A 108,777-nucleotide genomic window follows, 5' to 3' on the forward strand; every position below is an offset into this window, starting at 1 on the left:
AATGAGATGAATAAGTGTTATAAAGTTGTAAGCTCCTTCACTACCGTGTAACTATGAATTGACTTTATTGGGTAATCCAAAAAGAGATAGTGACCTAAAATAGCCAAATGTCATACGATTTCACTTGTACACCATCTTGGATGCAAGGCGAAAACATTTCAGCGCGTTTGAAGCCACTGAGAATGCCCCCTGCAGAGTTGGACGAACATTCTGCGTGCGGTAGAGCGGCGGAGTTGACCAGAGGCTATCAGCAGTATATCCTGTCCAGGTTATTTAGGTCCGTGCGTGCGTGCGTGTATGTGTTTGGGGGGGGGGGGGGGGGGTGTGTGTGTGTGGGGGGGGGGGGGGGGGGTGTGTGGGGGGGGGGTGTGTGGGGGGGGGGGAGCGTGGGGATAGATGATGGATTTAACAACAAGTAATGTCATCTTGAGCGGGACGGCAAATGGATTAGCATATGAACTATGATTCTTTTTAGGTAGAAAATGAGGGTCCACGATGTTCGACCTGGTAGAAGTGTGTAATCAAACCTCACAGCATTGGTCTTTGACTGACTGTGGTGTCAAAACAAACTCATTCATTTACTTGAACTGAATATTCATCTTAATTGTTATGGATAGTCACAGAGCCGTGATCCAGAGAGCAGGGTGTCATTAGATAGAAATAAATAAAGTAAAAATAGGATTACCAGAAAAACGAGGTATAACACCCAAGCCAATGAGCTTCGCTCAGGAACACCAGAGTAAGTCAGTACAAGATTGAAAACTGCCCCATAATTATGTATGACAGGCTAGTCGGGTATAACATGTATATCTGAAAACAAAGTTATTAAAATGAAGAGCAAAACTGATGAAAGTTACCAAATAAACGTGTATAAGTGTTATATCGTCACTGCAAAAATAATGAGTGTTTGTCTTTAGTATTAACATTCAAATACTTTATATCTGTATTAGCGATATTGTCTACGCTCCACCGGTGCGTAATCGTTATCTTTACTATCTCGTAGTATAAATATTGCAAGAAATTGTATTTCTGAAGACATCACGACACAGTTTTTACGATGCATCACGTCTGCACTAGCGCTTGCTAACAGCCTTGTGTTTGGGTGTTTCAGTAGTTGAAATTGCTGCTCTTGATATTGTTGATTAAACTTTGATACTATGAACAATATAAGGTTATATGAGAGTATGACTCTGGAACGGTAACATGCGTTAATGTATATTTGATATATATATACTGAACAGCATTGAAAACGCACCAGCAATAAATCTTGAAATATTACAAAAACAACTTGAGCAATGACCGATTTTAATTAGAACAGACGTAGACGGATTATGAAGAAAGACGACAAAGGAAACAGTAATACCACACAGTAATTACATTTACGTCATCAGTGTAAGGAAGACACATAGGGTTAAAATGAAAAGTCAATATCGGGTATGTCCGCCATTGGCAGCAACACAGGCCATGCAACGTCTTCTCATTGATCGAATAAATCTGGGAATAGTGTTCTGGGGCATTCACTGCAAAAAAATCCTTATATACAAGCTTGTATATGCTTTGGAAAGATAATATATCCAAAGCATATACAAGTTTGGAATGATGAGATATACAAAAATATACAAGTTTGTATATATGACATATACAAAAATATACAATTTTGTATATATGATGTATCCAAAATTGTTTTTCTTTTGTATATATCAGTAAAGGGAGATAATTGTTATGTATTCGTGTATAATTATTGTATATGTGCATAATGAAGAGTTTTAAGTTGAGCACTGTGTTGCTTTGTAAATGTTGGTAAGGGGGGATATTGCCATGTATTATTCTATAATTGTTTTGTATGTGCAAAAAGCCGATCAAAATTATTAGCAAGTTACAAATAAAACTGATATAGTGGCGTGTAACATTACTGGAATGTTTAATTAGTACTCCTCACTGTTAGCGGGAGTCCTTTCTCTCCTTGCAATATGATATTGACGGGTAAGCGATTGAGGCGTCTGGTACTTTTCCTGGCGCGGTGCTTATAAATAATTATGACATGGTTTATATTTGTATTGTTTAGGGTGTTACAAAATGAAACATATCTATATCTTTTGAGTGATTGAGTAATTGTTGTTTAACGCCTTGAAACATTCCATAAAATCACGTTCTTATCAAATATCATAAAGACATGTTGATCAGTTTGCATACATATTAACAATGTTGGGGGAAGTGAATAGGATTTAGGTGTGTGCTATTTCACCAATGAAGAGAACGATCTGCAAAATAACGGTACGGTAAAATGTGAGCCATAATTCTTGGGAACAATCCACGCAAATAGCTAGACGATTGTTGATGCGGCGTTAAACAATAATCACTCAATGACTCAAAAGAAATAGATATGTTCCCTGAAAAAAACAGGCGAGCGAGCCTGCACGTTTGCTGTTTCATTCCTTCTCGGCCTTCGGTTTCAAAGGTTTGTTTGGACAATGAATATGCATGAAAGTCGCTAAATGTCCTGTTCATGATACACGTAAGCAGAAAGGGAATTCCCTCGACGGTAATATACGGATTCCCCGACATTCCGCAGTAATAAAAGTAGTCCGCCTCTGTGGGCATGGCTTAAGTTTTTACATTCATTGGGAAAGGAATGCAGTAACATGTGAACAATTTAGCTAATCGGAATGCATGAATTTCAATGAACACAGCAAAAATTTAATAACTATCCTATAGACGGGACGAGAGTAATAATACACTGAATACTGCAACAAACTATCGATACCCAATGTGAATTATAACATGTGAGTGAACGCTCAATGGCTCAGTCATTTATCCGAAGCCCTGGTCTCCCACACTCCCACTCAATTGTCAAAAGAACTGGCAACCTGGTGAAGGGAAGTGATTAAATTGATAGCCTAATGGGAACGTATCAGCTTGCATAATAGTGTTTTATTTAACCACTATGATTAAAATATATTAAAATGGTGGAAACGTATCATCATTTTATTCTAGTACGGCAACAGATTGGTGATTTTAACGACTATGTCACCAGCACATGGGTGGATGACGACGCTAGATTCCCCTGCCATATTTGGAACCAGCACCACAACACCGGTACCCGATCCAAAGACCATCTGGAAGGGTTCCACTGTGGACTGAAAAAGAGAATGCCCCGATCTCACCCTAACATCTATCAGTACTTGAAGGAGATCAAGAAGATTGAAAAGGCAGACAGACGCTCCAGGAAACAAATAGATCTTGGAGGATCATGCAGACCCCGAGCTCGTGTTGGCAGACAAAGGGACGAAAGAATTGAAAGACTACAGACACAGCTTCTTAGTGGAAGAAAAACTGTAATGCAATTTCTTGATGCCGTTGGATATGTACTAAAGCTACAGTAAGCATGTGTCATTATTATTATTACTGCATAATGTAAATATCAGCTATTAAACAATGTATGAAGCTTTAAGATTGTCTTGTCTGTTAAACCTTCTTTTGGGTCAGTTCATAATTTAGAGGTAACACAGCACTTGACTTTTGTGCAGTCAGCTGTAAATTTGTTTTGATAAGGGTGTAGGCGAAATGAGGACAGGCCATACAGTATACTGCAGGTTAACTATACTAATTAACTAATAGTAATTGAGGGTTAAATGGCATTGTTTACTTAGTGCTTACGTGGATGGTTGCTTAAATTGTGACACATAAATAAACTATTCTTCTTCTTTTTGTTCATTTTCAAGATGCTGTGTATAACTTCCTAAACTGCTAACATATGTAATTTCTGAATTCTGTTGGAACGATAATTTAATGTCTAATTTAGAAAACATTATATAAATTATCTTCCCTCACGCAGAAAAACAGGCATGGAATTCTCCGTTCGTTTTCGATAATTGGGTTTGCATAAAAGAGGCGATTAATAAAATACGAAACGAGCCTATGTGTAATACCATGTTTTACGAACCTTGCGAAACCAAACAGTTGATATCAAACTGTTCACTCGTTTCCTAGAAATGGTACGGCACGGGGGATCATTTAGCGATACTGTTGTTCTCTCATCTATTTTAATCATACACAATATATATCTTGAAGCTGCCAATGAAAGCATGAACTGAATTACCGTACAAGAGTTCATTTTGTATGAGTATAAATATGAAGTTATCATTTTTTAAACTTCAAATACTACGATGTGCCCACGAATACCGTCATTATGTTGACGGCCTGATTGTTAACAACCATGAGTTGCGATATGTTATATGATTGCTATGGTACTTTCATTGGTACTGGATTCTTCTTTGCGCAATAACCAGAGTATTATTTGTTTTAAATGTAAGCAAGTGTTGTGCCTTGTGGAATTGTAGATGAAGAAACACAATAAATTCAATTCGCATTTATATAGGTAAAGCAAAATATCAATTAAATCTGAATGCGTCAATGTGTAAATATCTTGTTCTTAAAAGTACAGGTATTAGTATTCATATTCCACATGTTCATAATTTGGGTTTGTAACATCTTTTGTTATTTTCTTGCATCGGTTGTACAATACATTTACAGTCGTAGTTTGTTGACTGAGCCCCCAGAAATATTTTAAACATTGCATTTTTAGCAATTTCGTGCCGTTTGGACAATATTCATACCAACAAATGTCATAAGTCAGTAGCAAAAGTAAAGTCAAATAAACAAAGATGGCGGATGCAGTAAAATTTCGAAATTAAATCACAAATGTGGGAATAGCTTCAGCGCACCTGCCAGGTCTGCGAGCAATACTGCTACAAACGTGCAATGTCTGACCCTTTCCCATGTTAAAGCATATTGAGAAAAGCTTACCTTGTACTTACTTACCTTTTGTAAAACATAAGACATTAATACAACATATATCCCCGTGTTATGAGTTTTCGGACGCTGAATAAATATTCATAGTTTTTTCACATGAACAACTGTAAAACATCTCATTCATTTATAAAAGACAACGTTATCATAAAAACAAGTCATGATCGGAGTATTTACAATTTCTGTGTGATGCCACACCCCTCGTTATAGTGCAAGTATTCGTGATAGAAAACGTATGATGTCAGGAAACTTAAGATCAGACAATAATGGTATTGTGTTATGAATAATAATAAAGGTATGTTTGGTGCTGAAAACTCTTATAAAAAACAGGACAATCCGCGACGATTTTTCGGAGTACTTTTAAATCTTTGATTAGATTTTTACGCGTAGGATGATTTTTCCGCGGACTACTGTTTCAAAAAACGCGATTTTCCGCGGAGATTTTACATTATAACAATGTATACCGTTCAATTAAACCGTCAGACCAAATTTAACACTTTTAAGTAATAGTGATATAGCTTTCATCCTCTGTGCAATCCACTCAGTTGGCTAATCTGCTATGCGCACGAGAGCATGTTACAAATGACTTCGCGGCATCCCGTACAAACCAATCTGAGCTCAAACCAAGTGATTATAATAAAGAATGCAATGCAATCACCCCCGACTGAAAATGAGAACCTATAGAACATTTAAAACAGCTATTTATACAGAGCCTTATGTCCTCCTTCCCCGTTATAAAAGGTCGGTTTTATCATCTTTAAGATGCGGTTCAATGAAGCTCGAGATTGAATTGGGACGTTATTCTAATCCTCCTGTGCCAGTTAACCAACGTTTTTGTAAATAATGCCCTGGATGTGTAGAAGATGAAACTCACTTTCCTCTCCACTGCTCACTTTATGATGATATTCGTGTTACCCACCTTCAACAAGTATTTAACCCCAGAAATGGCAACTTAAATGATAATATTGAGCTTGTATATATTCTAAATGATTATAATATTATTTCAACACTAGGTAGTATGTGCTACAAAACGGCTGATCAAAGAAAATATCACTATCAATAACACCATATATATTTATACTGCTTTTTATATGTTTTAACTCAATTTGTTTTACTATGCATTATGTATGGTTTCTTATAACCCACATCGTGGGTGGCAGAGATACTTTATAGTGTACCTTTATAATAATGTATATGCCTATAACCTGTATCTCCGATGAGACAAAAATAAACAATTTGTCACTTGTCACTTGTCACTGTCACTGTTAATCCGCTCTTTTTTTGCAGTGTATCTAATATACTACACACAGGAATAAGAGAGATGTAATAGGGTATGATGTGTGTGGTTTTTTTTATTTGTTCCAAATATTGTCCAAGGAGACAAAGGGATGCCATACTTATTGTGGCAATAAGTATATATATACACACACACACACACACGCACGCACGCACACGCACACACACGGTGCTTCACTCATCACAGAAATCGTTTGTCTCTTTTCCTCATTTGCTTGTAAATATTGTGTTGGAATAAGGATGAATATTTTCAACTGTCTGGGAAATGTCGCCTGAAGATACTTGGATACTGAAATAGCATATATTGAGTGCATGAGGGGACTGCTACGTCATGCATTTCAAGAACTAATATCCTGAGCACTAAATCTAACAATATAGCTTATCTCATTCACAAACAATCTTTGCACACTGTAGCCATTGAAGCTGGGGTCCCAGGCCGTGTATTGTGTAGTATTTCAAGACTGTGAGTTCAGATTGTTTCATAACCTGAGCCTTATCACCATCTCATCAGTAATCTAATATGATCTCCCCAAAAATCACATACAACTGTCGATCAAATGGATATCGCGTATATTTGTGCTTAAGTCACTTGGACATTGTTTAACTTCATAAACTGTTCATAAGAAACATGTCAGACAGCTTTGACATCATTGATGACTTAGTCTTATGAGATGTGTAAACATTAGGGGAAATGAGCTCAAGTAAATACAGAAACAGAGGGTCTAAAATTGCCACAGTGTTAGGCCCGAAAGCCTATTTAGGATTTAAATTGTGATTAAGGAAGTAGAGGGTAGAGAGAGAACAAGATAACAAATCTTAACAAAACCTACATGCCAAACAAGTGCTAGTTCGTTCGTATCCGTAATCCGTCACAAACTGTGATGAACGCATAGTGTGTTCGATGAAGGAAATACAGCCCTTCAGATCTTTGTTTACTGAATACACCTTGACCTATGTTCAGTGATATAATTTATAAGATATTGAAGCTACATGGCCGCCCATAGTTTCGAGGAAATGTCCTGGCTACACTTCAAGGTTTCGTGCTCAACAAATATATATGAATGCATATGATGTCTCACCTTGATGTACTTTATAATAATGCAATTCGCCAAAGATGTACAGATGCCTCGACAGCATTTTTGGCAGTCAACTAGTAGAGGTAAACATGGCTATTAATGCTCATGTGTGTCAGGTTGCCCTGACCCCGCCGTCACATCTGTACACAAAGCAAGTGCATAATCTAAACTAGGCTACATTTGCATTTCTTTAGCCGTTTACAGAAGCCTCGACAACATTTTCCAAAAATGAATGACTTCAACCTTGGCAGTCAACTAGCACAGGTAAACGTGACTATTAATGCTCATGTGTGTCAGGTTGCCCCAACCTCGCCGTCGTATCTGTACACAAAACAAGTGCATAGTCTAATTAGGCTACATATGCATTTCTTTAGCCGTTTCAATAATGCAGTGCGCTGTCACAGCATGCTGCGTAGGTCTGTACAGCACAATGTATTTTATTAGTAATTGGTCGATCCTTCATAAATCATATTTTTGCCATTCATTTCACATATGCCTCGGTAGAATTGAGGTAGGGGAAGGACTTCTGGTCAGTTTACAAGGTATTCAGATATCCAGAAACTCGTTTATCCGGACAACATTTTAGAAAAAGCAATTGTCCGGATAAGCGAGGTTCGACTGTATAGCGCGTGATACATGACAAAACAAATGTGTTAGGACCTGATTCGCACTTGCTGAAGGGATACCAATGGACCCTGATCATAACACATTGGCTGCTTATTATTATTTAACATTAATGTTATATCCAAAATACTAACTTCATTGAAATTTGCCTGACCCTAGTTTTAAGGTACTACAGTAAGCTCTTCCTCAGTTACTGTGAATTCTTTTATTAAAAGGGATTGAGAGTTAATTTGACACTGGAGTTGTAACATCTGCACATATATGTGTATTCAAATAATATAACAACTATGTGCTTAATACTTCACAAATATCTCCAGAAATAGGCATTTTAGTTATAATTGCAGAAATACTTTATGAATGACCCCTTCACTATTGCCTTGAGCTTACACTTCAACCCTCCAAGAGTTATCACTTTTGACTGTGAATTTGACCTTCAATATCAGTGATAAACATTTCAAAAACATTTCAAAGAGCTATCCAGCACATAAACCAAATATGCAGTCCTTTGGTAGAATTCAACATATCATTGACCAAAATATGGAAGTAATGTAACCAGTATATGTATAAGAGTTACTAAGACTTCTGCAGAAAAGGCAATTTAGGGGAAAATGTAGTATATATAGATCACACACGACCTTTTTCCAACTTCGACCCCTGTCCAAAGGAAGAGTTAGACCACAAACAAACTTTTTGTCTGGTTGTGACTTTGACCTTTGACATAACAGATCAATGTGTCATCAGACGTTTTCAGAGCAAAGGAAACATGTGTTATTTATCTTGAGATGCCCAAGCAATGCATGATTTCATAAGATAAGTGTGGCTATTAAACTGAGGCAAAATCATGAAACATCCCCATTTACACAGCTGGCAAATGAAACATAAGCAACAATCAAATTATCAATTTCTTTTATTCATATGCCTACAGTATATCGCACATTGAACAGTGTTAAAATGATGGTCCCTGATGCAGTATGCAATTTCATCCTATTCTTCAATACTCATAACAGAGTGTGATAACTGTTCGCTTGACAGTACCTACGGATTATGTTCACCAGTTCAGAGAACTTACTTTCCCTCAATCCTCCTTTTCTTTCTATATTGCCATGGATGAACAGGAACCAGGATGAGGGGATACCAGTAAGACTCTATCTCTGCTGCATTGTGTTAGTAGAATTGTGAACTTTCCATTTGGTGTTTGGGTCCACATTTAAAGACAATAAGTCCCATTTATCATTCCTTTCAAGTGTTTACCATATGGCTCAAGACAAGAATTTCCTGAATGTCCTGGAAGAATTCCACTCCAGCTTGGCATTGGTTGGTCTTCTCACATTAGCCAGACCAGCCTTTGTGTGTCCCAGTACCATTTGGCATACAACTTCTCGGTCGGCCTCCATTGAAATAACAGGACCCTCGTCATCGCTGTCTGCAAATCACCTCTGATATCTGAAGGGGTGCAGCCTCTGTTTAGGACTCCCTTGTCTCGTCCTTCCAGACTGTCAACCTGGAATACTCATCTAGGGATCTCAAGCAGGACTTCAGTTTCTGCAGCATTATGTAAAAAGATTTTAGCAATCAAAAAGAATTGTTGCCACATGTACTTACAGATAGAAGGCAGCAAAATCACTTAAGTTGTCATATGTGAGTCTTGTTATATGCTAAACATTTAAGATAATCACATCTCAATTCTCAACCAGACAAACCGGTGACTTATGTTATGAACTCGGTCTAGACAAACCGATGATAACTATTATGGACAATATCCCACATCACTGTGGTATGATTACATGCGATCAGTGAGCCTGCTCAATCACTACCTTATCTATTAATTAGGCTTGGAATGCTGGGAATCTTTTTAAGAGATGTCATTTAGTGATTGTTTCAACTCATCAACATGGAAAAATATATATTTACAATCCTTGTCATATAGCCAAACTATTGCTGGATGCAGTGTTAAATAAATGAGTTGGCTTTAACACTGCTTTGAACAGTATTCCAGATATATCACCGCATGTTAGCTTGATGTGGGAAGAAAGCCCTAAGTGATGCAGGTCTTTGATGAATCCCACGAGCATGTGTATAATGCTGACAAACCTAGCGACATAATCGGGGAGAACCAGTATTTGAACCCATGACTATAGGTTTCTGTTAAGCCCAAGAGATGCAACTCTGCACAGAAAATTGTAGTGCCTTAGATAATAGGACATCCGTGCCCACAGCGATAAGGAACAAACTGAAGACATATTTGCAAAATAACCATATGAACCAAACAGAATAATTTCAAAATATATGCCACTCACTGTTGCTCTTCTATGGTCTTTCTTTGCATTGATGCTCCACAGATGACTGTCTCTTTTATTCATCCGGACATTCTACAAACATAAGTAGCATTCACATCACAGAAAAATGGGTGGTCAGACTAGGTTGTCATCATACTCTGAGGGCATGGATCTTTGCTGATAATAACAATCACTAGATTGCCTGGTCCATGTTCAATTATTTACAGGCTGCCATCACAGAGCTGGACTATTGTGAGTGTGATGTTTCACATTGCAATGAAATATACCATGATGAATACATGTAGTTTGTATTTATCACAAACAAAAATACTCACTCAATACTTGGTATCCTCCCTGAGGATGTCTGTGAACCTCCCCACAACCCTGAACATGCTGAAACAGAAAACAACTAACTTGTCTTTATCCTTTCAATGTTTCAGTGTGAATTTGTTAAAGATTGATTAGCTGTCATTATTCATTGTGATCCATATCTCACTTTTCATGTGGTTCAGGCGGCAACACATGATTGGAATTGAATGCCACATTCAGGGATGTGAGCAGGTTTTCCTGAAAAAAGATGAAAAGTCTAGGGGGGTCTGGGGGCATGCCCCCCAGAAATTTTTTAAACATTTGATTGCATTTTAAGCAATTTCGTGCAGTTTGGACATTATTCACACCAAGAAATGTAATAAGTCAATGGCAAAAGTCAATAAGTAAAAAAAACAAGATGGCAGATGCAGTAAAATTTCGAAGTTAAATCAGTACTTTTAAAAAATTGGGCGTAGCTTCCGCGCACCTGGATACCTGCCAAGTCTGGGAGCAATACTGCCATAAACTTCAACCCCCCATCCCCCAGACACAAGGACAACTGTCACAAGCGTGCAATGTCTGACCCTTTCCCCATGTTGAAGCATATTGAAAAAATTTACCTTGTACTTACCAGAGACCATATGGTCTCTGTACTTACTTACCTTTTGTTGAAAAAAAACCAAAACTCCATTGCAAACATAAGACATTAATATAACATATATCAGTGTCTACTTTGGCTTAAATTTTCTTGGGGTCACTTGGACCCCTTCATCATAAAATTAGGGGTCCCAAACAAAAATGGAGGGGTCTAATTTATAGCATTATAACATAACATTAACAACAGAACACAGTGGTTGTGAAAAATAAGAAATCTTTTCGCAACTGCAAAATATCAACAAACAGGCAAAGTGAGAGAAAGGTTCACATCAGAGCACATCCTGCTCTCATAACCAAGGGGTTTACATTAAGGACAAGCAATTTCTTAAAAGGGACATTTGATATTAATGAATATTATAACACAAAATTATCCATGTTAATATCTAACTTTGTATATGAAAAGGCAGTACACGGGTCAGCCATTGGTGAGGGGTCATTGTGACAGACATTTGTGAATGTTTTTACCGAGATCTACCAATGATTTGAAGTTTTGGATTCAGTTAAGTTCAATGGCTGTTCTGATGCTACTGTACTGAGTATTGAGTTCATGTTGTAACTATGACAATGATCAATGAGTCATAAAATATAATTGGCATATCAAACGTTTTTTTAGTAAGAGCATGTTCAGGATCCAGCATTTCCTTGATAAATCTAGTCAACATGTTTCAGGTGCTATAAATGTTTAAACATGTCAGTTACACCAAAAACGGTCCTGGCAAAATGTGTTTTGCAATTCTTAATATGACTCACAAGATATTGAATTATTATCAGCTTGATAAGTCTGTTGTAGAATAACTAAATATTCTGAGTCCGCTAAATAAAAACAATGCTTACATCATTGTACATTCAAGTGTTCGCATTCATTCTTTATCATATACAGTATCGCGGTATTGATAAATCTCGTAATCCACACAACCTGTCGACTGTTTACTTATGCAAATCTAAGCACGATATATTTCATCGCATGATCGAATACAGGACTCGTTGCGGTATGTCACGGCTACTTGTACATACGTTAACTTTTTTATGACAGTTCCTGGGATGTTTTTGAAGTGGAATTACCCCTTCCTCCATTCAAAATTGATTAGAAAAAGAACCCATTTGTTCAAACGAAGTCCCTTGACCAAACCTCGGTCGTATGCAAAATTCAAAACAGGAAGTGATATACCATATAATCCACACAGCCTTACTTACTGCGGTAAGATTCACCAATGACAGGTACTTTGTTTACCGAACTCGGTAAAGAAAATCAGCATCAATCAATCCAATGAACAACACACATTTTGTGAATCACATATTTAATAAGTTTGTACGATCCATTATAAATTAACTACCGCGATAACATAGCGTATCATCCTACACGGTCGCTCGATTTCGCGGGTCACTGTTACCACGTTCTGAAGTATACCCTGGCTATTTTTAGTTTGACACAAGGTCAGGATATTTTCGACCAATCAGCAAGCTAAATTAATTACGACTATATCCGACTTGCTTAATATGTGGCACCTGATTGGCTGAAGCAAAGCTACGGACCATACCGAAAATTAATACATGCAAAACCGACAATAGATATGGGTCAAGAAACCGGTTTGGGTATTTGTCATAAAAAGGGAGAGAATAATGAAACTGGTTTGGTTTAGCAAACGGAAGTGTTAATCAACATGCTTCGCTGTCTTGTTTGGCAACAAATACCTTTACGCAAAGACGTACGTCTTTGATTTACGATAACAGTGTCAATTCAATATGAAATTAATATAGCCCCAGTCACTGCGTCCACGAGACCCACACGTTACGCAGGTGCGTTCAAACTTATTTTTGTGCGTCCAAGACGCAAAAACGCGCTTTTCAGCCAACACTGAATTATATCCCCATGTTATGGGTTTTTGGACGCTGAAGAAACATCCATAGTTTTCTCGCTAATCACATGAACAACTGTAAATCATCTCATTCACTCATTCACAGGCTAAAAGACAAATTTATCTTAAAAACAAGCCATCATCTGACTCAGAGTATTTACAATTTCTGTGTGACGCCACACCCCACGTTATAGTGCAAGTATTCGTGATAGAAAACGTATGATACCCGAAAACCTATGCTGCTGAAAGCTCTGGTCGAAAACAGAACAATCCGCGACGGTTGTCCGGTTTTCGATCATATTTTTCAGAGTGTTTTTTTTTTTAAATCTTTGATTATATTTTTACGCGGAAGATGATTTTTTCCGAGGACTACTGTTTTAAAAAACGCGATTTTCCATTTTGTTTGACATGCACTTTGCCAGATTTATACCCTTGGTAACTAACCCTCATCATCAAATCCCAGCGTTATGAGAATAAGGACACGACCCTAACCTTCTTGGTGCCACGGGACCATATATGGTCCCTAACTTTTCACACCCGCATAGTGCCAGGGGACCATATATGGTCCCGAGAAAATGCCCTTTTTAAACTGTGAAGTTTGATACTTAATACTGAGTGCGCAAAGTCAAAACTATAACCATCATCACCCCAATCATCTTAGCTTTAACATCGTGTAACTCATACTTTATACAATGCTACGGATTGCGAAATATGGCGAGATTAGTAAAATGGCTACCGCTCTTCTCGGCCTTTTTCTGCCATGTTTGAACACCAAGCGAATGACGGCGAATTTTGATTATGCACCCATGTCGCTTACACGTAAATATTTTCAGACAAAATTCTTGTTCATAAGAAAAAATATGACCTGAACTATATACTTATTTACGTAAATACAATTCTGTTCACTCCTTTACGAACAAGTTTATTTACACGTTTTGTATATTTTTATCGACTATCGGTAATGGCGGAATGGTCGGTACACATGAGAAAACGACAGTGTATATTTCCATTACATTTATGACGTACATTGAATGAATTTATAACCATCATCACCCTTATCATCTCAACGTTAATATCGTGTAACTCATATGTTATGCAGTGCTACGGATTGCGAAATATAGCGAGATTAGTTATGTGGTTACCGCGCTTCTCGATCTTTTTCTGCAATGTTGAACTTCATGCGAATGAAGGCATTTTTTTATTATGCACTCGTGTCACACACACGTAACTATTATTATATCAGACAGCCAATTTGAAAAAGAAACTGGTCAGAAAGATTCACTAGTCCCCAATGTACAGTTATTGACGTAAGAGTACAAACGTTTAGTCGGCCACGGAAGTTTTTTGTTCAAGTATTGCATATGTTTATCGACTGTGTGTCATGGCGATTTAGCACGGCGCTACATACCAACCGACAGTGCAGATTATCTTTTTGTTTATGATGCTGATTTACAGAAAATATTCAAATCAAAGATATGGAAAGATAGCTATAATCGTTAATATTAAGTTGGTATAGTGTATATTTATGGGCAGGAGGTTCATGATCAAAACCTAAACATTTAATGGCCAAGCACGAAGTGATCGACAGGGCACGTTCGCCTCATATCTGTGCCGCGATTTCTTGTTTACCGGTTGTCCTACATACTCGCCCGTTCAGACAAATAACTGCTACTTTTTTCATATAAAAAGACTAAAAGTCATGTGTGATTGCTCAAACTACCTGACCGCGTGAGTGACTTGCCCTAACTGTTTCACATTTTGTCGCAAATGGAGATTTCAAAAGTGTGGCCACGACATCTAACGTGAGTCGACGCCATATTGTAAACAAATTGTGTCAAGGTCGGTTCCACATGTGGTAGCTCGGCCCCCGTTTCTGTCGATGGTACACGCGATACAAACATAATGCAACTACTGAAAACATCAACATTACTTCTATAATGATGACATCAATACCTTTTTGTATTTGGATTAACCGCTAATGGATACGCTGTGCTGTTAAGTTCGATTTCGATTTGTTTTTCCTTTCATTGAAACTGTGATAATGGCGCTGTGATTGGTTTGATGAAATAGTATTTTCCATGAGTCTAATGTACATGGTACATGCTGTGATTGTAGAAGATAATTGATAACCAATTGTGTATGCATATATATATCATCAAATACACATTACTAATCTCTTCAGAAAATGGAATATATTATAGGTCTAGCTCGTTTTCAAACATTCTGCCATGGATATTAGATTCAAAATTAATATTAGATTTACAAATTATTTATGTACGCTGTACTCTCGATTAACGTATGATAATCTATTGTAAGTCTTCAACTCTTATTTGATATGTCATCTGAAATGTCAGCAATGAGTAAAATTAATTTTATTTCGTTACAATCTGCAATTTTATTCAAATAGGCTAATAGACGGTCGGTGATTTCCCGCCGCTGCGAATTTGTCGTCTGGACAGGTGCGCGTGATTTGACCTCGCGTGTTGTCACGTGGATGATGCACATGAAACAGCTGATCTAATGTTGTGGTAGTTTAATGGATACACGTGGTTTCATTTTCCAAATAACAATATTCTCTTTGACTGAACTAGAAAGCATATCTAGTACATCACGATTGGAAAATATCTACGGCGACCGACGAGTGAATGAGACCGCTTATCATTTGACTAACAGTGTTGGAATATTTGGCGCAGTTTTCTAATTTTGGTATGTTGACATGTGCTTTTCATATCTGTTTGAAGGCTTGATATTCCAAAAAGAATAATGTGCATTAAGTTGATTACAGCGAGAAAGCTGTCAAAATGGATCCAATATTAAACAACCTAGAATTTTAATATTTTAGCTTCATCTATTAGAATCTCGAATGGTTCAATTTATAACAAAAACAGTAAAAGTAAAGATCTACTCACAATATATATAGATAATCAATTTCTGAAAGACAAAATGTTTTCAGTGTAAATGTGATTTCGTTTTGATGATTTATATAGTTATATTTATGTCTTTTTTCACTCTGCATTATCTAAATTACCAAATACTTCGACCAGTGATATAGTAGTCATTAGATTCTACTACTTTGTTTTGTATCCTAAGTATGAATAGATTTTTTTTTAAATAAATATTTGTCTAAGAGCAAAATCAATGCATTCTTGTGTTGTTGTTTTTCACCATTTTATTTGTATATCTTCCCTCCAAGCTTTAGATCTAGTTTAGCTAGGCCAAAATTAAAAAAAAGGAAAGACATAATAAACCATTTTTATTAAAGATTTTGCTTGTTAAATTTTCGAAATTCAATACCAAGAATATATTTTTCCTTTTATGACAAATAATTCCATTACTTTCATTGACCTACGATCATTATCTATTTCAAACTTTTCCTTTAGTAGAATGGGATGGAATGGGAAACTAGTGGAAATAAACTATCACGTATGTCCTTAAATGTACATACCTATAGCTTGGTGTAAATACACTTCTAAAGTCGAATTTATAAAATCAAATGAATAAATGAAAAGAAACAGTGGTATTTCATGGACTGGCCATACAAGTATATTTTGAGTATATGCTGATACGAGGATATATGTTTTCTGGTGGTCATAGTGAAACAATGACATATCGCGCCCGAGTTGCGAGTGATCGAAAATAGGTTTGTTGAATAGATTTGCTGCCCATGAAAACGTTTCAACAATTTTGATTGAATCTACATGTACTTACTCTTGGGTGGTATTACGTTAGTATAATCTTGTTAATTATTAAGAAATAATAATGATGGCCGATATTGAGCGATGTCAATTTGAGTATTGTTAGGGCTGTTTAGCGATCTTTCACATTTTGTCCTTTGAAAATGTACGATGTCAATTACCCCGAAGTTGTTTTTATCACTAATAAAAGAGCACGGTCATTGAAACATACATGGACGTAACCGGGATTTCTTTAAGATATACATTCCAAACTCTCACTCGTTTTGTGATTTTATCTTTGAAACAGTCTGCGTATGAATTAATCACGACCACTTCCGTCAATTTTGTTTTGACGTCAAAAACACGCACAATTTCATCGGGATTTTTTATCGGTAAATATAACTCACGGAAAATTCTCAGTGAATGTGTACTTCAACATAAATATCATATGTCTATCACTGTTAGGACATGTACTTGCCAATGATATGAATTATTGGTCATTTAGATTTCAAACAAGGGCGCTTACTTGACTTTGCTTGCCGTATTCGGGTGCGTCCATATTACGATTAATGTTGAAAAGTAGGAAACTTATAGTACCAGCACTTTTATCGATGGCTGGCCAGTGCATAGATCTTAGGGATTTGGTGACTTTAGATACTGTTGGAAAGACAATCAACTCGAGTTGCATGTTATACAATTTGGTTACACTGTGTGAAGAAATAAAGACGTTGCAACACTTTTGATACAATGTATACGTTTTTGTAACCGCGACGTAAGCACAGTGCGGCACTGAGCGGTTTGCAGGCTGACACGTCCAGGCACCATGAGGGTTAAAAGTCACCTGTAGCTCTTATGCAAGCCCAAATAGAAATACCATGTCACAACAAACACTTGATCATAATAATAACAAAGGGTTTCCGAAAACAAAACTAAAAGGCCCTTGACGTTTACAGTAGTGACATGGAGATCAGGAAAATATCTAAATCAATCCATTCCATAAGATCTCTGTATAGAAATCATGGAACATTATGTCTCGAAGCCCTGCTACGTACCTGGCATCCGCAAGCTGCTCTTCCTTCCAGCTTCCTTCGGCTGCCAATCGAGTTTTCGAAATACTTGACGTCCTCGTTGTGGATGGCTCAGGTGGATTTCGACCGGGATTTCCGTGTTAGAGGTGATTGAGAACAATGTATTGATACACGAGGTAAGCATATCGCAATCAAGCATCACGGTGTACATCGATTACACGTGGTTTGAGTGTTTGTTTACATTTGTGTTCCAAAATGGCGCCCTCGGTCATACAGGGAATTATGGGTAGACTTGCTTGTCCCGGAATAACACGAGTTGGTCACGAATGACGAGCGGTCATTTCTGCAGCAGTTACGGAAAGAGACGAGGTTGGCCGATTACAGTTCATGCAGGCCATATTGGGAGCCGCGGGGATTTCGACAGTGTGTATTAGGAAGTATATCTATGTGGTGTATGGAATATGCGTTTGCCTACCATGCCAGGCAGTGTGACAAGGGATATCCCAGCGGATGTAATATTCCTACAGCAGAAATGTTTCACAACCTCGATTGCAGGGAGCTGAAGACGTGACATATTCAGACAGAGACCATAATAGACCATAGACTGTTATATGGTCTCTGAATCAGGTAAGGAATATGTTCATAATATTGATCACGTATTAAAGTTATTTATCTTCTGTAAGCCACTTATTCTCTTTATATATGTTAGTAAATGTGTGATTTAATTTTTGTAGGATAAGCAATCTACCTAACTTATGTTAATCCTTGCTAATGTATATGATGTAGAAATATGTTTGCTTACTTATATTCCTTTATCTAGATACTCTAAAGTGTCTCATTTTATTAGTTCATCCCGTACCGACTAAACTTACTTTTGCAGGTGTGAAGAATCAAGAACAAATTACATGACAGGAGTTTTGCAACAGTGAACATTGTGAAGTGGAAGATAAGACATTTGAAAGGTATGGATATTTTCACTTGAACTTGTTGAAGAATACCGTGATGACAACTTTATCATGTTGGGAATTTTGGCGGTGGGGTAGCCTAGTGGTTGAAGTGCTGAAGACAAAGGTTCAATTCTTGTCATGGGTACAATGTGTGAAGTCTATGTCAGGTGTCCCTTGCTGTGGTATTGCTAAAAACAGCGTAAAACCATACCCACTCATGTGGGGATTCCGGGTTGGAATTGGTCCCCATCAACCTATGCTAGTTGTAAGAGAGGGTTATACTATAAAGGGAAATAGCACCTTGCCTACTATTGCCTGGTGAAAACAGCACCTTGTTATTTTTTTTACCTTGGGTCTGAATATGCCCGAATACATGAAATTAAACTTGCATGGTCACTTGTAAACACAAATAACTGAGAAATTCAGACAGAGACCATAATACATAGACTGTTATATGGTCACTGATTCAGGTAAGGAATATGTCTGAGTCTGGCGAAAATGTCAAGAAACTGGACAACAGGTATACTATATATGTCATATTTATTTTAGTAAGTAGGAAATAAAAAGTAATTTTATAGAAATTTCATTTATATATCTTTCGGCCAGGAATCAACATGTCTCTCCAGATAACAGACAACAATTAGTAGCCCTTTTTGCCAAAACAAGGTGCTGTTTTCGTCCGAGAAATCAGTAACCTTTTTGCCGAGGTGCCGTTTTAGCCTCACCCATAAGAGATAACCTAATAGATCACGTGATCAGGCTCGGTGACCTGGTTCATGGCATCTGACAGTAACCATCTAACAGTGTGGATTGATGTTCACAATATCAATCACTGGATTGTCTAGAATTTTGGGCCTACCTTTAGAATACAGTACCTAACTTTTCAAACAGGTCACAGTACCCTGTGGTGTAATTCGTAGTATTCTGTTGCCTGACACACTGGCAAAACAATGCCTTGTGATGTCAGGGGTCATTGGATGTGCATATATATGCTCTTTTCAGTGGTCTATCGTCTCCACACGCTATGTTGTTGCATAAGTTTTAATTATTTGTTTACTAAATATTGTTTTAAACATATTTATTTCACAACTTGTGAACTGGATGGGTAAACAAGCAAAAACTTATTTGAATACCTCTCCAGAATTAGAATACAATATGATATGACAAAAGTACAGTCAAGGAATACAATTATATACATGTTCTTATTATAGAAACTATGTTGTCGGCGCTGTCAGGTTGCATTTTTAGTAGTAACAGTGTACTGCAATATACGGCAAGGAATAGTATTATAAATTTAAGATGCTATGTAAAATCACAAAACCTATTGGATAGCTAAATGTAGTCTTGTACTGATTTAAGAATTGAATTTAGATCATATCCCTAAACATAGTACATATTCTGTCTTAAATTATTGTAATTTGGGCATATGAGAAAGAAGTGAAGTGCATCTTCAGTGTGATGGCCACAGCTACATGCAGGATTATCTTATAAATATTTCCTGCGGATGCACATTTTATAACAAGTGCTTGTTTATTTTCTATATGCTTTTATTTCATTTTTTACTTATTCAGTGGTTAAAATGATTTTAAATATAAATTGAAACTTATAATGTGCAATAAGCAGGTTATAGCTGAAACGGCACTGACTGGCGAAATACTCGCCGAAAGCGAAAACGGCGATTATTACTTGACGAAAATGATACCTTATTTTTGTTTTACCTTGGTAAAATAAATGAAATTAAACTTGGATTGATAATTTGCAAAGACCAATAATTGTGAAATGTTAAAACAAGTTTACATTAGAAATTAGCCTCTACTCCAACTTATCCTAAACCGACTCAATTTATTGTGATAACATGCTTTGAAGTAAAATATATGGAATTAAACACACATCGTCTTATACAAACACAAATACATGTAGTTGTTAAACATTGAGACAAGTTTACCTTCGAAATTAGTACCCTACTCCAATTTACTCACCGACTCTGATTGGCAGACACAGCTCACTTGTTGTGAATGTATTTTTCACTTTAAAGTTTAAAGTACTCAATGTCAAGCTGAAACTGTATTTAAGAATCCTATCATGGTGCTGTCAGATTACTATTTTTCACAATGGCCTTTCGATGTGTCATTTGAACATGTTGAAAGGTTTTACAAGGGATATTTGTCAGTAATAACTGATGCTATTTCTGCCCTTACATTACAACAAATAAATCCGCCAATATGGAACTATTTTATTGATATGTGGCAACAAACATACTTCAGGCTGTACAGTTTACAAATGGGTTAATATCTATGTCATCTTGTTCCTCCTTATGTCTGGGCAGTTGCTCGCTACAATTTCGGAACTTCTTTACAGTTACAGACAGAAAATACCAGAACCGTTAACTACTACAAATCAAATACTGTATGGGTTTCACTGAAAGTGTTGCCACAACTGAAAATCTTCAGATACCTGTATTTGGCTATAACTTTGACGATTTTTTTTCTGTTCCTGCCTATTATCTATTCCTGCCTCGGGTAAGGATGCAGTGATTTATTTAAGTGCACACATATATCACAGATAGACTCCTGAAGTCTATGAAAGTTATTTACAAGTTATACACATAAGGACTAAGGTGGAGAATGTATTAATGTGAACCTATTTATTATGATGATCACAACATTTCGGAGTGTGTACTTACTCCTTCATTAGGTGAATATTCACAATTCTGCTCCAAATGCTTAGATCAATGCTCATATTGTCAACCATATTTGCCATTTTTATATCATATTCATGTGTATAATTCATTTTATTTCTAATAATGGCGTAATTGGGACACACAAATATAAAGTAACCCAATACTTTCTGTAACGGGCGACAATGCTTGTCTAAAGAGTTGACTAACGCCATCAGGTGGCGATCAGGCTCGGTGACTTGGTTGATGCATGTCATTGATCCCAATTGTGTGGGTCGATGCTCATGATGTCAATCACTGGACTGTCTGGTCCAGACTCGATTATTTACATATAGCCGGAATATTGCTTGAGTGCGGCATAAAACAACAAACCAAATCATAAGTGTGTGATGAGTGATTTGAAATTAGCAAGTTTTATGTGACCTTCAATCACTACAACCTGATCTGAGTCTTGAAAAGATATGACTTTGATTCAGTGAAAATTTGCATCATGATAGTTTCAACTGTAGATACAGTTAATCTGTTTTTTGTACGGTTTCTGTTTATTCAATGTATATGTTGTTCAAATAAGCTTTGCCACTTCACCAACCCTATTCCTCTTTTGGAATAAATAGTGTCTAATAATTCAAACACCATCACTACTAATCATCCTAGTAAACACAACAAAGAAATGCACGTCAAAAACGTCATTATTGTTATTTCTGATCTCTGATAAATTAGAAAAAACTGTTATCCAGCAAGATACATTTCCTTGGTCCCAAGAAGCATGTTACATAGTAAACTGACTCGATAAGTTGAATAGCAGTCAGCGTGGTTGTACAGGCACAACTGACTAAGCCGTCACTACTCAATTAAGTAATTAACAGACAATTGCAAGTACTAATACCCACCCGACACTAATTGCCCTGTTAATCCCTAGTCCACAATGAGTTGACATTGAGTTCATTTTGCTAATTAGCTGTTTTTAGAGTAGCAAGGTAATAAACATCAAAGGTGGGGCAGGCTTTGATCATGTGTTCTGTAGAAGAGATGATGTCACTTGTTTTATGTTTATTTAGGATTAGCTACATCCCTTGATGCTACCAAGGCAGCCCTTGAGATTATCAGACAGTTTGGCTAGACACTAACTGATGTCTCCCTTGTAGCACACTATGTGTCAGACACAGACTTTGGCCACTCTGTGCAGATGCATATCAATGCATAAAGAACATTGGGTAGATGATGCAACAATGCCACACAAGTCAAAGTTGGGTTTCACTGTATTTAGAAACAGATGATGGATCCAAAACTTTATAACAGTAATTATGGTTAATTTAAACTTTGCCAGGCCAATATTTTGGCAGATTTGCATGTTATTGTTAATCTTCATTTAGTTAATTTTCAAAAAAGATAGGATAAATGATAAAATATGATAATGAGTCATGAATATTTGAATTCAGATCAGAACAAACAGGGAGGGTCACCCCAAAATGTGAGAGTCTCTAGGGGAGGCTTTTGACAAAATGGACAATTAAATATAAAGTGCTTTGCATTTTCTTTCAGGGAGGGTTGTGTCAAAAAATGAACGAGAGCATACCGGTAATACATGACCGGCCCCTTTAATGTAATATACATAGTTTTTAGTTGATGGTTCAGGTTGTACTTTTCAGTTGAATTTCTTATCACTGTCTATGATGGACTACCAATTAACGGTAGATATTAAATATCCATAATAACTTAGATAAATGCTTCTACAGTGTCATCCTAATTTGTCAAAATTTGAATTTCAATATAGCTTCCATTAATGAATTAATGAATTTGGTGAGAATATCTATTGTCTGAATTCCTAATATACTTTCTTTTGTATTTGGTGTGCAAGGGTAGCCTAGTGGGTGAAACAGTCTCTGAAACCCGGGTTCAATTCACCACATGGGTACAATGTGTGAAGCCCATAGCTGGAATATTGCTAACAAGCTGCATGAAACTATACCAACTCACTCGCTCATTATGTTGTATTTTGAGATCACTTACATGACATGTGTTTTGATAATTATGAATAGTTGCATTTATGTATTTATGTATAAGAACCTATGTAACTTAGTTTTGCATAGTCTTGTTTACCCTTCCTTACATTTTGATGTAATGCTAACATTCAAGCAAAATTCAAGTGAACCTTGTGGTATTGTTTTAGAAGACCAGATACATTTTTGTATTTTCTGAACACTTTTCTGTTTGCAATGGCTTATTTACATGTTCAAAGATTGGTTAAATATCAGTTGCAAGATAAATTGTCAATACCTCACTGTTCGAGAAAACAACTTTAAACATTTGTAAATATGTGTGTGTTTCATAACTTTTGACTAACAAGTTTCTAAAGATGTTATGAAATGTTTCAGGTACCTGGATTTCACAATCTGACACCAGCTACATTTAAGAAGATCTTGCTCACACAATTCAGACAAGGGACTCGCCGGATGATGAACAGTACTCCTGAGAACAACCAACAGATTCACCTCAGAAAGTGATGATTCTGAATGAATAATGCCACACCAGTGTTACTGTAGGTGGTTTTATTATGACACTAATGAAGTCTGAATGAATTCATGCCAAAGCACTGTGACTATGTCCAGTTTGTGTACACCGATGCTGACTATACAAATCTGAATGACTTTTGTGGTTTACTGCAGAAACATAATTGACTTAAGATATTCTTCTTCAATAAAATTCTTCTGAGATTTGACTAATTTGTTTATTTAGAAAATGGCATTGAAGCGTCTGTTCTGTAAGGCCTTGCAAACACCACTGGTTACTTTATGCTAGTTCCTCTTCTTGCTTGATCAAATTTTAATTTGTGATATGTACCAATGAAATGCCATATAATCAATAAATAAGATTTTTTTTCCAAAAACATGATTTGTTTTGCTTCATTAGCATAAAGAAATATAATACTGATCAGCCATAACATAGGTGCTAAACAAATATAAAATGTACTAATGCCCTGAATGGTTCCTACTATAAATACAGCTCACTTAACAACAGTTGTAGTTCCACCTTAGTAGACAAATGACATTGATATTTTTTCTGTACTTTATTTAGGTGTTTTCTATGGATGCCATTAGTCTTATGCACCAATTTGGGACAATTGTATTCTGTTTTATATTCCCATGAAACTACACTGTCCCGATATAAGTACTGATACCGTTCCAAACTAATCTGTTTATCTCACTAGGGCCAAATGCCAAAGCACATAGCCAATGACTTTCCATTTTTTTCTGAGTGAGAATGCTGTTTTGCCACTTTTAGCATTATTGCAACAATATCATGGTGGGGGACACCAGCAATAAGCTTCACACATTGGAACCATGTCGCAAAACAACTTGTGAACAATGCATGCCCACATATCTCAGTTTGAGGAGGATATTTACAACTAAAATAACACAGAATATTACAACAGCTACCTGTAATGTACAGGCTAACATTATTTACCAGAAGCAAGTCATGAAGAAAATTTGCATCCGGATACCTTCCGGAAACCTTCCGGAAACCTTCCAGATGCCTTTAACAACCTTCAAATTGCTTGGTATTTTCAAGTTAATTTTTTTATGTGTTTCACACTTAAGTGAACAAAATGCATCCAAAATGGGTAGGTATCCGGAAGGTTTCCGGAAGACGGAAACCTACACTTTTTTTGCTGTGTATCCTGGTGCTGATGAAAGAATGGGATGACGTGATTTGCAAATATGTTATTCCTGTTGTAAAGGGCATTAACTCTTCCACGAAAAACATGGAGCTCTGTTCCATTGCAAACACAAAAACGTCGTTTTTTCCGTATATGGTCATTGGACGGAAAAACGACGTTATTTGGACGCTTTCAAACCATCGTTTTTCCGTCCAATTAACGTCGTTATTTGACATCGGAATTTACATGGAGAGAACGATATCATCAAGCTCCTCCCTTTCTTGATCGACATCGTCAATCAAGCAACAGCCTCTACCGGTATTCCTACTTCTCAGATTTCATTGGTCAGTTCTCGCGTGTTAGATTACAGGCCCGAGTTTGACGCTGTACTCTAAGCGCTTAGCGGAAGTACTGAAATCAATCGTTCTGCGCATGCGGCCGGGGATTGCTTAATGCCTTGTCCAAATTGTCCGTTCTGTGGATGCGCGACTTCGCGTATTGTTTCCACTATGTCACCACTATTTGACAATGATTCATAAACACAGTCTCGTGATAAGTTCGGAATCGTATAATGTCGCTTTAATTTATGGCACGTACTTGATCGGCACGCATTTCCCATTAACTAATACAATGATAACGGTAATAATTTTAGTCAAAATAATTAGGAAAGCGCAAGGCTCAGGAACGTCTGAGTATAGGAAAGGGATTTATACTTTTGAAAGTTATATAATCGTCAAATACGCAAACGAATATCAACCGGCTTTTAAAACTTATTTTTGTAAAAGGTGATCTTGGTGTATATTGCCAGATATTATATGCATATAAATTTTTCCGATATTGCTTATTATAATGTTTATTAATAGTTTTAAGGTTTTTCCGCCTAATTGACGGGATTCCACTTTCTCATTTGTACATGGCACTTAAGCAGTGTCCTGTTACTGTAAACAGATTAGTTTTAAATTCCAAACTGGTGATGTCCATTGAGACTAATGCTTGTCTCTAAAACTGTATAGTTTTGAAAGAAACAAGTTACTCGATTTAAATTGAAGAGGAGACCCAGTTATATGGGAGATTCCGAGATTAACCTATTCTATGGATATCAAAGCTGCCACCCAAACCGATCCAAGCGGGACCCGAAAGCTTATTGTATGCTATATAGTCAAATGGAAGTGCACCAGAATTATACATTGTATTCTTAAAAGGAGAGGTGTTGAATTTAATTATCAAATGTTGCCTATACACTAATCTGGACGTACTACACATTGTTCTATTTATGTCATCCTATATATATACCAGATATACATTAACGCATGTTACCGTTCTAAAGTCATACTCTCATATAACCTTATATTGTTCATAGTATCAAAGTTTAATCAACAATATCAAGAGCAGCAATTTAAACTACTGAAATACCCAAACACAAGCTTCTTATCAAGCGCTAGTGCAGACGTGATGCATCGTAAATACTGTATCGTGATGTCTTCAGAAATATAAGTTCTTGCAACATTTTTACTACGAGATAGCAAGCCTAACGCTTACTCACCGGTGGAACGTAGACAATATCGCTAATACAGATATCACGTATTTGAATGTTAATACAAAATACAAACACTCATTTTTTTTGCAGTGACGATATAATACTTATACACGTTTATTGGGTACTTTAATCAGTTTTGCTATTCATTTTAATAACTTTGTTTTCACATATACAGTTAGCAATACCCGACTAGCCTGTCATACATACTTATGGGGCAGTTTTCAATCGTGTACTGACTTACTCTGGTGTTCCTGAGCGAAGCCTATTGGCTTAGGTGTTATACCCCGTTTTTTCTGGTAATCCTATTATTACTTCATTTTTATCTAATGACACCCTGTTCTCTGGATCACGGCTCCGTGATTATCCATAACAATTAAGATGAACATTCAGATCAAGTACATGAATGAGTTTGTTTGGCGCCACAGTCAATCAAAGACCAATGCTGTGCGGTTTGATTACACACTTCTACCAGGTCGAACATCGTGGATCTTTATTTTCTACCTAAAGAGAATCATAGTTCATATGCTAATCCATCTACGAAAACCGTCCCGCACAAGATGACCTTACTTGTTGTTAAACCCATCATCTCTCCCCCCACTCTCAGGTTCTGCAGATGGCACCGGAGTATGTCAAGATTCAACTCTCGGTTGGCCTTCTTCCATTATATCTCACTAGGCAGCGCTACTGGCTTCGCTAGGTCGTTCATTCATCCACAGTGTACATGAATGGCGGCACTTTCTTAAAGCGGTTGTCAAGTAGGGGTTTATGTCATGGGAAGTTGACCTCAACCGATTCCAGCAGTCCTGCTTTTATCTGATCCATTGACCTCCAATCCGTTGTCCTCGCATAAATATTAACATATCTTCGAGATTTGTCTGAATGAATGGCGTGACAACATTCAAGAAGTACGTTAACGGTTATGTGAAATAGTATAATGATTCCACCTCGAGATTACGCTATCCGCATGGATGACCTATTCCTGCATAGATATATCTAGATCGGTGACGCTGAGCCGGTGACCCGTACCCAGATCCGGACATACCAGTGGCACTCACTCACTCACTCACTCACTCACTCACTCACTCACTCATTCACTCATAATAACAATCAATAAAACAATCTATCAACTTCATAATATAATACATATAAATCAATATAACAAGTAAATCAATTAATAAAACAACTCAATCAAACAACTTAATAAAACAACTCAATCAAACAATTTAATAAAACAACTCAATCAAACAACTCAATCAATCAACCAATCAAATAACACAAACATTCTGTCAATCAAACAATCAATCGTGCTGGAAATCGAGTGACGAATGCTTGACTCATTGTAAGTCTTTGTACGCCATTGTATCGTTGCTAGTGGTACCAGTTACCAGAAGCATTGACGAAGCAAAGAGTTTAATCAGACGTCTCCTTGAGGGAGATTGGTATCACACCTGTGATCCCTGGCGATAAGAAATATGGCATTGCATACCAGCCCTAGCAGTTAGACGTATCAACGTATAATCATATATCTCCCTAGCGTAATATATATCTTGTACGTGTGTAAACAGGGTGTGTTTTGTATCTTGAGTAGGGAGCACAAGTGCACGAGGGGATGTTATTTCAGATGACAAAAGAAAGACGACAGAATGATTGTGACGTAAATTTAGTGTCTGGTGGCCGTGTTGGTTTTCATCATTCGCCAACACACACACACACACACACACACACACACACACACACACACACACACACACACACATTAATTGTTATATTAAATGTATCCCCGAGAGCCAGTAAGAAACTAGAAATAACTGCCTTTGTTCTTTGTTCACTAGAGACAAACTACTTCACGGTCTGTATCGCCGTCGTGATCTTTAGAGCTACGAAATCAGAACCATCTGAGACAGCGACTCGACACCTGTTTGCACCCATCAGATACCAGTCACTACTGTCACTACTTCTCTCTCCAAACGAACAGAAATACGATAAATGTCGGAAGTGTATATATTTAATCCTTCTAATTTACTATTTAGTTACATGATTTAACTTTAAAGTAATGTGTGTGTGTGTGTGTGTGTGTGTGTGTAAAGAGGTCACAGGTCAGGCGTGCACTCGTCGGTTGTCTTATACGGTCACGAGTAAGATCTTCCGGACGATCACTGCACTATAGGAATGTGGATTGTTGATGTTTACAGCGTGTTTGGAACTGGGAGTTGAACACTAAGCACTTTTAGAGAAGAGCTCACAATAAAACGTTACGGACTTGTGTTTTCAGTTCAAGACGTACATATATCAGGTTGAACTTCTACGACAGATATAACTTGGTTACCGCTCCCTAACTGTAACATTAACTGAACTTTACGCCTTTTATACACATTTGTGGGGCGACAATGCGACAACGAGACACACTTTGACATTGAAAATGTCGCGTTACGGCATCGTCGGCCTTGTGTAAAATATAGAAAAAGATTAGTCAAAGAGCGATAACGCGACAATGCGACAAATGGCCAAAATGTCGCGTTGTCGAATTGTCGCGCTTTGGTTAATTTTGACACGTTTTGCTTGTTTTTGTAAGGGCGTCAATGCGACAATACGTCAACGCGACAATGTCCTTTCCAAGATTCCATAGTGATCCGTGCAAATAAAACTGAGTTATGAAATAGAAGTCTAACATGCCAATTAAAAGATAAAGTGTAAAAATGCGCTATAGCACCTTCTGATTTCATAGCTCTTCAAGAAGGATTATCAATAATGGGATGGTTGATCATCTGCATACCGAGTCTATACGCTGTGATTAACAATAATGCTCTGAGTCAATACATTTTGTCAAATGTATGACATGTATTCCCTGTAGGAACATATTGTTTATACTCGTCCATGTTTTTGACGGACAATATAATTTACATGCTCGGTAATAGTGAGGACGGGCATCATTGTGTGTTTCCGTGCTTTGTTCAGGTGAACAGTTGACTTGTCCTTGCATGTGTTTGTGACGGGTGCCACCTGTGTGACAGTATACGCTCACCTTTTCGCGAACACCCGTAGGATGGCCTGAACCACTTCGGATTTTTATCCCACATCAGTCTGATACACCGTGATACAACTGAAATACTGTTCAAAGTGGTGTTTAATGCGATCACCGTAGTGTGTTACTGCAACTGTCCAAATTTTGTGTAGTGATGTTATGTAAAATGTAAAATAAAGCATATTCAGTTATCCAATTGATTTGATTAGAATATACTTGCGTCAGTGTATTTTATTAACGCCCAAAACCATATTCGTTAAACACATAGAATAACAGATCATATAAACGGATGGTGCCTTGACTTATTATTAGCTTTAGGCCATTCCGGAATAAAATAGTTCCTCCAAAAGCGAGGAACATCTGTTTTAGTTTGTTTACAAGAAATGTTTTCCCAAAAATAACCTCCTAAGATGAGAAAGTTTGTTAAGAACTACCTCAGTAAGTCAATCACAATGACAGAGCGTCGTAATACATTTACATCAAGTACAAGACGTCAAAATGGCGGACACGATAAACATGACGGGAGATATTTCCGAAGTTGTTAATTAACCTGTGGCGATTTCAAGCCTTTGTCATCACTGATCAATTGGCCGATCGTTGAAAGGTGATCGTAAAGATGTGTCAAATAGATACTAAGGTAAATTCATAGATTGCTGTAGATTGTCACTACGATAGTAGTTTTTTTTTCTCTAGGATGGGTTGTAGCGAGGGTGTCCTTGAACGGGCATGAAACCAAACTCTATGTCTCCCAGAGCATGCTAAGACGCTACGTTCAAAATTAAAGGCTCTAAATGATGAGAAAAACGCTTCTGTATGAATTCGTACTATGGATTTCCCAGGGCTTTCCCCAGGAATGTAGAAGAAGTCAGTGTTTACTTCATTTCAAGAATACAGTCACGTGAAACACGTCCTGTGACCGACCTCTCGTCCTATGGAAAAGCCGTATATCGTGAAAACTTCACAACGCAAAATTAGTTACTGTTATAACCAAATGAAACACAACCCATTATCCGATAGAGGAAAATGTGCATAGCGGAGAGATATGTTATCTCAATAAACTTGGTAACATAGTTTGGTTTGACTTCTTGCCGCGTGTCTGAATTCCATTAATATGTTACATATCCTAAAACTGACTAATCAGCAAACCTCGCTGCACTGCACGCGACAGATACTAGAGCAAGGCATGCCAGAAATACGAAACCTAATGCTTCCGAAAGGAACCCTTGGGCATCACGTGCGTCGGGGGACCAGCGCCATCTGATTGGCCGTTAACAGTTGTACAAGGCGGAGAAAAAAGCATCGTTTTTCCGTCCATTTTACGCTTGAAAAACTCGACGCTTTTCCGGACACTTTCTAGACGCTAACCAATTAATCAATTTTAATGAATTTTAAGTCGTTTTTTCCGTCCAATGACCATATACGGAAAAAACGACGTTTTCGTGTTTGCAGTGTGAGCAGAAAGAAAATTCCCTCGACTGTGATATTGGCATTCCTCGACATTCTGTTGTAATTAGACTAGTCCGCTTCGGTGGGCGTGACTGAATGTTTTACATTCTTTGGGAAATGAAATAACACGTGACCAATTCAGCTAATCAGAATGCAGGAATTGCAATGAACACAACGACAATTTAATTATATGTCCTTGATGATGTTAATGTGCACATTGAGTGTATCATTGTTGTGAAAATATACACACATAAGTGGATAATGAAAGCAAACATTTTATTTGCATTCCACTCAGAACGGTATTCACGTACATTTGGTAACACCTGGTAAAACGAAATATACAGGTTACGGTTGTATATTCCAGCTTATTCTCGAAGGAGACATTAGGGACATAGGAAATTGTTCAGTGAATTTAAGAGATTGTGGGTGATTCAAAGCGAATTACTGTACATAGTTTGATGCTAGCTATGTCTGTTTACTTGGCTGTCTCGTTGCCTTGATTTGGATGCATTTGGTCATCATCTAAAGCGAATTTTAAATGGTGCATTTTTCTACTGGGGAAAACATATCCATTTCTATCTTTCCTTTTGTAAGGATCCGCTGACAACCCAACGGGTTGACTGACATCAATGACGTATTTCAGATAGGAATCACCTTTAGGTTAGATAAATATTTTTATGGGATTATTCAAGGTTAGGATACTTTGGAAAGTCTTGGAATGTAATTTATAAATAAAGTTAATTGGAATTTTCGGAGTGTTCTTGACAGGTGTTGAGGTGTGTAAAGGAAGTACATTGATCAATATATCAGTGAAAGAACCACCCAATCCCTTCAGGCGGACATGCTCTTCATTTTGGCTTATAAAGACTGGAGATAGAAGGTCTTGGAAAAGTGTTACAGCCAGGAGTGGTACAGCAATAATGGCAGTCAATGCTGGCTACACTTCCAGTTTGTTTCTGCATGCATCTCCCCTCGTCCGAAGTCTGGTGGTACCATTGTCTGGAGCAGGTCCTCTGGTTCACGCACCTGTCAAAACAAATATAAGTAATTGTTGCTTACTTGACAGGGTATCATCGATTTTAACCATCTACCAAATAATGCTGCTGTTGCTGCTCTGAGCAGTATGTTAACGGTACCATGACCTCTCAGAGTGATGTGTGAGGAAAGTCTGAAGTGATGCGGGTCATTGACGTATAACAATCTTGTGAAACACACGAGCAATTACAAAAATACTTCTGACATAACCAAGATCATAATCAGAGCAAGTCTGGGTTTTCCCTTCAATCTTGTGATCCACGTTACTTCTTGTGGTAACTCGACTGCAAAGAGGGTCAACTGTGACGTGACAAGCAAGTGACGTAAAATTTATGGCGACTGGCCAAAAAGACAAGTAGGTTCTTTAACGAACACTGATGATTTATGAAGTGTTACCTTTTATACGTCGTCTGAGCGCCATTCACGTCATGTAGAACATCAACCATACAGAATTGACCTGCAGGACACAGTTGTTCCTTTGGTACAAACATATCCCTCGGGTTGCACGGAATCTTCGCGTTCAAGTCCCCGCAGACTTGACATTTCAGTCCTTCGTGAAAACAAAATACTTTGGTCAAAACATTTATTTCGTCAGAATGTCTACACTGAAGAATCTTTAAAATTGTTGAGTATATGATACGTTCAGATGTAAACGCATCACTAAATAATTTTATTTGGCTGCATAATAGATTTCATCAGCGAACGACCCTAAAATTCCCTGTATAAAGATATTAACTGCCGGGCAATTGAAAGTATACACTTGAAAATTGGAATTACCCGAAAGATTACAAATGTTATCAAACCGTTTCATGGCTGAAAACAGTCGCCGAAATAATGCAAAAGACAAGTATGGTACGCGTACAAAATACATCACCATCAAATTACCATTTCTTTGTTCATTATTTTGTTTTTAGCCAACAACAAACATGGGTGTATGCTTCTTTTGCTCGGCACTGTACGTTTTTTGCATGCTGCATACGGTTCTGGCCCCGACTCCATTAATCACAGGCCGCTGTCATATAGCCGGAATATGGCCGAGTGGGACAAAAAAAACCAACCCAAAAAACCAGGTATTTATTTTCTAAAAGCAACAAATACGCGTTTACATTATTGTTTTCTGTAGTACAATTGCTAACCGCCTCCGTGGTCTAGTGGTAGAGCGTCCGCACGGAGAGGGGAAGGTCCGGGGTTCGATCCCCGGCCGCGTCATACCAAAAGACGTTAAAAGATGGTACTTGTTGTTACCCTGTCTGGCGCTCGGTATTAAGGGGTTAAAAAAAGGACTGGACGGCTCGGAGTCAGTATACTGTGTCTGAGTGGAGTATTCATGTTAAACTGCAGCATGGTATCTCAGTGAGCTAGCACTATAAATCGGCATCAGTCCGGACTAGCACAAGCAGTCACACAAACACACACACGTACATGCACGTCGCTATATAAGTGCAATAATCTTGGACGCGACGTTAAACCCCATTTCACCTCACCTCACCTTTAGTACAATTGCAATTTGAGGTAGCAGTGGATTAGAAATCGAAATGAAGAATAAATATTACATTCTACCTGCCTATTGTTTCACAATAAAGTAACGAGCAACCTATTTATGTGTCCAAAGTTATGTGTTAAGGTCATGATCATTGTTTGAGTTATATCTTATGTAGGAGGAAAACCAGAAGTCATACAGGTCTTATGTGCTTAGCATTTCGTGAAATCCATGAACGATTATGGAGACATCAAACTAAGAATAAACAGCAATCCGATTCTCGGATTCGAACGCACAGCGATTGTCGCTTTTCGCGTTTAATAATAAGTAAACTGTCAATGCAAAAGAATGACCAGTCTGGATTTTCTGTCGAAACAGTTTCCTTTTGGCGAAAACGGCAAACAGCTGTGGATATTAAATGAATAGACCACTGAAACTCAGTGATGACACCAGGTGTTCGCGGAAAGGGTAGGCATGTCCTGTCCTACCGGTAGCACCAGCCATTCATACAATTTGCATAAAACAGTAAGTATTTATTGTCTGACGCAACACAACGGTACTCCTGCCATGTGACGTCAACCTGTAAACAAACCAGACAATGAACTGATCGATGAGCCACAAAATCCAGTGACACGAGAGTACCATTACTGATTTTTTTAAAACTTGAAAACGGTATGTTAAGGAATGTCACTCTGCACATCTCTTTGCGGGATACCAACAGCCGTTTAAGACATCAGCCGTCGCGATATTTTCAGAACAGAACGTTAGCTAGATTCAAATCTTACCTTCCTTTGCGACCGGTGTAGGCGTTGGCGTTGAGGCCGACGTTGAAGATGACGTGGAAGCCGGCGTTGAAGATGACGTTGAAGCCGATGTTGAAGATGACGTTGAAACCAACGTTGAAGATGACGTTGACGCCGACGTTGAGGCCGACGTTGAAGCCGACGTTGACGATGACGTTGAAGCCGACATTAGGGGAGCAGTGACTTCTGTAGAGGATGTAACGCCCGATGACTTCAATGTTACAGAGAGGACTGCCGTGGCAGTGTTGTTAGGGTGGGGTTGTGGAAATCCTGTAAAAATGCAGCTTTGTTGATCATTAAACTTAACGTCAATAGTGAGTGAGGTAACGCGCCCTGTCAGCTTCGTGTGGGCGGAAGGCCCGAAGTGATGCAAGTCTCAGACGTTTTCAACTTTGGTGAAACCCAAGAGCATGTAAATGTAAATTAGTGCATTGCATCAGTGAAACTACAGCTAATGAGAATCGGCGACCGCTACCACAACAAACCCGATAGGATTCGCTGACGGCGTGCGTTATATTAAACTTGAAATCTGACGTCCATGAAAACAAAGTATGGAGTGAAATCAACAGTTATTTGTTTTCATTTCAAGATCAATTTCGTCTGAAGAAAACCGAGTTTGGGACTTTAAGTACTACAATTCGCCGTTCGATAGTGACCTGGCGGTTGAGCCTACACACAACTCAATCAGCGATAACCAACGTGTTTCCATTGGTACATTGGCAAGAAAGTGGATCAGTGGATTACATCATTTAATATCATCTTTTCATTTCAGATTATTCTATCATTAGAATGTTGGTTTCACCGAGATTCACCGGAAAAGTCACATAAGGAGTTAGGTCGGTGGTAGCAGTTGCATTCCATTGCCAATCTGGCGTATATGTGTCACATATTGTTATAGGGCATAACCTAGCCCAGGGTGTAATATGTATAAAATACGTCTGTGTGAAAGTCAAAACCAATTGCACGGCCAGATAAGTCTTCGTATTATTCGACGTTTTTTACAAACTGCAGGGGCTTTGGAACTCCCAAAACAAACAAACAGATGGAGACGAGACATGCGCAGACACAGCTTCTTGGAAAATAGGGGTGGGTGTACCTAACTTTGTTTTAAATTATTAGAAGTAAGTCGGGAAACAACGTGCTTTTGTCAGCCAAGACAAAATCAGAAGTCTAAGTTACAAAGTTATGTTTTATCTGTTAACCGTTAACATGACTAGTACATGTGTGCTTCAAATAGACGGTGGGGTGGAGTTGGCTTTGGTGGGACGGGTGTTGAACCCTATACCCAAACAAATACTCTGAACAGTTAGTGTGTAACAACTTAGGGAACAGGGATTAACAACGTCCTCCGTCAAAGTAAACACTCTGGTATGGTATAGCAACAGTGGTTTGAGTCCCCTTTGTGATCCAGGGCTTTTAACAGGCCCTGGTCATCCTGACTTACTTTCTGGGCCCACTGACTTACTTCCTGGTCACCCTGACTTACCGCCTGGTCCTCCTGACTAACCGCCTGGTTCCCCCTGACTTAAAGCCTGGTTCCCCCTGACTTACAGCCTGGTAACCCTGACTTACAGCCTGGTCACCCTGACTTACCGCCTGGTTCCCCCTGACTTACAGCCTGGATCCCCCTGACTTACCGCCTGGTCCTCCTGACTAACCGCCTGGTTCCCCCTGACTTACTGCCTGGTCACCCTGACTTACTGCCTGGTCACCCTGACTTACCGCCTGGTTCCCCCTGAATTACCGCCTGGATCCCCCTGACTTACCGCCTGGATCCCCCTGACTTACCGCCTGGTTCCCCCTGACTTACAGCCTGGTCACCCTGACTTACAGCCTGGTCACTCTGACTTACTGCCTGGTCACCCTGACTTACCGCCTGGTTCCCCCTGAATTACCGCCTGGATCCCCCTGACTTACCGCCTGGATCCCCCTTACTTACCGCCTGGTTCCCCCTGACTTACCGCCTGGTTCCCCCTGACTTACCGCCTGGATCCCCCTTACTTACCGCCTGGTTCCCCCTGACTTACCGCCTGGTTCCCCCTGACTTACCGCCTGGTTCCCCCTGTCTTACAGCCTGGTCACCCTGACTTACTGCCTGGTCACCCTGACTTACAGCCTGGTCACCCTGACTTACCGCCTGGTCACCCTGACTTACTGCCTGGCCACCCTGACTTACCGCCTGGTCACCCTGACTTACCGCCTGGATCCCCCTGACCTACTGCCTGGTCACCCTGACTTACCGCCTGGTCACCCTGACTTACGTCCTTGTATTCCTGAGTTACTTCCTGATCCTCCTGATTTACTTCCTGGTCCTCCTGACATACTGCCCGGTAACCCTGACTTACTACCTCGTCACCCTGACTAAGTGCCTCGTCGCCCTGACTTACCGCCTGGTTCCCCCTGATTTACCGCCTGGTCATCCTGGCTTGCTCTCTGGTCCTCCTTGATTGGTACCTGGGCCCCCTGACTGACCTCCTCATTCCCCCTGACTTACCCTCTGTTTCCCCCTGACTTACCGCCTGGTTCCATCTGACTTACCGCCTGGTTCCTCCTGACTTACTGCCTGGTTCCCCCTGACTAACCGCATGGTTCCCCCTGACTTACTGCCTGGTTCCCACTGACTTACCGCCTGGTTCCCCCTGACTTACCGCCTGGTTCCCACTGACTTACCGCCTGGTTCCCCCTGACTTACCGCCTGGTTCCCACTGACTTACCTCCTGGTTCCCCCTGACTAACCGCCTGGTTCCCACTGACTTACCTCCTGGTTCCCCCTGACTTACCGCCTGGTTCCCCCTGACTTACCTCCTGGTTCCCACTGACTTACCGCCTGGTTCCCCCTGACTTACCGGCTGGTTCCCCCTGACTTACCGCCTGGTTCCCCCTGACTTACTGCCTAGTTCCCCCTGACTTACTGCCTGGGTCCCGCTAACCTACCGCCTGGTTCCCCCTGACTTACCTCCTGGTTCCCCCTGACTTACCGCCTGGTTCCCCCTGACTTACTTCCTGGTTCCTCCTGACTTACCGCCTGGTTCCCACTGACTTACCGCCTGGTTCCCCCTGACTTACCTCCTGGTTCCCCCTGACTTACCGCCTGGTTCCCCCTGACTTACCTCCTCGTTCCCCCTGACTTACCTCCTCGTTCCCCCTGACTTACCGCCTGGTTCCCCCTGACTAACCGCCTGGTTCCCCCTGACTTACCGCCTTGTTCCCACTGACTTACCGCCTGGTTCCCCCTGACTTACCTCCTGGTTCCCCCTGACTTACCGCCTGGTTCCCCCTGACTTACCTCCTGGTTCCCCCTGACTTACCGCCTGGTTCCCCCTGACTTACCTCCTGGTTCCCCCTGACTTACCGCCTGGTTCCCCCTGACTTACCGCCTGGCTCCCCCTGACTTACTGCCTGGGTCCCGCTGACCTACCGCCTGGTTCCCCCTGACTTACCTCCTGGTTCCCCCTGACTTACCTCCTGGTTCCCCCTGACTTACCTCCTGGTTCCCCCTGACTTACCGCCTGGTTCCCCCTGACTTACTTCCTGGTTCCTCCTGACTTACCGCCTGGTTCCCACTGACTTACCGCCTGGTTCCCCCTGACTTACCGCCTGGTTCCCCCTGACTTACTTCCTGGTTCCTCTTGACTTACCGCCTGGTTCCCACTGACTTACCGCCTGGTTCCCCCTGACTTACCTCCTGGTTCCCCCTGACTTACCGCCTGGTTCCCCCTGACTAACCTCCTGGTTCCCCCTGACTTACCGCCTGGTTCCCCCTGACTTACCTCCTGGTTCCTCCTGACTTACCGCCTGGTTCCCCCTGACTTACCGCCTGGTTCCCCCTGACTTACCTCCTGGTTCCCCCTGACTTACCAGCTGGTTCCTCCTGACTTACCGCCTGGTTCCCCCTGACTTACTGCCTAGCTCCCCCTGACTTACTGCCTGGGTCCCGCTGACCTACCGCCTGGTTCCCCCTGACTTACCTCCTGGTTCCCCTTGACTTACCGCCTGGTCCCCCCTGACTTACCGCCTGGTTCCCCCTGACTTACCTCCTGGTTTCCTCTGACTTACTGCCTGGTTCCCCCTGATCTACTGCCTGGTTCCCCCTGACTTACTTCGTGGTTCCTCCTGACTTACAACCTGGTCACCCTGACTTACCGCCTGGTTCCCCCTGACTTACCGCCTGGTTCCCCCTGACCTACCTGCTGGTTCCCTCTGACTTACTGCCTGGTTCCCCCTGATCTACTGCCTGGTTCCCCCTGACTTACCTCCTGGTTCCCCCTGACTTACTGCCTGGTTCCCCCTGATCTACTGCCTGGTTCCCACTGACTTACTTCCTGGTTCCTCCTGACTTACCGCCTGGTTCCCGCTGACTTACCACCTGGTTCCCTCTGACTTACTGCCTGGTTCTCCCTGACTTACTTCCTGGTTCCTCCTGACTTACCGCCTGATTCCCACTGACTTACCGCCTGGTTCCCCCTGACTTACCTCCTGGTTCCCCCTGACTAACCGCCTGGTTCCCCCTGATTTACCGTCTGATCCCCCTGACTTACCGCCTGGTTCCCCCTGACTGACCGTCTGGTTCCCCTGATCTACTGCCTGGTTCCCCCGACTTACTTCCTGGTTCCTCCTGACTTACACCCTGGTCACCCTGACTTACCGCCTGGTTCCCCCTGACTTACCGCCTGGTTCCCCCTGACCTACCTCCTGGTTCCCTCTGACTTACTGCCTGGTTCCCCCTGATCTACTGCCTGGTTCTCCCTGACTTACTTCCTGGTTCCTCCTGACTTACCGCCTGGTTCCCGCTGACTTACCACCTGGTTCCCTCTGACTTACTGCCTGGTTCTCCCTGACTTACTTCCTGGTTCCTCCTGACTTACCGCCTGGTTCCCGCTGACTTACCGCCTTGTTCCCACTGACTTACTTTCTGGCCCTCCTGACTTAGGTCCTGGTATCCTTGATTTACGTCCTGGTCTCCCTGACTTACTACCTAGTCTCCCTGACTTACTTCCTGGTTTTCCTGATATATTTCCTGGTCTCCCTGACTTTCCTCCTGGTTCTCCCTGACTTACTTCCTGGTTCCCCCTGACCTACCTCCTGGTTCCCGCTGACTTACTTCCTGGTTCCTCCTGACTTACCGCCTGGTTCCCACTGACTTACTTTCTGGCCCTCCTGACTTCCTGGTATCCTTGATTTACGTCCTGGTCTCCCTGACTTACTTCCTGGTTTTCCTGATATATTTCCTGGTCTCCCTGACTTACGTCTTGGTCCTCCTGACTTACCGCCTGGTTCCTCCTGGCTTACCGCCTGGTTCCCCCTGACTTACGTCCTGGTCCTCCTGGCTAACCTCCTGGTTCCTCCTGACTTACCCCCTAGTTCCCCCCGACTTACCTCCTGGTCCTCCTGGCTTGGTAGCTGGTCCTCCTGACATGCCGCCCAGTCCTCCTGGATTGTTAGCCGGTCCACCTAGATTGTTAGCTGGTCCTCCTGGATTAGCAGCTGGTCCTTCTAGATTGTTAGCTGGTCCTCCTGGATTGGTAGCTGGTCCTCCTGACAAGCCGCCTGGTCCTCCTAGATTGTTAGCTGATCCTCCTGGATTGGTAGCCGGTCCTCCTAGATTGGCAGCTGGCCCTCCTAGATTGTTAGCTGGTCCTCCTGAATTGTTAGCTGGTCCTCCTGGATTGGTAGCTGGTCCTCCTGGATTGGTAGCTGGTCCTCCTGACATGCCGCCTGGTCCTCCTGGATTGTTAGCTGGTCCTCCTGGATTGTTAGCTGGCCCCCCTGACATTCCGCCTGGTCCTCCTGGCCTGCTCCCTGGTCCCCCTAACAAGGCACCTGGTCCTCCTGGCCTGCTCTCTGGTCCCCCTAACAAGGCACCTGGTCCCCCTGGCCTGCTCTCTGGTCCCCCTAACATGGCACCTGGTCCTTCTGGCCCGTTCTCTGGTCCCCCTAACAAGGCACCTGGTCCTCCTGGCCTGCTCTCTGGTCCCCCTAACATGGCACCTGGTCCTTCTGGCCTGCTCTCAGGTCCCCCTAACAAGGCACCTGGTCCTCCTGGCCCGCTCTCTGGTCCCCCTAACAAGGCACCTTGTCCTCCTGGCCTGCTCTCTGGTCCCCCTAACAAGGCACCTGGTCCTCCTGGTCTGCTCTCTGTTCCCCCTAACAAGGCACCTGGTCCTCCTGGCCTGCTCTCTGGTCCCCCTAACATGGCACCCGGTCCTCCTGGCCTGCTCTCTGGTCCCCCTAACATGGCACCTGGTCCTCCTGGCTTGCTAGCTGGTCCTCCACGGTTATCCACGTCATCGGCTTGATTCTTCGAAACTGTCCCTAAAAAATGCACAAATGGACATTTTAGCGAATACATGTATGATCTGCCGTCCAACGTTCCCTGTCTCAACTATTAGTGGTCATACTTTTTAACAAATGCCAAGGTATACATTTTTTTTCAGCGGCCTCATGTGCCTCAAAATGCTACTTCACTTCATCCCAACATTGTCAGTTGTCAGCGAGAGTTCATCTCGCAATGACGTTTTTTTTCTGAATTCATCAGGCAAGGTCGCGCTGTGACACGAATGTAAACAAAACCGCTGAAAACTGTTGCATTTCGGCGTGTGTTTTGGTTCCTTTGTGTATTGGTGCCTAACAGGCAGCTTGGGTTGTATACTTCCCAGGGAGCTGAGATTGATTCTTGAGAGCTCATGGTTCCAGTGACCGGGGTAACAATACCGCATTGAGCATGCCCCTGAGTGGTGTGGAAATTTGTTTCAAAATAAAACTTGACAAATCCTTTGTGGGCACGTATATTTAGCATATTAGTGTATTCAACTTGGATCCTATTTAACAAAACGGTTATTCCCGAACACTTAAAGAAGAAACTGAACGTAACAACCACTGTCACATTTCTGACATCAGTTGACCCAATAGCGTGGATTGATGCTCATGATGTCAATCACTGGATTGTCTGGTCCAGACTCGATTATTTACAGACCGCCGTCATAGAGCTGGAATATTGCTGAGTGCGGCGTAAAACAACAAACAAATAAACATGAGTCTCACATCCAATGTACAACCTGGAGAGACCCGTGAAGTTTCGGGGTAGAATAGGTCTTCAGCAACCTATGCTTGCCGTAAAAGGCGACTATGCTTGTCGTAAAAGAAGACTGACGGGATCGGCTGGTCAGGCTCGCTGTCTGTGTTGATTCATGTCATCGTATCTCAATTGCGTGGATCGATGTTCATGTTTTCAATTGCTGGACGGTCTGGTCCAGACTCGATTATTTGCAGACCGCAGTCATATAGTGCGGGGCCAACCAGCCAACATGTATTAATTACAGACGTTTTGACTGCACTAAATTTAAAGGTGAGTGGGCAGTGCACGGGTGAGTGGGCGGTGCACGGGTGAGTGGGCAGTGCACGGGTGAGTGGGCGGTGCACGGGTGAGTGGGCAGTGCACGGGTGAGTGGGCGGTGCACGGGTGAGTGAGCGGTGCACGGGTGAGTGAGCGGTGCACGGGTGAGTGGGCGGTGCACGGGTGAGTGGGCGGTGCACGGGTGAGTGGGCGGTGCACGGGTGAGTGGGCAGTGCACGGGTGAGTGGGCGGTGCACGGGTGAGTGAGCGGTGCACGGGTGAGTGGGCGGTGCACGGGTGAGTGGGCGGTGCACGTCTGAAAAGAGAGGTTAGTAGTCAATTATATTAGAATCAGACACTTTTATCTTTACAAATAGTTTTACCTATCATTTTATCATTTCCTAGCCTGCCATTAATTTGTTTTGTACAGATTTAATTTTTTACATATTTCAATAGGTTTAAAGCCATTCTTTATTCTTGTTCTGTCCTGTGTTTTGTCCTGCTCTCACGCGACGCAAACCAAGCTCATGGAACACAGATTTAGGGTTGCGAACACCTGGCATCATCATTGATTTTAAGTTATCCATTTATATAATTTGATACCTTTTACGCCAAATGAAATATGATTCGTTTGAAAATCGAAACAGTTATTCTCTAGCATCCGGGTTTCATATTCCTACAACAATAGTTGTTTACGACATGAGTATAAGTTGTTTACAACATCTGGTGTCACAAAGCACAAAATAATAGTTGTATGCCTGTAATGTCTGGGTTACTTTGCCATTGCCAGGACCACACATTTCAGCTAGAGGTAAGCTAATGTTGTTTAAATAATAGTCTACTCAGGAAACAATATTTAAAATTAGTTACCTGAACAGACGACTAAATAGTTATATTTCCCTTTAAAAGAACACGTGTTTCAACACACACAGATGCTTAACAAACAAAAGGTACCATTATACATGCCTTGAGAGCCAGACGCGAATGGGTTTTAAATAGTCCATGTAACCGTCATATACATGTAACATAGATAAATGTTATGTGCAATACTATGTGGAATAATACGATATGTAAATAATGAACGTGTCCATTGGGTTAAACATTTCAAAACACTATGCAATATAAGGTGTTGAAGATTTTCGTAAAAGGCGACTATGCTTGCCGTAAGAGGCGACTAACGGGATCGGGTGGTCAGGCTCGCTGACTTGGTTGATGCATGTCATCGTTTCCCAATTGCGTCGATCGATGCTCATGATGTCAATCACTGGATTGTCTGGTCCAGACTCGATTATTTACAGACCGCCGTCATATAACTGGAATTTTGCTGAGTGCGGCGTTAAACAACAAACAAACAAGCAGACAAACAGTAGAGGATTACTAGACAAGTTGTAATAGTTCACCAAATCACTCTAGTAAGTACATAACAACTTAACGAAGGGGTTACCATCACCAACAACATGGAATCGTTTGTAATCCTGGTCATACTGGCAAACAAGGAGTCTCTAGTATAACCTTTGATCCGACCCTATGAACTCTGAACGAGATCAGCCGGCTGACATCCTCGGATCTCCTGACATCCATATATGATATATCCCTATGTTTATATTTCGTACAAATGACGGTTGAATTTTAGAAAACATTTGTCAATGGTTACTAGGAGCTCAAGTTTAATTTCGAAATCGATTAAATTATAGCGTCACAGATTGTGTTTAATGTGATCGTCACGTGAACGAGTGAACATAGTAAACCCCGTTCTAATTTGGTTCAGAAGTGTCGAGTGAATGCCTTTTGATTATAATGTTTGATTTTCTTGAGCCGATGACACAAAACAGCGAAACAAGCTTGCAGATATTCGCGGCGACGAAGACACAAGGAAAGGCGTGATGGTATTGAGCCTTTTTACCATAAGGTGGTAGACCCTGGTTGCAGCGTGACCCCTCACAACAGAACGAACAATAGCCCTCGAACTCTTCATCGGGGTTGCTGCAAGCGTCCTGGTTGTACTGCTCGTAGACGTAGCATGTCTGAAATGACACAGTGTGATGTACAGCATATTTATACAGAGAAAGCATCCCCGCACGCCCGAGATACTGTTGTAACTTTGTGTTCTGTATACGTACAATGTAACTATATCGTGGCGAAATATATATTACAGTTCTGCAAAATGTGTTATACGATAATATTTGGCAGGATATTAGATACTGATTTTCCGATCTGTATTTCTGAATCAGGGGAAATTAGTTTGGTTCGATTCCCGACATGTGTACAATGTGTGAAGCCATTTTCTTGTGTCCCTCGCCGTGATATTGCTGGAATATTGCTAAAAGTGGCGTAAAACCATACTCACTCACTCATATAATTTTCACCGCTATTTTGCACTTTATGCCAAATGAAATCTGTTTCGGCGGATAATCTAGACTGGTTTTTCTCTGTCACTGACATTTTATATTTCCTCTCACGTCAGGCTGACTGACACGCCGTGATATATACTGAAATACTGTTCGAAGCGTTGTTAAAGGCAACTCACTCACTCAGCATTAAGGTGAAGTACTAACTGTACCTGCATTGGTGCGCATCGCTTGCCAATCACGATCCCAGAGTCAGAAAACCTCATTTGCGTCAGACATCGGTTCTGTAAATAAAAACCCAGAAACATGACACCCCACCAGGGCATTTAATAAAATGTTGGAGTATAACCAATATAAATATCAAAAATAAGATGATAAATATCACCATGGAACCACATCACAACATTCATACTGAATACAAGCCACAAACACGTGAATAAATGGTTCAAAGGTCAAAATGATGTTCTTTGGTTGCCGGTGTCCCGGTATAAACTCTCCCCCGTACAAATTCTCACCCCGGAGATTTTATACCGGTACAGATTCTCCCCACGGAGACAGATATCAATCAACACCTCCCGAACGTGACGTCTCCCTCCAAACTAGACAAGATGGACTAAGAACATGAGTTTACCGCAAGTCAGCACATGCAGACTGGTACATCTACTCACGGACGTACATACAATATATACGTCTATATACGTCTTTGATCTACTTCTGCCACCATCCCCACACAAAACAAGCCAACATCACCACCCTCGCCCGATCCGTAACAAATCTGTTTGCCATCCTGATGCCATCAGCAACCAACAGGTACCATGTCCACTTAGTCTCTCACCATAAATAAGACACTCCGAGCCAAGACCCACACCGGCCCCATCGCCCATCAGAATCACCATACCATGCCAAGGCCGTCTTAGTCATCAGATTTCCAGCCTGGTCAAGAACAAAGCCAGTATAGATGTCCCTGTTTCCAGCGACAAGAACATCAAGACCCATCTATTGACCAATGGAAGAGGCATCAGCAACACAAGTCCCAACCCCAAGGGATGTGTATACCAAATCCCCTCAGGTGTAACCACCATACATTGCAGAAACCCTCAGTGCCCTCAACACCAGACCCAAAAGAACATCCGATCAATGTAAAAAAACGAGACCAGAATTCCGCTAGAATCAACTTGAAGACATACCGTTATGACCGAGGCTAACAAATGCACCAAAGGTCACTACTAGAGGCAATTGGCATTAAGAGATACCAGTCAGCCATGTATCATATATAAACTATTGACAAACACATCACTGCCCACATTGACTATCATGTATCATATATAAACTATTAACAAACTCATCTCTGCCCACATGACCATCACGTATAATATATAAACTATTAACAAATACATCTCTGCCCACATGACCATCACGTATAATATATAAACTATTAACAAACTCATCACTGCCCACTTTGACTATCATGTATCATATATAAACTATTAACAAACACATCTCTGCCCACATTGACTATCATGTATAATATATAAACTATTAACAAACTCATCACTGCCCACATTGACTATCATGTATCATATATAAACTATTATAACAAATACATCTCTGCCCACCTTGACTATCATGTATCATATATAAACTATTAACAAACACATCACTGCCAACCTTGACCATCATGTATCATATATAAATTATTGACAAACACATCACTGCCCACATTGACTATCATGTATCATATATAAACTATTAACAAACACATCTCTGCCCACCTTGTCTATCACGTATCATATATAAATTATTGACAAACACATCACTGCCCACCTTGACTATCATGTATCATATATAAATTATTAACAAATACATCTCTGCCCACCTTGACTATCACGTATAATATATAAACTATTAACCAACTCATCACTGCCCACTTTGACTATCACGTATCATATATAAATTTTTGACAAACACATCTCTGCCCACCTTGACTACGATGAATCATACATAAACTATTAACAAAGTCATCTCGGCCCACCTTGACTATCATGTATCATATATAAACTATTAACAAACACACCTCGGCCCACCTTGACTATCACGTATCATATATAAACCATTAACGAGCACATCCGGTGTCCATCCAGTAGAAGAGGAACTAAGGTTACATCACAAATTTGTTATATAATGCCTTGAACAATCTAGATGCTGGATCTGATTCAGTTGGTATACGATAACTGTATTTTCACATATTTCATGCTATTGGGGAGGTGAGGTGAAATGGGGTTTAACGTCGCGTCCAAGATCATTGCACTTATATAGCGACGTGCATGCACGTGTGTGTGTTTGTGTGGCTGCTTGTACTAGTCCGGACTGATGCTGATTTATAGTGCTAGCACACTGAGATACCATGCCGCAGTTTCACGTGAATACCCCACTCAGACACAGTATACTGACTCCGAGCCGACCAGTCCTTGTTTTAGCCCCTTAATGCCGAGGGCCAGACAGGGTAACAACAAGAACCATCTTTTAACGTCTTTTGGTATGACGCGGCCGGGGATTAAACCCCGGACCTTCCCCTCTCCGTGCGGACGCTCTACCACTAGACCACGGAGGCGGTCTTTTCATAGGAGAACATTTCGGTGACAAGAGCGTGTTTTCTGTTCGCCCATTCATAGCTTAGGTAGCTAAACATTGCAAATCAGAGAATAAAAAAAAGCCAGCCGTCAGCTGGTGTATCAAACCAATATACTTGACCAGATTCTGATTAAGACACTGTAGTACCTGGTCTATTCATACATACACACACACACACGCACGCACGCACGCACGCACGCACGCAGACACACGCACACACACACACACACACGCAAGCACACACACACACACACACGCACATGCACACACACACACACACACGCACGCACGCACGCACACGCACAAACAAACACACACGCACGCACGCACGCACGCACACACACACACATACAATACTCTGTTTCTGATCAATGCTATGATTGTTCATACCAGCACTATCACCAAGTCAGCCAAATGGGAACTGTACATATACCTGCTATATAAGGCCTTCATCTTCCCTCATGTTGAAACTGATTCACCAGGGGCACGTGCCAAAGACACAGGGACAATATATGACGTGCGTCACGCAGGGGTGATTCATACAGTGTTCTGACAGATGAGTACAAAGTTCTTGAATGTCTTTTAAACCACGGATATCACGATATGGTTGTGTACACATTTCAGGTGCAAAGGTTCTTTGTATGTAGGCCATGTCTGGGCCACGCCACGTGTCTGGGGTTGGCGTTATATATTTAACTACGAAGGTCCATTCGGACCTCTTATCGTTGACCTGGCTTGTTCGAGTCCTCTTGAACTAACCAGAACCTATTCCCTAAAAGGTACTTTCATACGCAAAGGGTGGATTGTGATGGTCATGTCTAAACGTAAAGTATGCACAGCTACGTGGATGTTATACGGGTGCCCCACCTGAGACATGTGGCTGGGGAGTCCTACCTGACTAGGGAGACATGTAGCGAAGGAGTCCTACCTGACTGGGGAGACATGTAGCGAGTGAGTCCTACCTGACAAGGAGACATGTAGCGAGTGAGTCCTACCTGACAAGGAGACATGTAGCGAAGGAGTCCTACCTGACAAGGAGACATGTAGCGAGTGAGTCCTACCTGACAAGGAGACATGTAGCGAAGGAGTCCTACCTGACTGGGGAGACATGTAGCGAAGGAGTCCTACCTGACTGGGGAGACATGTAGCGAGTGAGTCCTACCTGACAAGGAGACATGTAGCGAGGGAGTCCTACCTGACAAGGAGACATGTAGCGAAGGAGTCCTACCTGACAAGGAGACGTAGCGAAGGAGTCCTACCTGACTGGGGAGACATGTAGCGAGAGAGTCCTACCTGACAAGGAGACATGTAGCGAGTGAGTCCTACCTGACAAGGGAGACATGTAGCGAGGGAGTCCTACCTAAAAAGGGAGACATGTAGCGAGGGAGTTCTACCTGACAAGGAGACATGTAGCGAGGGAGTCCTACCTGACAAGGAGACATGTAGCGAGTGAGTCCTACCTGACAAGGAGACATGTAGCGAGTGAGTCCTACCTGACAAGGAGACATGTAGCGAGGGAGTCTAGGGAGTCCTACCTGACAAGGGAGACATGTAGCGAGGGAGTTCTACCTGACAAGGAGACATGTAGCGAGTGAGTCCTACCTGACAAGGAGACATGTAGCGAGTGAGTCCTATCTGACAAGGGAGACATGTAGCGAGGGAGTCCTATCTGACAAGGGAGACATGTAGCGAGGGAGTCCTACCTGACAAGGGAGACATGTAGCGAGGGAGTCCTACCTTACAAGGAGACATGTAGCGAGTGAGTCCTATCTGACAAGGAGACATGTAGCGAGGGAGTCCTACCTGACTGGGGAGACATGTAGCGAGGGAGTCCTACCTGACAAGGAGACATGTAGCGAGGGAGTCCTACCTGACAAGGAGACATGTAGCGAGTGAGTCCTATCTGATAAGGGAGACATGTAGCGAGGGAGTCCTATCTGATAAGGGAGACATGTAGCGAGGGAGTCCTACCTGACAAGGGAGACATGTAGCGAGGGAGTCCTACCTGACAAGGAGACATGTAGCGAGGGAGTCCTATCTGATAAGGGAGACATGTAGCGAGGGAGTCCTATCTGATAAGGGAGACATGTAGCGAGGAAGTCCTACCTGGCAAAGGAGACATGTAGCGAGGGAGTCCTATCTGATAAGGGAGACATGTAGCGAGGGAGTCCTATCTGATAAGGGAGACATGTAGCGAGGGAGTCCTACCTGACAAGGGAGACATGTAGCGAGGGAGTCCTACCTGACAAGGAGACATGTAGCGAGGGAGTCCTATCTGATAAGGGAGACATGTAGCGAGGGAGTCCTATCTGATAAGGGAGACATGTAGCGAGGAAGTCCTACCTGGCAAAGGAGACATGTAGCGAGGGAGTCCTACCTGACAAGGAGACATGTAGCGAGGGAGTCCTATCTGACAAGGGAGATATGTGTCTAGGTAGTCCTATCTGATAAGGGAGACATGTAGCGAGGGAGTCCTATCTGATAAGGGAGACATGTAGCGAGGGAGTCCTACCTGACAAGGAGACATGTAGCGAGGGAGTCCTATCTGATAAGGGAGACATGTAGCGAGGGAGTCCTACCTGACAAGGAGACATGTAGCGAGGGAGTCCTATCTGATAAGGGAGACATGTAGCGAGGGAGTCCTACCTGATAATGGAGACATGTAGCGAGGGAGTCCTACCTGACAAGGAGACATGTAGCGAGGGAGTCCTATCTGATAAGGGAGACATGTAGCGAGGGAGTCCTATCTGATAAGGGAGACATGTAGCGAGGGAGTCTTACCTGACAAGGGAGACATGTAGCAAGGGAGTTCTACCTGACAAGGGAGACATGTAGCGAGGGAGTCCTATCTGATAAGGGAGACATGTAGCGAGGGAGTCCTACCTGACAAGGAGACATGTAGCGAGGGAGTCCTATCTGATAAGGGAGACATGTAGCGAGGGAGTCCTATCTGATAAGGGAGACATGTAGCGAGGGAGTCCTACCTGACAAGGAGACATGTAGAGAGTGAGTCCTATCTGACAAGGGAGACATGTAGCGAGGGAGTCCTACCTGACAAGGGAGACATGTAGCGAGGGAGTCCTACCTGACAAGGGAGACATGTAGCGAGGGAGTCCTACCTGACAAGGAGACATGTAGCAAGGGAGTCCTATCTGATAAGGGAGAAATGTAGCTAGGGAGTCCTACATGACAAAGGAGACATGTAGCGAGGGAGTCCTACCTGACAAGGGAGACATGTAGCGAGGGAGTCCTACCTGACAAGGGAAACATGTAGCGAGGGAGTCCTACCTGACAAGGGAAACATGTAGCGAGGGAGTCCTACATGACAAAGGAGACATGTAGCGAGGGAGTCCTACCTGACTAGGGAGACATGTAGCGAGGGAGTCCTACCTGACAAGGGAGACATGTAGCGAGTGAGTCCTACCTGACAAGGGAGACATGTAGCGAGTGAGTCCTACCTGACAAGGGAGACATGTAGCGAGTGAGTCCTATCTGACAAGGGAGACATGTAGCGAGTGAGTCCTACCTGACAAGGAGACATGTAGCGAGGGAGTCCTACCTGACAAGGGAGACATGTAGCGAGTGAGTCCTACCTGACTGGGGAGACATGTAGCGAGTGAGTCCTACCTGACAAGGAGACATGTAGCGAGGGAGTCCTACCTGACAAGGGAGACATGTAGCGAGTGAGTCCTACCTGACAAGGAGACATGTAGCGAGTGAGTCCTATCTGACAAGGGAGACATGTAGCGAGTGAGTCCTACCTGACAAGGAGACATGTAGCGAGGGAGTCCTACCTGACAAGGGAGACATGTAGCTAGGGAGTCCTACCTGACAAAGGAGACATGTAGCGAGGGAGTCCTACCTGACAAAGGAGACATGTAGCGAGGGAGTCCTACATGACAAAGGAGACATGTAGCGAGGGAGTCTTACCTGACTAGGGAGACATGTAGCGAGGGAGTCCTACCTGACAAGGAGACATGTAGCGAGGGAGTCCTACCTGACAAGGGAGACATGTAGCGAGGGAGTCTAGGGAGTCCTACTTGACAAGGGAGACATGTAGTGAGGGAGTTCTACCTGACAAGGGAGACATGTAGCGAGGGAGTCCTACATGACAAAGGAGACATGTAGCGAGGGAGTCCTACCTGACAAGGGAGACATGTAGCGAGGGAGTCCTACCTGACAAGGGAAACATGTAGCGAGGGAGTCCTACTTGACAAAGGAGACATGTAGCGAGGGAGTCCTACATGACAAAGGAGACATGTAGCGAGGGAGTCCTACCTGACAAGGGAGACATGTAGCGAGGGAGTCCTACCTGACAAGGGAGACATGTAGCGAAGGAGTCCTACCTGACAAGGGAAATATGTAGCGAGGGAGTCCTACCTGACAAGGAGACATGTAGCGAGGGAGTCCTACCTGACAAGGGAGACATGTAGCGAGGGAATCTAGGGAGTCCTACCTGACAAGGGAGACATGTAGCGAGGGAGTCCTATCTGATAAGGGAGACATGTAGCGAGGGAGTCCTATCTGATAAGGGAGACATGTAGCGAGGGAGTCCTACCTGACAAGGAGACATGTAGAGAGTGAGTCCTATCTGACAAGGGAGACATGTAGCGAGGGAGTCCTACCTGACAAGGGAGACATGTAGCGAGGGAGTCCTACCTGACAAGGGAAATATGTAGCGAGGGAGTCCTACCTGACAAGGAGACATGTAGCGAGGGAGTCCTACCTGACAAGGGAGACATGTAGCGAGGGAATCTAGGGAGTCCTACCTGACAAGGAGACATGTAGCGAGGGAGTCCTATCTGATAAGGGAGACATGTAGCGAGGGAGTCCTATCTGATAAGGGAGACATGTAGCGAGGGAGTCCTACCTGACAAGGAGACATGTAGAGAGTGAGTCCTATCTGACAAGGGAGACATGTAGCGAGGGAGTCTTACCTGACAAGGGAGACATGTAGCGAGGGAGTCCTACCTGACAAGGAGACATGTAGCAAGGGAGTCCTATCTGATAAGGGAGAAATGTAGCTAGGGAGTCCTACATGACAAAGGAGACATGTAGCGAGGGAGTCCTACCTGACAAGGGAGACATGTAGCGAGGGAGTCCTACCTGACAAGGGAAACATGTAGCGAGGGAGTCCTACCTGACAAGGGAAACATGTAGCGAGGGAGTCCTACATGACAAAGGAGACATGTAGCGAGGGAGTCCTACCTGACTAGGGAGACATGTAGCGAGGGAGTCCTACCTGACAAGGGAGACATGTAGCGAGTGAGTCCTACCTGACAAGGGAGACATGTAGCGAGTGAGTCCTACCTGACAAGGGAGACATGTAGCGAGTGAGTCCTATCTGACAAGGGAGACATGTAGCGAGTGAGTCCTACCTGACAAGGAGACATGTAGCGAGTGAGTCCTACCTGACAAGGGAGACATGTAGCGAGTGAGTCCTACCTGACAAGGAGACATGTAGCGAGTGAGTCCTACCTGACAAGGAGACATGTAGCGAGGGAGTCCTACCTGACAAGGGAGACATGTAGCGAGTGAGTCCTACCTGACAAGGAGACATGTAGCGAGTGAGTCCTATCTGACAAGGGAGACATGTAGCGAGTGAGTCCTACCTGACAAGGAGACATGTAGCGAGGGAGTCCTACCTGACAAGGGAGACATGTAGCTAGGGAGTCCTACCTGACAAAGGAGACATGTAGCGAGGGAGTCCTACCTGACAAAGGAGACATGTAGCGAGGGAGTCCTACATGACAAAGGAGACATGTAGCGAGGGAGTCTTACCTGACTAGGGAGACATGCAGCGAGGGAGTCCTACCTGACAAGGAGACATGTAGCGAGGGAGTCCTACCTGACAAGGGAGACATGTAGCGAGGGAGTCTAGGGAGTCCTACTTGACAAGGGAGACATGTAGTGAGGGAGTTCTACCTGACAAGGGAGACATGTAGCGAGGGAGTCCTACATGACAAAGGAGACATGTAGCGAGGGAGTCCTACCTGACAAGGGAGACATGTAGCGAGGGAGTCCTACCTGACAAGGGAAACATGTAGCGAGGGAGTCCTACCTGACAAAGGAGACATGTAGCGAGGGAGTCCTACATGACAAAGGAGACATGTAGCGAGGGAGTCCTACCTGACTAGGGAGACATGTAGCGAGGGAGTCCTACCTGACAAGGGAGACATGTAGCGAGGGAGTCCTATCTGATAAGGGAGACATGTAGCGAGGGAGTCCTACCTGACAAGGAGACATGTAGCGAGGGAGTCCTACCTGACAAGGGAGACATGTAGCGAGTGAGTCCTACCTGACAAGGAGACATGTAGCGAGTGAGTCCTACCTGACAAGGAGACATGTAGCGAGGGAGTCCTACCTGACAAGGGAGACATGTAGCGAGTGAGTCCTACCTGACAAGGAGACATGTAGCGAGTGAGTCCTATCTGACAAGGGAGACATGTAGCGAGTGAGTCCTACCTGACAAGGAGACATGTAGCGAGGGAGTCCTACCTGACAAGGGAGACATGTAGCTAGGGAGTCCTACCTGACAAAGGAGACATGTAGCGAGGGAGTCCTACCTGACAAAGGAGACATGTAGCGAGGGAGTCCTACATGACAAAGGAGACATGTAGCGAGGGAGTCTTACCTGACTAGGGAGACATGTAGCGAGGGAGTCCTACCTGACAAGGAGACATGTAGCGAGGGAGTCCTACCTGACAAGGGAGACATGTAGCGAGGGAGTCTAGGGAGTCCTACTTGACAAGGGAGACATGTAGTGAGGGAGTTCTACCTGACAAGGGAGACATGTAGCGAGGGAGTCCTACATGACAAAGGAGACATGTAGCGAGGGAGTCCTACCTGACAAGGGAGACATGTAGCGAGGGAGTCCTACCTGACAAGGGAAACATGTAGCGAGGGAGTCCTACCTGACAAAGGAGACATGTAGCGAGGGAGTCCTACATGACAAAGGAGACATGTAGCGAGGGAGTCCTACCTGACTAGGGAGACATGTAGCGAGGGAGTCCTACCTGACAAGGGAGACATGTAGCGAGGGAGTCCTACCTGACAAGGGAAATATGTAGCGAGGGAGTCCTACCTGACAAGGAGACATGTAGCGAGGGAGTCCTACCTGACAAGGGAGACATGTAGCGAGGGAATCTAGGGAGTCCTACCTGACAAGGGAGACATGTAGCGAGGGACTCCTACCTGACTTGGGAGGCATAGTGTAAGAAATTGACATTCAGTGTTGTTCGAGGCATCTGTGCAGCGGTAGCAGGTGTTACCTGGAATATGAGACAGTGAAAAACGGTTTCGTCGCATCTAAAGTGGAAACGTTAAGCGTTAAGTTTTTTTCTCGTTTACGCACTCAGCAATATTCAAACAATATGACGGTGTACAAAATCGAGTCTGGACCAGACAGACTAGTGATTGACATCCTAAGCATTGATCTACACAGTTGGGATTCGGTGAAATGCATCAACCAAGTAAAAGAGCCTGACGACCCCATCCTGTTAGTCGCCTCTTACGACAAACATAGTCGCCTCTTACAACAAGCAGAGTCGCCTATTTAGACAAGCATAGTCGCCTCTTACGACAAGCATAGTCGCATCTTACGACAAGCATAGTCCCCTCTTACGACAAGCATAGTCGCCTCTTACAACAATCATAGTCGCCTCTTACGACAAGCATAGTCGCATCTTACGACAAGCATAGTCGCCTCTTACGACAAGCATAGTCGCCTCTTACGACAAGCATAGTCACCTCTTACGACAAGCATAGTCGCCTCTTACGACAAGCATAGTCGCCTCTTACGACAAGCAGAGTCGCCTCTTACGACAAGCATAGTCGCCTCTTACGACAAGCATAGTCGCCTCTTACGACAAGCATAGTCGCCTCTTACGTCAAGCATAGTCGCAGCTTACGACAAGCATAGTCGCCTCTTACGACAAGCAGAGTTGCCTCTTACGACAAGCAGAGTCGCCTCTTACGACAAGCAGAGTCGCCTCTTACGACAAGCATAGTCGCCTCTTACGACAAGCATTGTTGCTGCACCCGGGTCTTCAATGGGCGAAGCGTTAAGTCGTCAAGACGAAGGGGTCGGGTTCAGATCTCTACATTCGTACTCGATCATTCCCCTTGACCACGGTGTGACATGGTTGGAACAATGCTAAAAGAGGCGCAAAAACCAAACCACCTGTTTTGATAAGGGTCGTGACAGTTGTTTCTAAAAATAAAACACTTGGTGCATGTACACTTACGAAAAGGCGCTCCTGCACAAAGTGCCAGAAAAACTGAAACAAGAATTTAGAGACACTTTCATTTCGTACAGTTACCATGGTTACACTCTGTCATTTGTAAATCAAGTGTATCTAATCATATACGCCGTAAAAATGTGTTTTGATATGAAATAAAAGCTACCAATAATGTTACAAGTTTATAGAAAATATATCTGCTGTAAACGTTGTATATTGTACGATTCCGACTTCGTCTTTAGGAATCACATCAAATAGTGAGCGGATCCTGCCGCACATGCGAGAAATAATTAGCTCTGAACGTGTTTAGAAATGTGTAGGGATGGGAGGTGTGGGGTGTGGGGGTGTGTGGGGTGTGGGGGGTGGGGGGGGGGGTGTGTGTGTGTGGGGGGGTGGGGAGGGGGGGGGTGGGGGGGGGGGGGGGGAGACTGAAGTGATGTGGCCATGGGTCTCAGATATTTACCACTTTGGTGTAAACCCTCGAGCAAGGGTATGGACACGGACAAACCTTGAAACATAAACGGGGCGAACCGGGATTCGAGCCACAGTTATAGGTTTCTGGCGTACCCTACGGACGTAACTCTGCACAGCAAATTGCAGCTCCTTAGACGATAGGGCCTCCCGTGCCCGCAATAGCTTAGACACGTATAATTATTGCTATAATCTGCCGGGCAAAAGACAGTTACACTTGAAAGTTGGATTTTATCAAACAGTTACAAATGTTAACAACACGTTACTAGGCTGACCTGTTGTCAAAGAGACACTGATGTGATGGGTGTAACACCGTGGTACCTGTATCAAATACATTACACGTACCATCGAATAACCAGTTCTTGTTTCTTTTATTTTAGCCACCATCAACCATGGACTATAGTTTCTTTTACCCGGCAGTTTATATAGTGTGTTAAATGGCAGTGTTTTTTACTGTGTTACAATGATTGTGATGACATTCGGTAGATTATCATTGCATTGTGTTGGGACAGTGATCTGTCGTCAGAAAGTTACTATATTTAGATGCTAGTGTGGTATGAAGACTTCCGGTTCGGTATACCGCGGACGGTAACAGTATGTTATAGACACATGTGGAATGTTCCAGGGCACTGTGTAGAAATTTACAGTGCCTAGTAAGGCTGTATATTAAGGGGACAATAGCGTATCTTTTACACATTTCATCACATCGGAACCAGCTTTTATGTGAGGATCACTCATCATCCCTGAATCCCTGACTAGCCCATCACAGAAGCTTGAAAACTGTCGCCGCTGGCACTGCAAACTCGAAAACGTCGGGTTTTTTTCGTATATGGTCATTGGACGGAAAAACGACTAAAATTTCTTAAAATTGATTAATTGGTGAGTCTAGAAAGTGTGCAGAAAAGGGTCGAGTTTTTCAAGCGTAAATTGGACGGAAAAACGATGCTTTTTGCTCCGCCTTGTACACCTGTTAATGGCCAATCAGCTGGCGCTGGTCCCCCGACGTACGTGATGCCCAAGGCTTCCTTTCGAAAGCCTTAGGTTTCGTATTTCTGGCATGCCTTGCTCTAGTATCTGTCGCGCGCAGTGCAGCGATATTTGCTGATAAGCCAGTTTTAGGAAATGTAACATGTTAATGGAATTCAGGCACGCGCCAAGAAGTCAAACCAAACAATGTTACCAAGTTTATTGTAGTAACATATCCCTCGGCTATGAACAGTTACCCCTATCGAATAACGGGTTGTGTTTCATTTGGTTATAATAATAACTAATTTTTTAATGTGAAGTTTAAAAGATATACGGCTAGGACGAGAGGTCGGTCACATGACGTTCTTCACGTGACTGTATTCTTGAAATGGCGTAAACACTGACTACTTCCACATTCCTTGGGAAAACCCTTGGAAATCCCTGGTACGAATTCACACAGAAGCGTGGTTGCATGCCCGTTTAAGGATACTCTCGCTACAACCCATCCCAGAGAAAAAACAAACGAAAAAAACATCCAAACTATCGTAGTGACAATCTACAGCAATCTATGAATTTACCTTAGTATCTATTTGACACATCTTTACAATCACCTTTCAACGATCGGCCAATTGATCAGTGATGACTAAGGCTTGAAATAGCCACAGGTTAATTACCAACTTCGGAAATATCTCCCGTCACGTTTTTAGCGTCGGCCATTTTGACGTATTGTACTTGATGTAAATGTATGACGACGCTCTGTCATTGTAATTGACTTACTGAGGTAATTCTCATCTAATGAGGATATTGTTTGGAATATATTTCTTGTAAACATACTAAAACATGGGGGTGGGGGGTGGGGGGAACTATTTTATTCCGGGATGGCCTATTAAAGTTAGCAGTAAGTCAAGGCACCATGCGTGTATATGATCTGTTATTATATGTGTTTAAATTACGGTTTGGGGCGTTAATAAAATACACTGACGCATTATTGAAATCAATTGGATAATTGAATATGCTTTCTTTTACATATTACATAACAGCACTGCACAACATTTGAACAGTTGCAGTAACACACTACGGTAATCGCATTAAACACCGTTTTCAACTATATTTCAGTATTTCAGTTATATCACGGTGTACAGACTGATGTGGGATTTAAATCCGAATTGGTTCAGGCCATCAAACGGGTGTTCGCGAAAAGGTGAGCGTATCCTGCCACACAAGTGGCACCCGTCACAAACACATGCAAGGACAAGTCAATTGTTCACCTGAACAAAGCACGGAAACACACAGTGATGCCCGTCCTCACTTTTACCGAGCATGTAAATTATATTGTCCGTCAAAAACATGGACGAGTATAAACAATATGTTCATTCACGTAATACATGTCATACATTTTGACAAAATGTATTGACTCGGAGCATTATTGTTAATCACAGCGTATACACTCGGCATGCAGTTGAACTCATCACCCATGCCATTATTGATAATCCTTCTTGAAGATCTATGAAATCAGAAGCTGCAACACTTTATCCTTTAATTGGCATATCAGACTTCTATTTCATAACTCAGTTTGCACGGATCGCGGAAGGGACATTGTCGCGTTGTCGCATTGTCGCATTGTCGCATTGACGCCCTTACAAAAACAAGCAAAACGTGTCAAAATTAACAAAAGCGCAACAATTGGCCATTTGTCGCATTGTCGCGTGTTTGCATTGTCGCTCTTTGAATAATCCTTTTCTTTATTTTACAAAAGGGCGACGATGCCGTAACGCGACATTCTCAAGGTCAAAATATGTCTCGTTGTCGCATTGTCGCCCCATCACAAATGTGTATAAAAGGCGTAAAGTTTAGTCAACAGTTAGGAAGCGGTAACCAAATTACATCTGTCGTAGAAGTTCAACCTGATACATGTACGTCTTGAATTGAAAACACAAATCCGTCCGCGAGTCCATAACGTTTTATTGTGAGCTCTTCTCTAAAAGTGCTTAGTGTTCGACTCCCAGTTCCAAACACGTAGTACCTCATCAACAATCCACATACCTCTAGTGCAGTGGTCTTCCGGAAGATCTTACTCTTGACCGCATTAGACAACTGACGAGTGCACGCCTGACCTGTGACCTCGTTGCAACCCTCATGAGGTGTTTGCCGAAGGGAGAGGGGTAGGAAATGTGTGCTCCAGCCCAGCGCAGAGCTCGCGACACACTGTATACTGCATGTTGTATACAGTATATTGCAGTTGATATACTGTATACTGCATGTGATACTTATTAGCGGAAATGTTACAACTTTCAAGATTCAAGATTCAATTTGCATTTATTTCATATACAACAGACCGCCGTCACTGTAATACTGCTGAGAGCGGCGTTAAAACAATTTGTTTTCATAATGGAGCGCTGCAGTCATTTAAAATAGAACCGTAAACATATGTAGTACCTACTCAATCACTCTGTTTCGAATAATCAGCAGAAAATATATTATTAACCAGGTCTTTGGGAAGAGATATCAGATTTTTATAAGCAGTCACATAGGGATGATAAAGGACCCCTCGCTGATTAGGTTCTTGTTTACTTAAGAACAGAGTTGGCCATGTTAGATGATATAACCAAAATCCAGGAGCTCCGGCGGGGGGCAATCTGGTCTTGTTAGTGTATGGTATGAGCTGTGGCGTTGACGCAAGAGAATAATGTAAAGAATGAGACCAACTCAAATCTATAACGATTGGGAAAGTCTAGATTTCCACAGCCCTAGCCTGAAATTAAGAACTGGTCTAGGCTCCATTTTAATTGTATTATGTTCATTTTGTAGATATGGATGGACCAACCAGGAGAGAAATTGATGGAATATTAATATCACATGTTACCACTGATCCAGTTAAATTCATCACACAATAATATATTAGTATTTGACATTACGGCATTTGATTATAAGGGCATGATCATGTACATGTTCACTGTAGTAATGTACACACCAGTCAACTTGATTATTATTTTTATTATAGTGTAGCGCGGCATCAACGATTACTTTATGATATCCTCACTTGTCATCGATGTATTGACATCGAACAATGGACGACAATTCGAAATTCTTATAAATAGCTTCAACAGGGACAGCGCCGGTGTCAGTACAATTTTCCTAGTTAAAAATATGTCTCTATAAAATATAATCTGAAGTAGACAAGAACAATATTGTTTTATTAATGCTTACTTTCATGGATAGAATTGAGGCAATCTAGGCTTGCCAATTCGTTCTAGACTTGAGCTGGATTCCTTTTAAATTTATTCTCTATGGTCTGGGAGACGAACGGGCGTCAGTATCGCGTGGAGAACTGGGACAGCCTGAATCAGTGTAATCGGATATGTTGTGGAGTTTCGGTTTGGGGCTGTTTGCTGAATAGCACAAGGGCTCAAGAACAAGGGCACAGTGTAGAGATTAAATCATTACCACCTCTCTTTATATCACATATGTTATTGTGATTTGAAATCTCTTTTGGATAATTGCGAGTTATGTACACTCTGTATTCTTTCGTCATGGTAGCATATATATTTTCTATGTTGCTTTTTGAATTATCCACAAATAATGATAACTACAATGTAAACCTCTCTTTGGAGATATACAATAATACTACTGAAGGGCATATCTGAAAAATGGGACTTATCGACAAATATTTCTTTCTTAAACACTACCCGTTACAGGCATTCTGATCATTATATTATACTTTGTACAGTTTAATAAATAATGGCAAATTGTGTATCTTTCTACATTTTGAATTAATTATAATTTCTGCAATAAAACCTTAGCATCAGATAGTGATATAAACGAATATGATCTATACTGTGATAAATGAATTACCAATTTCGTATTATGAATTAGATAAACAGAAATATGATAGTAAAACAAATTATTTTAATCTGTTCGTGTGAGTAGGTAACGAGAGATCTAGACAACTCATTAACGTATTCATTTGTGAAAAATGAAATATTAAAGTTTAGGGGGTTGAACATGTACATTGAATGGCAGGGAAGAAAGCAACGCAATAATTAAATCATGAATCAAATTATGTTATAAATATAACAGAATATATAGAAATATAAGTTTAATTTCTCATTGTTGGAAGGTGTTTAATAATAGATTTTATTTGTTTGTTGTTTAACGCCGCACTCAGCAATATACCAGCTATATGACGGTGGTTTGTAAATAATCCAGTCTGGACCAGACAATCCAGTTATCATCACCAAGAGCACCGATCTACGCAATTGGGATACGATGACATGCATCAACCAAGTCAGCGAGCCTAACCACCCGATCATGTTAGTCGCCTTGGAACAAGCATGTGTTGTTGAAGGCCTATTCTAACCCGGATCTTCACGGGTAATGTTTTTAATAATAAGGTACAATTAAATTCTGTATATGTCCATAATAAGTGTGTATAAGTAAATGGATAATATATCCATACAACCCAATTAAATGGCTGCATATGGTTCTTTGATGAACTCTTTTACAAGTCCATATTTTTCAAGACATGTATTTGATATTCATAATAAATCCACAAAAGCTACACAATGGCGACAAAACGGTACCAGCATCACAGATACCAATACTACATGAGATCCATATAATTACTTTAAAGTTAAAACATGTATCTAAATAGAAAATTGGAAGGATACACTTCCGACATTTTTCGTATTTTGTTTTCGTTTGGAGAGAGAACTTGTGATTGGTATCTGATGGATGCAAACAGGTGTTCCCTTTCGCCCAGGCCTTACGGCAATGCTATAGCCAAAAAGTAAACAAGCCTAGATGTTCAACAGGTTCAGGCTGAAATTTCCATCCCACTTGGGCTCCTTTTAAATTTAGAAATAGTTTCTCGGGTCGATATGTGTCAAAAGAAATGAATTAAATATTACAGCACTGGTGGATAGGTGGAATGCGCATGTCAGCGTCGATCCTACAATATCCTTTTATGCAAAATACATATATGCTGATGAATTAACGTAGTAATACTACGCAAATATATATCAAGATGTATACATCAGTAACATCTCGTGATCTTTATTCGTGCTTTAAGCTCTTTTTCTACCGGAGATTATGGGGTGTTACATCACACCAGAAAGCCAGGTCCAAATTCAAGTCATAATTTCATGGTCCGTCTTGTATGTTGGAAACCAATATCTCAATATGGCTGAATATTGCTAAACGTGGTATTAACCCGATTACTCACATAATTATTCCATTTTCTACAGTCATCTACGAACACTATCTTTAAGGAGGTATATCTATATCATCCAAATGTCCATACATATATGTATAAAGCAAGTCGTCCTGCACTCTTCCTTAATAGTAGTTTTTGTTTGATTGTTTGTTGTTAAACGCCGCACTCAACAATATACCAGCTATATGACGGCGGTTTGTAAATAATCCAGTCTGGGCCAGACAATCCAGTTATGACATCAAGAGCACCGATCTACGCAATTGGGATACGATGACATGCATCAACCAAGTCAGCGAGCCTGACCACCCGATTACGTTAGTCGCCTTAGTACAAGCATGGGTTGTTGAAGGCCTATTCTAACCCGGATCTTCACGGGTATTTTTTCAATAATAAGGTACCATTAAATTCTGTATATGTCCATAATAAGTGTGTATAAGTAAATGGATAATATATCCATACACGCCAATTAAATGGCTGCATATGGTTCTTTGATTAACTCTTTTACAAGTCTATATTTCAAGACATGTATTTGACATTCATAATAACTCCACAATAGCTACACAATGGGACAAAACGGTACCAGCATCACAGATATCGATATAATTACTTTTAAGTTAAATCATGTATCTAAATAGTAAATAAGAAGGATTAAAAATATACACTTCCGGCATTTTTCGGGGTTTTTTTCGTTTGGAGAGAGAAGTAGTGAGAGTAGTGACTGGTATCTGATGGGTGCAAACAGGTGTCGAGTGGCTGTCTCAGATGGCTCTAATTTCGTAGCTCTAAAGATCATGACGGCGATACAGACCGTGATGCAGTTTGTCTCACAGTCCCTGAACCAAATTATTTTCCCTTCCGCCCAGGCCTTACTGCAATGCTATAGCCCCAAATGAAACAAGCCTAGATGTTTAACGGGTTCAGGCTGAAATTTCCATCTCACTTGGGCTCCTTTTAAATTTAAATATAGTTTCTCGTTTTAACCAAAATAATGTATTTTCAGAGACTAAGCGTTTGTCTAACCGTGAAGAACAACTATCAAAAAGATCCCATGCATGTCTATATTTCTTCAGACAGCCTGTCCGTGTTCCTATCTATATGTATCAAAAGAAATGAATTAAATATTACAGCACTGGTGAATAGGTTATATGCGCATGTAAGCGTCGATCCTGCAATATCCTTTGCGCAAAATACATATATACTGATGAATTAACGTAGTAATACTACGCAAATATAGTATGGTCCCTCTTGTATGTTGGAAACCAATATCGCAACATGGCTGAATATTGCTAAACGTGGTATTTACCCGATTACTCACATAATTATTCCATTTTCTTCGTGCACGTTCTACAATCATCTACGATCACTATCTATAAGGAGGTATATCTATATTCATCCAAATGTACATACATATATGTCCACATACATATGTATTAAGCAAGTCCCACATTCTTCCTTAAAAGATAAATGCTAAGCATTTCCTCTGTATGTATTTATATATGTAAAAATCGTTTTTATGACTACAGTGATTTTTGCAAGGTTACTCTCATAAATGTCATGACGCATTTGAGGCCAGGGTTCTTCTATACTCGCATTAATGTGCTGACTTATTATTGCGTTAATTTCATGATTTACAGTATTCATGAAGAACATTTCACGTGGGACCAACAGAGGGAAATATGACTATCGACTATTTTTTTATATTTAGCTAGCTCAAACGATCTATTGGTTTGATTTATTGTTATGGTATCCACAAAATAAGTAGGATCCGTTTTTTCCGTTTTTGTTGTTCTTTGTGTAACATGACGGTTGTCTGTAAATAATCGAGTCTGGACCAGACAATCCAGTGATTGATATCACGACCACCGATCCACGCAATTGAGATACGATGACATGCATCAACCAAGTCAGCGAGTCTGACCACCCGATCCCTTTAGTCGCCTCTTACGACAAGCATAGTCGCCTATAACGGCAAGCATGGGTTGCTGTAAATCTATTCTTAACCGGATCTTCAAAGGTCAAGTGGGATTCAACTGATATGTTAAGATAAAATAAAACTTGTGGGTCACCTGCTTGGCAATATGGGACGGGAAAACTGCAGGCGGTGAGGGCAGTTAAGTTGATGGTACAGACAGATAACAGAGATCATTTTACAAATGTGAACCTCATTCCACAAAGGAAGAGGCGAAAGCTGAAACTTGGTGAGATTTACAGAACAAAGGCAGTTATTTCTAGTTTCTTACTGGCTCTCGGGGATACATTTAATAAAAATTCGTGTGTGCGACCAGTCATTAAATTTGGGTCACAATCTTTCTGTCTTCTTTCATTTGTCATCTGAAATACCATCCCTTCGTGCTCTTGTGCTTCCTGCTCAAGTTACCAAACACATCCTGTTTACGTACACCTGCAAGATATATATTACGCCGAGGAGAATTTACAGTTATACGTTGATACGTCTAACTGCTGGCCTGGTACGCAATGTCATATTTCTTATCGCCAGGGATCACAGGTGTGATACCGGTCTCCCTCAAGGAGACGTCTGATTAAACTCTTTGCTTCGTCAATGCTTCGTCTTGCCCAAACCGGTAACTGGTACCACTAGCAACGATACAATGGCGTACAAAGACTTACAATAAGTCAAGCATCCGTCACTCGATTTCCATTTTGATTGATTGTTTGATTGATAGATTGATAGATTAATAGATTGATAGAGTGAGTGAGTGAGTGAGTGAGTGAGTGAGTGAGTGCCTGTTTCACTGGTATGTCCGGATCTGGGTACGGGTCACCGGCTTAGCGTCACCGATCTAGATATATCTATGCAGGAATAGGTCATCCATGCGGATAGCGTAATCTCGATTAATGTATTCAGGAACCTTTCGTGAACAACATTTATTGAAAATGCTACCGAAGAATCAAACAACTTTAAGATTTGGCTTCTGTGGTGGAATCATTCTAATATTTCACATAACCGTTAACGTACTTCTTGAATGTTGTCACGCCATTCATTCAGACAGATCTCGAAGATATGTTAATATCTATGGAATGACAGGGGATTAGCCAATAGGAACAAACTGCGGACCTACAGGCTATTCAAGGCATCCGCGCACGTCGAGTCTTATCTCCGGAATATTCTGAACAGACAACAGCGTAGTGTTCTTGCAAAATTGAGATGTGCGACTTTACCTTTAGAAATTGAGCTCGGCAGATTCCGGCGACCGATTACCCCACTTAATGACCGTATATGTCAGTTCTGTGATGAACATCAAGTTGAAGACGAGACCCATTTCCTGATCAACTGTACCCTCTTCTCTGATATCCGCTACGACCTATGGAGGAAAGCCTGCATTGCCAATTCACAGTTTCTGAGTTTCCACCCTTGTGATCAACTTCGCTTCCTTATGCAGTGTGTCAGCTTGTGTAAACCTCCGGCGACAACGTGCCGGGCAGTGATGTATATAATGTGTATGTTTTTGTGATTGATAGATGAGTATGTGGGCAGTGTTTGTTTGTGATGTATGCGCACGTGATATTGAGTGGATGTGGTGAACTTCCATGTGTGATTGAAAATGAAATGTGTGTAACATTTATGTGTGTGTGTGTGCGTGCGTGCGTGCGTGCGTGCGTGTGTATGTGTGTGTGTGTGTGTGTGTGTGTGTGTGTGTGTGTGTGTGTGTGTGTGTGCTTTCGATTATGTTCGTGTATTATTTTTGCCAATTTATATAATGGATAATTTAATGATTTTGAGTGCCTCATAGATCCTTCATGGGTCGGCTGATGTTTTATATATCATACGTATGTATACGTGTAATGTTTTTTATTGTCTTTAAACACCAGGTGGCACTATAATAAAATAATTTTCTTCTTCTTCTCTCCTTCTTCTGTGCGAGGACAGCGGATTAGATATCGCGAGGCCGGTTCACAATCCATAAAAGCCTGTGATATGCCATGAATAGCCCATTGCATCTCCTGTACAAAGACTTTCTTTTGTACGTGTTGTCACAGAGCCACAAACTTAGGTCAATGGATCAGATAAAAGCAGGACTGCTGGAATCGGTTGAGGTGAACTTCCCATGACATAAACTCCTACTTGACAACCGCTTTAAGAAAGTGCCGCCATTCATGTACACAGCCCTGTGGATGAATGAACGACCTAGCGAAGCCAGTAGCGCCACCTAGTGAGATATAATAGAAGAAGACCAACCGAGAGTTGAATCTTGACATACTCCGGTGCCATCTGCAGAACCTTGGTTAGCAATGGCACAGTGATTTATGAGAGTTTAAGTGAGTCGGATTTTACGCCGCCTTAGCAATATTACAGCAATATCACGGCGGGGGATTCCCACATTGTGCCTATGATATGCAGAGAATCGAACCTGGACTTTCGGCACGAGGAGCGAACGCTTTTACCACTAGGCAACGCCAGCGGCCTTGATCATATGATCAACCTAATGTGTTTTCATTTTGCAAATGTTAAAGTTTGCAATCACAGATAATATTTATCACCACTGTAAAATGCAAGGATATCAGCATTTCATCACCATCACCATCACCATCACCATCACCATCACCATAATCATCATCATCATCATCACCATAATGATAGTCGTCACCATCATTATCATCACCACCACCATCAGCATCGCCACCGGTGTCGTTATCACAGGTATATACGGTACTCGACACAGAGATTAACGAAGGGCATCTATTTGATCAGGGGTTAGTTAAATATCTATAACAGCTGTGTGTCAGTACATCCAGTTTCTGTCAGTGCAGAAAAATACCAAGTCGGTCAGCTGTGAACACGGTTCTTCAGCATCGGATATCAGCTGTTCTTGACACGCACATTTCAGCGCATTTTAATGGGTTTAACAACAAGTAAGGTCATCTTGAGCGGGACGGTTTTCTTAGGCAAGAGATGGATTAGCATATGAACTATGATTCTCTTTAGGTAGAAAAAGATCCACGATGTTCGACCTGGTAGAAGTGTGTAATCAAACCGCAAAGCATTGGTCTTTGATTGACTGTGGCGTCAAAACAAACTCATTCATGTACTTGATCTGAATGTTCATCTTAATTGTTATGGATAGTCACGGAGCCGTGATCCAGAGAACAGGGTGTCATTAGATAAAAATGAAGTAATAATAGGATTACCAGAAAAACGGGGTATAACACCCAAGCCAATAACCTCCCCTCAGGAACACCAGAGTAAGTCAGTACAAGATTGAAAACTGCCCCATAAGTATGTATGACAGGCTAGTCGGGTATTGCTACTTGTATATGTGAAAACAAAGTTATTAAAATTAGTAGCAAAACTGATGAAGTCACCAATAAACGTGTATAAGTGTTATATCGTCACTGCAAAAATAATGAGTGTTGTCTTTAGTATTAACATTCAAATACGTGATATCTGTATTAGCGATATTGTCTACGTTCCACCAGTGAGTAAGCGTTAGCCTTACTATCTCGTAGTATAAATGTTGCAAGAAATTGTATTTCTGAAGACATCACGATACAGTTTTTTACGATGCATCACGTCTGCACCAGCGCTTGATAACAGCCTTGTGTTTGGGTGTTTCAGTAGTTTAACTTGCTGTTCTTGATGTTGTTGAATAAACTTTGATACTTTGAACAATATAAGGTTATATGAGAGTATGACTTTAGAATGGTAACATGCGTTAATGTATATCTGATATAAATATATATATATAATAGGATGACATAAATAGAACAATGACTAGTACGTCCAGATTAGTGTATAGGCAACATTTAAAAGTAGATGAAAGAACACAATCGTCCGGAATACAATGTATAATTCTAGTGCACTTCCATGTGACTATATAGCATACAATAAGCTTTCGGGTCCCGTTTGGGTCGGTTTGGGTGGCAGCTTAGATATCCATAGAGTAGGTTCATCTCGGAATCTCCCATATAACTGGGTCTCCTCTTCAATTTAAATAGAGTTACTTGTTTCTTTCAAAACTATACAGTTTTAGAGACTAAGCATTAGTCTGAATAGATATCACCAGTTTGGAATTTGAAAGTAATCTGTTTACAGTAACAGAACACTGTTTAAGTGTCATGTACAAATGAGAAAGTGGAATCCCGTCAATTAGGCGGACGAACCTTAAAACTATTAATAAACATTAAAATAAGCAATATCTGGAAAATGTATATGCATATTCTATCTGGCAATAAACACCAAGATCACCTTCTACAAAAATAAGTTTTAAAAGCCGGTTGATATTCTTTTGCGTATTTGACGAGTAACTTTCGAAAGTATAAATCCTTTTCCTATACTCAGACGTTCCTGAGCCTTGCGCTTTCCTAATTATTTTGACTAAAATTATTACCGTTATCATTGTATTTGTTAATGGGAAATATGCGCCGATCAAGTAGGTGCCATAAATTAAAGCGACATTGTACGATTCCGAACTCATCACGAGACTGTGTTTATGAATCACTGTCAAATAGTGGTGACATAGTGGAAACAATACGCGAAGTCGCGCATGCACAGAACGGAAAATTTAGACAAGGCATTAAGCAATCCGCAGGCGCAGAACGATTGATTTCAGTACTTCCGCTCAGCGCTTCGAATACAGCGTCAAACTCGGGCCTGTAATCTAACAATGAAATCTGAGAAGTAGGAATACCGGTAGACGCTGTTGCTTGATTGACAATGCCAATCAAGAAAGGGAGGAGCTTGATGATATCGTTCTCTCCCAGTAATTTCCGATGTCAAATAACGACGTCATTTGGACGGAAAAACGATGGTTCGAAAGCGTCCAAATAACGTCGTTTTTCCGTCCAATGACCATATACGGGAAAAAAAACGACGTTTTCGTGTTTGCAGTGTGGGTGAGTAAAATTATTATCACTGACTTTTGATATCACCACTGTATAACTAAATGTATTGCACGCCACTATCATCCTCATCTCCCCATCATCATGGACCACCGCTGTGGTCCAGTAGGTACAGCGTCAGGACGGGGAGCGGAAGGTCGCTAAAAAGGTTACTTGTTGTTTCCCTGCCTACCGTTCGACAAGGGAGGTAAAACAAGGATTTGAGTCAGTATACAGTGTCCGAGAGGGGTATCCATGTTCACTGTTGCATGCTATCTCAGTGGGCCAGCACTATAAACCGGCATCAGTCCAGACTAATACGAGCAGAAAGAAAACCACACAAACATTATGTGCACGTCGCTAAATAAGCGCAGTCAACTTGAACGCCACACCCATCACCTCACCAACTTCAATCGTCTCACTGACATTATGGCTATTTCCATTTCGACTACTCAAAATAAGGTGATAAGGATGATTAATAACGCAATAATGAATAGAGCAATAATGACATTCATCAAATATTTGTGAGTGAGCCAGTGGGTGAGTGAGTGAGTGAGTGAGTTGGGTTTAACGCCGCTTTTAACAGTATTCCAGTTATATCACGGCGTGTCAGCTTAATGTGGGAGGAAAGCCCGAAGTGATGCAGGTCTCAGACGTTTACCACTTCGGTGAAACCCACGAGCACGGGTACGGTGCTGACTGTTCGGAATGAGGCGTTTAAGGGCGCGAAATGCTCCTCCACAAAAGGTGAGGTGAAATGGGGTTTAACGTCGCGTCCAAGATTATTGCACTTATATAGCGACGTGCATGCACGTGTGTGTGTTTGTGTGGCTGCTTGTACTAGTCCGGACTGATGCCGATTTATAGTGCTACCTCACTGAGATACCATGCCGCAGTTTCACGTGAATACCCCACTCAGACACAGTATACTGACTCCGAGCCGATCAGTCCTTGTTTTAGCCCCTTAATGCCGAGCGCCAGACAGGGTAACAACAAGTACCATCTTTTAACGTATTTTGGTATGACGCGGCCGGGGATCGAACCCGGACCTTCCGCTCTCCGGGCGGACGCTCTACCACTAGACCACGGAGGCGGTCTGCAATTGTACTAAAGAAAACAATTATGTAAACGCGTATTTGTTGCTTTTAGAAAATAAACCCCTTTTTTACTGTTTGTTTGTCGCGATATGACAGCGGCCTGTGATAAATGGAGTTTGGGCCAGAACCGAATGCAGCATGCAAAAACGTACAGTGCTGAGCAAAAGAAGCATATACCCATGTTTGTTGTTGGCTAAAAACGCTCTACCACTAGACCACGGACCACGGAGGCGGTCTCCTCCACAAAAACAAACAAAATGATTATGGTTCTACCATGGAGATTATTAACTAATTACATGTTTTTATACAAAGGTTTGAGAATCCAAATTACCGCATAAGATAGACAGACGAAAGAACATTAAAATGTTAAAGGATGTGAAATGGTACAAATCCCTGAAAAAGGTAATACTATGTAATAACTCTCTGCTTACCTGCGAGGTACAACAACACTTGCACGGCCATGTCTGAGCAGGTTCTAGTTCACGACATACTCTGTGTTACCCCTATATAAACACTTAAAAACAACATTTTAGCATCACGCCGACCTGCTGGAACGTGCTCTACTTTAGCAAGCATCTTGCTGATGTAGCAGGGCAGAGCGATGCACATGCTTCAGCTGCGGGGATGACGGGAACCCACCGTGCAATCTTAATTTGCGGCAAGCTATTTTTTAAATTTCTTACTGAGACAGACTAAAAACAATCTGTCTAAAAATATATGTAAAACAAACGAAACTGGGCGCGGTCTTTATTGTGAATTCCATTATTTTAAAGTTGTATAATCCGGTGAATTCTGAACTAGCGCAGCCTCTGCATATAACCAGTCTGACACGCGGCGACATTAGTCGCCAACCAGTCCGACACACGTGAATTGTGTTAAACAATTGTGTCAGAGCTGATGTCAACTAGGTGAATACGTGAGTGTTGCTTTACGCCGCATCACGATGGGAAAACCAGTAATGGGCTTCACACAATATACCCATGCGGGGAATTGACAGCGGACCTTCGGCGTGTCGAGCGAATGCTTTTACCACTAGGCTACCCTACCGCCCCTGAAGTTCAACTAATGAAGACGAATCTGTCATTTGAAAGTAGAATATCTATTGAATAATACAATTGCATATTAAATAATATGTGGATTTTACAAATTAATTTTCTCCAAACAAATTTCATTTTGACTTTGTTTCGACACAAAGAATTACTATAAGAATATCCCAAAGCACATGTGTATTTGAATGGGTGAGTGAGTTTAGTTTTACGCCGCTTTGAACACTATTTCAGTTATAATATTATAATAAGCCAATACTCCGTATGGCTGAAATAATGCCGATGCGACGTTAATGTTTAACTCCTATCTCAATTAAGTAGCTAGATGATCATGATGTTGATCACCGGATTGTCTGGTCCAGACTTGTTTATTTACAGACCATCGCATAAGGCCGTTATATTGCCGAATGCGGCGTATCTAAACATAGATATTGGATGAAAAATCGAAGTGATGCAAGTCTATGATACCGGGTAATGGGTCAGGGTATGAACAACGGTGGATTCGTATTCCAGATTCTGCTAATAATTAACCTTGTTTTGGTTGTATTCCAAGAGTTGAACATGTTTATCTGGGCCATTTCGGGCTTACCCCTGTCACACAACACTAAATAAAGTAAGCGGCAAAAGAAAGTATAGGTTGGCAATTTGTAACTTTCCTAAAAACAGCGATAACTAGTGGAAAGTGGGTATTTGGAATATGACTGCCCAGGAACAGGTACCTAAAAACACCTCACCCGAACGCGCCACGTGCGGTGACAAAAAAATGGTGAAACAGGTTTCCCGCCTATGGCATAAACTGCACGTGCTTATTAGCTGTATAAATGCGTTCGTCTGCAGGGTATAACTACACGTGATGAAAGCACACAAAAGAAATGCCACGGCTGTCACAGGAGCAGATAGAGAGAGAGCTATCGGTATGGCCGAAATGGGGGCAACACAGGTCCAAATTGCCATAAAGTTGGATTGTACATCATTGACAGTAGCTAGGCTGATTCAACGGTACAGGCAGACTTGGAGGACACAGGACAGGCCTAGAACCGGACGACCCCGAGTGACAACACCACTGGAAGACAGTCAGATACGGCTCATTCACCAGCGAAACAGATTCGTAACGGCGACGGCAGCAACAGCGTTGGGACATCCCATTAGCCAACGTACAGTACTACGACGACTTCGTGCTGCTGGAATCCGAGCGTATCGTCCTTTCCGAGGAATGGTACTGACTGCTCAACATCGACGCCTGAGACTGCGATGGGCGAGGCAGGTTCGACGCAGGCAAGTGAGAAATTGGCGTCGAGTGCTGTTTACTGATGAAAGTCGGTTTAACTTGTTTCGAAATGACGGCAGAGGGGAACGTTTGGCTCCTGCATGTATTCGAGAGGTCCATCAATTCGGCGGGGGAGGTGTCATGGTGTGGGGTGGTATTTGTCGAGATCAGAAAACTGATTTAGTGATTATACAGGGAAACCTGAATGATCTGAAATACAGAGACCAAGTGTTGCAGCCAGTTGTGCTTCCGTTCTTACAAAACCAACAGCAGGGGACATTGTTTCAACACGACAATGCCAAGCCCCATGCTGCAAGACTGACTCGGAACTTTCTAAACCAGCAGAACGTTGACGTTTTGCCCTGGCCTGCCCACTCACCCGATATGAATCCTATTGAACATCTGGGGGACCATCTTGACAGACAGATTAGAGCACGCCATCAGCCTCCCGTCAACAGACAAGAATTGCAGCAGGCCCTGAGAGACGAGTGGCAACGGATTCCAGTCCACGTAATCAGAAGACTGACGTCATCGATGAGGCGGCGTATCACAGCATGCATTGGGGCAGTTGGAGGTCATACACGCTACTGAAGGCAACTGTGTCGACAATGAACTTGTAGTGTGTCTGACAATGTTTTTGTGACATTTCAGACAACTTTTGAAAATGAAATTTCTTACCCCACCATTGTTTACCTTGAGCTTACATTACCTGTGATTGCACAATTTTATTCAACCTGTGGTTGATCATTGTTATCCCTCCCTAGATTATATTAAAATTCGCAACAAAACCTCTTCTTGTTATTTTTTTATCGATCATGGAACTCGACCTCTACTTTCTTTTGCCGCCCAGTTTACATTGATCGCTAAACATGGGACACTGTCGCGTGAACATTAAGGGTTACAATAGGTCTTCAGAAACCCATGCTTGTCTAAGCGGCGACATCGTATCCCAATACGTTATATAGCTGAAATAATGCCGATGCGACGTTAATTTCCAACTAACTCGTATCCCAATTGAGTAGATAGATGGTCATGATGTTGATCACCGGATTGTCTGGTCCAGACTCGATTATTTACAGACCATTGCATAAAGCTGGAATATTGCCGAGTGTGGCGTATCTAAAAATAGATACCCCACTCAGACACAATATACTTACTCGCTGACAAGTCCCTGTTTTATCCATACCAAAAGACGTTAAAAGATGGTACTTGTTGTTACCCTGTCTGGCGCTCGGCATTAAGGGGCTAAAACAAGGACTGGTCGGCTCGGAGTCAGCATACTGTGTCTGAGAGGGGTATTCATGTTAAACTGCGGCATGGTATCTCAGTGAGCTAACACTATAAATCGGCATCAGTCCGGACTAGTACAAGCAGCCGCACAAACACATACACGTACATGCACGTCGCTATATAAGTGCAATAATCTTGGACGCGACGTTAAACCCAATTTCACCTCACCTCACCCTGTTTTATCCCCTTATTACCGAGTGACAGGCAGAGAAACAACAAGTACCATCTTTTCTTGTATGACGCGGCCGAGCATCGAACTCCGACCGTCCTTTCTTCGGGCGGACGCTCTATCCACTGGATCACGGGCCGGTGCACTTGTATAAGTGATAGGTGAGTGAGGGAGTTGGCTTCAGGCCGCTTTGAACAGTCCTTTAGCAACATCATTCCGTGTCCACCTGTTATTAAACTGCTATTGCAGCTAGAAGTACAGAAGATCGTATTCCACGAACATGAGTATGGCGCTGTCAGAGCACTCATAGTGCGAATCGAGAACTCAAACGACGGTCATCGGGTCCAGTCACGCCTAAGGGGCAGAACTCTGCAGCATTTAAGACACGGGGCCTTAACAACCTGACAAACCCTGTTAGAACTTACCAACTTCTTCAAGGACCTCACCTGCAAATGGTATATAGCAGAAATGCTGAGCAACTGCCTTTAATCATGCTAAAGAGCACAGGTGAAATCTGTCAGCGATACGTGCGTCCTACAGTTGTTGAGTTAGAGTGCAATACAAGGTTCCCACTCCTGCGAAATATACGCGAGATAAAAGGCGAAGAATTCAGAGTGGGCTATCTCTGTGTTGGTATCACCACGTACAGCGGTGTCACGTTGTGAACCTTCCAGACCTTGTTGTATCCACTCTACTGCTCTACTGCTCTAATTTTTTAGATAATAATAATAATAAGACAAAAAGGAGGCGCTTCATGATAGAATTGTTTTGTGCACTTTTGCACACATTTGTCTAATGATCCTCTGGTAAATCATGTAAAGACTCATGGTGAAAACAAGGCATTCCACAGTTTTCTAAAACGAGCCAAGGATGTAGGAAATAATGTCAATGTCCGTGTTGATTTTGTTGATGGTTCTGTACTGCTGGACGGTACAGAAATAAGTGTCAACAAAGCGAAGTGCCATATCAAAGCGGCCAAGACTCAGTTTTTCAAGGAGAGGCTTTCTGAACGACCACTGCATCCAGTTTATGTGCAGTGTGTTGAGAAGGTCAGCAACCCTGCAGAATCCTTCGCTTGGATGAAGTCGGCTGGCCTGAAAACTGAAACAGAAGGTTTTCTGTTTGCTGTTCAGGACCAGTCACATCCCACTCGAAACCGTCAATGTGTGATTTTGTATCAAACTGCAATTTAAAATATGAAATGAAGATTATGTAATCAATTAACGACTGTCCAACACATTGTCAGTGGATGCCCAACTTTGGCACAAACACAGTATCTGAAGCGACACGATTGTGTAGCTCGATCATTTTATTACCGTCTTCGCCATGCTTGTGGTTTTGACACAGAGGTCCATCCAGGGTACGACCAAGAATATGTAGAGGGCGTCATGGAAAATGATTAATACAAAATTCTTTGGAATAGGCCCGTATGCAGCCTCAGGCGTGTCCAGACCAACAAACCTCATCTTGTCCTTTTTGATAAATCCAATGAAATCATTCATATCATTGGATATTCTATCCCTTTGACACTAATGTGACTGACAAGATTCAGAAGAAACATGGCAAATATTCGGACCTCGCTTTCGAAATGAGTGAGTGAGTGAGTGAGTGAGTGACTGAGTGACTGAGTGAGTGAGTGAGTTAAACGCCTGGGGCGAACCAGGATTCGAACCTACAATCATAGGTTTCTGGCGTGCCCAGGGGACGTAACTCTGCACAGCGAATCGCGGCGCCTTAGACGAATGGGCCACCCATGTCCCCGATATGTTTAAGAATAAAGACGATTAGTACAATTGGTGTATCGTGACATGAACATGAGGCTTTTAAAATTATTTTCTGCTTATCATGCCTTTCAGCACCTAAATTCACACTCGCGATATTTTTCACTTATTTGTAAAGCACTTTTACGAAACAATATTTTCAGCTCAAATTTCGTTTTTGCACCCGATTCCAACGTTGTCCATACACAAAAGGGAACTCAGTTTCGGCCAACGTGGTTTTATCATCCTACTTTCAGCCGCAATGGGTATCCCCGTGGTCCTCGCGATCTCAAATTACCCGCCCTTGATTTTCCATAACGTTTTATCGACCAAACAAACGTCGATATGCATCGCCAGTTTTATGGGACATCCTTTCCATGAAAAGTGTGAAGCACATTTCTTGTGTCCCCCGCCGTGATATTGCTTGAATATTGCTAAAAGCGGCGTAAAACCATACTCACTCACTCCATGAAAAGAGACAAGGAAACAGGAAATGGGTAAATATAAGGGAGGTAACTCATATTGTCAAGAAACCAGAGTCACCGCTAGTTTTAATGGACATGAAGACATCCTTTCCATCAAACAGATTTTTGTGGCTTTTCCTTTGCGTGTCAATCACTTTTCAATGTTTAATTTCTCGCAAAATCTATCGTTATGAACAGAACTAGTCGTCAAGTTGTTGATGTCGGCAACCCAACAGCTGGTGTGTTACCGTCAGTCTGAGTAGCGTAGCAAATTAAATGATTATCACGGGCGGGTGATTTGAACTCGCGAGAACTACAGGAATGGATCCAGGTGTAAGTGTAGGTTTACCGAAATGCAAGCTCTGGAGATATAGATTATGGACTCGACTAACCGTAAAGGTCACGGCTTTGATCCATGTGGAGAACTTCTCACGGACTGAAGGCTTCTTGTATAAATACGAACTAGAACACTCCTTAGCCTGCGGTTTTTTTCAGGAATCGCACTTTAAAAAACATGGTTTTCCCACTAGCTGTATTCGTGATTGTTGGTGAGTAAGTTTCAAAAATATCTTACCTATTTTGAAATCATGTAAGTGATTATCGTAATATCTTCACTGAATTGTTGGGTGCGTGAGTGAGTTTTTGCATTGCAACTTTGCTCATTATTTCGGTTATATACTTATGCATGTTATCGATCCCAATTGCGTGGATTGATGCTCATGATATTAATCACTGGACTGTCTGGTCCAGACTCGATTATTTACAGACCGCCGTCATATAGCTGGAATATTGCTAAGACAGACAGACAGACAGACAGACAGTTTATTCAGTAAGAAGGCCATAGGCCCATAATACAGACAATGGTTGATTGCATGAACTACGCATGTCAAGTAGGTAGTCGATTTAAGTTTCTCTTAGCCGTTGGACTTTATATAGATATAAACATCAAAGTTTTCTGATGAAATAATTACTGAATATTGCTAAGTGCAGCGTTAAACAACAAACAAACCAGAACCAAAACAATCCCAACGCTGTCCTCATCCTCCCTTCTCGTTAGCCTACATCTCCCCCCCAATCCCCCCCCCCTCCCCCTCCCTCCCCCTCCCCCTCCCCCTCCCTCCCACTCCCCGTTCCCAAGGTGGACATCCTTATAATACATGTTATTATTGTTCAGGTCTAATCCAGGGCATTGTATGCCCGGGCCCCCCAGGTCACGAGGTCTCATGCTATCACTGTGAACACAAGGATCACTTTCCAGACTGTCTTAATAAACCTCATGTTTGCCATCCTGACGAGGTGAGTATATAGTAGTCGGCGATGGCGACCATTAAATCAAGTTATCCGCCCGATATATTCCATATGTTTTATCCTTGCTAAGTTCTGCAGTTCAAAACAGGCAGAGTGGCAGTTGTTATGTGCCGGAATATTGTGCACGTTTATTTCTGATGCATGTGTGATTGTGAGTACATGTTAATTGAAGCCCTCCCCAAAAAGAGTGACAACCCTCCGTTGTTTATAGTCCAAGCTCTACCTAGGTGTAGCAGGGCGTGGAGTCATCCCACAGATGACATCCTTACCTTGTCAGCTTGCTGACGGGGTTAACCTCTTTGGTCATGTGGACAAGGTGTCCGACCTCGGATCAGAAGGTCCGTGGTTCGAATCCCATCACGGGACTCGGAAATTTTATGGCCGCTACATTGGCGCCCAACGTGGGGCTGAGCACGTTCATATTAAATTTGAGCAAAATAAGCCTCAGTACCCTACTATGCGGCCCAGGACGTGCCTTCTGTTGACGGGGGTGTATGTAGCAGGGCGTGGAGTCATCCCACAGATGACATCCTTACCTTGTCAGCTTGCTGACAGGGTTAACCTCTTTGGTCATGTGGACAAGGCGTCCGACCTCTGATCAGAAGGTCCGTGGTTCGAATCCCATCACGGGACTCGGAAATTTTATGGCCGCTACATAGGGCTTGACATCTTCGTTACGCACCCGGATATATGGAGAACTAAGCTGTGAGGAGTCTATGTCAGGGTTTTACCGTTATACAGATCGAGAGAGCCGTTGGAATGGCGCAACAAGGCGTCACGCACATCGCCATTGCAAGACCCGTAATGGGATGTGCTCAGATCTTTGTTTAGCGGTAGCGAGAACTAAGATCTGATTTTAATGAGATTGAATATTTATTTGGAATACGGGAATACTGTTTATGTCGAATACTGGTATATTGTTTAATTCGAACTCACTCACTCACTAATTCACTCACTTGAAAACAGAATGACAGATATCGGTGAATGAATGCCAAAAAGATCGAGACCATTCTTCACTAAAAACAGATAATTCCTTAGAATTGGAACTTGTCAGTTGTTCTGTGACAATTTAATAATTAACGAATATCAAGTTAACATTCAAGCATTAGCTGTATCTACAATGTATCAATTACATCGACAAATATGGATATAAAATTCTAAGTAAGGCTGCGTTCACACAGTGCCGATTATGGCTCCCGTTTGAGATCAGACAGCGCTACGATACGAAAAGTGAAGAAGTCGGATTACTATCCTCAATGACCTTGAATGTCATTGTCATTGTCATTGTCTGAACGCAGTCGTATACGTTCGTAACAGAGTCCTCATGATCGGGAAAGGTCCATAGAGGTCGGTCAAGCACTCCCGACAAGTAGGTGCGTCCCGTAACATTCGGGAAAGTCGATATTGTCTAGTCGGATTACAATCGTGACTATGTCGTGACAGATTCTGCTGTATTGGATTAAAATCGTTACAATGTCCTGTGTTGTCTGGACGGTGAACTGTGGATCGGAACGCTTTCGTGATGAACGGGCATGATTTGGAGAAATTGTGCATTGCTGTTTCTTGTCGATTGAGTCCAGATTGCTTCAAGATCTTGCCGAATGCGAACCGTCTTTGTCGGTTCACTGTCCGGTCACTGTCTGATCTCTGTAGGGACAGATTCGGTCGTTTTTGACCATGCGGGAGATACAAATCGGATCAGATTCGGATTGAGAACGGGAGAATCGGGTCGAATTCGGCTGGACACGGCTGAATCGGGACGCTTACTGAACAATTTCTGAATGTTGTCGTGATTAAATACATGTTTTGACAAATATGTGAATTTCCCGCCACGAATCAAAGGATCTTGATCAGACTTTTGACAATTTTTAATCGGTAATGGTCCTATCAAGGATGGCGGTAAAAATCGTGATTGTGTGATTGAACCCACTTGACCTCGTCACCTGAACAGTTGACCTTTTCAATCGTGACTTCGCCACTCCTGTCGATATCAATTGTGTCAGGTCAAACGATGAGATAAACATTTTGTTTGATCGTTTTAAAGACGGAAAGTAGTTCCGACAAGAATGTTCTTTTTACTCGAGTATAAGAAATAAATATTTTATCTCCAATTGTATGACAACTGTGTTGATTTCTTTGCAGGTGTGCGAGGTATTGTATGGGCGCCATGAAACCGTCGTCAGATGCGCGAAGGAACACGTAAGATGTTTACTATTTTCACGCGGTTCACGTAGGCCGCCTCCGTGGTCTAGTGGTAGAGCATCCGCCGCGTCATACGAAACGATGGCACCTGTTGGTACTCGGCCTGGCGCTCGGCATTAAGGTGCTAAGACAAGGAGTAGTCGACTCGGAGTCAGTATACTGAATGGGGTATTCATGTAAAATGCGGCATGGTATCTCCGTGGGCACACACTATAAAATCAGCATTAGTCCGATCTAGTACAAGCAGGTACACACACACACACGCACGCACGCACGCACGCACGCACGCACGCACGCACGCACGCACGCACACACACACACCATGCACGTCGCTATATAAGTGCAATAACCTTGGACGCGACGTTGATCCCAATTTCACCTCACCTCACATCTTCATGTAACTGCCACCTCTACCACATTTTTGTAAACAGGTTCGAACACAGATTCGCGTGTTTAAAGTGGCACAACTATTTGTTCGTAAATGCACATACGACAAGCCTTTTTGCTGGATTAGAAGCTTCTGCAATTTTGCCAGTCACTGTGGCGGACGCCAAACGCAACACACACGAATACGGATACATTTCCACCATCTTCCCGAGGCAAGAGAGTTAACTGTCTTTAAAAGCCCTGGGCACCGTTCCACGAAGCGATCTTAGCGCTAAGACTATCGCAAGCCAGTGTTTAAGTATGGGAGTTACGATCAACTTAGCGGTAAGATGGCTTTGTGGAACGGCGCCCTGGACTTTTATAGCCAGTTAACTCTCCTGCCTCGGGAAGATGCATTTACACGTGATTTACAGTAGTATGCATATGATCTTGAATATCACTAGTTAAAATGGACGATTGCAATCGGAGTGATGTTTTTTGTATTATTATTACGAGTGGCGACCGGGGTCTCGACGCATCCGTCCATCAATGCGATTATGAAACGGGACGAAGGAACATTTGACTTTAGTTCAATCAATTCATTGCAGTACGTTTAGAACAGGGACCTTTGTGAACAGAGGGTCGTGTGCAAACAGGTGTAAAATATTTAAAATAGTATATCATACTTGATGTGCAAAACAAGTAATTGCCTATTTTTTTTAATAATATTTGGATCTGGCGATGATGAAATGCATGTTATCACAGTTTAGGACTTGACAGATCTTCACTATGCCAAATCTGCTGAAAATTATTTATAAATTTAGTTCTCCATATTTGAACGTACCCTGTCACATCTAATCACAGCTCGACATGAACAAAAACGTCTTCCTTATAACTTATATATGGTTATATCGTTAGCTCATTCTGATCAAATCTTTCACTTCCATTAGGAATGTCAACACGACATTGATAAGGCGAGGGTTCACTGTGGGATTGGGGGATCACGAACCGATCACGGATGTGAGATTTGTTGTCATGACGACGCATGCGTGTCGGATCAAGTGGCGGCGCTACAGGGAGTTCCGCTTGCGTCAACGCCAGGTGAGATACGGCTTGTTTTGTTGCATTCGTGACCAACTCGTGTTATTCCGGGACAAGTCGAATAGCGACTCGTGCCCCTCTCGTGGCCATTTGTGCGACCGGGTTCCGTCTTAGCGCAAACGGGCATACCTAAAACAATTGTCAACTCGTTGCGTAATGGTTCACATATATTTCCCCATATATCATATATATTTCAGATGCAATTTAAAGCACATCGGGACATGCGGGATTATACAGTATGATTGACCACATTTAACTGTGTCTTGGGTATATTTTTAGATTTAACACATATTTTAAATCAAAAATTGTTTCTGAGCGATTCTTTGACGAAGAGCTTGAAATCATACGCGCATTCTGATTGGTTTGACGTATTTTCGCACATAACATTCATCGATAGGGGGACGAGTCTTCTTGCAGGTTACGGAAAGGGGCGAGTGGTGACGAATGGTTTTGTTGTTTGTACGGTGACATATTGATTTTTTTATAGATTCAATAACGGAAAAAATAACAACAAAAAGCGTTCAGATAAAAATAAGATATACAGAGAAGAGGATTTGGGTGATCCTGGCACAGTCAGGCTGGTTAGGCTCATCATCAGCTCAGGGCCCTTGCCCCCTCTACACGCAGCCCAGACAGCGAATGGGACTTCTCCCAGGAAGCGCTGCCTTGTCAAACCAACCCAGAACTTTTCGGAGAATGTGAAGACTCCCCAACACTGCAGCGCTCTGAATTACCCAGATTGTCAGAAGGGCTGTATTCTTGGTAGCAAACCCGGGTACTCTCCCTATGTCAGTCAACAGATTGGGAGGTACCAAACCTAAGGCACCGAGAACAATGGGGAGTCGGAAAAAATGGTCCTTGGGATGCAAGCGTGACTTTTCGAAAGCGAGGTCCGCATATTTGTCATGTTTTTATTCAATTTTGTCAATCACATTAGTGTCAAAAGGGACAGAAAATTCAATACTATAAATGATTTCATTGGATTTATCAAATAGGACAAGATCAGGTTTGATAGCCTGGATAGGTCTGAGGCTGTATACGGGCCTATTCCAAAGAATTTTGTATTTATCATTTTCCATGACGCCCTCTACATATTCCGGGTCGTACCATGGATGACCTCTGTGGCAAAACCACAAGCATGGCGAAGACGGTAATAAAATGATTGCGCCACTCAATCATGTCGCTTAAGATACTTGTTTGTGCCAAAGCTGGGCATCCACTGACAATGTGTTGGACAATTTCATTAAGTTAATTACATATTCTACATATATTCCCCAATAGATCCCGCATCAGTCAATTCTGCTTCATTAGAGCTGTGTACAAGGCTTCATAGGAACTTTAGGAAGCATTGGTAGCCCAGAGCGACAATTTGTTATACAGAGTTGCGTCCAGTAGACGTATTAGAGACTCCTTGGTTTTAATCCCAGTTTCTTGGCTTGTCAGCACCATACCCATGCTCGTGGGTTTCGCTAAAGTTGTTAACGCCTAAGACTTGCATCACTGGGGGCTTTCCTTCCACATCAAGATCGCACGCCGTGATACAGCGGAAGAACTGTTCAAAGTGGATTTAATCGAATTGGATTATCTACTAAATAATGTGTATGGATCGCTAATAAAGCTTCTTAAAACTTTATATCAATAAAGTGCGTTATGTTTCAGCGACTGCCCTGATGAGTTGCCCCGGTCACTGTCGCCCTGACAACATCGACACATGTTTAGTTAACGCTCATATGTGCAGTTCCGGCGAGGTGCGTAAAACCGTTAATATTAGTCTTAGCGGTTGACCGATCGAGTTTAATATAATTTCCCGATAATAGCACATGTGTTCTTAGCGAATCTCAAAGCTGATTATTCAGATAAAGCAAATTGATGCAATACCACTAGGTATTGAGAATAATATGACACCATTCATTGTTCGTAACGTCACGAAACAAATTTTAACGTTTTAACAGAAGAATAGACTGACTTCAATGCATTTTTTCGGAATGACATTTCTTTTGCAAATTCTCGAAACCGGGCTATTATCGGGGGTGCGAATGTCAGATTCGCAATGATCATGTTTCTTGGTTTGTCAGCACCCTACCGTGCTCGGTGCGTTCACCAAAATAGAAATCGTCTGAGACTAGACTTGTACTTCACTTGGAGCTTTCTTCCCACATCAAGCTGATAAGTCCGTGAAGTAACTCGGGACAGTGAATCAAACTCACTCACTTAAAGCACAGAATGTCAGAGTGTCTCTCATGAATGAATGCCAAAAGATCGAGACCATTCCTCACTCAAAACAGATATCCCCCAACGAATCGTAACTTGTTTCTTAACGCTGAAGGATATCAAGATATCATTCAACCATTAACTGTATCTGCTATCAATCAACTGCAATCGTAATGGTTAGGAAAGTCATTTTTCATCATAAATCCTCAGAAACATCCACAGAAACTCGAAATAACATTGTCAGTTATCATTATCAGAGACAACAGAAATCAGGACACCGTTATTCCGGGGATCCCGTGTTGCGTACGCTACGTTCGTACGCCTACAGAGAACATAATACCGTGAATCAAATTGTTAGAAAGGTGTATGTCCATTGACGGCGTTCATTATGTTCACTATTTCTATCTTTTGGACAGTTTTGTCAACTTGAAGCCGAACATGGGGAGCTGAGAGGTCATTGCACAAGAGACATAGATCTGCGGGTAAGTAGAACAACATAAGCAATGGTATCTTAAAGGGAGTCTCCACAGTTTAATCATCGTCAAAACTTTGTAAAAAGCGTTGTCTGGCATTGGTACATTGTTTCCACTTTCTCAAAGTCACCGTGTGGATTGATAATTAAAAGCATTAACGTGCCTGGTCTGTCACATTGCCTCAGGATGTCCCTTTTAAAAGCAATGAAAAAACAGTAAACTACGTTTATAACGAACACGCCTATAACAAATTGACGGATATAACGAAATGTTTATAATCCTTTTGCATTAGCTGTATAAATGCTGTGTATATGCTTATAACGAAGTACGTTTATAGCGAACTAAAATTAGTGGTCGCTTTGAGTTCATTATAACTGTAGTTGACTGGACTCTGTTATCTAGAACGGGTAATTTTGCATATGATCAAAAGTAAGATATAAACAGTTTTTGTAATAAAAAATAATTTGTCATTATCATAATATTGTCTGGAACATAGGCTTTACCGGTCGATCAATCTTCAAGCTGAGTACTTCTTTCTCGGGAGACCTGGGTTGCAGATGCTGTTTAATGAGTTGATATAAGCAGCTGTACATCCGTATCAATCGTAACCAACAGGCAACGCCCACAAATGGCATACTTCTCTGATTTGTGGTAATTAAGTGGGCGGGGCTTGTGCTGCAATATTACACTGGACGATGTCATGGATTTCGTACTGTTGCTTCAGTTTTTCGTGTGTTATGATAAAATAAGCAGTCTTTGAACTTATTATTGTTGACATATATATTTATAAGAATGTTTATTAAGGTACAAACGTTCAAAATAGTGTCCACACTTTGGGTAAATCCGCTACGTGTGTATGCACACCGAATTGTACGTGCATACATCCACAAACACAAAAGGTGTTGAAGTCCATTTGGAAATATACATAGAGGCTATCACGCGAGTGTGTTGGGGAATGGTAAATATCATGTATTAGGAATAAACATTGAATTTAGCGAGCCTTGCCGACAAAATGAAACAAGGTTACAATTCGAACATATTTCGGCCAAATCCATTTGTCTTAATTTGTGGAAAAGGTTCCAACCCGCAGAGTGAGTGAGTGAGTATGGTTTTACGCCACTTTTAGCAATATTCCAGCAATATCACGGCGGGGTCCAACCCGCAGAGCTCTACAAGTCCAGATATGGAAACTGATCCCGCCTGCCTTGTGCCCTCGCAACACTGTTTTGCAATTTGTATCTCCAATTGAAAGTTGCCAAACTTTGTAAAATGCTTTAGCTACGTCACTGTTAGACGCCGATTTTCAGTATATTAGACTATCTTCTTTTGATAATGATAGAAATTATCCCAGTAGTTTCTCCAGATTCCCGATGGTTAATTCTGACTCGATGGCCGAATGACAAGGGCGACGCCATGTTTGTTTACAAACACTGAAAGTAGTCCCTATTCGCATCTCTATCCGCATATGAACCAAGCCCTTGTCGTTTTTGTTCTTTGGTGTTATCCTGCCGAGAGACCTACCCATTATATGATAAATACATTTACACGCGCCTATATAATTAATTTATTTTATACAGGAAGTGTAGATACTTGTACGCCACTCATATATCATAGACAATAATGTCTTAATTTACAACAAAGTCGATTGTGTTAAGCTGTTCTGTTCTTCCAGTGTTAGACACGGGTAAAATATCTATGACAACAAACTACTTTATCCCACTTCTTCAGAGATGCTTGGCCACTTCCTATGATGAAAACACTGCGGTATGCAGCGAGGGTGACCTTTCCTTGGTTCAAGGACATCACAAGTGTACATACTGTTGTTTGGACAGCAACTGTGGCGTGGCTCCTTTCTTTAACACTTCCACTGGTGAGTATTCCGTAGTCTACATGTGTTTATTATACTATACATCAATATCCTTCATTGTAAGGGGAAAGGGAAATGAATGCAAGATGTGCTGCAATCTGCATGGTTGCAATGCGTTGGAAGGGGAAAGGAATCTGATTGCGAGAGAGAGAGAGAGAGAGAGAGAGACAGACAGACAGAGACAGAGAGAGGAGAAGAGAGACAGAGAAAGGGAGTCAGAGAGAGAATCAGAGAGAGAGCGAGAAAGAAAGAGAGACAGACAGACAGAGAGAGAGAGAGGAAGGGAGACAGAGAAACAGAGGGAGAGAAACAGAGAGAGAGAGAGAGAGAAAGGGAGAGGCAGAGGGCGAATCAGAGAGAGAGCGAGAAAGAAAGAGAGACAGACAGACAGAGAGAGAGGAAGGGAGACAGAGAAACAGAGGGAGAGGGACGGAGATGGAGAGAGGCAGAGAAGCAGAGAGAGGGAGAGAGAGAGAGAAAGGGAGAGGCAGAGAGAGAGAAAGGGAGAGGCAGACAGGGAATCAGAGAGAGAGAGAAAGAGAGAGAGGGAGACAGAGAAACAGAGGGAGAAGGACGGAGAGGGAGAGAGGCAGAGAAACACAGAGAGAGAGAGCATGACAGAGAAGAACTTTGCACATATGCAGGTTCAATTTCACAATTTAACGACGCAGAGAGCGAGAGAGAGAGAGACAGACAGAGACAGAGAGAGGAGAAGAGAGACAGAGAAACAGAGGGAGGGGGATGGAGAGGGAGTGAGGCAGAGAACAGAGAGAGGGAGAGAGAGAAAGGGAGAGGCAGAGAGAGAATCAGAGAGAGAGCGAGAAAGAAAGAGAGACAGACAGACAGAGAGAGAGGAAGGGAGACAGAGAAACAGAGGGAGAGAAACAGAGAGAGAGAGAGAGAGAGAGAGAGAGAGAGAGAGAGAAAGGGAGAGGCAGAGGGCGAATCAGAGAGAGAGCGAGAAAGAAAGAGAGACAGACAGACAGAGAGAGAGGAAGGGAGACAGAGAAACATAGGGAGAGGGACGGAGATGGAGAGAGGCAGAGAGAGAGGGAGAGAGAGAGAGAAAGGGAGAGGCAGAGAGAGAGAGAAACAGAGAGGCAGAGAGAGAGAGAAAGGGAGAGGCAGACAGGGAATCAGAGAGAGAGAGAAAGAAAGAGAGACAGGGAGACAGAGAAACAGAGGGAGAGAAACAGAGAGAGAGAGAGAGAGAGAGAGAGAGAGAGAGAGAGAGAGAGCATCACAGAGAAAAACATTGCACATATGCAGGTTCAATTTCACAATTTAACGACGCAGTCCCATTTCCTTTGAGTGTTATTGAGAATTCGATGTCCGGAAATTTGTAGCTTTCGAAACCGAAACTCTGAAATCACATAACATTACCCCCCAAAATACGACTGGTACATGCACAAGAACTGTGGCGGGTACCTGTCGAGTATCAACTCCAGTACCTGGGTTTCAATCCTGCCCAGACTCGAATACGATTTTCTTCCAGCATTTTGGGAAACAAATTATTCTTCCATTCAAACTGATCAGGACCAATGTGCTTTTCGAACCAACGTTCAGCGGATCCTGGCTCAGTTAAGGGACGTTACTCTACACAGCGACCTGTCCACTCGTGCCCACTCATGTCCTACAGGCTGGGAGTTGAAGCACGGTGGACCTGCTGTCTAAGGTGCCCTATGTCGCTGTGCAGAGGTGCGTCCCCAAGCGTACCAGAAACCTGTGATCGTGGGTTGAAATCATGGTTAACTCTGTTTCTATAAGAGCACCTCCGTGGTCCAGTGGTAGAGCGTCCGCCCGGAGAGCGGAAGGTCCGGAGTTCGATCCCTGGCCGCGTCATACCAAAAGACGTTAAAAGATGGTACGTGTTGTTACCCTGTCTGGCGCTCGGCATTAAGGGGCTAAAACAAGGACTGGTCGGCTCGGAGTCAGTATCCCGTGTCTGAGTGGGGTATTAATGTTAAACTGCGGCATGGTATCTGAGTGAGCTAGCGCTATAAATCGGCATCAGTCCGGTCTAGTACACGCAGCCACACACCCACACACGTGCATGCACGTCGCTATATAAGTGCAATAATCTTGGACGCGACGTTAAACCCCATTTCACCTCACCTCACCTGTTTCTATTATTGTTAGCACTACATCCGTGCTCGCGTGCTTCACAAAATGGTAACCGTCTGAGACTATCATCACTTCGGACTTCCTGTCCACATCATGCTGACACGCCGTGATATCAGTGAAAACCTGTAGAACCAAACTCCACTGAGTCACTTGCTCCTATTGAAAGTATGTGTGTGCTTCTATCGTGTCTACTAGATAACATGGGGACAACGCTGGCAGCAGGAAGCACTGGACAGTCAGGGTCTCCCATGCCAGGGTCATCTCCAGCACCAAACCCTCTTCTCTACGGACAATGTGTTGATCAAATCATGGACAACGGTTGCGCCACGGCGCCGAATGTTTGCAAGGTAATTTTCAGGATATCTCACCACGCTCCGTGTTGACCCGAGGGTAGAATATACCCTCAGCAAACCAAGATAGCCCAGCAATAAGAGATATTGGGAATATATAAGTATAGAAGCCTTCCACAGTATAGAGAACAAGAAGCCAGATTACACTGAATCTACATCTCGAAACTAGTAATTAGTCCTTCATTATCCATGACTGAATTTTTTATATAATTAACTCCAGCATGCGTGATTTATAGTGCTATAATACGATAAGCTGTGTAGAGTTGCGTCCCGTGGGCACGCTAGAAACCTATGACTTTGGGTTCGAATCCCGGTTCGCCCCGATTATGTTTCTAGGTTTGTCTGCACCATACCCGTGCTCGTGGGTTTCACCGAAGTGGTAAACGTCTGAGACCTGCATCACTTCGGGCTTTCCTCCCACATTAAGCCACGCCGTGATATAACTGTAATACTGTTAAAAGCGTCGTTAAACCCAACTCACTCACTCACTATAATGTTATATTAATGTATTGTGGGTCGTAAGTCTGTTACTGAATGTATTGTTTGTCTGTTTTTCCCTTCCAGAATGACCTGGGTGTCCAAGTGTGCCCCCAGACATGTGGTCTGTGTGATCTCTTGGAGTCACAATTTCATGGCAAAGCTTTATGTGAAGACCATCTCATCAACAACGAATGTGAAATATTCAAAGTAACGAAAGACATTTGCAATAACCAACTGGCCAAGTTCACCTGTCCGAACACGTGTAATATATGCGGTGAGTATGCCGTTATGGGAACTTCTAGAATAGATATAACTTTAATCGCACACGCACAGACGCACAGTCACACACACAGACGCACACCCGCACACACACACACGCACACACACACAGACGAAAAGTCACACACACAGACGCACACACGCACACGCACAGTCACACACACACGCACAGTCACACAGACGCACACACACAGAGACGCACAGTCACACACAGAGACGCACAGTCACACACACAGACGCACAGTCACACACACACAGACGCGCGCACACACACGCACACACAGACGCACACACACAGTCATACACTCCAAAACACATTCTCACACTCGCACTCACGTGCTTTGGTGAGGTTTGATAATTGCCATTATGTTGTAAAAATGTATCATACTATACCAGATCGAGCTCTGTCAGTCACTGGATTGTCTGGTCCAGACTCGATTATTTACAGACCGCCGCCATATAGCTGGAACATTGCTGAGTGCGGGGTTAAACAATAAACAAACAAACAAACAAACTGATTTACATGAGTCTTTTGCAAATCTTTCATCAAACAGCGGTTGATTGCAATGGTGTATATATTATAATCTTTCTCCACACAGAGACAGTTCTTCGGGATCTCATGAACCAAGTCATCAATGGGGATGTCCAGACTGCAAATCCATCGGCAACACAGATGACAGAGGCGGCGGTCACTCAACCCGTCACTGTCGCCATGACGACGGCAGCCATGGCACAAGGAACAACCGAGTCGTGTGTTGACACGCTGCAAGGAATGAGCTGTGACACATTGAACGGCATCTGCTCCAACCCTCTGGCTCACACAGTGTGCAGGAGCTTCTGTGGACTGTGTGGTACGTATTGAAGTTAGTGAGTTAGTTAGGTTTAATGTACTGTTTGTTGGTATTCGGCCAGATACAGACCGGGGTAGGACCTCGAGTAGTATAGGTAATGGGGGTTCTGGCGCCAGATTTATATACCTATACTCCTCGGGTTAATCACCTTCACCTATGTCAGCCGTTGCACAATTAGAGATGAATATCACTATCTGTTTCTCTGCCAACCCTCCCCCCACCCCCCTCCCAAAGAACATGTTTTCGCTTCAAAGGATGAGGTGAGGTGAAATTGGGTTTAACGTCGCGTCCAAGATTCTTGCACTTATATAGCGACGTGCATGCACGTGTATGTGTGTGTGTGGCTGCTTGTACTAGTCCGGACTGATGCCGATTTATAGTGCTAGCTCACTGAGATACCATGCCGCAGTTTAACATGAATACCCCACTCAGACACAGTATACTGACTCCGAGTCGACCAGTCCTTGTTTTAGCCCCTTAATGCCGAGCGCCAGACAGGGTAACAACAAGTACAATCGTTTAACGTCTTTTTGTATGACGCGGCCCGGGATCGAACCCTGGACCTTCCGCTCTCAGGGCGGACGCTCTACCACAAGACCACGGAGGCGGTCTTCAAAGGATGAAACTACACACAAGTATATTTCCACCTTTGGAACGCCGCACCATGTGTTTAGTTTCATTAAAATGTAAAATAAATTTTGACCTGTACCATAATTATGTTCCAGTGTTTTCTCAAGTATTGTATCATATTTACTCTTGTTTAACGCCGCACCCAGCAATATTCCAGCTATATGACGGCGGTCTGTAAATAATCGAGTCTGGACAAGACAATCCAGTGATTGACATCATGAGCATCGGTCCTCGCAATTGAGATACGATGACATGCATCAACCAAGTCAGCGAGCCCGACCACCCGATCCCGTAGTCGCCTCTTACGACAAGCACAGTCTTCTTTTACGGCAAGCATGGGTTGCTAAAGACCTATTCTACCCCGGATCTTCACGGGTCGAAATGCTGTTCAAAGCGGACGTCAACCTAATTCGACCCCTGACCCTATTGACCCAAGTATGACCGTTGTCAGGACCACACTAGACTAACGCTAAGTCTTAAAATATATAATTTTGATAGACAGAAATAACTCCTTTGAAACTGAAAAGGAGCCCAAGAGATAAGGGAGACTCTGAACCTCAGGAAAATCTAGACTTGCTTCATTTATGGCTTTTGCATAACAGAAAGGACCACACCAGATCTTGGGGCAAACGTTTAAGACCTGCGTCAGTTCCCTATACATTCACGCATTCCTTTCTTCCTACACATAAAGCTGACAGTTCGTGGTATAACTGAAACACGGATCCAAGCGCAATTTAAACCCGACGCACTCACTACTGTATAATGCACACGTATCACCCTTCTATTTTAGGAGACGGAGCTTCCTCAGCGGCCTCTACCAACAATATACAGACAGCTACACCAGGTTTGTATTGTTTAAAGATTCTTTAATACGGAGATCGCTTTGGTGGTCCAGTGGATAGAGCGTCTGTACGGAGACCGCCTCCCTGGTCCAGTGGATAGAGCGTCTGTACGGAGGCCGCCTCCGTTGTCCAGTGGATAGAGCGTCTGTACAGAGACCGCATCCGTGGTGTAGTGGATAGAGCGTCTGTACGGAGACCGCCTCCGTGGTGTATTCGATAGAGCGGCTGTACGGAGACCGCCTCCGTGGTGTAGTGGATAGAGCGTCTGTACAGAGACCGCATCCGTGGTGTAGTGGATAGAGCGTCTGTACGGAGACCGCCTCCGTGGTGTAGTGGATAGAGCGGCTGTACGGAGACCGCCTCCGTGGTGTAGTGGATAGAGCGTCTGTACGGAGACCGCCTCCGTGGTGTAGTGGATAGAGCGTCTGTACGGAGACCGCCTCCGTGGTGTAGTGGATAGAGCGTCTGTACGGAGACCGCCTCCGTGGTCCAGTGGATAGAGCGTCGGTACGGAGGCCGCCCCCGTGGTGTAGTGGATAGGTCCTGTGATAGAGCGTCTCTATGGAGACCGCCTCCGTGGTGTAGTGGCTAGAACGCCCGGAGAGTGAAAAGTTGGTGGTGCCAACCCTTAGTTGTGTCATACCAAAAGAAGTTAAAAGACCGTACTTGTTGTTACCCTGCCTGGCGCGCGTCTTTCAGGGGATGAGACAAGGATTAGCCAGCTCGGTGTCAGTTTTATGTGTCTGAGTGAGGTCCCCCCCCCCCCAGTATTGTTTTGTCCTTAACTATTATAACGTCAAAGCTCTCGGACGCAAGCGGCCTCGTGCCTTAACTTTTTTAGTTCAGGGCAAAACTATATTTTATCAAACTACACATGGGGGTAGGGCAAACTTTATTTCTTTAATAACGGTGTCGCTTAGTGCACATCGATCCATTCACTTGAAAAAATAACGGCATCGAATAGGGTATGGAATATAACGCGCATTGATCCATTGGCATATAGCGTATGTGATATACTCTTTATTATTTAAATGTAATAAATTGTTAAGGGCTGTATTTACCAATATTCCAGCACTATATTTCTGCATGAAAGCTACTAAATTATTCGTGTTTTCTTGAATTCAATACTGGAAAGGTCTTTTTCGAAAATTACAAACAACCGAGTGACTTGTTTGTGTGATTCTCAAATGTTTGAAAGGTAACCAGTTGAACGCCGTAATAAGATTCACGACTTTCTGTTTCAGTTGTGCAGGGATGAGACAATGTACATCAAACACTGTATCACACGTGCCATCGTGTCGAAAGAAAATAAACGTTTCTTTTGTTGATTTTGAGTATTTAGTATCCCGTTACTATAGTTACACAAAGGTGTCATAACCAATCTTTAGTTGTATATGTCAAAGGTTCTAAGGCGATGAGCAATACTCCAGCCATATCAAATTGAGCGACACAAAGTGAGTGAGTGAGTTGGGTTAAACGCTGCTTGTCACAACATTTCAAGGTATGGAATCTCGTGCACACTGGTCAACAACAACAACAACAACAAACGTTTATTTCGCTTCAAGGTCATAGCTATGACATATTGAAGGTACAAATGGTGATTTATGGTGACACGAGGCATGAGACAGACGTGCGTCAACTATACATTTAACTGCAACAGACTCATAAATTTAATTAAACATCTTGAGGATTTCTTTTACAAACTGTGCTAGTTTTCTTTGTTCTAATAAACTTTCAGTATTTAGTAGCATATCAAGTGTTATCGTACTAGGTCTTGTAAAGTACTTCTTTTGAATATATTGCTTACGCAAGTTATGCAGAAAAGGACATATTAGTAGATAGTGATATTCGTCAGCTAAGTCATGTTTATTACAGTGACTACAAATTCTGTCTTCTCGTGGTATATTTTCCCATCGTCCCTTTTCTATTGGTAATCTATGGTTTGTGGATCTTATTTTAGTAATCGGATACTGAGTCTTAAGGGTAGCGACAGCAGATAATTTTCTAACTGGATTTTATGTTTAAATATTCGGTAAAATACTGTCCAAGTCTGGCTAAACTGATCAAAGATAGTTTTTTAATAACACATTTTAATACGTTTATATTTGGCATGAACTAAGGCCTAATCCATCAAATAGTCCTTTAACATATTCGAGCCAGCTGTATTTATGGTTACCAGAGTCTGCAAATAATATATTATAAATAACTGTACACAATTTCGTTGGTTTATTATAAATTATCTTAGACCAGTATGTCAAAATTATTGTTTAATTAAATCCGTAATAGGGGTTCTTCCAAACTCTCCATATAAAAAAATAGTGGGGTGTGCTTTTTTTTACCCTTAGTATATATTTTAAGAAGTCTGTGTGAACCTTTCCTATCATATCTAGTTTACCAAATCCCTAAATTTCGGAACCATATGTCAATATAGGCACGATTGTTTGATCAAATAATAATAGCTGGCAGTCTATTGGTAAGTCAAGGTTACGTATTCTAATATATAGTAAATGCATAGCTTTTCTAGCTTGAGCCACTAACGACATCTTTGCTGCTAGGAAGTTTCCAGTTCGTTTAAAAACCAGACCCAAATACTTATATTGATCTACTTCTTCAACAACATTATCGCCTATCCTAAACACATTATTGCTCTTTCTTGATCCAAATACAACCACCTTAGTTTTATCAATATTGATATTCAACTTCCACTGTTTACAATATTCATATTCCTCGCTAGTAGCAATTCTAATATCCAGTGAGTTAATCGATGCATTAATGGATGATAGGCCCTTGCAAATCTCATCAAGCTTATCGGGTTTACTCACATTTTCAATTCTGGTGATCAGGTCGTTCCACATGGATGTTGTAAGTTGTATCACACTGTCCTTGGGGGGTTCACAGCTGGCGGGTGTACCAACAAGGTTCCTGATGTCATAAGGTCCGTTTGGCGTTTAGCGGGGGTATTCGGTTTAGTAGAAGCCATGTCTATATCACTAACGCTTGTATTGTATTCGCTTGTATCTGTAGGGCTGTCTGGGTGTTTGCCAGTACGTTGTCTTGTCGCGGTGTACTCTTGTTGATTTGATGATTTCCGCTTTTTTGAGTGTTACTTATGCTTGCGGCCCCTCATTTAGATGACGCGTCAACGACTGTAGGAGGCAAATCCGCACTGTCAACAAATGTTCCCGCCTTGCACGTGCTTCACGTATTATCAGGCGAACTTCAAAGCACGTGGTGTGACGATATCAAATATAAACTCAAAACCTTCACTATTTTAACCGTGGAATGTTAAAGTCTGTGAATACACACTCGCGATATCACCAATACATACTGTGTATCACTTTCTTGTTTGAGGTGGGGAGATAGGGGGTCCACGTCCAGTCACGCTTGTCCGTTTTCACCTTGGTCGTCACTTGGTCTTCAGACAGGTTAAAACATTTGAATTAAAATGAATGTAGATATTTTCCTGCGCTAATTCTATTAGGTGTTTATCAGGAACAGTAGTTTGGTTGGTACGGCCACTTTATGTTACTAATTTGACAATATAGTAACGAGTTCGAAGTAACATGCGGAGCTCCGACCAACACGTCCACTCGCCTCAGTGTCACGTGTCATACTGACCGGGAGGGTCCAGGTTTGTCAACACCATGTCCGAGCTGGTCTGTTTCATCAACGTGATAAACGTCTAAGATCACACAAGTTTGGGCCTTCCTCGCACATTTGGCTCACATTGAAATCTAGTTAAAACGGTGTCAACCTCAATACTGCATAACGCTACATTATCTCAATTTTAAACATACTTGAAAGTTGAGGTTTGGCATCGTAGATGTGTAGCTTGAGACCATCATTTGAAAGCAAGAGTCAAAGCGACACAGGTGTCTGAACTCGTATCAACGGGACCCGTGAAGATTCCGGGGTAGAATAGGTCTTGCAACCCATGCTTGCCGTAAAAGGCGACTATGCTTGTCGTAAAAGGCGACTAACGGGATCGGGTGGTCAGGCTCACTGACTTGGTTGATCCATGTCATTGATCCCAATTGCGTGGATCGATGCTCATGATATTAATCACTGGATTGTCTTGTCCAGACTCGATTATTTACAGACCGCCGTCAGATAGCTGGAATATTGCTGAGTGCGGCGTTAAACAACAAACCAACCAACCAACGTATCAACGGACGAGTGCGGTGTTCGTACAAGGTCACTGTAAATACATTGCGTATTGCGTTGGCACAGGTCAGAGCGAACTCACGTCACTTGAACATAGAAACCGGTAGATAACTTAACAGACCAGGGTGCCGTTGTACAAACACAACCTTAGGGCTACGACTGTCGTAAGTCTAATTAAAATAAAAGTATGGGAGTTACGATCACCTTAGCGCTAAGCACGCTTTGTACAACGGCACCCAGGAAACCTTAGAATAGATGAAGTGCGCTCTTGTGGATATATTGGACTTTTTGAAAACGCACATTCAACTTTTTGTTACCGTTTTTTCTCTATTAGACGCCGGGCCGCTAATAGAAGCCGGGTCAATTGTTCAGTGCAAAAAATAGAAGCCGGGCCTCTAATAGACGCCGGGTCGATCAATTGATACAATTAATGATCCCTTTTTGGGACCAAAATTACATAATGAAGACTCCCTTTCTCTATTAATAGAAGCCGGGCCTCCAATAGACGCCGGGCCCTAATTGACGCCGGGTCAAAGGCTTGTCCGAAATAAATAGAAGCCCGGACGTCTAATAGAGGAAATACGGTATATTTGGCAAAATGGCCACAAAAATCAAATGAAGTTGTTCTGGGTATTTAGGCAGACACAATGTCATCGGACAGGTTCGAATCATATCTGATGTGTTTGTAGATGGACTTGGACGTAAAGACACATCTTTTCTGATTTCGAAAGTTGATTAAACATCTTGTTATTGCGTTTCATCATTTCTGTAAACATGTGCGTAAAATATATATTCGTGATAAATACTATATCTATCCACCTCAACATAAGTTTACCATATTAATGTCTGTTACTAACCTTGAATTAACGTAGGAAATTCGACAATGTCTTGTTTCTTTTGCAAGCTTGTAACATCACACAGACAACTGGCTGCAAATGTCTTTTAACGCCGCACTCAGCAATATTCCAGCTATATGACGGCATCTCCCTCAGATACATGTTTGTTACAAAATAACTTTGATCCAGAAGATCAACACGGCAACTCGGCGCAAAGCCATTTTGTAGCATAAATACCTATTGATGCAAGTACCTATACTGGGACATGTGTAATCCAGAAGGTAAAACAAATTCTAATTTTCGTGTGGTACCTTCAAAATCAGGAATGAGAATATGGCCTATTTCAGTTTAAAATATATGTAATATACAAGTAGAAAACAAAAATATTATGAAAACAAAATTAGTAATACGTTTTCACAACAATGACTTCCTGAATTGACCTTCACTTTGTGTGACGTAGACCTTGATCTACACACAATTATAGTTAGTACGTGTGACTTCATGTGACAGCCATATAACAACCAGCTGTATCGCGTAATAAAATAGTTCCTCAAAACGAGAGGTGACATGAGCGTATCTATGCTCAACAGGGACAACTTTTGTAGTTTCTTTAGAAGAAATGTACTCAAATAATATCCTCATTAGATGAGAAAGGTCTGTTAAGAACTACCTCAGTGAGTCAGTCACAATGACAGCGTGTCGTATTACACTTACATCAAGTACAAGACGTCAAAATGGCCGACACGATAAACGTGACGGGAGAGATTTCTGAAGTTGTTAATGAACCTGTGGCGGTTACATGTGTTAGGCATCATTGATAAACTGGCCGATCATTGAAAGGTGATAGAAGATGTGTCAAACAGACACTAAGGTAAATTCATAGATTGCTGGAGACGGTGACTGTCATCCCAGACACGGATCGAGTCGAATGCGGCCTTTGTTAAAATGTCATAGTTGAGGAATTCTTTAGGAATACCAGCTATGTGGAATTCTTTAGGAATGCCAGCTGTGTGGAATTCTTTAGGAATGCCAGCTGTGTGGAATTCTTTAGGAATGCCAGCTATGTGGATATCTTTAGGAATGCCAGCTATGTGGAATTCTTTAGGAATATCGTTGAATGAAAAGGGTTAACCTTACGATCATTTGCTACCAACGAGACAAGTCTGCGTGGTTGGCTGGTCAACACTTCAGTCTGGAGAGAATTTTAGAATTCCTGATAAACTATTCAAAGTGATATTCCACTTCGCTCAGCCATGCAACATAAAGAGAAAGTTGGAATTTAGATAAACTATTCAGAGTGACATTCCAATTCATTCAGTGAATACCATTTTCAAAATGATAAAACATTTGTTTGACACGGGTGACCCACATTCTCTCCCAAAGCGGCAGCCTGTATTCACACACGGTGTAGCAATGCCTGAGGTAATGTATCCATCTAGGTCAATCAGTACAAGGGGTGTCTCACCCATTCATACAGCCGGATGTCGGATGGGGTAAACATTATTTTCAGAGTACATACTAACGTAGTATCTCTAAACAGGATACTGTAACTTAAACATGGGTTACCATAAGGGGGGACGGTTATTTCTATAAGACCATTTACGGTGGTATATCACAGTGTAGGGTTGAGGTGGGTTAAAAAAAATAATTCTTAAAGCCGATACATGCTACACGGAAGATATGTGTTTCGTGATTGTCAACAGGATTTGGAAAACACTATCGGTGAGATAAAAATATTCTGAAACTGTTCACGTATTCTTAATAAGAACTTGGGAGGTTTCATTTCAACCTAGCTTTTACAACATACTCACATTCATTTATCATATGTTCGGTGAATGATATGTGATGTGAACCGGATATAATTTAAGAAGAAGATTGACAATAAGAATAAGACTGACTTTTTACGACAAAATATATCACATAGTTGAAAATTAAGATTGAAAATAAGAATGAGACTGACTGTTTACGACGAAATATATCACAGAGTTGAAAATTAAGATTGAAAATAAGAATAAGACTGACTTTTTACGACGAAATATATCACAGAGTTGAAAATTAAGATTGAAAATAAGAATAAGACTGACTTTTTACGACGAAATATATCACAGAGTTGAAAATTAAGATTGAAAATAAGAATAAGACTGACTCTTTACGACGAAATATATTACGGCGTGAATAAAGTAGAGAGATATTTTATAAAACTATACTATTTTTTATTCATTTATTTTAGTGAAAATGATTGATGGTATTGGTTAAATCAGCTTTTTTTCCAATCAAAAATGAAAGGTCCGTATGTATTTTGTAAGACAAAAAAATATATTTCCTCGCAGTCGACTGTGATGATCAAATGGTGAATGAACTCGTACATTCTCCTCTTCGTCTCGAAGACGACATTCTACTTATTTATGAGTAGCTATATCAAGAGATCGAGGACTGTTTCACGATAGGGTGACATTCCGTTTGATGACGATCATTCTAGTATACATCTGAAGGTATCTACCCCGACTACATTCCACATAGCTGGCATTCCTAAAGAATTCCACATAGCTGGCATTCCTAAAGAATTCCTCAACTATGACATTTTAACAAAGGCCGCATTCTTGACATTCTTAACAAAGGCCGCATTCTTGACATTCTTAACATGCATGCATAATGACTCCGTTCTCATTGTGACGTCATGCATGTCTATTAGCATAACAATAGGCTCATGAATATGCATAGGGCGCCTTCCGTGGAAGGCGCTGAAGGTATTACTTTTATACTACTTAAGCGGTCTCGTGAAAAAGGCATGAACGTCAAATTGTGTCGTTCATACACTTATGAACGTAAAATTTCACGGTTATGTGACCGACCTCTCGTCCAATGGAAAAGGCGTATATCGTGTAAACATCAAATTAAAAAAATACTTGTTATTGTTTTCAAGGAACAAGGGGTATTAATCAGGGTAAAGTTATTAATATTTTTTCATAATTAATGTTTTTTTAAATATTTTGTTATTAAGTAGTAGATCTGCACATTGAGACATGAAGATGTTGTTAAAATTGAAACCCACTGCGTTGTTTCAACCATAAACCATACTTCTCACTGTCCAAAAATGCTAATACCTCTCTACATGGAAACTAAGTAACCGTTTTCTGCACAGCGATATGTTTTAGGCCGGTCCCCGTCCTTCTCGACAGGCAGACAGACAGCCCGCTACACGGAAAGAGAGAACGTTTCACCGCAGGTCGAATGGACCTAACCTGGTTCCCTGCCTTCACGGGGCGGTCGGGTAGCCTAGTGGTTAAAGCGTTTGATCGTCACGCCGAAGACCCGGGTTCGAATCCCGACATGGGTACAATGCGTGAAGCCAATTCTGATGTCCCCCGCCGTGATATTGCTGGAATATTGCTTAAAGCAGCGTAAAAGCCACTCACTCACTCACTCACTCACTCACTCACTCGCTCACTCACTCACTCACTCACTCACTCACTCACTCACACCCACCCAACCACTCACTCACTCACTCACTCACCCTGACATTCACCTCCTTCGGGCTGCAGACGAGCATTGAAGGGCACGTAAACCAGTCTATGACAGAGTGTCATCCCTCTTTTGATAGTGCCGAGTAACACAAATGTGTTTAGTGCGATACTTGACAGTTAGGAATGTCTTTAAAAATATGTTCATTTTTATTTATGTATTTCGTATGTACGCTTATCCTAATACATGTGAGAACAAACAAATTTCTCTTAAAATTATGTTTACATCTTTCCAAGTGTTCATCCCCATGTAACGTTCTCAAACCAAACACAAATTAACCACGGCAACTGTCGCCGTGCAATAAGGATTGGATGCAACTGATTGACCAATCAGAATCGACAATATTTCTACAGCCATGGCGGACACAAAATCCATTTCTTAAGCTAACGAGGTTCCATTAATTGTTTATTCATAGTTGCCAAAATCACAACATTTACATCAATATGATTATAAGTAACTTTCACAGCAAAAAAAGTTGACACAGCAAAAAATATAAATGAATAAATCGTATTTTTGAATGAACTGAAATTCTGGAAACCTAGTGTCGTATTTTGAGGTCTCGCCATTTTGTATGTTGTTTTTTTCCCAACGTTTTTATTGTTCCCAGAGTTGTAGATTAATACAGTATTCCGTCAAAGACATATTTCGGATTGCATAGAATGGCACAATACACTCTTTAAAAAATTAAAGGGTTGGAAACAAACATTGTCCTACCATTTTGTATGTTTGATATCACATGGATATCATGCAAAGGATAGCTGCAAGTATAATTTGTTGCGTTTCAGTTGTTACCGAAATCTATTTGCACATACCATGAATGTTCGAACAGGGAATGGCGTCCATCTCACGGCGGAGGACCAAGAATGGGCTTCACGTTTTGTGCCAATACAAGGAATGGACCCCGAACCTATCGTGCCCAGCCAACTCTGAAACCAATAGACAACCTTCAAAATGAGCAGTAGTCGCAGGTTTTAAAGTTAGCCATCGATTGGTCATCTCACGAACTGCATATTTGGGTGACGAGTTGGGTTACAATATCACAGGGCACATCAATGATTTCCCGAATAAAGTATTTACTTCGCGTGATAGGTCCAGTCACAATGATGTCCAGAAATATAATTCTATTGTGGTTTATTTATATCTCATTTCGTTTCAGGTTTCATTTGTCTGCATATTTGATAATTTTGTGACTACGAAAGAAATAAGACATTTGTTTTACTTTAGCAGTTCCTAATTAATTTTACTAATATTCCCACTGTTACAATTGTGTTAGTAAGAAGGACATGCGCATGACAGATTACAGCAGCATCCGATCACGTACGTGCTGCACATGAAAGCAAAAAAACCCTTTCAAAACGCTGAGCCGACTATGCTATTCCGACCACATCATTAGCATGTGTTTATGAATTACTATGAAATAATGACGATACTAAATCTAGTGAACAGTCCGCGAAATCGCGCATACACAGAACAGAAAATTTGGACAAGGCATTAAACAATCCGCATGAGTAGAACGGTTGAATTCAGCACTATAAACGCTACGATCACGTCATTTGACGGCAAACCGACGGTTAGAAAGCATCCAAAAAGTGTCGATTTTTCGTCCAATGGCCATATACGACGTTTTCGTGCTTGCAGTGTAAAGACATTGAAATGATTAATTTCCTTCCACACCGATAGCCTTTTGTTGCCGATAATGGATGGATAGTTTCATTGGAAAACAAACAAAACAGTGAACTAAATGTCAGTGACAAAGTTAGCACAATGACCCCGTGGAGAGTGATAAAGAGGGTTATACATTTAAGGGAGATAAGCATCCAAGTTAAACGGGACTAGAAGATATTTGATGGTAGATTAATAGTTATAAATCATTAAAATGTTAATAACATATGTCTTTAGTTCAATGGTGACGTCTGGCTAGGGAGTCCTACCTGACCAGGGAGACGTGTGGCTAGGTGGTCTTACCTGACTAGGGAGACGTGTGGCTAGATGGTCTTACCTGACTAGGGAGACGTGTGGCTAGGTGGTCCTACCTGACTAGGGAGACGTGTGGCTAGGTGGTCCTACCTGACTAGGGAGACGTGTGGCTAGGTGGTCTTACCTGACTAGGGAGACGTGTGGCTAGGTGGTCCTACCTGACTAGGGAGACGTGTGGCTAGGTGGTCCTACCTGACTAGGGAGACGTGTGGCTAGGTGGTCCTACCTGACTAGGGAGACGTGTGGCTAGGTGGTTCTACCTGACTAGGGAGACGTGTGGCTAGGTGGTCTTACCTGACTAGGGAGACGTGTGGCTAGGTGGTCTTACCTGACTAGGGAGACGTGTGGCTAGGTGGTCTTACCTGACTAGGGAGACGTGTGGCTAGGTGGTCCTACCTGACTAGGGAGACGTGTGGCTAGGTGGTCTTACCTGACTAGGGAGACTCGTAGCTAGGTGGTCCTACCTGACTAGGGAGACGTGTGGCTAGGTGGTCTTACCTGACTAGGGAGACGTGTGGCTAGGTGGTCCTACCTGACTAGGGAGACGTGTGGCTAGGTGGTCCTACCTGACTAGGGAGACGTGTGGCTAGGTGGTCTTACCTGACTAGGGAGACGTGTGGCTAGGTGGTCCTACCTGACTAGGGAGACGTGTGGCTAGGTGGTCTTACGTGACTAGGGAGACGTGTGGCTAGGTGGTCCTACCTGACTAGGGAGACGTGTGGCTAGGTGGTCCTACCTGACTAGGGAGACGTGTGGCTAGGTGGTCTTACCTGACTAGGGAGACGTGTGGCTAGGTGGTCTTACCTGACTAGGGAGACGTGTGGCTAGGTGGTCCTACCTGACTAGGGAGACGTGTGGCTAGGTGGTCCTACCTGACGAGGGAGACGTGTGGCTAGGTGGTCTTACCTGACTAGGGAGACGTGTGGCTAGGTGGTCTTACCTGACTAGGGAGACGTGTGGCTAGGTGGTCCTACTTACTAGGGAGACGTGTGGCTAGGTGGTCTTACCTGACTAGGGAGACGTGTGGCTAGGTGGTTCTACCTGACTAGGGAGACGTGTGGCTAGGTGGTCTTACCTGACTAGGGAGACGTGTGGCTAGGTGGTCTTACCTGACTAGGGAGACGTGTGGCTAGGTGGTCTTACCTGACTAGGGAGACGTGTGGCTAGGTGGTCCTACCTGACTAGGGAGACGTGTGGCTAGGTGGTCTTACCTGACTAGGGAGACTCGTAGCTAGGTGGTCCTACCTGACTAGGGAGACGTGTGGCTAGGTGGTCTTACCTGACTAGGGAGACGTGTGGCTAGGTGGTCCTACCTGACTAGGGAGACGTGTGGCTAGGTGGTCCTACCTGACTAGGGAGACGTGTGGCTAGGTGGTCTTACCTGACTAGGGAGACGTGTGGCTAGGTGGTCCTACCTGACTAGGGAGACGTGTGGCTAGGTGGTCTTACGTGACTAGGGAGACGTGTGGCTAGGTGGTCCTACCTGACTAGGGAGACGTGTGGCTAGGTGGTCCTACCTGACTAGGGAGACGTGTGGCTAGGTGGTCTTACCTGACTAGGGAGACGTGTGGCTAGGTGGTCTTACCTGACTAGGGAGACGTGTGGCTAGGTGGTCCTACCTGACTAGGGAGACGTGTGGCTAGGTGGTCCTACCTGACGAGGGAGACGTGTGGCTAGGTGGTCTTACCTGACTAGGGAGACGTGTGGCTAGGTGGTCTTACCTGACTAGGGAGACGTGTGGCTAGGTGGTCCTACTTACTAGGGAGACGTGTGGCTAGGTGGTCTTACCTGACTAGGGAGACGTGTGGCTAGGTGGTCCTACCTGACTAGGGAGACGTGTGGCTAGGTGGTCCTACCTGACTAGGGAGACGTGTGGCTAGGTGGTCTTACCTGACTAGGGAGACGTGTGGCTAGGTGGTCCTACCTGACTAGGGAGACGTGTGGCTAGGTGGTCTTACCTGACTAGGGAGACGTGTGGCTAGGTGGTCCTACCTGACTAGGGAGACGTGTGGCTAGGTGGTCCTACCTGACTAGGGAGACGTGTGGCTAGGTGGTCTTACCTGACTAGGGAGACGTGTGGCTAGGTGGTCTTACCTGACTAGGGAGACGTGTGGCTAGGTGGTCCTACCTGACTAGGGAGACGTGTGGCTAGGTGGTCCTACCTGACGAGGGAGACGTGTGGCTAGGTGGTCTTACCTGACTAGGGAGACGTGTGGCTAGGTGGTCTTACCTGACTAGGGAGACGTGTGGCTAGGTGGTCCTACCTGACTAGGGAGACGTGTGGCTAGGTGGTCCTACCTGACGAGGGAGACGTGTGGCTAGGTGGTCTTACCTGACTAGGGAGACGTGTGGCTAGGTGGTCTTACCTGACTAGGGAGACGTGTGGCTAGGTGGTCCTACTGACTAGGGAGACGTGTGGCTAGGTGGTCCTACCTGACTAGGGTGTCCTACCTGACTAGGGAAACATGTGGCTAGGGAGTTGACTTGGCTGGGGAGTCATGCGACTTGGGAGTATTCCTTCACAACTGGTACACTTCAAGTACACCCAGAAGATCAAGGCAGTATTGCATGCCAATGGTGAAGTACTCAATACTAATGTGGACACTGGATGTACTCGTCTCTGAAACTAAGTTGCAGATATGCATTTGTCCATTCAGTTATATTTCGAAAATAAATCATAATTACTGAGTGAAACAAAGATTTGTTCAGCGGCTATGAGCAGCTCCTTGCCGAAAAAGAGAAACACATTCCTTAGGCTCGCCCCGGCCTCACCGTACAGAAAGGTGAAGTCAAGAGATTCACCAGAGCCATCGCTCACATTCATGTAACTGAGGAAACAAATCGTTCTCTTTCAGGCAGATTCAAAAGACTTTCACAGTTTCCTCTGAACACATTCAGTGCCACATTTAAAGACATTAGCACCTTTTCACACTATCAACTGAGAAACCTGTTAACTGTCAATTGTTGATGATTCGGTTGCCGTGCCTACGCCGTTCGCAGGCAAAAGAAAAGAATAGGACAAATATAATGTGACAAGACTAGCAGAGAACATCCTCTCGAAGTGTGAGTGTTAACTGTTTACTGGGATGCATCATGTGCATCATCTGTGTGCCTGGCAACAATGTATTACTAATGTATCCATAAAGATGGGATGCTTCTGATGCTTCTGATGCTTCTGATCAGTGATTGTAGCACTGACCCTTACCGTTCCGAATTAAAGATTAAAACATTTCAGTCAGAACCAAGCGTTAGCGTCGGCCGACTAAACGTCCTGTTTGTCCCTTGGTGGTTTCAACCTTAAATAAGTTTCCAGGATTAATGAGCATCAATCTGCTACATCAGGGGTTTGTTCGGCACGGTTGAAATGAAAATGGGATCGATCATTTCCCAACACATGAAGTTGATATATGAATCAAATGCCTTTTGTGATCCTATTTTGCATTAACCAATTTACATGAGGAAGACTCCATCTGTTCCATGTCTGGCTCTTTACCATATACTGTGTACTCTCCACCATGGACGTCCAACTATGTATCACGTACCATGTACTCCATATTCTTCATCATGCATTCCCCGCTATGTATCATGTACCATGTATTCCGTGCTCTCCATTATGCATGTCCCACTATGTATCATGTACCATGTATTCCTTACTCTCCATTATGCATTCCCCACTATGTATCATGTACCATGTATTCTGTACCCTCCATCATGCATGCCCCACTATGTATCATGTACAATGTATTCTGTACTCTCCATTGTGCATGCCCAGCTATGTATCATGTACCTTGTATTCCGTGCTCTCCATTGTGCATGCCCCACTATGTATCATGTACCTTGTATTCCGTGCTCTCCATTGTGCATGCCCAGCTATGTATCATGTACCATGTATTCTGTACTCTCCATTGTGCATGCCCAGCTATGTATAATGTACCTTGTATTCCGTGCTCTCCATTGTGCATGCCCAGCTATGTATCATGTACCTTGTATTCCGTGCTCTCCATTGTGCATGCCCCACTATGTATCATGTACCTTGTATTCCGTGCTCTCCATTGTGCATGCCCAGCTATGTATCATGTACCATGTATTCTGTACTCTCCATTGTGCATGCCCAGCTATGTATCATGTACCTTGTATTCCGTGCTCTCCATCATGCATTTCCCACTATGTATCATGTACCTTGTATTCCGTGCTCTCCATTGTGCATGCCCAGCTATGTATCATGTACCATGTATTCTGTACTCTCCATTGTGCATGCCCAGCTATGTATCATGTACCTTGTATTCCGTGCTCTCCATTGTGCATGCCCCACTATGTATCATTTACCTTGTATTCCGTGCTCTCCATTGTGCATACCCAGCTATGTATCATGTACCATGTATTCTGTACTCTCCATTGTGCATGTCCAGCTATGTATCATGTACCATGTATTCCGTGCTCTCCATCATGCATGCCCCACTATGTATCATGTACCATGTATTCTGTACTCTCCATTATGCATGCCCCGCTATGTATCATGTACCTTGTATTCCGTGCTCTCCATTGTGCATGCCCAACTATGTATCATGTACCTTGTATTCCGTGCTCTCCATTGTGCATGCCCAGCTATGTATCATGTACCATGTATTCTGTACTCTCCATTGTGCATGCCCAGCTATGTATCATGTACCTTGTATTCCGTGCTCTCCATTGTGCATGCCCAGCTATGTATCATGTACCATGTATTCCGTGCTCTCCATTGTGCATGCCCCACTTTGTATCATGTACCTTGTATTCTGTACTCTCCATTGTGCATGTCCAGCTATGTATTATGTACCATGTATTCCGTGCTCTCCATCATGCATGCCCCACTATGTATCATGTACCATGTATTCTGTACTCTCCATTATGCATGCCCAGCTATGTATCATGTACCTTGTATTCCGTGCTCTCCATTGTGCATGCCCAGCTATGTATCATGTACCATGTATTCTGTACTCTCCATTGTGCATCCCCAGCTATGTATCATGTAGCAAGTATTCCGTGCTCTCCATTGTGCATGCCCCACTTTGTATCATGTACCATGTATTCTGTACTCTCCATCATGCATTCCCCGCAATGTATCATGTACCATGCATTCTGTGCTCTCCATCATGCATGCCCCACTATGTATCATGTACCATGTATTCCTTACTCTCCATCATGCATGCCCCACTATGTATCATGTACCATGTATTCCTTATTCTAATCATGCATTCCCCACTATGTATCATGTACCATGTATTCCTTATTCTCCATCATGCATTCCCCACTATGTATCATTTACCTTGTATTCCGTGCTCTCCATTATGCATTCCCCGCTATGTATCATGTACCTTGTATTCCGTGCTCTCCATCATGCATTCCCCACTATGTATCATGTCCCATGTATTCCTTATTCTCCATCATGCATTCCCCACTATGTATCATTTACCTTGTATTCCGTGCTCTCCATTATGCATTCCCCGCTATGTATCATGTACCATGCATTCTGTGCTCTCCATCATGCATGCCCAACTATGTATCATGTACCATGTATTCCTTACTCTCCATCATGCATTCCCCACTATGTATCATGTACCATGTATTCCGTGCTCTCCATCATGCATTCCCCACTATGTATCATGTCCCATGTATTCCTTATTCTCCATCATGCATTCCCCACTATGTATCATTTACCTTGTATTCCGTGCTCTCCATTATGCATTCCCCGCTATGTATCATGTACCATGCATTCTGTGCTCTCCATCATGCATGCCCAACTATGTATCATGTACCATGTATTCCTTACTCTCCATCATGCATTCCCCACTATGTATCATGTACCATGTATTCCGTGCTCTCCATCATGCATTCCCCACTATGTATCATGTACCTTGTATTCAGTGCTCTCCATCATGCATTCCCCACTATGTATCATGTACCTTGTATTCCGTGCTCTCCATCATGCATTCCCCACTATGTATCATTTACCTTGTATTCCGTGCTCTCCATTATGCATGCCCAGCTATGTATCATGTACAATGCATTCTGTACTCTCCATTATGCATTCCCCATTATGTATCATGTACCTTGTATTCCGTGCTCTCCATTATGCATTCCCCGCTATGTATTATGTGCCATGCATTCCGTGCTCTCCATTATGCATGCCCAGCTATGTATCATGTACCATGCATTCTGTACTCTCCATTATGCATTCCCCATTATGTATCATGTACCATGTATTCCGTGCTCTCCATTACGCATGCCCCACTATGTATCATGTACCTTGTATTCCTTACTGTCTATCATGCATGCCCCATTTTGTATCATGTACCTTGTATTCCGTGCTCTCAATTACGCATGCCCTACTATGTATCATGTACCATGTATTCCGTGCTCTCCATTATGCATTCCCCGCTATGTATCATGTACCATGCATTCTGTGCTCTCCATCATGCATGCCCCACTATGTATCATGTACCATGTATTCCTTTCTCTCCATCATGCATGCCCCACTATGTATCATGTACCATGTATTCCTTACTCTCCATCATGCATTCCCCACTATGTATCATGTACCATGTATTCCTTACTCTCCATCATGCATTCCCCACTATGTATCATGTACCATGTATTCCTTACTCTCCATCATGCATTCCCCACTATGTATCATGCACCTTGTATTCCGTGCTCTCCATGTATGACCTGCCCTTTATCAATCAATCAATCTTTTTTTCTAGATACTGAGAAGGTCATAGGCATATTACTTGTTATCAAAGTAGTTGAGGGTACGTTTATACAATAGTTTAAACCCCAATAGCCACGATAACGGTAAACTTTCATCAAGTCGTTGAGAAAGAGCATGTTTTCTAAAATTCATGGCATGGACAACAGTTTAGTGATTTGTGTGGTGATAAGTGACTTGCACAGGAATGAGATGTTTAACAGCTAACAACGTAGTTGATTGTGGTGCAGATTTACTAGTCTGTCTTACAGACCCTGATACAAATATATATCAAAAATAGCCCATGCAAGTCTATACTGTTAGGCAAGTCTAGATCACTGCAGTATCTGAAAATGAGGAGAGTCACTGGGCTCCTTTTTATTATATTTTTATTAAGATAACTGAATAACTGTTTTTTTATGTACGATATGTTCATTTCAGAGACTAAATGTTGGTCTACAGATTTACATTCGATCAAGATTTAGCCAGATCGTATTCTTGTCATTGTCACAACATCGCGAGCAATACCATCAGCCGCTTTTGAAAAAGCAACGAGTTTCGATTTCAGACTATGAAATCATTAAAAATCAAGCTTTAATCAAGAGTTTATTTCAGTAAGAGGCCATCGGCCCATTATACAATATGGATACAGTGGGTTACAGCAATAGCAGGCGCCAGGTAACACAAGTTGTTGGTTGGTTTGTTGTTTAACGCCACACTCAGCAATATTCCAGCTACATGACGGCGGTCTGTAAATAATCGAGTCTGGACCAGACAATCAAGTGATTAATATCATGAGCAGCGATCCACGCAATTAGGATCGATGACATGCATCAACCAAGTCATCGAGCCTGACCACCCGATCCCGTTAGTCGCCTTTTACGACAAGCATAGTCACCTTTTACTGCAAGCATGGGTTGCTGAAGACCTATTCTACCCCGGAATCTTCACGGGTCGATAACACAAGTGATATACATAGTGAAACAATTGAATTATTGCATACATTTGAAAAATGTTGTCGCTTCTTAAAAGTAAGAAAAATATATTTAGCTAATTTATTTATAACATGCTAATTTTGGCAAGACATAAGAGTGCAAAATTTATCAAATGAAGGTTGTGAATGGTAATA

General features: G+C 42.3%; 2 protein-coding genes and 2 long non-coding RNA genes across 7 annotated transcripts; 2 read left to right on the forward strand and 2 right to left on the reverse strand.

Moving 5' to 3' along the window:
* Positions 1 to 8,721: 8,721 nt before the first annotated feature.
* Positions 8,722 to 12,978, reverse strand: LOC125376864. Its single transcript, XR_007219361.1, has 3 exons — positions 10,417 to 12,978; positions 10,103 to 10,174; positions 8,722 to 9,347 (listed from the first exon to the last, which is right to left on the reverse strand). It is a non-coding gene; the product is annotated as an uncharacterized LOC125376864 (long non-coding RNA).
* A 3,697-nt stretch (positions 12,979 to 16,675) lies between these two features.
* Positions 16,676 to 23,948, forward strand: LOC125376865. Its single transcript, XR_007219362.1, has 2 exons — positions 16,676 to 18,567; positions 23,605 to 23,948. It is a non-coding gene; the product is annotated as an uncharacterized LOC125376865 (long non-coding RNA).
* A 7,206-nt stretch (positions 23,949 to 31,154) lies between these two features.
* On the reverse strand, positions 31,155 to 69,853 carry LOC124144619 (collagen alpha-1(III) chain-like). 4 transcript variants are annotated; one of them, XM_048389568.1, is made up of 9 exons: positions 69,777 to 69,853; positions 54,769 to 54,801; positions 53,717 to 53,793; positions 44,104 to 44,175; positions 43,447 to 43,567; positions 39,587 to 40,522; positions 34,193 to 34,480; positions 32,324 to 32,477; positions 31,155 to 31,918 (listed from the first exon to the last, which is right to left on the reverse strand). In XM_048389568.1, the coding sequence occupies exons 1-9, from the start codon at positions 69,805 to 69,807 to the stop codon at positions 31,741 to 31,743; spliced, it is 1,890 nt and encodes a 629-aa protein (XP_048245525.1). In that variant the 5' UTR covers positions 69,808 to 69,853; the 3' UTR covers positions 31,155 to 31,740. The 4 variants fall into 4 exon arrangements, with proteins under 4 accessions (XP_048245525.1, XP_048245526.1, XP_048245528.1 ...); XM_048389569.1 differs by lacking the exons at positions 53,717 to 53,793; positions 54,769 to 54,801; positions 69,777 to 69,853 and adding an exon at positions 46,956 to 46,975; XM_048389571.1 differs by lacking the exons at positions 43,447 to 43,567; positions 44,104 to 44,175; positions 53,717 to 53,793 and having other exon boundaries at positions 69,777 to 69,847.
* Positions 69,854 to 75,742: 5,889 nt separating this feature from the next.
* LOC124144657 lies at positions 75,743 to 91,753 on the forward strand. The gene is made up of 12 exons (XM_046514191.2): positions 75,743 to 75,889; positions 76,516 to 76,637; positions 78,792 to 78,848; positions 80,168 to 80,318; positions 81,978 to 82,066; positions 82,946 to 83,011; positions 84,731 to 84,872; positions 87,189 to 87,340; positions 87,908 to 88,097; positions 88,702 to 88,953; positions 90,374 to 90,427; positions 91,670 to 91,753. The coding sequence occupies exons 1-12, from the start codon at positions 75,856 to 75,858 to the stop codon at positions 91,681 to 91,683; spliced, it is 1,323 nt and encodes a 440-aa protein (XP_046370147.2). The 5' UTR covers positions 75,743 to 75,855; the 3' UTR covers positions 91,684 to 91,753.
* The last annotated feature ends 17,024 nt before the right edge of the window (positions 91,754 to 108,777 follow it).

The sequence above is a fragment of the Haliotis rufescens genome, unplaced genomic scaffold, assembly GCF_023055435.1.
Source record: "Haliotis rufescens isolate VD_foot unplaced genomic scaffold, xgHalRufe1.0.p SCAF_8, whole genome shotgun sequence".
Classification (NCBI taxonomy): Eukaryota; Metazoa; Mollusca; class Gastropoda; order Lepetellida; family Haliotidae; genus Haliotis; species Haliotis rufescens.

Coding starts and splice junctions, on each gene's coding strand:
- LOC124144619 (XM_048389568.1), bottom strand. CDS start 69,807: ATGGCCGTGCAAGTGTTGTTGTACCTCGCAG. Junction 34,481..39,586: donor CAAGCCAGGAGGACCAGGAG/GTAAGTCGGGGG, acceptor GCATTTTTACAG/GATTTCCACAACCCCACCCT. Junction 31,919..32,323: donor GCTCAGACGACGTATAAAAG/GTAACACTTCAT, acceptor TTGTTTTGACAG/GTGCGTGAACCAGAGGACCT.
- LOC124144657 (XM_046514191.2), top strand. CDS start 75,856: ATGGTTTTCCCACTAGCTGTATTCGTGATTGTTG. Junction 78,849..80,167: donor TCAGATGCGCGAAGGAACAC/GTAAGATGTTTA, acceptor CACTTCCATTAG/GAATGTCAACACGACATTGA. Junction 88,954..90,373: donor GAGCTTCTGTGGACTGTGTG/GTACGTATTGAA, acceptor CTTCTATTTTAG/GAGACGGAGCTTCCTCAGCG.